Source organism: Nicotiana tomentosiformis, chromosome 6 (genome assembly GCF_000390325.3).
Source record: "Nicotiana tomentosiformis chromosome 6, ASM39032v3, whole genome shotgun sequence".
NCBI classification, from domain to species: Eukaryota; Viridiplantae; Streptophyta; class Magnoliopsida; order Solanales; family Solanaceae; genus Nicotiana; species Nicotiana tomentosiformis.
The window spans coordinates 133,741,405-133,885,583 of NC_090817.1; the positions used below are offsets into that span (position 1 = coordinate 133,741,405).

Sequence of the window (144,179 nt, forward strand, 5' to 3'; positions counted from 1 at the left end):
CCTCCTATTATGCTCCACTTATGGGTGAGCTTCGTAATTCTGTAATCTACTTATGTGTCTACCCCTAATGGGAGATTTTATTGCTATAGCGGTGTCTATCATTATGTGTTATACCCTATTGAGGGCTATGAGTCCAAAAGTGATTTTTTATTACTCGTTACAGTGGGTTTTGGTGTATTTTCAGAATAATTGATTTCAATTTTATGAATTATGTGCACTACCCGTATGGGAGTTAATTATGTGTTGTGAAATTATTTATCAAAAATTTATTTAAAAGAAGAAAAAGAAATGGAAGGATTTCGATTGGCACGATGTGCATATTACTTGTGATTGAGAGCTGAGGACGAGATCCTTCTGATGAAAATTTATGTGTTTTATATTTTGTCTTTGTGAAATTTAATTTGTACTATAGTACTAATAGGGAGTCATGCCTGTTAGGCTTATTTGATAATTCTTCTATGTGTTTCTGTGCATATTTAGCCATGATTGAGCTGTAACTATGGAGTTTTAGCCCACGAGGTGAGTGCATAGGTGGCGTTAAATATGACTCATTAATTCAGGTAAATAATTATGAGCTCTTCATGCCTCTCGATTTGCTCTCAGTATTGTGAAAATTTGAAACCAAGGTTGGATTAATATGAGGTAATTGATGATGCTGGAATTGTTTTGAACAACTATTATGACCATAGATGTGGTTATGGGCATACGTATGATGTGTGCGTAAGCACGAAATTGCTACAACCGGTTGGAACTAATACCGTGTGTTGATGTGAAAAATCAGGCATTTTTTGAAATGTTTGGCGTGTAAGAAATTGGTTTTAAAGTTTATAAATGCTGATAAAAGAAATAATCTCAACTGAGAAGGTGCTGTCGGACCATGTTAACATTTTGGTGATGTGGGCTCACCGCGAGTAGGTTTATAATAGTACACTCAGTAATTTAATGTCCTCGGAATAATTCTTGGCACGTTCGAGGACGAACGTATGTTTTAACAGGGGAGATTGTAACGATCCGACTTGTCGTTTTGAGAAGTTATGTTCCGTTCAGCGACTTACGGTCCCGAAAAATTTTGTAATATGTATTATGACCCGCGTGAGTAGTCGAGTTTGGTTTTTGGAAGATTCGAAGTTTAATTGGAAGAACAATTCTCATTTTTGAAGCTTAAATGAAAAGAGTTGATCGAAGTTTGACTTCTGAGCAAACGACCCCGGAATGAAATTTTGACAATGTCAATAGTTTTGTATGGTAATTTCGGACTTAGGCGTATGTACATATTTGGATTTGGAAGTCTGTAGGACAATTCGGCACATTTCGGCGAAAAGTTTGAAAATGAAGTTCTTGAAGTATTTGTAAATTCGACCGTAAGTTGATTGGTTTATAACGAGGTCGGATTTTAATTCCGAAAATTGGAACAGATCCATTACGTCATTTAGACTTGTGTGCAAAATTTGAAGTCATTCCGGATTGATTTAATATGTTTCGGCGCAAAATATAGAAGTTGGAGAATTTGAAAATTCATAATTTGATTCGATGCGTGATTTGCAATTTCGATTTTGTTTTACATGGTTTGTGGCCTCGACCAATTTCGTATTGTATTTTTATTTAAAATAATTACATTCGAAAGGTTTTTATTTAAAAGTATTATATTCGAAAGGTTTTATTGGAAAGAATTATATTTGAAAGGTTTTATTTAAGAGAGTTACATTCGAAAGGTTTTTATTTAAAAGAATTACATTCGAAAGATTTTCATTTAAAAGAATTATATTCAAAGGGTTTTATTTAAAAGAATTATATTTGAAAATATTTATTTGAAAGGATTATATTGGGAGATACTTATTTGAAAGATTCATATTCGTAAGGTATTTATTTGGAGAAAGTATATTCAGGATATATTTAATTGGAAAGGATTACATTCTAAAGATTTTTATTTGAAAAACTTATAGATGAGATGTATATTTTGAAGGGCTTGCTCAATTGGTGGTACTTGTCTTTATTATTTGTATGAGCGATATTTATGGTGTTCTTGCTGTTTTGTTGGTTACATCACTAGTTGATTATTGTTGCTATCACTGCTATCTGTTTTTTATTATTTTTGTATGCTATGTTGCACATGTTATTTGTCTAGTGAGTGTCTTGACTGTACCTCGTCACTACTCCACTGAGGTTAGTCTTGATACTTACTGGGTACCAACTGTAGTATACTCATACTACACTTCTGCACATTTTTGTGCAGATCCAGGTATTGGAGATATCAGACTCGGGCAGAGTTAGTGGGTTGATCGCAAGGATTCCAGGTAGAGCTGCTCAGTCGTCGCAGTCCCTTGGAGTCTTTCTATTTTATTGTATTGTCACTTTTTATTCGAACATTATTGTATATTTGATCCTTGAGATCATTGCATGTATTCAATTAGAGTTCGTGCCTCAGTATTACCAGTATTGGGAGGTTGTTATATTTGTTTCTGCTTTTGGGTTTGACACTTGTATTAAATTATATGTTTTAAAAAAAAGGCTCAAAATGTAATTGTAATCAGCTTACCAAGTCTTAGAGACTAAGTGCCATCACGACGCCTGTGGTGGGATTTTGGGTCGTGACAAGTTGGTATTAGAGCTCTAGGTTCATAGGTTCTACGAGTCACGAACGAGTTTAGTAGAGTCTTGTGGATCAGTACGGATCAGTACTTATCTTCGAGAGGCTACAAAACTGTTAGGAAATTTTCACTTCTTTCATTCCTGTCGTGAGGATTTGTTGATCTCAGAATTTGAGTATTTGTATTTTTATTCCCTCACAAATGGTGAGGACACGTGCTACCGAGTCAGCTGAGCAGACACCCGCGCAATTTGCTAAGGCTGCAAGAGGCCGGGGTCGAGGAAGGGCACGTGCCGTAGCTAGAGAACCTGTCAGAGTAGCCGTTAAGGAGCCGCCAGTAGCTCCAGTTAGGGGATAGGCACCAGAGACACCTGTTGTTACCACCGGACTTCAGGAGACTTTAGCACAGTTCCTAAACATGTTTGGTACATTAACTCAGGCGGGATTGATCTCCGTTTCACCAAGTATTTCACAAATTGGGGGAAGAGTTCAGACCCCTACCACCCGTACTCCAGAGCAGCAGCTTCACATTGATCAGGTTTCGAGTGTGGTGCTGGTACAACCTATTATTCTGGTTCAGCCTGAAGTCAGGCCAGAGGCATCAGAAGAAGAACAAAAGAGACTTGAGAGGTTTAAGAGGTATAGTCCACCTACCTTCAGTGGCACAACTACCGAGGATGCCTTGGGATTTCTAGAAAGTGTCACTGTATTCTCCATACCATGGGTATGGTGGAAGTGAACGGAGTTGCCTTCACTACATTTCAGCTCTCAGGAGCAGCGTATCAGTGGTAGCAAGTTTATGAAGAAGGTAGACCAGCCGAAGCAATGCCGCCAATTTGGGCTCAATTTTGGGAGATAGTTTTGAAAAAGTTTGTTCCCGACTCCGGGAGTACACCAGAATGTCGTCAATAAACACAATGACGAAAGAGTCAAGATTGGGCTGAAACACACTGTTCATCAAGCACATGAATGTTGTTGGGGCGTTGGTCAGCCCAAAAGACATCACAAGGAACCCGTAATGACCATACCGAGTCCTGAAAGCAGTCTTTGGGATATCTGGCTCCCGAATCTTCAACTGATGATAGCCTGAACGCAAATCGATCTTAGAGAACACTCTGGCACCCTGAAGTTGATCAAATAGGTCATCAATACGTGGCAAGGGATACATGTTCTTCACTATAACCTTGTTCAACTAGCGATAATCAATACATATTCGCATAGAACCATCCTTCTTCTTCACAAACAAGACAGAGGCACCCCATGGCGACACCCCAGTACTTTCCTTTGTTCTTAAAATATTAAAATTTTCACGTGTATATGTCACGACCCACAATCCCACCACAGGCATCGTGATGGCACTTAGTCTCTAAGACTAGGTAACCCTATTATAATTACATTTCGAGCCTTTTTTTTTCTTTTTTTTTCTTTTTTTGAAATAGATAATCGAAACCTACAGCGGAAATAATTATAAAAACCTCCCCAGACTGGTAATATTGAGTAATAATAAATCGGCTCTGGTCTCAAAACCACTAAGAACAATCAAACATGACCGATACACAGTCAAAATAATGGAATCACCCACAGGTGTAGATACATAAACATGTGAACTTAGAGAATCACGTGATACACCCAAATACGAAGAAAAATAATATGACACATAGGAATAAGTGGAGCCTGGATCAAATAAGACTGATGCATCTCTATGACAGACCGGAATAATACCGGTGATAACAGAATCTGATGCAACTGCCTTTATCCTAGCAGGAATGACGTAATATCTGGCCTGGCCTCCCCCTCTAGGGAGACCTCTACATGTCCGACCTCCACCTCTAGCTGGCTATGCATGTGGGGTGGTAGCTAGTGTTGTAATCATAACCTGAGGACTCGGTGGAGCACGCGGTGCCTGATAAATCTGTGGAGGTGCACCCCTCCTGAATCTGGGTCAATTCCTCACCAAATGACGAGTGTCGCTACACTCAAAACAAGCTCTCGGAGGACATGGCTACTGTGACTGGCTCGGGCCTGATCGGCTGGACTGACCACTGGAAGCACCTCGTACATGAGGCACACTAGACACTGATAGTGCATAATAAGGATCCTAGGGCCTAGTAGTGGCCGGAGCACCGCTGGCGGCTGGAAGTGCTGAATGAATAGGGTGACCCATATAACCTCTGCCCTGACGAGCTGTAGTTGGGTAACAAGTACCACTATAAGTGCCAGACTCTCGAGACCTCTTGGCCTCTCTCTCTCCTCTCTATGACGAGTCAACATACCCTCCAACCTCCTAGCAATCCCTACTACCTGTTAGTATGTAATATCATCTCCAACTCGCAGGCCATGCTCAATCTAATACTGGGGTTGAGCCCCTCAATTAACAAATGAACCCGCTCTCGAACAGCAGCGACTAGGGCTGGTGCGTTCTTAGCCAAATCACTGAATCAGACCACAAACTCTGATACGGTCATAGCACCCTGACGCAAATGCTTAAACTCCATGCACCAAACATCCCTAAGAATCTGGGGAAAATATTCCCTCAGGAACATATCTGAGAACTGGGTCCAGGTGAGTGAAGCTGCCTCAGCCGGACTATCAAACTCGTATGCACGCCACCACTGGTAGGCTAATCCACTAAGCTGGAATGTAGTGAAAGAGACCCTACTAGTCTTCGCAACACCCATAGTACGGAGGATATGGTGGCACTCTTCAAGAAAACCCTGGGCATCCTCTGATGCCAAGCCACTAAAGGTAGGTGGGTGGTACTTCTTGTACCTTTCGATCCTGAGCTGCTCTGCCTCAAAAGCTACTGCCCTGACCTTGGGCTGAACTGGAGCTACTGGCTGTATCGGTATGATATCTGGATCCTGGTCTACCTGAACGCGCTGCTCTGGGGTACTGGCGACGGGAGTCTGTGCTCCTCCCCCGGCATGAGATGTGGCAGGAGCAAGAGGTATCAATCCTACCTGAGCCAAGATGCTGAACATGCTTAGAAACTGGGCTAGAATCTCCTGGAGAGATGGTGCAGTAACAAGCGTCTCGGGTGTCTATCCTCCAACTAGAGCTACTGGTGGCTCTTCTATAGTAGATCGTACGGGTGCTCTGGCTACACCACGTGGACGTCCTCGGCCTCGGCCTCTCGTGGCTCTAGCAGGGGGGCAAGTGTCTGATCATCCGATCCAACTGTAGGTGTCCTCACCAACTGTGATAGAATAGAATGACAGAAGGTTAGAGTCCGAAGTTAAAATCTCGCACTATAAGGAATCAAAGAAAGTGAAAGTTTTCCTAACAGTTCCATAGCCTCCCGAAGATAAGTACAGACATCTCCGTCCCGATCCACGAGACTTTACTAGACCTGCTTATGACTCATAACACCTATGAACCTAGTGCTCTGATACCAACTTGTCACGACCCCGTTTTTTCCTCCGTAGGACGTCGTGATGGCACCCAGTCTCTAAGATTAGGTAAGCCTACAAATTTGCGAAATCAATGAATAATGAACTGAACTCCAATATCAACTCATGATATATGAATATAAAACTGCCATTCAATAATTACAACTCCCAAAATCCGATGGAAACAAGTCACAAGCTTTTAATAGAAATACTGAGTGTCTCTATACATCAAGTATAAGGAGAATCAGGGAAATAACATAATAAGGATAGAGAGGGATTCCGAGGTCTGCAGATGCCGGCAGATATACCTTGAAGTCTCCACGTGCGGTCCAACTCACTGGTATCTGGTCTGGTGGGAAGAACCTGGATCTGCACAAAACAATGTGTAGAGTGTAGTATGAGTACGCCATAACGGTACCTAGTAAGTGCCAAGCCTAACCTCGGTAGAGTAGTGACGAGGTCAGGTTAGGTCCATACTGGTTTAAAAGAAAAGTAAGGCAGAAAATATAACAATATTTTGAAATGACTAATGATTTAAACAATAAGATTTCAGAAAATATCAGCACAACAAATAGAGGTACACAACAGGGGCACTCCCGAGGTACCTCCTCGTAGTCCTAAATGTAAAGATGCAGTACAGGGGGATCTCCCGAGGAATCGCCTCGTAGTCCCAAAATAAATATGCAGTACATGGGGATCTCCCGAGGAACCGCCTCGTAGTCCCAAAGTAAATATGCAGTACATGGGGGATCTCCCGAGGAACCGCCTCGTAGTCCCAAAGTAAATATGCAGTACAAGGGGATCTCCCGAGTAAACGCCTCATAGTTCCAAAGTAAATATGCAGTACAAAGGATCTCCCGAGGAACCGCCTCGTAGTCCCAAAGTAAATATGCAATACAGGGGGATCTCCCGAAGAACCTCCTCGTAGTCCCAAAGTAAATATGCAGCAGGTAATCGAAGGGAAACACAATTTTTCAACAAGAATCTTATAGTTAAAGATTTAATTCAAGTCAAGAAAACTAGGAAATTCAGCTAAGCATGTTGCACAAATTGCAAGTAAGAGTTAAGGTACGTAGACATACAATGCTAGACTAAACATGATCACTACATATGCTAAGGCAACTCAGTTAATGTATTTTAAAAGATGACAAATTAGCAAGCACCGAATTTCACATAATCAGCCCATGTACGCACTCGTCACCTCGCGTACAAGACACCCACATATCACAAATTGTTACAACAGTACCAAATCCTAAGGGGATTTCCCCCACACAAGGTTAGACAAGTCACTTACCTCAAATGTCGCTCAATCAATCGGTAAGAATGCCTTTCCCTCGGTTTTTCGACTCTGAATGGCCCAAATCTAGCCAAAAGCAATTTCATAACATGAGTACAATTACAAGAAACTAATTTAAATCATAAATCTATGACTTTAGTAAGGAATCGAAAAATCGCCCCAAAAGGTCGACCCGGGCCCACATCTCGGAATCGGATAAAAGTCACAAAAGACGAACACCCACTTAACCACGAGTTCACCTATACCAATTTTACCAAAATCCGACACTAAATCGTCACTCAAATCCCCAGTCAACTCTCCAAATCCCTAACCTCAAACTCCTAATTTTTACCTTAAATACACACTAATTAGGTAGGAAAATCAATGGGGAAATAAGATTATTGATAAAAAATAAACACAAGGGACTTAACTCAAGAAACCTCTCAAAATTTCTCTCAAAACTCGCCAAGACCCGAGCTCAAAATGTCTAAAATGAGCAAAAATCCCGAACCCTTGAATTAATAGAGTCTGCCCAGGACTTCCGCTTATGCGGATTACTTGACCGCATTTGCGGAAAATAAACTGCTTCTGTGGTTAAACACTATAGCTCTGCCTCCGCTTCTGCGGTCTTCTCCCTCGCATCTGCGCAAACGCAGGTGCGGAACTCACCTTCGCACCTGCGCACCTTCCGCATCTGCGCCCATCTTCTCGCTTATGCGGGGCCATGATCGCATATGCGGGATCATCTAGACAGTTCCAATTCTGCTTCTGAAGCTCGAAGGCCGCTTCTGTGGTGTCGCATCTGCGGCCCAAAATGCGCAGGTGCGATTACACCACACACAACAAAGCTTCAGCTATGCTCAAAGTCTAATATTTGATCTGTTAACCATCCAGAATCCACCCGAGGCCCCCGGGACCTCAATCAAACATCCCAAAAAGTCCTAAAACATCACACGAACTTAGTCGAGCCTTTAAATCACATCAAACAACTCTAAAAACATGAATTAGATATAGATTCAAGCCTAGTGAACTTCAAGGTTTTAAACTTCTACATCCGACGCCGAAACCTATCAAATCAAGTCCGATTAACCTCAAATTTTGCACACAAGTCATAATTGACATTACAGACCTACTCCAACTTTCAGAATCAGAATCTGACCTCGATATCAAAAAATCCACTCCCGGTCAAACTTCTAAAAAATCATCTTTTTTCCAACTTTCGCCAATTAGTGCTAAAATGACCTACGCACCTCCAATTCAACATCCGAACACGCTCCTAAGACCAAAATCACCCTACGGAGCTATAAGAACCGTCAAAACTCCATTCTGAAGTCGTCTTCACACATTTTGAACTATGGTCAATTCCTATGACTTAACCTCTATTTTAGGGACTATGTGTCCCATTTCACTCCAAAACCAAAACAAAATCCTCCCGACAAGTTACATAACTACTAACTAAAGTAGAGGGAGCAATAAATAGGGGTTCGAGTCTAATTCTCTTAAAATGACCGGCCGGGTCATTACAATTTTGTGTGCTGGTTGAGTTGACAATTTCTGAAAATAATTACATTTTGGATTTTCCATCTGCAAATAATTAGTAAATAAGTTTAAATGGAGACGTTAATATAGTTATAAAAAATTACCGGATTAAAGAATAGGTTGTTCTTGCTGAGTTATTTTTCCATCTTTGATGCTTTCATATTTACTTTGGGTATACGAGGCATTTACTCGGGAGATCCCACTATCTTGCATATTTACTTTGGGACTACGAGCCATTTAATCGGGAGATCCATGTGTACTTCATATTTACTTTGGGACTACGAGGCGGTACCTCGGGAGATCTCCCTTTCTTGCATATTTACTTTGGTACTACAAGGCGTTTACTCGGGAGATCCCCCTATACTGCATATTTAATTTGGGATTATGAGGCGGTATCTCTAGAGATCCCCCTGTCTTGCATATTTACTTTGGACTACGAGGCGGTACCTCGAGAGATCCCCCTGTCTTGCATATTTATTTTGTGACTACGAGGCGGTACCTTGGGACTTTCCCCTGTTGAGCATTTACATTTGGGTTTACGAGGCGATACTTCGGGAGCGCCCCTGTTGTTTATCCCTATTAGCTGTGCTGTTACTTATCTGTAAATTCTCGCCATTCACTTCTCTGTCATTTCATTAAATTATTATGTCTTCTGCCTTGTGAGTTGACTGTACGGTTGTGATAGAAATATAGGCACGAGGTGCCGTGAGATATGAAGGTGGACTGAGACCCGAGATTTTTAGGATTATGCGGTGAGGTGTCAACCGGTGATTTTACTTGAAAGAAATTATATCTGAAGGGCTTTTATTTGAAAGAATTATATTCGAAAGATTTTTATTGGAAAGAATTATATTCGAAAGGTTTTATTTAAAAGAATAACATTCGAAAGGTTTTTATTTAAAAGAATTATATTCGAAAGGTTTTATAGGAAAGAATTATATTCGAAAGGTTTTATTTAAGAGAATCACATTCGAAAGGTTTTTATTTAAAGGAATTACATTCGAAAGATTTTCATTTAAAAGAATTATATTCTAAGGGTTTTATTTAAAAGAATTATATTTGAAAATATTTATTTGAAAGGATTATATTGGGAGATACTTATTTGAAAGATTCGTACTCCTAAGGTATTTATTTGGAGGAAGTATATTCGGGATATATTTAATTGGAAATAATTACATTCTAAAGATTTTTATTTGAAAAACTTATAGATGAGATGTATATTTTGAAGGGCTTGCTTAATTGGCGGTACTTGTCTTTATTATTTGTGTGAACGACATTTATAGTGTTCTTGTTGTTTTGTTGGTTACATCACTAATTGATTATTATTGCTATCACTGCTCTCTATTTTCTATTATTTTTGAAAGCTATGTTGCACAAGTTATTTGTCTAGTGAGTGTCTTGACTGTACCTCATCACTACTCCACCGAGATTAGTCTTGATACTTACTGGGTACCGACTGTGGTGTACTCATACTACACTTCTGTACATTTTTGTGCAGAGCTAGGTATTGGAGATATCGGACTCAGGCAGAGTTAGTGGGTTGATCGCAAGGATTCCAGGTAGAGTTGCTCGGTCGTCGCAGTCCCTTTGGAGTCTTTCTATTTTATTGTACTGTCACTTCTTATTCAGACAGTATTGTATAGTCGATCCTTGAGAGTAGTTCATGTCAGTTTGAATTCGTGACTCAATATTACCAATCTTGGGAGGTTGTTATATTTGTTTCCGCTTTTGATTTTGACACTTGTATTAGATTATATGTTTAAAAAAAGGCTCGAAAGGTAATTGTAATCGGCTTACATAGTCTTAGAGACTAAGTGCCATCACAACGCCTGTGGTGGGATTTTGGGTCGTGACAGGTCGAATGTGTTCATTCGTCATAGCATTACTTGCGGAGGAGTCATCGGGCATTGGATTTTATTCTCGTCATCAGCTAGTCCATGTAAATCTCTATTGTGACATGTGGGTTGTGAGACGGCTTGATTATTTGCACACTTGTTGAGTTCCAATGTAGCTTGTGGTGTTATATGAGCAGGATGGCTCTCAAGATGCAGGTCATTTATTGCACCTTAGTTGTGCTTGGGTTTCATAGCGTATGAAGCTATCCATCTCCCCAGGATTTGTATTATGCACTTGGCGTGCTTGTGGTCAATATTCGGGCATTTCGTATGTATAAGCGTTACGACTTGATGTGTGTTTTATTCTTGATTGTTATGTGCGGATCGGGTGGCACACCGCCACGGTTATATTGTTTGGATAAGGTGGCATGCCACTACGGGCATGTTATGTGGATCGGGTTGCACGCCGCAACATTGTCATATTGGATCGGGTTGCAAGCCGCAACAACGAGATGTTGAGCATAGTTCCTTACACTTATTTTGCGTTCCTTGTTTTTTTTATCCATGAGGTAGGTTCATAGCATCTTTTCGGCCGTTTTATTCGTTACGCGAGCTGGGTGGTCCTTTTCCAGAGTTCATTTTTCCTTATGTATCATATTCGAGTTGTAGCTTGTTGGTGCATTGATGGCATCATATGAAATCTCGGGTAGTGTTTGAGGTGGCTCATTGCCTGGGTAGCTTGTGCTAGGTGAGACGAGGTTATTGGTACCTAAAATCGGTGTGATCGGATTTGTGTAAAGTATATTAATGAGCAAATATCATTATTCAGTTTAGAATGAGGTAATGGTTCTTGTCAGGGGGAAAGACCCCATGATTTGTTGATTCGGCAGGTGGTTATTAGTTTCTACACATCTCTTCCATCGTGGCAGTATTTCGAGAGTTGGAACGAAACTTATATGTGTCATGAGGTGTATTGCGGGAATCGGATTCGTGAAATTTCAGCTATTATGGTCGGAGGATGTTATTATGGGCAACTGACTTATGTGGTGCATGGTGTGATTTCAGCATGGGTGCATGATCATGTTTTGGTATAGTATGCGGTGACTGATATGGTGTTCGAATGTTAGAAGCAGGTCTTGTAGAGATTCGGAGGTTGGAATTTGGTTCTAAGGCTTTTTAACTAAATAAAAGAGGGATCTTCAGTCTGGCTCGAGCTAATATGTTCAACTGGATTGTGGTGGAACAGGTAGGTGCACGGGGTGCTAAACAGTGATTTTGGACAACTCCGGAGCAGTCCTTAGCACGTTCGAGGATGAACATATATTTAAGTGGGGGAGAATGTAACGATCCGACCGGCCATTTTGAGCTCTAGCATGTTGTTCAGCAGTTTAAGGCCTTGGGTATCTTACTTCATGCTTTATGACTTCTACGTGTGGTCGAAATTGAATTTCGGGAAGTTAGAGTTGATTCAGATGGAAAATTCTAATTTCAGAAGCTTTAAGTTGAAAGAATTGACTAAGGTTTGACTTTTGGGAAACATACCTCGGAATAGGGATTTGGAGGCCTCGATAGGTTTGTATGATAATTTTGAACTTAGGCGTATGTTCGAGTTAAGTATCGGATGGTCCGGGAGTATTTCAACGCCTATTATGGAAGGTTGGTATTTTAAAAGTTTAAGAAATCCTTAAGTTTGATTTGAAATAAATTTTTGTGTTATCGATGTCCGTTCGAAGTTCTGAGCCTTGGAATAGGTTCGTATTGTGATTTTTGACTTGCACGCAAAATTTGGCGTCATTCCATTTTTAAGTAAAAGTATTATAAAATCTGGCCAATGTGACTTTTGTGATAAATAGAGCAAAGTAAAATGATTTTTGTGTAACAAAAAAAAATGACTTTTGAGTAATGAACACAAAGCTGAATAATTTTTACGTAACAAAAAGAAGAAAAATGACTTTTACGTAATGAATACAAAGTTGATTGACCACCCTTGAAATTTACTCAAATATTATTTTATCTTTCAATTGCTAGGTCATTAAGTTGAGACAGTTAACCATGTCACCCAACACCAGCCGATCTTTTGCAAGTATACGCGGTATCTATGTTTTGAAAGTATGCTAATGTCATATTCACTTCTTGGGTGAACATAGAAATACAGAAAAGTTTTACTATTTATCTTCTAATAGGAACCACGCTTAAATCTTGATAGTCTAGAATTGTGGAGCACAAATGATACTTTATCATTACGATAGCGAATTAAAAGTTTGCACCAAGCGGGCATTACATGTTAAATTAAGCTTTTAGTTTATGATGCATCTACAATAGAGCAACATTGAAAGCACTATTTTTGTTATGACGTAACAAAAAGACCACCACGATTCATCTACCTCAAATCAGAAGAACACTTCCAACAAAAATAACAACAAGAAGACATGCAGCTCAAGCAATTGACAATAAGGCTGCCACTGATGGTGATTAATGGGTTTAGACTTTAAATGTTACGAAATTTGTTTTAGGTCAGGTAATGAGTATTGGGTCGAATCAGTACAAAAATAATATTAAATTGACCAAATGACTAAATGGGTGCCACACGGCTCAAATGTTAACCTTGGGGTATATTTGTTCAATAGTAAAACAATAGGGTAATTTTTGACTGATTAGTATGACATGGGATAACTTTAAATAATATTCAACAGTAGATGGATATTTTTAAACATTTTTCATTTTTTGGGTCAAATAGTACTCCCTCCTTTCCTTTTGGGTCAGGCAATTTTAATAATTACCAGTAGCAAGGGTAACTAAATAAATAATTTTTTAAGGAACATGTCTTAGTCAATAGAGACTAGTAAAGGAGAATGGAGAGAGCAAGTATTTAATTCCTCACTGTATATATTAAAATATTTTAAAGGTAATTACAAATTATTTTTATGTAATATTGTAGTTAGAATACCTTTAGTTTTAGGGAATTCCTATTTAACTTTAAGACCAATTTATTTAATAGTAATCAATGAAATGTACAAGAAATAGTTAAAAGAAAATTTATACTCCGTAGCTCTTAACAGAAAATTTTCAATTCAATTATCATCTTTGTCGAGTACGAAAGCACTGATCTTGCAAAACTATAGGCTCGCTTTTCTTCTTAATAATGTCGTATGTATGAAGTTATTAGTATCCAAAAAAACAAGTTTAGAATGAAGGTGCTATTGATTGATTGATGACTTGACGTCACAAGCATTTCCTAGCAACTTACACCTAGCCAATTGATGTTCATTAGTAATACAACTAATCTAAATAACACGGTTTTAACACTGACTTTAACCACTTAACAGAGTCATCATCAGCCATTCATCAAAGTACACGATAATAGAAATACAAATTAATATACGATCAAAAGCAAATAGCTTACTACGTTTTTAAATACGAGTGGCGACAGGTATTCGTTAAGTCATTACTCTACAGGCTATCTAAAGATTAGATGTAATATTTGACAAAGAGAAGTCATTAAACAGAAGTAAAAGAAACACAAACAGAATCCCTCGCTTTGACCCTCCCTCTCTCCTAGATAGCTCTTTAAACAAAATAAAACAAAATAATCAAATATTCAAAAAAACAAAACTGAGAAATATATAATATTTCTGTTTTTTTTTTGTTTGTTTGTTTGTTTTGGTCTCGACTCTTCCAGCTGCCTTTAACCTTTTAGTATACTAATTAACAATTAAAGCAATCTTGATGATGTATCTCGAATCCCCTAATATTCCTTCAAACTCCTAATTAAGTTACCTAAGTGAAGCTAGCTAGCTAGGTATTAAGCTAATATTCAAACATAGGCAACACAAAGGAATCCAAGTCTCCAAAAATAATATCATGCTCTTCGACAAAGATACTCGAATCTTGGCAGTCAAAGTATGTTTGTATGTCATCGGGAAAACACCTCCGCGGCCTGTCCGGCTCCGGCGGTGTCTCTGGACAGTCAACAGCCGATGAAGCAGCTGTACCGCCCACTGCATGTGGCGGAGGTGCGCTGGTTCCGACGGAATTTGAGCTCTGCTGCTGTTCGTGCTGTTGGTGGGTGAAGCTAATATCTATTTCCTCCTTTGTGTTAGGAATGGTATTTAGGTCAGTAGAATTAGGATTTGGTTTTGGTTGAGGGTTGCACTTGATGTAACGGCTAAGGTCAAAGTTTGTAACAGCGTTAGGTCCCCTATGCTCTATAGCTGCCATATCATATGCCATTGCTGCTTCCTCTTGAGTAGCTGCATGTTATTATGATCAATTAATTGAAAAGAAAAAGAAATGAGGGGAGGAAAAGATTTCAAAAAAAAGACAAAAGTTTTCACTCTTATTTTAAATAGGCTGATACAATGAATAAATAAAAGTTTGTTTTTCAAATCAGCTACAGTGGAATTATCTCCTTTTCAGTTTCTACTAGCGTCCCAAACAGTGGCCAAGTCAGATTTTTTAATAAGGGATATCGAAATAAAAAATAATAAGTACACTAAAAATTAAAAAACTTTAACATTTATATATATATATATATATATATATATATATATATACAAATAATCTAATATATCGACACTGTATAATTTTCCAATCTCAAGACCTACCTTAATTATTCATCAAATCTTTTACTAGTTATATATATATATATATATATATATATATATATATATATATATATATATATATATATATATATATATATACAAATAATCTAATATATCGACACTGTATAATTTTCCAATCTCAAGACCTACCTTAATTATTCATCAAATCTTTTACTAGTTTGTAAAATAAAATACTGTGTATTTCAATGTGTTAACTTGTTTATAAAAAGTTCTTTTCCTGATCAATAATTTATTTACTGCATATATCCGGTGCAAAAGGTACATACGATCATATTTTTCTGTTCTGGGCTTTTACTTAGTATTTGTCTATGCTTATACATAGTATTTGTCTATGTACATAATTTGTGTGAAATAACCCATCAAAATAATTACGGTCAATGAAAATTGAGCTGGAGGTTGAAATTGAAGTCATGGCTCATAGTCTCATGGGTAGTCTTAAATTGTAGACCTAGCAGTTGAAAGTTGGCGATCTATAAACCCAACCACCAACTAGTAATATTTAATCTAGCTAACTTCTTGGCTGTTTTTCTTTTCTCTTAATTGACTTACTTTCTCCAATTCAATTGATATGTTTGGATTCTTTTGGAATAATCAAACATTGAATGGCACTTTATTGGTAACTGACATAACTGTTTTCATTTGGCAATATCAATTTAAGACACAACTATAAGCCCCCCACCACATGCAGAGACACGGGGCCATCAAGATACTCTATATAAATTTCTAATTGCATTTATGAATAATATCATTAGACTTGTACTGATTTAGCACATAATGTATTTGATAAGGACATCTCTGAAGTTGTTTATCAGTTAAGCGACCAAAATGCTAATATAGAGCATATCCTCCAACTTGGAAAACTTAATAATCACACATTAACATATTACACTTGCATATCGTATCCTAAACTAATGAATTTATAACAAAAATATCAAGATGTAAAGGGAGGACTAATATTATTCCTTTAATTTTAATTCTTATTACTTTAATTTCTACTGGTAAGTGTAACAATGGGATAATTCCACCAGATAAACAGGAAAATAAAAGTAGAATATGTATAGGTTTCTTGCGTACCATATGTTCCAAGGTAGAGATACTTGTTGCCAAATACCCTGCCAATGCGAGCCTCCCATCGGCCATTATGGTGGTGTCTACAAATGAGTAATAAAAAAATTAGTTAGATATAAAGCATTGATGTAATAAAACATCAATTACAAATACATAAAAGAAAGAAAAAATTTACCGTTAATGTTATTCGTGTACTACTTTATGTGGTGAAATTAATTATTGTGAGCACATGTTCAAAAGAGGCGTGAAGCATTGTATAGGGAGTTCTAAAGTCAAGGTCAGGACGACATATCAAATGGAACAAGAATGGGAAGAGATTATACCCCATATCAGTTCATAGTGATACCAGTTGCAATGACGGGCATCCATCTTAGTACAACTTATGACAAATTAGGCTTAGCGTCATGCAATGGAGAAGCTAGGAATTTCCCAAAAATGTTCAAACTTGAAAGAAGTGAAAAAAAAATCTCTGATAAAAGGTGTTCAATATATATTATATTTCCAAAATCGTGTAATTTTTGAACGAATGATGATTAATTAACCACCATTTAAGACATGTAGTTTCGCCCTTAGTGTCAAGCTTCATTTTATCTTTACATATATCCCCTAGACCGAGTGATATGGTCACCTGAAACAAGTTCAATTGAATTTTTTTCGTCGAAATATTATGTAGTGCAAAAAAGGTAAGAAAAAAGTACCACTGGAAATAAACACAGACTCCATAGAGTAATAAAAATGCTTAAAATGGGAAATTATGTTTATGATTCTATTATCTCTGAATGCAGGTCACTAATCCAAAGGATGAGAGAAACAATGGTGAAACATAGCTACAAGGAGAAGAACAGGGTAGTTGATCTACCAGCGAATGAAGGAGCAAAAAAAAGAACAACTATGCCGACAGTTCCTCCGGTGTCTGCAAATGAAGCTTTTTGGACAAACATCCTAGGAACTATTTTTCCAGGAAACATTTTGGAATGTAATAGTAACATATGAAACAAAACTTAGGGGATTCTATATACCCCTTATGATCAGCGGCGGACGAACGTGGTGGCAAGCGGGTTCAGTTGAACCCGCTTCATCAAAAAATAATATTGTGTATATGTATAAATTAGGATTAAAGCTGTGTAAATTTTGTATAAATATTTTATTTGAACCCACTTGACAACTACTATTTTACGACTAAAGTTATGTACTTCTAAGATTGAATCCGCTTGCACAAAATCCTGGGTCCGCCACTGCTTATGATGATGTACCTATTTTATCTTAGTTGCTAATATAATCACCCCTTAAACCCAAAAAAAAAAAAAAAAGGGTAAAGAAAAAAGTTTGTTACATATTTAGAGATTCATAAATTACCGTGACATAAGAAAAACTCCTATTTAGTGGCAAAGCTAGACCAAATAGTTCTTAATATCACAGATTCGAATAGTAGTTGTAATATTCTTACAGTTTTTAAAATTTCTTGTTAGAAATTCTAGTTGCACTACTATCAAAATAAAATTAAGAAGAACATTTGTGGCTGGCAAAAGCATGCAAAACATCTCCTTTACTTCACTTTCATTTTCTTTTGTGGGTGGACCTATGGCTTTAATTAAGTGCAGCACTTTCAGATCACCGAATACTTTTGATCGAGCAAGTCCAAAGTGCCGAATATTGGTTAGATACGGTTCATAATACTAATTTAATAGTAGGGCATACAAAAAGTGATCTTGTATTATCAATATCTCTAGTCAGAAAAATGTTGAAGCCAACAAATATATGAAGGTAGAAATTTTTCTTATTATTTCTCAATATGATGATTAATTACCTAGCTACGCCTCTATATCTCGAGACTCCTCTTGAAAATCCGCTGCTTTTTCTGCAAAATAAAACACTCATTACTTAATTATATTAAATTAGTACAGCTATTAAGGGGAAGCTTAATTTGTTTCTATGGAAGTCGACAGTACCTTCTCAAAGAACCAATATATTCTTCTCTTGATTGACCTTCCATTTCCATTAGCTCTTTTTCGTACGTGGAAACCTACATTCATAAACAACCAATAAAAATGTATAAGAGCTAGGATTAGTGATAGAACAAAAGTTTGCACTAGAGCTAATAAATTGGAAAAACATAAGATGGAAGATTAATTACAGGGAAATTAAGTATGGTGTCTTGACCCCAATACTTCAATGCAGCCAAGTCATATGCATGTGCAGCTGCTTCTTCGTCATCGTAGGCCCCTTAATTAGAAAACCCCAAGAAATAAGATAAGATTCATCGAATCAATTAATCATTGTAGTAAGCAGCAATGCTATTTCTTATATAAAAAATTAAACTTCCCTTTTAGAAATGGAAAATCTCGTTATGAATAGTACTGATTTGATATGCATTGCGTAGGCAAAAGCTTTCAACATGAAATATAATGCTTAATAATTCCGAAAATAAAATTTTAATTTGAATGATAATGATAGATAACTTACCCAGATATACTGCAATTTTATTGGATTTTGTCACACCCACCATTCATGCAAGAGCAACCAAAGAAAACAAAAAAAGATCCCATCAATAATGTAGTTGAACAACATCAAAGCTAAATAGTCATGATCACTAAATAGGAAACTAATCAAGGAAAAAGAAAAAAAATATTAATTAAAGGACAAATAATGGTGAACCTTGTCTTCCTTTTTTGCTCTGTGTCTCATTCCAACAGTTCTTATCCCATAAATGAGCTTCATATCGACCCGTCCACCTGTGCCTAATAATCGTACGTATTCAGTGAAAAAAAATGAACTCGTCCCTTAATATAATCAAAAAAAAATTCTACATGCATTCGAGGGAACATCTTGAAAAAATAATTAAGTAAATAAGAGTGTAATCACTTAATAACTTTAGCTTTTTAGATGAGAAGGTCAACTGATGCAAATGAAAATATACCTTGTGACACCTCTGTAAATGGAGCTACGTTGTGGAGGGGAGTCTCTGGAGACGACAGCTTTTCGCTTCCTCTTCCCTTTGGAAATGGCATGATCACTGCTACTGCCGCTATTGCTGTTATTCTTCTCACTGCTATTAGTATAAGAAGTGTTTTTCTGATATGCTTTTGAGGTTTTCGCCATGTAATTTTGAGACTATGACCGCAAAACAGAAACTTGATTGCTCAGTTTCTGTCAAATAAGAAGAGAAGAGATATAATGGTGATAAAAGGAGAGGAATTTCTGTGGGTTTTTTTATGTATATGGATAGATGGCTGGCCCTTTATGTTACTAGCATTTGAGAGCTGCCTGACCAGTTCCCAATTGGTCTTCTGTGTCTTTCTCTCTTCTTTGGATTTTGACTTGCCTTTTCGCTTTGTGTGCCTTCATTTTATACTCGTCCATTTACCCAATCGGACTTTCTCTGCTCCAATCTAATTTGAACTACTTTCTTTAATTCCTTTCCTATCTTTAATAACGTGAAAAGGAAGACTAATTTATGCTCCCTCCCTTCTAATTTAGTTGATTTTTTTAAAATATAACAAATATTTATACGCTCTTTACTCTAAAGATAACTTTAAAAAAAGAAGCTAATTCCTTTTTTATATCTAAAAAAATCAAATAGGGTGGACCATAAAAAAAATAAGAAAATCAATTAAAGTGGACCAAAGGAAATATATTTTTATTAAAAAAAATCATATAACTAAAATATGCAATAGATCTCAAATCGAATTTCGTAAAGTTTATAGGAAAGTTGTTTCAAGACTTTCTTAAACACACATTGTGCACGTTTCCAAAAATTTTGCAAACTTTTTTAGAATGAAGCACTTCCAAACACATTTAAGGTGGAAAATGAATATCAGGTTGAAAGTAAAAACATAAAAGGCTGCAAAAGATAAGGACTAAAATGGTGACCTAAATAGTAAGTTCCACTCAATTAGTAATTTGTTGGCTGTGGGCGCTTGTGGTGTGTGTTGATGCAAGTAAAAGTTGGAGCACCTACTTTGACTAGTCGTTATCCTGAATAATCAAATTGTAATAGCTTAGCAGTGCCTATTCTACTAGTTACGATTAGCCCGGGCACATCAACTATATCCAAGAAAGCATCAGCTGTCACAGGATGGGAACAGAACTCATATAATCAATTCATGTACAAACGCAATCACCCAAAAGTTTTGTAGTTAACAAAAATGAACATTGATCAAGAGTTTACAGCGTGTCTAAATGAAGATTTATCTCTTCTTGTGTTTATATTTATGAAGTTGGTACAAGAGTTCTGAGGAGTGAGGTTAGCGTACAATTCAATTCCAATTTTCGGACGATATGGAACATTGGTTACCGCCTCGCTGTTATTTTTAAAATATGAGCACGCCAATTTGGGAACTTCTCTTCTGGTTCAGTGAGAAATAAAGAACCAAAAGTTGATGTATGACATATCTTTAAGACATGAGTCGTCAGTGAGCAGTATGACATTTTTTCTGGTCTCCTTTACAACCTTTTCCTGGACTCTCTGAATAAGCTGCAGATTTTTTCTTATCAAGAACCAAGTGTTGTAACTGAAAACATAAAAGAATTTCAGCAACAGAGCAAGAACGCCGAAGAATTCCTAGTGTTAAATCTGTACAGATTCAGTTCAAAATATAAAGTTATTGAAACATAAGGCCAGACATATATGACTTGCCTCTTATCAAGTAAGATCTTGAGTAGCTTGAGAGTCTGAGGAAGAGGAGCAGTACCATCAACTATTGAAAGATAAATAATTTTGTCGTCACATGTTAGCTAAAAAATAACACATAAATTCAAATTGAAATTTGAATTGTAGAGCAGATATATGTTTAGACTGAAATTATCAGAATCAAAACCAGAAGAAGCTCTATGATCTTACATGTTCTTACGTGGCAAGTAAAAAATCATGCATGTCAATTTGTCCCTAAAAAGTTCACTAATAACTTGAATAGTCAATACAGTATTCATCTTACATACTCCTGAACGGTGTTCAAACTTTCTCAGCCGCAAGTTGATGACTAACTATTCTATTGTCACAATTTTAGTTCTCTCTCATTAAGCATATCAATGGATATTGTAAAGTAAAAATGATTAACCACGTTACATTCTTCCTTGAACTGTATCACACAGAATTTAGAATAAATACAGATGTCAATATTTAGATTCCTATGCTACCTTAATCTGATGTACATGGGGAATTTAGATTCGTGCTCCTTCTGCAGCCTGACCAAATGGGATCAGATTATAAATAAGATTCATTAAAGTAACATATGGGAAAGAACAAAGACAGAAAAAGATAGATCAATGAAAATTATTTGCAATATAGACAGAGTACTCACAGGAAGATCTACAACCCCCCGTCCAAATATGGCCACACTTGATCCTTTTGTTGGTTTAGCCACATACAGAGTCGCAGCAAGGCCTAGAAAAGTAGCATTTGATTAACCGACAACTGAAACTACTCCCATGAAATTACTATTCGAGATGCATAATTTATCGTTGTTTCTCGTGTACCTGTGGAGATTCCACAACTGGGAACAAGACTTGAGATTTCTATCTCTAAAGTTGCAACTGGCCACCTAGACTTCTTTTTAGTTGTAAATTCCTGCAACCCCTCATCGTCAAACGAGGCAATAATACTTTTAAGTATTTAATTTCTGGTGAAAGATTAAGCTTTAGTAATCTATAAATATCAAAATTGCAAGTAAGGATACACACATAAGAACATAATGTTCAATGGAAGTCCACTCTAGTAAATAGCAGTAACCAGATCATCAAAACTGAAAATGGGCAAGCAACTAAGATAGTGCTTTTAGTCATAGATAATGTTACTGCCAGTTCCAAAAAAGGTAAGATAGATTGGAATTTAATAAAATTTGACATCTTTTGGAATTATAGCAGCAAAAAACAATGCAACTAACTTGTGTTAATTGTCGTAAACTCATCTATAACTTAAGTTTCAATAGCAACGGAAGCTTATAGAATGGTTTTGCAACTAAATATATTAGTTGGAGGATCACATCTTGTCACAACAAAATAGTGAAAAGGTATTATTTTTGGGAAATTAGAGTTGTCAAGAACTTTAGCTGTGTTTGCCCACATCAAACAACATTACATTTGACATTTCTATCAGACTAACATTACTGTGAGTATAAGAACTCCTGCTCACGATATAGTAGTGAAAACAAAGAGTTAACAAAAAGAAAGAGTAGATGTTGTCAATTGAAATAGTATCACAAAAGTAACAAAGTTATAGTAACAAAATTAAATTTGCAAAAAAAGTAGTATTTGATTTTGTGCATGCAGAAAGAAATTCACCTATAAATGGACGACGAAAAGAGAAACAGTGACATAGTAATTGAATGATAAAAAATGGCAAAAAACAACCATAGCTGAGGAGAACAACCAAAAACATATACATGCCAACCATTTAACAACAACAGTGAAAGATGACAGCAAACAGAGAGAGAGCTACGGCTATAGCTCACAGGAAATAAGTACTAACAGTCTTCAGCGGTAAGATATCATTTGTCTTCTTTTTAAAGGAGTTGTTGGTTCTAATTTAGCTTCTCCGGTATTAATAAACAAAACCTAAGATGTAGTTACATTAAGTCCTCAATATCAATGGCTAGGTGCAATATGATAACCTAGAAAGTTCATGAGTTCTCTATGAAGAAACTTGCTGAAGAAGAGGTATTATCCAAGAAATTTTCTAGAATTTATGTTAGTGAAAGAAGCATGGGCAGTAGTTACCTCTACGGGGGGGGGGGGGGGGGGGAATTCTTTTCCTACAGGCTGAATCGTGAGACACCAAACAATATATCAGATTGGTAATGGAATGTCGAAGTTAAGTAAATTCTACTTTGTGTACAAACTAAAATACTTATAACAGCCTAAGCTACATGTAAGTATTCTAATGAAACTCTCACTGAATATATGATAAACACATTCATCTATCATGGACATCGTACCACTATAGGCACATGAGAATTTGATTCTCCAGTTGCCCAATCAGTTGCTCCTACTTTGCAACTTGTGCTTGCAATTGCTTTGCAATCACTATCCAAGTACATGCATAATCGGACACAAAGATACACAATCACTTATAAAGAGCTAGGCATTTATCAAGAGCATATGAAGAAAAATGATATATAAGTATAATGCCATACATAATTTCACCTCAGAACATACATCCATTAATTCCCTAACACAACATTACGATAGGAGCAGGGAATTACATTCCAGCTATTCGACTTTTAATCATTTAAAAAATTAGTCCTGTTTATCTCTCTCCTTTTTTTTCACTTTCCAAGTTATCATATACAAAGATATATAAGTATAGTCTAAGAGTCATGCATTTATGACCAGCATAGAAATAAAGGTGGATATTTAACTAAATAAGTTATCTTTTTTCACCTTAGCACATATATCACTGGAGAAAATGGTTAAATTAACATTTGCCTTAAGGTAATCGTTGTTCCCCGTTCCATCAAGTCTCAAAAAGAATTCAATTATTTAGCACATCTCGTAATCAATCATTTTTTTGCGAGTCAAGACAGCATTGAAGTTCTTAGAACGGGTGTTTTTAGAATGGTACTATATTTGAGTGGTAACCCTCATTTTACATAGGTTGCAAAGTCATGAAAGGGTCACATTTTTTGGATACTGATGCTAATTTTTGAGGTCTGATAGGTTGACACAAAGAACTATGCGTAAATACACTGATTACTACAATTTGTAACATATCTGTAAAAGAATCATATGGCTAACGCAAGATTGTATATCTAGCTTCATACGTTGTCTGTTGTATCGCTTCATTTCATTATCTTAATTCCGTCCGAAATGCAGGTTTAAACAGGGAAGAGGAAGAAGGGTACAACGTTTTTTCTTCCTTTTTGTTTTTCATAAAAGAAAGATTGTATCGTTAATTATAGAACATCACATCTATGGCCTACTTTTCAACATCAATCAGATTATTAATTAAATTTTATGAAGCTAAAATTACGGCAAAGAATTGATAACAGAAAAAGATCCAAATAATGAACAAAATATCTTTTGCATGTAAACTCAGGAAACCAAAATGAAATAAATGGAAAGAAGATTAAAACAGTGGCTAAACTCAGTCACAAGCTCATACATTCTAAAATTCCTCAATTTATAACTCTTGGTCAAAATGATACAAAAAAAGATGAAAAATGGTCAGATAGTCCGCATAAACCCCGATTTCTTTTCACGGTGTTTTTGAATTTCGCAAAATCAACATAAAACTACAATATGATTTCGAACAACAAATCAGCAAGAACCCAGAAACAAAACAATCAGTCACATATAACGAAAAAAAGATAGAACAGTAAACTAACATTTCAACCATATGATTATGTCAATAGAGCAACTACTGAACTGCAAAACGCCCAATTTTCTGTTACGACGACGACGAATACTCTGCTTAAAAGAATTAAACAACAGGTACCTAATTTTACCTATTCATATTTTCCAAAGCTGCATTACTGTGAAGTTAATAGTTATTTCATATTTGATACAATTAATGTAGCTCATTTCATATATAATATGGGAAGCCATTCAAATTTCTATTGATTAGAATGTTTAACAGGTCATCCATCCATTCAAGAAGAAATTTACTTACCTAATAACCACTGCTGCGTCCAAGTAGTATCATAGCTTAGTTGCTCATAGTATAACTGTCAATTTATACGGTAGTTGCCTGAATGATTTCTTCATATACTATATTGTGTGTTGTATGATCATCGTTGCTATCAATTGTTGGTGGTCGGATTAAGATTTTTATAGAATTTGAGTTTTTTGCTCGTGATAAAGCAACATAAAGTTGACCATGTGAAAAAACAGGCTCCCGTAAATAAATTCCAACAAAATCTAATGTTTGACCTTGAGCTTTATTTATAGTCATAGCAAAACATAATCTAATAGGAAATTGTGTTCTTTTAAAAGGAATAGGTAGTTTTTCCTCTTGTGACGATAACAACGGTATTCTCGGAATAAATACATGTGCATCCTTTAAATCACCGCTTGCAATTTTAGCACTTATAAAAAAAAATTCGAAATTACAACATATAAGTCGTGTACCATTATATAAACCTCCGCATGGATTTAAATTCCGCAATAACATAACAGGATAAATTTTTTTCAAAGTTAATTTATACGGAAGTAAACCAGGAGGGTGTAAGCTATGCAAGAAATCTTCATATTGACTTTGATCATTCGTTTTAGTAGTTTCGTCAAATGCAACATATGTTCTAGAATCACCTAAAAATTGAGTTATGAGCATATCATTTATTTCATCAACGAAATCATTTTTTGTTGTCAGAATAACACGAGAAGTCATAGAAGACATATCACAAGAAGATGTATACAATTTTGGATAAGTTACTCTAAATAAAAGATTTAATGATTCTTTTTCACTAATAAAAGGAACAGCAAAACATTCAGGAATTTCATTCTTACCTTGGCAATTTAAGTTTTCTTTTTCGCTCCCTATCTTCATCAAATATTCACAAAAAGTAGGATCTGTTCACGCTCGCATATTTACTGATAATCGTAATTTTTCAAGTTGATTCCAGATATCAGAACATAGCAAACTTTCGTGAATAAAATCCTCTTTTTTTCCGTTGCGAACAACTGGAAGAGTTTGTCTGAAATCACCACCAAAGATGACAACTTTTCCACCAAACAATATCTTTGTATCCATATAGATCTTTCAATAGTAAATCGAAAGCCTCTAACAATTGTCTTTTGGCCATTGATACTTCATCCCACACGATTAATTTGGCATCTCGTATCAATGATGCAAGTGAACTTTGCTTACTAACATTACATGAGAATTGTCTTTCATTGTCAATAGGGATTTTAAAACGGGAGTGGGCGGTTCGTCCTCCAGGAAGAATTGAAGCTGCAACACCAGAGATTGTTGTTGCTAAAGCTACAAATCCTTTTGATCGTATAGCAGCAAGTAATGCACAATACAAAAAAGTTTTCCCTGTTCCTCCAGGACCATCTATAAAAAAGTCTATATTCTATCAAGAATTACATTATATGCTTCCAGTTGCTCATTGTTCAATTTTGCTTCCAATGATAAATCCTTTTTTCTAACAGTTATATTTCTTTCAAAATGAGAATCTTGAGCCTCCCTAGCAGCAGATGAAGCTAAAATTCTTTCTAGCACAAGTGTATATTCATTTATGTCATGACCCATTGAATGCAAAATATCATTAATATGATTTAAAGTCATCTGGCGAATTTGGAATCTTAAAGTCCTCAGACATAGAGTCTTCAAATTGGTCCCAAAGTTCTTTCGGGTTAACAGGATTACAATACCAATAGCGTAGCAAATAAACGTCTTAAACTATAAGGCATTTGATATCTTACAGCTTCTGACATACAGTCAACCAAGTTATTGTCACATTCTAACAATCCTCTTTTCTCTGCTGCTTATCTGAATGTACTGCAACATATTCCATTTACAGCTCGCAAATATTGATATGATTTTGGTCCTCTAATATTCATTAATAACAATCTAAGATAGTATCTTTCTCCCTCTGTAGGATGACATGTCACAATACGTCCAATAACAGTACCCCGTTGTCGATGTGTCCACATTCTATATTGTCTGGACCATACAAAATATTCAGGAAATTCCTTGTAAAGTAATTTTAGATTCTTAGCATCTTTGTTTTCTCTATTCATCAAAAAAAAATCTGTCAACATTATTTTTCTAATCATGGGATTTCTTACAATTGCATTTATGGTCTATGTGGTTTTAAAAGAGACAAATTGTTGTCCTTCAAGATGAAGTTGAAGATGGTAAATAGCTGGGCTCATTTCACTAATGGAAAAACCAAATAAACGCCAAGTTGCCTCCGGCGGTGAAACCCATCTAGCGGATTGATATTGTTTGATCTCATCTATTTCAATATTCGGATCATCAGCATGTACGAAAAAGGCAATTTTATCATGTCCCTTGCAAATATATTTATAAATATATTTGACAACTTTAATATCACAACAAACTTCAACATTAATATGACAATTAAATTTGCTCAGTAGATATGTATTGTAAGGAACTACCTAAGAGTCATCAAGAAGTTGTTCTCTAATATGTACAACTTTGCCGGTATTTCGTCTTTGATATATTGGATACCCATCTTTTCCCTTTGATGTGTGGTCAGCAAATTCTTTCGGATATTCAAACTTACAATATCCCTTTTTTCTGTACAAGGACATTTAGGATTTAAGCTACCACAAGGTCCATGCATCATATGTTTAGTAACAAGTGTATACAAGTAATCATTCATATCAGGATGAGGCAATTCAGCACAAATAATTTTATCATAAGCTTCTGCAGTTAACAATTTATATTCGTTGTTGAGTATGATAAGAAAATGAGCATGTGGAAGACCGCGCTTCTGAAATTCAATAGTGTACATAAAAGCAGCAACTCTACCAAATATATTTCTCTTTAGTATATCTGTTTTCATCTCTTCTACCTTTGCTCTAAACACTCGACTAACTAAATCATAGGGGTGGGCATAATACCGGTCGAACCGAAAAAACCGACCGAACCGTGAATTTTAATTTTTCGGTTTCGGTTTAAACGGTTATTCGGTCGGAGTGAGATTTTTTAAATTATTAAATTTCGATTTTTCGATACGGTTTACGGTTTTGATGTTTCGGTTCGGTTAAACCGAAAAACCGAAATTTTTGACTCATACCCAAACAGGCTAGTGAAGTTCGAACCTCATACCTCAAGGATTGATGTGAGGTAACAACTCTAGTGAGAAACTACAATTAACATAATTTAATATAGCAACCATTTTTAAATTTTTGTATTATAATTATGAATTTAGCATTTTTACTGGTGACAATTTACTTGGACGATCAAAAGGATCTCGGTTTGCACGGGTATTTTGTACTTTGTAATATAATATAAGTCAATTGGGCATATATAGTTCTGCTCTGTGTAAATGCACTATAATTTGCTGCTATTCAGATATTTTCTTATATATCATACTTCCTCGTATATCGTATGTGCTATCATTATCATGATAGTACATTTTCATAAAGTTGTACTGAAAACTCCATCAGAAAAGCAACCAACATGTTTCAGCAACTTGCTATATTAATCAAAATCTTGAACCGTTAATAACCAAAAAACTAAACCGGAAATAACCGAATCGAACCTTGAAAAAGCCGCACCGAACCGTAAATACTTTGGTTTAATTTGGTTATTAATATTACAAAACCGAAAACTGATAAACCGAACCGTACTTTCATAATAACCGACCGACGCCCACCCCTACTAAATCAGGCCTATTTTGTACCTCATATGTTACTAATAAATGTTCTCCTATTTCAGGCCAAGATGGATTACATGTCATTGTCAAAAATATATCAGGTTTTCCAAAATGTTACACTAATGCAATAGCGTCCATATATCTTCGGCGCATATCTCTAGGACCTCCTACAAAACTCGCAGGAAGAAAACTTTGTTTACCGATATTTGATGCATCTCTCTCTCTCTGTCTTAGAACACCAAGAAGCCCCGCTAACGCATCAACTCGAAATAAGTCTTGGTTAAGTGAATAAAAATCTAACCTTTGAGTCTCAAGCTTGATGAATTGATCAACCGAGAACTGTTGAAACACTCTCCCAGCATGTAAAACTCTGTTTTCTTCGTCATCCCTCATTTGGAGCTTATAACAGTAATACTCACGGCAAGATACAGTATTTCTTTTTCGTTTTTTTTTTTGGCAGCAGTTCTGCTTCCATGTCAAGAAGCATGTCAATTGAGCACATATTTTCTACACTTGGAAGTTGTTCATGTCCATAGTAAATTCTAGTACTACCAGTATTGTTTGTTCGAATAATCTTTTTAATACGACAATGCCATCCATTCTGTCCATAAGGAAATAGTAATTGATAATGCAACGGATCATAACAATCGTAGTAATAATTTATCAATTGGCTCTTATAATTACGTCTATAAATTCGAATGTGTGGTAAAGAAATACGGGAACTAATCTCATCTTCTATCTATATTGCTGCTACTTCTGACGATGCTGGTAAGTTGTATATTCTTTGATCTAAACCAGAGTCAGACTTAAGCGCAATGTAGAAGCGCAATGTAGAAGTTGGATAATTCTGGGATATCTGTTAACAATTTCAAAAAGATACAATATGGGTTTATTTTTAATGTGTCCATCAAAGTTCTGATAACCGATTCATTAAGCTTGTCAGAGAATGCCATCCGATTTGCTACCTCATTATTTGTATTGTAGAAATACAGCTGTAGATTTTTAGCCGGTTGACTCGATGGCACAAGTCATCTATAAAATGATACATTTTTTTCTGAACTCTAAATGTATAAATACCACGATTTCTTTTCGCTAAATCTCTGTCATATTTCACTCCAAGAGAAGTAAATGCGAACATATTGTTATACATTCTAACATAAGTGCGAAAATGTTCAAATTCCTCAGAGTTTCTTAAATAAAGATTTAGCAATTCAGTAGGCAGTCCATAGTGAATCAGTTTCACTGAACCATTGTCACAACAAAATCTTGGTAGTTCATATTCAAATCTTTTGGCTCTACAAAATTGACAGTTTGATACATGTTTGAGTGTAAAAGAACTATTAGGAAATTCATTAATGTTCCAGCAACCAAATTTTCTAGATTTACGACCTGTGTATCTCAGATTTTAGCAAAGGAAAATATGTCAGCTGAGGAAAACAAAAGAGTGAAATGGTTCGAACAGTAGATGAAAACAAACCTTTCTTTGTCGCAGTACGCGACGTAATGTTATATTGTTCGTTGCACGTTCCTGATGTTGACCCTAACATATAAGGAATTATCGTATAAGTCAGTTGTCTGGAAAATCTACAAACTTGAACATCATAGTTGTAGACTCACCAACTTCAAAAACGCAAGAGTTGCCAACTATATCTCTGTCATTATCGGGGCCCATCTATAACATTATATATCTACACTTCACGCGCTCCATATGTAGTCATTCTGAAATTCCGCCCCTTTAAATATGATATTTATTTCGTTTGGGATTTTTTTGAAGATGGACTCTAACACAAAATTTCTTTTATAACAAAAAGGTTATATTATTATTCTAATATTTAAAGGAAGAATCAACCTATATAGCAGCTAACCCAACAACTTAAGCAAAAAATAGCCAAAAATTTTGTTAGTCTATGTCTTCCATTGCAAATTTCATGGGAAGCATCAGCTTCATGAATTAGCACCATGAATCATGAATGAATATTATAGGTACTTTTCGTATATCATTTTGATCTACACAGAACAGACCACCTTGGCGATTATTCATTTGACTGAGTATAGAAGAATCACAAAATGAATTATAACAGGAGTTGAGACGTAGCTCCATAATTTCAAAACAACAATGAATTCCTCCGCTACCCTCGAATGAAAAGAGAGTAGAAGAATAGGAATCAATCTAAGTATTTGGAAGAACAAAATGAATAGAATGACAATCCTACTTTGGACAAATAAATCAATTAAGCATTTGAAGAAAGTCAAATAAAAAAAGTTAATTCCGACAGTTTTTCCTTATTGAAGCAAAATTCCTAGAAATGGCGTAAGGAAGGAAGCAAAACAAAGTGATATTAAATAAACAAAAAAATATCCACAGAGACTACCAATAAAAATTAATGCGGGAGGAACTGAAAATTCATATTAATCAGTGATTGACATAATTAATCAGTGATTGACATACCAAGTTAAACTATCATAAACCGCAAAAGAGCAGAGCTATCGCGAGAAATAGGAAATTAGACATGAATTTTTTATACAAATTCATGCTTTTTGTAACCCATGAAGGAAAAGAAAAAACAAAGAAGGTCAGTGAAATAAACATCATATTTGAAGCTTAATTTACTGAGTCAAAATCAAATTAAGACAGTCCACAAACATCCATAATTTCTTTCGGACAATTTATCAAATACCTCTAATGCATGTCCGGATGTGGTATTTAAATAATAGATTGAAATCGATTCTTACTGCACTTTAGAGGAGTTGAAAGAAATGATGAAGTATTCCGTCATTCACATAAATTAGAAATATTGCCTTGAAATTATCGGAGCAGCAGTCACTATAACCCCTGATTAGCAGACGTTGTGTTCTTCAGAGAAACCCGATAGCAAAACCAAGCAAAATATCAAAAGAAGATCTTTCAAATCAGTGGACACCGCAACCAAAGTCCGAAATTCGCAGACAAAAAGCTAAAGCAATCCAAACGAAAACAGAGAGCAGCAGCTAACGGATAAAGCAAAAGTAAAAGCAGCGACCGCCCAGGAGAATAGCTACGAAATTACCAAGTAATCCTTCATCCAACCATTGAAATGACCAAAATTTCCCTTGTGCAAGCTGGGATGTCAACGAAGACCTCCCCGCTTCACTTGCTCCTACCGTGCTGCTTATATAGGAGAATTATCTAGTATTAAGTTGAGTCCTACTCCTAATCTAGGCTAAGTTACGTAACTCTCTGTTTCAATTTTTGTGAACTCATTTGATTGGACACGGAGTTTAAAAAAAGAGATAAGACTTTTGAATTTGTGGTGTAAAATGAGTCAAATATATTTTGTGTGACTATAAATCATTGCATAAAGATAAATTGTTTCCAAATAAGTAAATGAGTCATTCTTTTTGGCACAGACTAAAAAGGAAATAAGCTCACATAAATTGAAACGGAGGAAGTATATTTCAGGCTTAAAAATGTGTTCAATTTAATAGCTTGTTTGGCCAAGTTTCTTTTTGGCCAAAAGTACTTTTGACAAAAATTGAGGTGTTTGACTAAGCTTTTAGATGGGAAAAAATACTTTTGAGGAGAAGCGGAAGCAGTTTTGAGAAGCAGAAAAAAGTAAATTCTCTCCGAAAGCACTTTTGAGAAAAATACACTTAAAAGCAGTTTTCAAAAGTCTGGCCAAACACTAAAGTGCTTTTCAAATTAATTAGCCAAACACAAACTGCTTCTCACCAAAAGCAATTTTTTGAAAAGTACTTTTGAAAAAAACGTTTATCAAAATAAGCCGATTTTAGAAGTTTGGCCAAAGTTATAAATATTTATTTCGCTTTCCTCGTCAAAGGTTAAGTACAAGCTCCCCCAACTACAATTAAATTGACAATCATGCAAACCAGATTAAGGTGGGCATGAACAAACTTGGTTCGGTCTCGGTCTGGTTTTGAGCTTGGGCTAGCTAATTTGTTTCACTTGGGGGCTTTTTGTACGTATACTCGGTTTTGGGGTCACAATTCAACTTATATTTATTTTGCAAAAATATTTGCAAGCCTATTCACTTTACGATCAACTTCAAACTTATCGGGTCTGAAATCGTCACGACCCAAAATCTCACCACAGGCGTCGTGATGGCACTTAATCTCTAAGGCTAAATAAGACGATTTTAATTATAATTCAAGCCGTTATTTTTTTAATAAACGAAACCAACAGCATAAATAATTATAACACATTCCCAAGACTAGTAATACTGAGTCACGAACTCTAACTGAATACATAGAATGATCACGAAGACCAAATATATAATACTATTTGATAAAAAATTAACAGTACAATGAAATAAACAGACTCCAAGGGACTGCGACGACCAAGCAACTCTACCTTGAATCCTTGCGATCACACTCTAACTCTGTCCGGGTCTGATACCTCTAATACCTGGCTCTGCACAAAAATATACAGAAGTGTAGTATGAGTACACCACGGTCGGTACCTAGTAAGTATCAAGACTAACCTCAGTGGAGTAGAGATGGGGTACAGTCAAGACACCCACTAGTCAAATAACATGTGCAATATAGCAGTATACAATAGTACTGGAAAACAACTAGCAATGATAACAACAAACTCAACCAATGATATAACAACAGGGCAACAAGAACATCATAATTATTACTCACGCGAATAAGGAATGCAAGTACAATCAATAAGTTAAGTCCTTCCAATATAAATCTTTTGCTTATATATTTTTCAAATAGAAATCTTCACGATATAATACTTTCAAATAAATCTCTTTCAATCTCTTTCAAATACAATTCCTTCAAATAAATATTTTTCAAATAAAATTCTTTCAACTAAATCTCTTTCAAATAAATCTCTTTCAATCTCTTTCAAATATAATTCCTTCAAATAAATATTTTTCTAAATAAGAATCCTTCCAAATAAATATTTTGAATACAATTCTTTCAATTAAAAAGTCACCATGTGACACCTCATTTCATAATCATAAAAATACGGGTCTCTGCCCATTTTTTATATTTCCACGGCACCTCGTGCCCATAATTAAACCATCATATTTCTCCGGCACCTCGTGCCCTCATTTCATATCACAACTGCACGGACAATTCACGTGTCAAATATCATTATCAATGCATATAAGATCCACACGATTAATTTATTTCCGATAAAGTAAGTTTAAAATTTTTAAATCAAGTAAGAAACTCAACCAATAAATGAATTTATTTTAGGAATCATTTGGGTGAAGAAAATAATATTTCAATTAAAATGAAGCACCCGATAGTTGCTGATTTGGATGTAAAACTTATAAGTACTAAAGCACACAGCAACTTCTTTTATTCAAAATAACTTAACCTTGAAAACTAATAAAGACTAGAACCACAAATCCTCAGAGTCTCGTACAAGAGCCAAAGCCAACACATTACAACAAGGGATACAAACACATAATAAAATCAAATATTACATCGCAGAAGAACACAAAAATTTACCTATCACGGAAATACAAAAAAAAATCGAAGACAAGTGCAACCACAGAGAATGTCAACAAAGGCACTCCCGAGATACCGTCTCGCAGTCCCAAAAGTAAATACGCAACAACAACAATGCCTTCAGGCCATCACAAGTTATCACAATTCAATACACGACATATCCCCCTTGTCTCACCACGTGTGCAATAGTAAAGTAAATCCCCGCCTTGTCTCGCCACACGTACATAATAATGTTCCCATCTTGTCTCGCCACATGCGCAAACCCATATATATATATATATATATATATATATATATATATATATAGCTCGCCTTGTCACGCCGCATGTGCATAAATCAATAGTAACAATAGTACGGCAGAAACCTCGTGCAAACACCCGAACAAATCTCCCAACAATATAACGTGCCAATATCACATCTCATAAATTGCACGTCAAGTGCTCAAATATCACAACATAACACAGGTTGCATATCAAGTGCTCAAATATTACAACTTAACCAGGTTGTACATCAAGTGCTCAAATGTTACAACTTATCACGGATTGTATATCAAGTGCTCAAATATTACAACTTGCCATAAAATCAACAATATATTATTTTCCACAATAAGGAGCTCATGGCTCGATCATAATGTGCACAACATCTTAACAAAATATTCGGGAGTGAACAACTCAACCGAATAATATTTCACAGTTTGGCATTTTGCTTCAATATGATTCACGGCCTTTATAATTCAATACCAAATTTTTAACAACGTGAAATGACAAGTAATTCATCTAGGAACAACACCTCTTTTAAATCACAACTTCAGGAACTAAATAGATTTATTCATCTTATTAACTAAATTTTCCATTTAAATTATCTGTAGGTAAAATCAATAATGAAAATATTTTTCATAAAAATGGCAACTCAAACAAACACAGAGTTCACATAAAAGTCAAGTGGCAATCACACCAAATTATTATATAAAAACAACCTCGACAAACAAGAAACGAGGCATGACAATAGGGGATTTAATAAGTTACAATAATTTTTCAACTTAATACTTAAGGGCGTCTACGAATTTTAACCGATATAATTTGCACATATAAACCAAGTACGTACTCGTCACCTCGCATACATGGTTTTCAATTACACAATTTCCATATAAGACTCAATGCCCAAGGGGTAATTTCCCCACTCGAGGTTAGGCAATATACTTACATCGTTTCACAACCAATTTTAAGATTCCAATAAACCTTTGCCTTGCGAATTCGTGTCCGAAAGCTCCAAATATAGTCACAAACAATTCAATATACTCAACACGAATCGTAGGAATTAATTCCATATGAAAATACTAGTTTTCCAACAAAATCCGAAATTTAACTCAAAAGTCATCCGTGAGACTCACATCTTGGAATCCGACAAAACTCACAAAATCCGACAAACCCATTCAATTACGAGTTCACCCATATCAATTTTATCAAATTCCGATATCGGATTGACCTTCAAATCTTCATTTTACATTTTTGGAAGATTTTACAAAAATCTGACTTTTCTTCCATAAATTCACAGATTCATGATATAAATGAGTATGGAATCGTGAAATATAATCAATATAGGATAAGGAACACTTACCTCAATGTTTACCCATGAAAATCGCCCGAAAATCGCCCAAATCGAGCTCCCCAACTCTATTTTTGTCAAAAATAGTAGAAAACCCCCGTTTATAGGGTCTCAACTGTTTTGGGCGTTACAGGTAGCGTGTGGCGCTGCCTGCGGCGCTATTTCCAGTACCCTTAAACATCCTAGTGCCAGAGCTAGCGCCCCACGCTACCCTGGGCCGCTCGCGGCAACGAGAAATCTTTTTCGACACGGAAATTGGCATAACTCTCTCATACGATGTCCGAATTCGACAATTCTTTTTGCTATGGCTCCAAAATTTTAATACCGATATAATTCTTCAATCAAAACCGAATTTGGAGCTCATTTTCTTGATGTGATACCGCGTATTCTTGAAGAATCGATGTCGAAAATATAGCAAATCAAGTCCGATTGACCTCAAATTTTGCATACAAGTCGTAATACATCATATGAAGCTATTCAAGACTTCGAATAGTAGAAAAGAGAGTAATAACTCAAATCGACAAGTCGGGTCATTACAGAAGTTTTAAAAAATTAGTATGAAGTTAAAAAATTACACTTTAGATGCACTTAGGGCCAAATAGGTCTGAAGTACAACCAATGATTCCATGCACTTAAGGCCAATAAGCCCGAAGTGAAAAGTTGCACTTCAGATGCACTTAATGCTAAAATGTGTGAAGTCCAACAAATATTTTTTAATCTTAAGGCCAAATAAGTTTGAAGTAAAAAATTACACTTTAAATGCACTTAAGGCCAAATAGGTCTGAAGTCCAACCAATGGTTTCATGCACTTAAAATCAATAAGTGTGAAGTGAAAAATTGTACTTTAGATGCACGTAACGCAAAAAGGTCTGAAGTGTAACAAATGTTTTCCTACACTTAAGGCCAACAAGTCTGAAGTGAAAATTTGCAATTCAGATGCACTTAAGGCCAAGATGTCTGTAGTGCAACCAACGTTTTCATGCACTTAAGCCAAATAGGTATGAAGTGTAAATTGTTTAGAAACATAAATTTGTTATTTAAATTTTAACAATCGAATATACGATTTAATACCTAAATCTACTCCAAATGAGCTCAAATTTGCAACATAACCTCCAAATATCATCAAGAACAAACCCCAATCATCAATTTGTCAAAACAACAATAAATCTAACGAGCCAATTTTGCAATTAAGAAAAAGAAGAAGAAGAAATCCTAAGCAATAATAAAAAATAAAGTGCCACAATAACTCACTAGTGTAAAACACATAAACTATCTTCAAATATGTTCACAAACATCATATAAAAGCACTGTTACCCGAAAAAGAAGAAAAAAAAAAAGAAGAAGAAAAAAGAAGAAGAAGTAAAAGGAGAAAAAGCCTGAAGTTGTTGGTACAAGTTAAATGAGACGACCAAATAGGTACAAGTTAAATTGGGCGACCAAATAGGGCAGCATGCAATTTTTACTCGATGATTGAGACCAACTTATGTGCATGACCTCTACCTGACTGGTTCGGCTGGTTTGCGCAAATGTCCAATTTTTAGGCCAATGTTCATATTTTATCCTTATTTTAAAAAATTGTGCAATTATAGCCCTTAAAAAATCATCCCTTCCGTACAATGTTACACTCAGGTCCATAATTTGCTTATATAATATTCAGTTTGCTTACAAAATATTAGATTGTGGTCAACATTTTTAATAACTTATAAAATTTTAGATCATAGTCTAACATTTTTTATAAGATTTTTAATTTTCTCAAAACAAATCTTTAGGCCGTAATCTAAGGGCTACCAGTTGCAAGATAAATAAAAAGAGAACAATTAATTAAATAACTTATAAAAAAAGGACAATCGACGAAAATTTCATGGCTGGATCAGACGCCTAAGTTCACGGTGGCTCGACCAGTATGGGCTAGATTGGCCATTTTCTAACTTTTAACGTTAGAATACTGGAAACGGATAATCTGTAAATAACATGTACTGGGGGAAAAAGGTTTTGTTTGCCGTTAGTTTTCAAACATTGACCAACGGTAGGATGTATTTTGCTCATTGTATTAAACTTTAGGATGTTTTGTGTTCATATAAATATTTAAAGGATGAAATTTAAGTTTGAGAGAGTATATTTTAGGATTGTTTTGGTCCAAAACTCGTCATTCAAGTCAACACATCGATTTGGTTACGCGATTTTCTTCTTCCTCGTCGACGTCGCGCTGTTTACTTGACTTTACCAGTTTTCCGTTACCCATTTCACACGTCGATTCAGTCCATCATTATGTTTCTCGAATTCTAAAAGCTCCTTTGATCGAACTCAAATCATCTAATGCAGAAATAACTTTTCAGATCTGGTTTATCTCTTATCGAAACCAATTGAATAATGGGCCAAGAAGGTACGCTTTTACTTGATGGCCAACTTCAGAGAGAGAAGAAGACAAAAAACAGAATCTTGGGTCTGATTTTAAGGCCATTTTATTGGTTAGGAAAGTTAAGTGAGGAGCTGCACTGGAGCTTCGTGTCAGCTGTGGTAATTGTGTATGGAATAAATCAGGGAATGAGTTTAGGTTTGAGCAAGATTAGTACACAGTATTATATGAAAGATGAACAGAAGTTACAGCCATCTGAAGCCCAAATTTATTTTGGAATTATTCAATTGCCTTGGGTTGTTAAGCCTCTTTGGGGTCTTTTAACTGACACTCTTCCTATTTTAGGATACCGGAGACGACCGTATTTCATGCTTGGTGGTAAGTTCATCATTTGCAAATTGAATTAACGGCTAGTATGATTAGTTTACTTCAATACATTAGCTGCTGCCTGCTAGCTTTAATGACTTTAGTTATGTTTCTATATATATTTTTCTGTTCTTTGTTACATGTTTGTTAAAATTAATCTTAAATTTTGACCATGCAATCCTTTTTTTCTCATTCCCTTTTTCAAGTAAGCTGTGAGCACTTGGGTTTGTTTGCTTAGAAAGCTTCTAAATCAATTAAAAACCACATGTTTTTCTTAGTTCTGTTTCTTGTTTCAGAATTCAACTATGTTTTTATCCTTTGTAAAGTAATGACAATATGATGGCATTGAAATTTGAATCACCATTAAGCATAAGCAACGGCATCAAATTAAGATCAAGCGTGAGGAACAACTGAAATTCCTAGTGTGCTTGGGGTTTCTTATGGCTGTAAAGCTTTATTTGAGATCTGAATCGTTTATTAAGCTATTAATCTTCATTACAAATATGAGTTGACTAATCCTTGGTTTTCATTTTTAAATTTCCTCCCTGTGATACACCAAGGAGCTCCAATCTTGTCCCAAACTGCCATCATTTTGATGATATGAGTTGTTCATACTAGCTGTACAATAGTAACCGTTGGTCTTTAGAAGCTGGTCCATTTCTGGAAACCATGGCAGTAATGAGCCTTTGGTATCTAACAATATGATGTTACTGGGAGATGGAAGAATATTTATGTGTTATTCCAATAGTGACATTGTGACAATTCTTCTTACGTTCATATGGTGATTTTCTCGTTAATTAGAGAAACATTGGGAGATAGAGGCACCAGTGTTTGTTCAAGGAATTCAAAAGGATCAGTAAGAAGATTATTTGCTTTCCTGTTCTTTTGTAGTCCAGCTCAAGGGAGGCCCCTAAAATTTTGAATGCTAGAATCATTGCTCTCTCACTGAGGTCAGACTGGTTCTAGTTTTAAGGAACTTGCTCATGGCAGTTGTGTAGTTCAAAAAATAAGATTATTTGTCCAAGTCATCTGTTCTCTGGGATGAAAATGATAAGAATAGTTTAGAGTACATCTGAAGGCCTTCTTTCTTAATGAAGAATACCGGGGAAGACCTTTTCTGTATTTTTTTTTTTTAAAAAAAGGGAAAGCAATAGATATGATAGTGAGGAAGGCATAGGGGAGGAAGGAGGATGAGATTGAAAGAAGACATACTGAATATGTAACTTGCTATGGTTCGCGGGTCCAGAATGAGTTTGCTATTTGCAGACTGACCTAAAATGTAAATTCTGTATGTGTAGCTTCTTTACATCATAGATTAATATATATTAAGATATAGAGAATTTGGAAGGCTTAATACAGGATATTATTAAGAAAGAAAATTGGGTTCACATTTTTCTTAATCCAAGTTGAATTTAGAAACAAGAATTGGTATTACATTTTAAAACAAAAGGATCGCAACATGGATTGCTAAAATTTGCTATACCAGTCCGCTACTTGTATCACCTATGGATAGAAATGAGCCGAACTCGCAAAGACCGGAGGTTAGTGCATCATAGTAACTACGATAATATTTTGGTGGTCGAACAGTTATATAGTGACGAAAAGAAAAACGCTAACACCAGAAAGGGGGAGAAAAGTCAGTGGCTCATGGAGCAAAGGATATCAGTTCTTTTTTGTCAAGAGTTATTCTCCTCTCTTTCTTCTACTCACTTTCTGCTTAATTGATTTGTGAAAATGGGGTTTAGTTGTTCATATTTGGCAACACCTTCACTTAGTTTTTGGTTTTGTATGAGGGTAATGCCACCCTTCCATCACATTTGCAACTAACAAATTAATATATGCGCCAAACACAAAGTGCGGGGATATAAGTTCATATCTGGGTGCTTATATGCTTGTGGGGACATAAACAGACTTCATTAGCCATTACATTCCACAAAACATGGCCTTGAACACATGAAAATATGCAAAATCTTGTCACGGCCATTTAATATAAGAAAGTCTACCATAGAAAAGAGAGAAATAAAGTTCCAAAATCTTTATTTTCTGTCAAATCAGCTGAGGTGCTAGACTGTCACCGCAATCGAAAGTGAGTTCTGACAATATTGAATTCTCTAATTGCGGTTTCTATTTTCGCATCTATTTTGCTAGTATGAATTTCAGTTACATCATGTGTGAGTAATGAGTTAATTGCTTTTTTGAAATTGTTGTATGTTCGATAACTTATCTCCTGCAAAATAGGGCCTCTTAACATTCAGTGGAGAATGGGGAAAACTAAATTTTGTGAAGTCTCCAAAGCATGGAGGGAAACACTCAAGTGGGCTGATCTAGTTGCTCTATGGTCAAATTATGTAAAGCCAAGTGTGAAGGATGAAATTGATAAGCACAAAGAACCACATCTACTCTTTTTGTCATATATGGGGAATCAAAAGAAAACTATCCTTTGTGCCTTTTCATGTTTTTTTTCCAGCTGGTATTATGAAAACTTTAACAAATGGATTAATTTGATGTAGCTTGTTTAACAATCTGTTGCATTCAGTAGTCTCCAACTTCCAGCTGCCGTGTAATTGACGTTGCAAATAAAAAATCATTCTTTTGACTTACCTCCCTTTGTTCTTTAGGTTTCATTGGTGTTGTTGCCATGCTTAGTCTGTCAATCAACCAGAACTTACACCTTGCATTTGCTTTGTTGTGCCTAATGGCTGGCAGTGCGGGAGTGGCAATAGCAGATGTGACTATTGATGCATGTGTGACAGAGAACAGCATAAGCCATCCTTCTCTTGCCAGTGACATGCAAAGCTTGTGTGGTCTGAGCTCTTCAGTGGGGCAACTGATAGGGTTCGGAATCAGTGGTTTTTTGGTTCATCTAATTGGATCCAAGGTTTGTTGATTGAGTTATTTGCTATCTTTTTTTTTTTTCTGGAAGTAGTATTCTTTCTGCTTTTGGTTGAGGTTTGCGAATTGATCAAATCATTTTGTCAAGCCTGAGGCTCATTACATGAAAATTAGGGCATTACTATCTCAATAAGATTTTCTTACTTCCTGAATCATATCAGTAACTTAAGCTACTTTAGGTTACTTTTAGATCATAACCATCATGCTTCATGATTAGCTGACTGTTTCAATACCAGTCACTGCTTTGATGTCGCTGATATATTTTCTTGTCTACTGATAACTCTGACAGGGAGTGTTTGGAATTTTAAGCATCCCTGCTGGTCTGGTCATTTTGGTAGGAATGATGTCACGTGAAACATATGTACCCAACGTTGCATATAAGCGGGTAAGTCGCCTTCGCCACTTTAGGGATCCTTATTATCTTTCGTATTTGTCTCATATATGTATGTTTCTGAGACAGGTAAGTCAAAAGTTCTCTGATGCTGGTAAAGCTATGTGGATGGCACTGAAATGCCAGAGTGTTTGGAGGCCATGTATATACATGTACGTTTCTCTTGCATTGAGTTTTCATATTCACGAGGGAATGTTTTACTGGTATACAGATGCAAAGGATGGACCGTCTTTTTCAAAGGTATTTGAATTATATCTCTACAACCTATTGTGGATAACTTTGAAAATGACTCAAGACCTAACTTCCTGCTCATTATTTAAAATTGGTCATTCTTTTCTTTTCGAGTTGGAAAACTATCTTAACACAAGACGTCTGAATATAATTGCCATGGGTTGTGCAGGAGATGGTAGGGTCCATTTCTTCTGTTGGTGCGGTGGGCTCTCTTCTTGGTGTTCTCCTTTACCAGAATGCCTTTAAAAACCATCCTTTCCGTAGCGTACTTTTCTGGACTCAGTTACTGTATGGTGCTTCAGGGCTGGTAGACTTAATATTGGTTTCACGTGTAAACTTAAAATTTGGTATCCCTGACTATGTTGTTGTTGTAAGCGATGCAGCATTTTCTCATATGATCGGGCGTCTCAAATGGATGCCTCTTCTTGTACTCAGTTCAAAGCTTTGCCCCTCAGGCATTGAAGGAACCTTTTTTGCTTTGCTAATGTCAATCGATCATATTGGTATGCTCACAGCATCCTGGGGCGGAGGCCTCTTACTTCATACCTTCAATGTTACAAGGACACAATTTGACAACCTTTGGATAGTGATAGTGATCCGGAGCTGTTTAAGAATCCTTCCAGTTTGCATTCTTTTTCTAGTACCAAGCAGTGATCCGAATGCTTCTATTCTACCAACTGAGATGTTGAAGAGTAAAAAGGGTGACGATATTGTTGAAAATCAGAATATGGAAATGGCTTCTCTTGTGAGCAGCCTTGACCAGCATTTAGCCGATACATGAGTGCAAATCACAAAACTGGAAAAGTGTACTCCAGTTTGAAACTTATTTTCTCTCCTATGCCGCTGAATTTTGATGCAGCATGACAGAAATTATACAAGATGGGATGTACCAGCTTTCTGGTAAAAAGAAGTTGAGCTGACTGACCATAGTTATTCATCCGGCAAGTCTTACGTTTGATGTATTCCTCCATAATACTTCAGAAAGAATGACCTCGTGAAATTATATGTACGAGTAGTTGTAGTTCTTGGAATCTTGTTCAGACATTGAAATGTGCTATAGTACAGTTGGCTCTGGTCTTGCCGTGATAGAGAGGAGCAAATGGAATCGTTCTGTGGCTGGTGGGCTAAGATTGACCACTAAGTCTAAAAAAGGGCGTTTTGGCTTATGCTTGCATCGGGTAGGCTGTCTACATCATATCCTCTTGGGATGCGGTCTTTTCTCGAACCCTGCATAAAAGCGGGATGCTTTGTGCACCCAGATGCCCTCTTTTTTAGACTTATTGGTCAATCTTAAGCCTATTGGGATTGACCACTAAGAGTCCGTTTGGATGAGCTTGTTTTAAGTGACTTTTAAGCCAAAAGTCATAAGTTAGGAATTTTAGCTTTTGGCTTATTAAAATCACCTTTTTACTTTATCTAAACACTACAAAATGGCCATTTTGGCTTAAAAGCACTTAAAATAAGTTAATCCAAACGGGCTCTAAATCTATCTTGTCTAAAAGGGGGAAAACTACACCACCCTAGGGCCATGAGTGCTAGGGGTGGCAAATGGGCGGGTTGGGTCGGATATTCGCCGGTCAAAAACAAGTAATTCAAAAAAAAAAAATCGAAAAAATTATCCGACCCGATCTGTATTTGAGACAGATAAAAAACGGGTTATCCGGCGGATAATATGAATATCCATATTATCCATGACTTCTTGAATATGATTACTTATGGGGGAATTTTTAGTCTCTCAAACTTGAGGAACCCCCAATTTGAGGCTTTACAAATGTAAAAGTTAAACACATTAGTTATCTATTGCTTATCTATTTGGTTAATCATTTTTTATAATTATTTTTTAAGTGGATAATATGATTCCTATCCATATTCAACTCATTTTAAAAAATTCATTATCCAATTTATTTTTTAATAGATAATATGAGTGTATAACCATTTCCTTTTACTCATTTTTAGCCATGACTCATAGAACCAAAGAAGGAAAGGACAACTGGCTCGGTTATCAAGACATTCTTATGTGGCCTAATGCATGTTTTTATGCGCTTGTAAAGAATATGCCAACATGTGACTTCATCCCTCATGCAACTATAGTTGAATCCTTACAAGATGATTAAGCCTCAAACTATTCTAAATGATTTAAAAAATAATCTTTTTGTCAGTCGGTTTGTACAGTGTAGTACTACTATTGTACACTATAAAGATGTCTTGGCAACAAAAATGATAATTATAAAAACCATATTATATGAGTTATAACATTTACTTAAAGGAAAATATTTAAATTGCAGTTGCATATATCGAGGCAATTTTAAAAACTGTTTATATTAGGACAAGCTTCAAAGCAAGTCTGAACTTTACTTTGTAAAATCTTGTCTAATATATTGTTTTCATGTTCAGAAGAAGGGACATTATATAGGGCCCAATATATAATGAGGTTGATTTCCAGAAGCTTATGAGATATATCACATTTCAACAGTCTTGATAATAAACAATTTGCACTCATAATTAATATCTAATCCCCTAAGGATGAAGCTCTACTTTTTCTTTATATTCAGAAAAATAGTCCTCTTAAAATTTCATTGCCAACGAGTCACACTATTGGCTACATGCGGAGCTAGGATTTGAACCTTATGAGTTCAGGATTATAATCCTTAATACAAATTCATTGGATTTTTTAATACAAATTTAGGGTTTGAACAAAAGCTATAGGTTCAACCGAACACGCAACTAACCCGGTGGCTCCGACCGCTATTGGCTTGCTTTTGAGAGGATAAATTTTAGGACATAACTTTGTCTTATCTGCAAGAAAACTCAGAAGTTGCATGTTTCTTTTGCAAATCCAACTCGTGACTGCTTTATGTCGTATATGACCCTAGTATTCTTCTGCTGATAATTTCCAATAATTCCTATCTCATCTTCATATTGGAGGCTTGCCAAAGCCAAACATACCTGTGATGCATCACTCTTTACAAAATAAAGAACCCCAGTAACATCCACTTCCATCTCAACACCACCCTCAAATTGCATTTTAATAGTAGGAATGCTCACTTCTTCATATGCAGAGAGATTAAAACAAGTATCAAGAATCGAAAATCCTTGTGCTAAACGGTACCCTGAGAATTGTTTCAAGAACTCAGCTTTTACAGCTTTGTAAATAGTGGGAGGAAGCCTTGTGATAACTGTGCCAGAATCAATGATAATTCCAGATTTTCCAAAAGCTGAATCTTGAATAGTGACCCCACCGATACTAGCCCCGGTTAAATTAAGAAAATAGAAGCTAAAAAGCTGTGGATTAGCAACCATTCTAGTGTAAGAAATGGGTGTAGAATTCTTTAAAACTGAAGTGTCACCACCAAATACTAATGAGCCAGAGGATTTAGCTTCAACTGAAGGCAAACAATAGGAGAAAACACCACCAAAAATCCCAGTAGTTTGAGAAATCAAAGAAAGATTACTCTTTCCAAGTCCCATAAGTCCTGAAGCTAAACCAAACAGACCTTTATTATTCCTGCCACACCCAAAGACAAAATTGTTAACAGAAGTGCTTCCAAGAACCAAATGATCTTGACCAAGTTCACCTTTAGTGTAGGATCCATCTCCATAACTGACAACATAATTACATTTTGTTAAATCATTCCCACATAATCCTGAATTTCCAGTTGCAGATTGAAGAGATTGACACGCCGCTGAGTTGCATGCAACTGATTGATAATTAGTAGAAACAGAAGGGTTGAACAGAGGTTCTGGTTGATTGTAACACAATCTACAAGGTTGGCACTGAACCCATGTTAGATCACTTCCTGTGTCCACAATTACTGTCACATTTCGACCACCTAACGTTACTGTGACAATGTAATTTAGGGTATGCAATTTGACACCAGAAGTTATAGGAATTTTGGTTTGTGATAAAGCTTCAACTTTTCCAAAAATGATTCTTTTGATATTGGCTTGTATTGACCGAACTCGAATATAATCAACTACTAGTTGTTTCTGTAGCTTTCTGTTCATGTCGCCAGTTGATCCAAAACAGTAATCTTTGTGCTTCATTTCTAATACTATTGCTCCATTTTCACTTCCTGGAAAACCATAAAGATGTTTATAATTGACAACTCAGTTCAAATAGGTTTATGCTTAGTGAAGTAGTATAAAGAAAGTAGGTATTAATCCTATCTGTTAAGGAATAAAAAGACTACTATAAATTTGTATACCAACATTTAATTATTAATACAGAGTTTTAAGACCCTAAAGCTTGGCTTATATGGCAACATCACGTATTGACAATCTCCTAGAAAACATTGTACAGCCATTAATTATTAGTGGTAATTTCAACAGCTTAATTGTTTCCCAATCATCACTATTCACTATATATCTTTAAGCCTTGAGAGAAGAATAAAGTGGAAATGTTGAGGTCTTAAAGGTGATGCATAAAATATATAAAAGCATGAAAAGTAGCAAAACTATTAGCAGATCCCAATAAAAGTGTTGATAATATCGCTAGGAAAAGCTAAATGTCCTCTATTAATAATAGGTTAACGAATGATGACTATCTCTACAATCTTGTTTTGCTAATATGTACTCACTTGATTTTTGGGAATAACAACTTTGGTTGTTGCTCTGCTGTGTCCTTTGAAGTGTTTTGAGTTGAAGAATTAGCTTATTTGCTGCGTTATTGCCAAATGCGCCATTACTGGAAGCGAGCATCAGAAAAAGAAGAAGAAAAGTTGAATATGGCCAAAGAGACATTGTTAAAGCTCGCAACTTTTGAAAATGGAATGTGAAGGTATTTAGGAATCAAGAGATTGGAAAAGGAAAAGGAGATGAAAGAATGAGAAGAGAGAAGGAGGGAGAGAGTGGAGTACTGTGGATGAGATTCTAATTAGAAGTTGGATTTTAGGCATGAGAACAAAAAGATCGAAGAGATGGCCAAAAAGGACCCACAAATGCATGAGAAATTATTGGGAATTCACGTGCAGATATATACTCGGGAAAAGAAAGTTAATCTATAGTTACGTTGGACTATGCATTAGCGCATGTCATTGGTTCATAGATAAAGAGTACTCTCACTCGCACTTCACGGAATCAACTGTGACAACTTGCGATGTTCACAAGAACCCAAAAAAATCCAACCAAATCGAACTTGGCCAAAAAAACTGATATTTTTTAGGTTTAGTTTGTTTTTTGTTTTGAATTTTAAAAATCGATCAATTTTGGTTTGGTTTTGATTTTAATAAAAAAATAATCGAAAAAATCGAACCAAACGGACTATAAAAGTAGCTATTAAAATTTATTATTACACCTATATATATGTGTATATTTTTATTTAAAGTTTCTAAAATTTTATGGTATATATTAGTCGTTTATATTTTTAGTCTACTTTTTTGCTATTATAATAATCTAATTTTTTGCCTTTACATTCTAGTTTGGTTGGTAGTTTTCTTTTGTTAAATACAAGAATTTATTTCATGTTAAAAATATTCAATTTTTAATTGAGCACTTAAATTATTCATCACTATTTGATTCAATTATCACCAATATATCTTGGTAAATGATAGATTTCTCAAACAACAATTGGTTTGATAGTGTTACGTTGAAACTGTAGTCTCCGAAATATGTGTTTGGTAGTGTATGTCTCATATTTAAGAAAAAACTCGATAAATAACCGAAAAATCGACAAAACCGAATCGATAAAAACCGACTTAATTGATTTGGTTTTTTTTAGGGAAAAACAGATCCAAACCGAACCATGAACATCCGTGTACTACAGTCCAAAGTGAAAGTAGGGCTTCTTCTGTTTGAATGGGAGGCAGTGGAGTTGGTGTTGTCAATTTTGTGTATTCTTTCCCTAATCCCTACTATATGTGTCCATACCACGTAGACCAAACAGTGTATAAAATATTTATACAATTAGTGAATTAGATCACTAGTAATTAAGTAATTATAAGCAAATTTTTAAATAAATATTCGTAACCTATTATTATAGATAAATAATATGATGTTGTAAGTTTTTTAACCCTATGAATGATTACAACTTAAACCGACAGTATTATGCATAGAGAACTAGACGGCAGGCAATGGTGGATCCAGAATTTTCATCAAGGGGTGTCAAAATATAAATAATTAGATACATCAAAAAGTTAAAGGTAGTCAACATATAGTAAATATACATAAAATAAAAAAATTATCTAGCAAAATAATATAATTTTCCTGCGAAAGAGTGTCACTTGACACCCCTTGCTTCAGTGTGGCTCCGCCACTGATGCCAGGGAACTAGGAAACAACAAAATATTGTAAACTGAGCAAATAAAAAAATTGCAAGTTTCTAAATCTTCGGCGCTTAAAGCGACTCGACATATCTATATCTATATATTATTAAAAGAAGAGGAAACACTCCCCTCCTTAAGTCAAGTGACAACCTAGATAAAAGTCACATGGCATAAGTAGTTAATAATTAGTTATTGATTATTGTTTTTGAATTTAAATATCTATAAATAATAAAATAAAATATTTTATAATAAAAAACAAAAATTAAAAAAAATTAGTCCATTCAAATTGGAGAGTAGTTTCAAGTTGGAGTTTTTAAATTATTTTAAAATAAAAAACTGCCAATTTAAATATTTTTTTAAAAAAATAATTTTTGTTTTTCTTTTTAAAAATAAAAAGTTTATTTATTCAGAAAATATTATTGACAATAATAGAATAAAATGTAAAATAAAAAAAAAATATCTTATATTATATTATAAAAAGAATTAAAAGGAGAGGAAAAATCTCTCTCCTTAAGCCAAGTGACAGCCTAGAAAAAAGCCACATGGCATAAGTAGTTATTAATTAGTTATTTAGTTAATAATTAGTTATTGGTTATTGTATTTGATTTTAATATCTAAAAAATAATAAAATAAAATATTTATAATAAAAATAAAAATTAAAAAAAGTTTGTCCATTCAAATTGGAGAGTAGTTTCAAGTTAGAGTTTTTAAATTATTTTAAAATAAAAAAATTACCAAAAATAAAAAACTGCCAATTTAAACTTTCTTTGTTTTTTTAATAATTTTTTTATTTTAAAAATATAAAAATTATTTTTTCAAAAACTATTATTGAGAATAATAGAATAAAATAAAAATAAATAAATATATCTTCTATTATATTATAAAAAGAATTAAACGAAGAGGAAAAAGCTCTCTCCTTAAGCCAAGTGGCAGCCTAGAAAATATCCACATGGCATATATAGTTATTAATTAGTGATTTAGTTAATAATTAGTTATTAGTTATTATTTTTAATTTTAAATATCTATAAAATAATAAAATAAAATATTTTATAATAAAAAAATATTTAAAAAAACTGTCTATTCAAATTGGAGAGTAGTTTCAAGTTGGAGTTTGTAAATTATTTTAAAATAAAAAGCTAAAATTAGAAAAAACAAATTACCAATTTAAAATTTCTTTGTTTTTTAAATAATTTTTGTTTTTCTTTTTAAAAATAAAAAGTTTATTTATTCAGAAAATAGTATTGAGAATAATTGAATAAATTATAAAATAAAAAAAATATATCTTCTATTATATTACAAAAAGAAAGTAGGATACAAAAATTTTAAAAATAAAGTAATATGCTAATAAAAGTTTCTATTAATAATGTAATAATACTAAATATTGGATAATATAATAAGAAAAAATATAAAATAAAAACGTTATTTGATGTATATATATATAAGTCTCATTAATTTAATAGAGATTTTATTAATTAAATTTTATATAATATTATTGAGAACAATATGATATCTATCTATATTTATTTAAAAGGAAAGAAGTTAGCCCTAAGATTTTGCCAAGTGTTTCATGCATAAATTGCCATGTAGCAACTTTTAGGAAAAATTAGTTAGTTTAAGTAAAATTAGTTTCTCTTTTAAAATTTTGATTTTAAAAACAATTAAGGAGGTATGTATTTTAAAAGAAACAGTAATTTCTACTGTTTTGAAAAAAAAATCGTAGTTTTTAAAAAAATATTGGGAACCTAATATAACGCCATTCCTTTGCCTATTTTCCCAAAAATATCATCTTACAGATTCGGCGCTTCAATCCCACGACCTCTCACCACGATTTCAAATTCTCACCCACGAATTCTTCTTCGTTGGATTCTCATAACATGATTTCACAGTTTTCTCAAGTCAATTTTCTACTTTTACAGTATATATCAAATAGCAATTCTCGACTAATCTTCCTCCCCCGTGTGCATATCAAATAGCAATTCTGGACAACAAGAAGTAATTGGTTTGATTTGTATTTCATGAACAATATTTAAATTTCTGTAACAGATAATTAAATACAATTCTCTTTATTATTCTAGTTGAGATTGTATTTCTGTAACAGATAATTTCTGTGAAGTTTGTTGATGGCACAAGTTATATAAAAAAGATCAAATTTCCATAATCTATATGCGTGTTTGCGTATTGGTTATCACAGATCTTTGTAACGTGTTAAAATTTTAATTAGGAGGTAAGTGTTAACTTTAACGACCCGACCGGTTGTTTTGAGCTCTAGCGCGTCGTTCAGCGGCTTGAGACCCTGAGCAGCTTCACTTCAGGTATTATGACTTGTACACGTGGTCGGAATTTAATTTCGAGAAGTTCGGAGTTGATTTGAAAAAAATATTCAAATTTCGGAAGCCTTAAGTTGGATGAATTGACTAAAGTATATTTTTTGAGTAAACGACCTCGGAATCGGGATTTGAAGGTTCCAACAGGTTCGTATGATGGTTTTGGACTTGGGCGTATATCCGGATCGAGTTTTGGATGACCCGGGAGCATTTCGACGCCTATTGTGAAAGTTGGCATTTTGAAAGAATTTCATAAAAATTGGGTTGAGGTGTATTTCAATGTTATCGATGTCCGTTTGGGAGTTCCGAGTTTGGGAATAGCTCCGTATGATAATTCTGGTATTGGGAGCGCTTCCGAAAGTGGATTTGGAGGTCCGTAGGTCATTTCGGGGTCATTTGGCCAAAGTTAAAAATTCGAAGGTTTCTAAGAAGTTTGACCGGGAGTAGACTTTGTGATATCGGGGTTGGATTTCGATTTCGAAAGTTAGAGTAGGTCCGTAATGTCGAATGTGACTTGTGTGCAAAATTTGAGGTTAATCGGACGTGATTTGAAAGGTTTTGGCATCGAATGTAGAAGTTTGAAGTTCTAAAGTTCATTAAGCTTGAATTGGGGTGTGATTCATAATTTTAGCGTTGTTTGATGTGATTCGAAAGCTTGACTAAGTTCGTAATATATTTTGGGACGCGTTGGTATAATTACTTAAGGTCCCGGGAGCCTCGGGTGGATTTTGGAAGGTTAACGGATCGATTTTTAGACTTAAGAATTTCTGAAGCTTAATGCTTCTGGTGTAATCGCACCTGCGTAACTTTGGCCGCAGGTGCGAGATCGCGGGTGCGGCAAATTGCTCGCAGAAGCGAGAGTGGATTGGAACTAGGGGAGCTGCAAAAGCGGACTGGAGAAGCGCACCTGCGAGTGCGCATGAGCGAGGCAGCTGCCGCTGGTGTGTAAAATTGCGCAGATGCGCGAGAGAAGGTCACACCTGCGATACCCGCAGAAGCGAAAAGGCTTCCGCAGGTGCGAGTTCTTGGCTGGGCAGTGAGGACCGCATGAGCGAAATTGGGACCGCACCTGCGGAGCCGCAGGAGCGGCTATTGGACTGCATGTGCGAAGGTCGGGCTGGGCAATGTGCTTCTTTAAAACAAGGGTTTGGCTCAATTTCACTTCATTTCGTCCCTGGGAGCCGATTTTGGAGCACTTTTGGAGTGCCATCTTCATCAACTATAATGGGGTAGTGATTTCTTCACATTGTGAGTTAAATACATGATTTTTATATGGATTCAAGCATAAAAATTTGTAGAAATTTGGGATTTTGAAGAAAAATCTAGAAATTAGTATTTTTGAATTTTGACCACGAATTTGGGCATGGAATTGAGAATAAATCATATCTTTTAGTTCGTAATGTTATGGGTAATGTTTATCTTTGAAAATTTTCAGAATCCGGGCACGTGGGCCCGAGGGTTGCTTTATCAATTTTTCGAGCGGAGTTGGAAAATTATTATAAATTGATATATTATGAGTAGTAGAGTATATTTTGATTGGGTTGCATCTTATTTGATTAGTTTTGGATCGACGGTCACCGGTTTGAGGTGTTAGGGCGGCGTTGGAGCCAGTTTTGAAACGTCGGAGTGAGGTAAGTCTCCTGTCTAACTCTGTGAGGGGGAAAACTACCCTTAGGTGATGTATTTAATGTGTGCAACTTGTTGCGGGGACTACGTACGCACGAGGTGACGAGAGTCCGTACGTAGTTAGATTCATGTTATTGTTCGGGTAGACTTAGGTTCACATCATGCTATAGCTGTACTATTTGAGCAGTCTCTCGCCTATTAAATTCTTCTGTTTTACATTACTACTTGAGATATGAATTGCTTTTGTAGAGACTTCACGAGTTCACAGTTAGTCACCGAATAATGTTACTCCTCTTACGGCATATTTTCGGGATATATATATATATATATATATATATATATATATATATGCGTGTGTGTGTGTGTGTGTGTGTGTGTGTGTGTGTTTCATTGAAAGGTTTTTTGTTAAAGAAATTACAACTCACACGTTTATTCGTGAGAGAGGTCAAGCACCCGTCAAAACTTCTTATTCTTATGGGATCGGGCCGTTTGCCTCAGCAGGATTATGTACTTCACTCTTACGGGATCGGGCTGTTCGTCTTGGCAGGATTTATGTACCACACTCTCATGGGAGCAGGTCGTTCGCCTCGACAATTTAATAGATGCATCTATGGTTCGTGCCGTTCGACCCTCGACAGTGCACAGTTTAAATATTTATGTTGGATCGGGCCGTACGCCTCGGCATTTTCTATATCATATTCTCATGGAATCGTGCGTAATATTTGGCAAGAAGCCAGTGTATCTGTGAGTTTTCCCGTTTTGAATTATGACAATCTATCTGATGAGATCCACTATATCTATATATATATATATACTCCGGTTAAGAAGGGAATTTCTAATGGAGAGCTTGAGTTCCTCGTAAAGAGGGGGATTTGTACCACGTGATTTATACTTTTTTATCTCATTTATTTACTCTGCCTCATATTTACTTACCTCTTTACTATACCTGATGTTATTGGACCACTAGTGAGTGTCGATGTCGATCCCTCGTTGCTACTCCTCCGGGGTTAGGCTAGATACTTACTGGGTATACGTTGATTACGTACTCATACTACACTTGTTGCACATTTTTGTGCAGGTACATATGTGACTAGTGGCCTTGTGAGAGCAGAGGCGTGTATGCATTCAGGGACTTACGTGAGCTACATTCCATATTACGACCCGCAACCGGCAGAGTCTCCTTCAGAGTATTTATATTTTTCCTGTCCAAATTTGTATTCCGGACAAATGCTGTATTTTATTTTACATTCCTAGTTGATGCTCATGCACTTATGACACTGGGTTTTAGGGTGATTATGGGTTGTCCTGTATTAAAATTATTAAAAAAAAATTCTCTGTAAATTCCACCTTTTACTATTAAATTGAAGGAAATATGATTTCAAAAATATTAAAATGAGAACCAAATTTATTAATTATTTTTGGCTTGCTGGACAGCGGTGTCCGGCGCCATCACGACCTTTAATGGATTTTGGGTCGTGACAACATAGTATCAGAGCGCTAGGTTCACTTAGGTCTCACGAGTCATGAGCGAGTCTAGTAGAGTCTTGTGTATCGGTACAGAGACGTCTGTACTTATCTTTGAGAGGCTACAAGGCTGTTAGGAGCACTTCCCTTCTTGATTTCTTATTGTGCGAATTGATTCTTTTGAGGCTTGTACCTTTATTTCTTTCATATTCAATCTTATGCGACGTGAAACGCTTGTTATAGATTGGGAATCGAGGAATTTTCATGGTACTACTGAGGTGGTGCATGATGTTTCTGCCTGCGTATTTGATTGGGCTATTACCGTTACCGTCGCCTTGCGGAAGGCCGTCCTATCGTTTCAGCTTAGCATTAGTATTTCTTATGGTTTTGAGATTTGGCATTTATTGTTATGACGATTCGTGCGTTGTTATCGTACTATATTGGTGTAATGGTAGGGTGCTTATTTATGTGTCGAGACAGTGAATGACTTGAAAGGAGGTCTTTCTCAGTGCATGATTCAGAAGTTCAACATTTTATTTCTGGTGGAGGAAAGGCAATCGGACTAGGAATGTTTAGATTTGGGTTGATGGAATAACGAGACTTGGTATTTTCGAGCGCGGTAGAGTTCTCAATTGTGATGTGGTGTCATCATCCTTGTTGAACGCGTTAAGGTTCGCCGATGTTATGGCCTTCTTCAATTTGCCTTCGGGGCAGAGTGTTGTGAAATGGTGTCTGAGATGCGGTTGTCAGAGATAACAGAGTATAGCGATTTTGGAATCGAATTGGTACTTCTAGTATTGATGGCTCGAGAAAGATGATCTTCTAAGAGGTTTAGAGTTGGTGGCGACTCATGTGTTCGGATGTTACAGAGATGGATTTGGGTTTGGAGAAACAATTGGGCAGCGAAGGACGAGAAAGGACATGTGGGAGGTGTCTTGCGGTGGTTGAATTGTTAGGAGGTCAAGTATGAAAAGTAGAAGTCGAGGAGTTTCTTAAAGGAGAGGGTTTGACCAAAGTGGAATAGTGGCAGAGTAGCATATGAGTTCCGTGGTAGGATAGCTACACGCCTTGAGGGAAGCTTAGAGCAATTTGGGAATCGTGATGGGCAGTGACTAGGACCATGGATTTTATTTGGATGCAACATGACTTCGAGTTTGGAATACGTTGTTGGACTTTTAGCTGATGTCAATGGGGAAGAAGGAACCTCGGCGGTCCCAAGGTTATGTAATTGTAGCTTCAAGCTAAGTGGGAGAGCCCCACCTTCTATGATTGGATTGCGTAGTTGTCAACTTGTGCAGTTTCTGGTTATCGATGTATTGATGGGTTATTACGACTAAGGAAAGAAAATATCAATGCTAATTTGAGCAAAGGATTTGAGAAATGTGTGCTATATTTGGCCTTATCGGTTCATGTTCAGGTCTTGGGAAGATTCAGAGTCTATGCTTCGTGTGGATGTGATATATAAGGAAAGGAATTCAGCCGGTTGCTTCTTTGAGAGGGTGTTCATGTGCTAGCAGAGCCTTAGAGTTTGATTATATTCGGGGACAAGTCAGAGTGGGTGACTCTCAACAATGGTCCTAGTAGGTTCAAAATTGATTGTGTGTGATGGATTACAGTAAATTGTACATTAACATAGGCCTTTTACATGGTTACTATTGTTTATCATTTAAAGTTCCTTCTCCTATGACTTTTAAGCTTTACTATTATGTTTTTGTTGTACTATGCTTTTCCATTTATCGTAATTGAGTAGATGACTTGGTGTTTTGACTTGTATGGTCCTTCTACAATTGTGAAAATAATTTGTTGAGTCTTCATCTTTGTTTTTACCGTCCCTTTTTCTTTTTTTGGGAGAAAAAACAACATCGTGAGAATAAACTCTGTAGACAAGAAAAACAACTTGACATGATTATATTATTCTATTTTGCTGTTATTTGAATGTGTAGTCAGACAAATTTCCCTGAATTTTTTCACTCCATGATAATACTTTTATTTGCTAAATTATCTCTATATATTTGCAGGCAATCACTTTACTTAAATCGTGCAGTTGCAAGAATATAGACGAGCAACCATTATTTCACTTTTCATTGGTTGCTTCTAGGTATGACATAGTAGTTAGAATGAGTATAATTAGTAAAGATATAATTGAACTATTTGAATAGAAAAATCAGTGTCATGGTGTTATTTTCATATAATTTCATTGCATATAATCAAAATGTAAATATTTGTGTAGAATAAAGCTGACACACGAGAAGGTACCACTAAAAGAAAAGAAATGTTAGAAAATTTTATATCTCCGAAATTCTATGAAGTCCATGTACTCTCTTAATCAGTTAAATTAGGCTCGAAGAAGTATTTCCCTTTAGCCACCATGTATTACTTTCTTTCACGGGGAGTATTTGGTGCCACACGTATATGCAGAATGTATACAAAAGTTTTACTTTGTATTCCGCTATTGCATAAGAGAGTTAGAAATAATGAACAGCCCAGTCCACAAATTATAAGTAGATTACATTCTTTCCTGAATTTATAAATATAAATTATTTAGAAATATAACTATTTGACACATAAATATGCTTTAAAGGATCTAAAAACAGAAAAAGGCTTCTTGCCGCGAGTGTTTTATTTTTTTTCTAAAGGGACTACAACCAATGGAAGAACTATTATTTAAAAGGAAAGAAGTAAGCCCTAAGATTTTTCAAGTGTTGCATACATAAATTGCCATGTAGCAACTTTAAGACAAATTAGTTAGTTTAGGTAAAAATTAGTTTTTTTTTATAATTTTGATTTAAAAAAAAAATTAAATAGGTATGTATTTTAAAAGAAACAGTAATTTCTACTGTTTTGAAAAAAACGTAATTTTTAAATGAAACATTGGGAACCTAATATAACGCCACTCCTTCGCCTATTTGCCCAAAAAATATCATCCTACAAATTCGGCGCTTCAATCCCACGATCTCTCACCAAGATTTCAATTTCTCACCCACAAATTCTTCTTCGCTGGATTCTCATAACATGATTTTACAATTTTCTCATATCAATTTTCTACTTTTAAAGTATATAGTTCTATTCTTTCTCCCTCGCGTGCATATCAAATAGCAATTCTGGACTAATCTTTATCCCTCGCGTGCATATCAAATAGCAATTCTGGACTACAAGAAGTAATTGGTATGATTTGTATTTCATGAACAATCTTTAAATTTCTGTAACAGATAAATAAATACAATTCTCTTTATTACTCCAGTTGAGATTGTATTTCTATAACAGATAATTTATGTAAAGTTTATTGACGACGCAAGTTATATAAAAAAGATCAAAATTTCATAATCTATATGCGTGTTTGCGTATTGGTTATCACAGATTTTTGTAACGTGTTGAAATTTTGATTAGGAGGTAACTGTTAACTGTGTTGTTTGCTTAATTTTGCTGGCTACTTTTGTCACGATCCAATTTCTCCTATAGGCCGTGATGGCGCCCAACGTTACCGCTAGGCAAGCGAACAGTGATTTAACCATGTGACTGTTTCTTTTAACAATTTAGAAATATTTGATTTTTAATTATTGAATAAATAAGAGGTGAAAAATTTAATAAAATGAGTTATAAACAATTTTAAGAGCAAGTGAGGTGAAATAAATAATCAAAATCATCAAGTGTCTACTAGCATAATTTCCAAGACCTGCTGTCATGAGTGTATGAGCTACTAGTAGAATGTATAAAATGCTAAACTACTGTCTAAAATAAAGTAGACAGAAAGTAAATGCTAAGAAAGACTTTGGGTGCTGCAGAACGGGCTCAGAGGGTAGCTCACCGCAAAGTCACGGGGTATCAGGAGTGCGCGCTGGGTGCCAATGCACATCCCCATAGTCCCATCATTTTTTTTCAAAAATAACACTGGTGCACCCCATGGCGATACACTCGGTCTGACAAACCGCTTTGCTAGCAACTCCTCAAGCTGTTCCTTCAACTTCTTCAACTCTTTCGGAGCTGCTCGAACTGGAACTCAACTCTTCCCTCTTAGAGGACGGAATATACCTATCCAAGAAAAGGCATGTGAACTGATCCCAAGTTATGGGAGGAGAACCTACTGGTCTGCTAAGTAGATATGACTGCCACCACCTATGGTCCATGCCCTCTAGCTGAAAAGTAGTAAAATCTACCCCGTGGGACTCTAATATCCTTATATTGTGAAGTCTGTCCCTGCACCGATCAATAAAGTCCTGGGGATCCTCATGTCGCTCACCTCCGAAGACAGGAGAGTGTAGCCTAGTCCATCTGTCCAATAGCTTCTGTAGCTCGCCGTCCGCAGCTGGTCTGGGCTCAGGTATGGCTGCTGTCACTGGTTGGGCTCCACCCATGGGTAGTGTGCCCGGGGTCTGACATACAACAGCTGCATGCCTAGGAGCCTGAGCGGTAGGGGTCTGTGCTCCCCCTCCCACTTGAGATGTGGCTAGGCCTGCTGGAAATAAACCAGCCTGAGTCATAGTATCCATGAACTGTAGCATGCGGCCTATGACCTCCTGGAATCCCGGTGCGGACATAAAATCTACCAGGGCTGGCTCTACTGCAGGCACCTCGCCCTTCTCCTCAGTAATAGGATCATCTACTGGATCCGCTGGTGACATAGCTGGAGCAACTCTGGGACGTCCTCGTCCTCTACCACGGGCTGGAGCCCTCCCTCGGCCTCTAGCAATATGGGGAGTAGCTCCTCCCTGGTCTGAAACATCCGCTGTGCATGTTCTCACTATCTGTGAGAGAATAAGAGAAAGATACTTAGTACCACACCAACTGCACGATAGGAGATGAAGAAAGAGTAGTTTCCTAACACCCTATAGCTTCTAGAAGATAAGTACAGACGTCTCTGCATCGATCCGCAAGACTTTATTAGGGCCTACTCATAACTCGTGAGACATACGTGAACCTAGTGCTCTGATACCACGTTGTCACGACCCAATTTCTCCTATAGGCTGTGATGGAGCCCAACGTTACCGCTAGGCAAGCCAACAGTGAGTTAACCATGTGACTGTTTCTTTTAACAATTTAGAAATAGTTGGTTTTTAATTACTGAATAAATAAGAAGTGAAAAATTTAATAAAATACAGAATAAATAATTGTAAGAGCAAGTGAGGTGAAGTAAATAATCAAAATCATCAAGTGTATACTAGCATAATTTCCAAGATCTAGTGTCACGAGTATATGAGCTACTAGTAGAATGTACAAAATGCTAAACTACTGTCTAAAATAAAGTAGACAGAAAGTAAATGCTAAGAAAGTCTTCGGGTGCTGCAGAATGGGCTCAGAGGGAAGCTCACCGCAAAGTCTCGGGGTATCAGGAGTGCGCGCCGGGATGATAAACAGATGCACCTGCCTCAGATCCTACACGGTTAGTGCAGAAGTGTAGCATGAGTATATAAACAATATGTACCTAGTAAGTATCTAGTCTAATCTCGAAGAAGTAGTGACGAGCGGTCGACTTCGACACTTACTATGGGTTGACAATAAAATATTAAGATTCTAAATAGGCGTGGGATATGAAAATGATAATGCAAACTCAATAATAGGAAATAAATAAACCATTCTTTCACTGATAGTAAATCCCAAATCCATTTCCATCATTTAACAATTTAACCTCTCAAGCCAATAAAAGGATATCAAGTATAATTGGGCTCCAGGTATTATTACGCATGAATTATGCCGAGGTCGTACGACCCAGTTCAAAATACATATACATATACTGTGTGCACTGCCGAAGGTCGAACGACACGAACCATAGATGCATCTATTAACCTGCCGAGGTGAACGACCCGCTCCCATGAGAGTAGAGGAATTTACCTCGCTCGCGGAAATGCTAGCGACGCGAGTGATTCATAGATTTCTTAAGTTATTATAAAATTCTTCAATTCTTTCCGAAAATAAGAAGTATAAACTGGAAAATTTAAATCTTAACATCCTCAATCTCAGCTCAATTAAGACAATTAGTAAGCATAATCAAATAACGGTGCCAACAAAAATATGATGTAAATCTGAGACTACACGGACATCACATGGAATATAGCTACGCACGGACTCTCATAACCTAGTACATACGTAGCTCCCCACAAAAGTAATTTATAACAAAACACACCTAAGTGGATGGGTTCCCTCTTACAAGGTTAGGCAAGAGACTTACCTTGTTCTCAAGTTCACTTCCGATCCACAAATTTGCTTTAAATCCTCAACTCGGTGCCAAACGACTCGAAACTAGTCAAATGTTATATAGATTTATCAATACAATGTTCAAAAGTTTATACTCTAACTATTAAAGTGATTACCCAACCCCAATTGAAGAATTTCTAAAATTCATTCCCAGGCCCACGTGCCCGAATTTCAAATATTTTCGAAGAAAGTTGTTACCCATAATCTCACGAACTCAAATATATAATTTTCACTACATTCCATAACCATTTTTGTGGTTAAATCCCATTTTTTATCAAAACCTAGATTTTTCATCTAACCCATGATTTCACAAATTTTACATGTTAAATCTACCCATAATCCATGTAATTAACTCACATTGTGTAGAAATTTCTTACCTCAAAGTGTTAGGTAAAAACCCCTCTCTAAGATCTCCAAAAATCACCCAAGGAATGAAATAAATGAGCTCAAAATACTTAAGTCCCGACTTAAATGAAGGTTCTGCTTTCTGCGATTTTTGCATCTGCGGTCAGCGCTGGCCGCATCTGCGGACGTGTTTCTACTTTTGCGGTCTCGCTTCTGCGGCTTCTCATCGCAGAAGCGGGGTCGCTTCTGCGCACACCCCTGCGCTTCTGCGGACCACTGGCCAAGACTCCAAGCCGCTTCTACGGCCAAAATGGCGCATCTGCGGGCTCGCACCTGCGGCCAAAAGCTCGCAGGTGCAGGCACACCAGAACTGGTGCACCAGCAGCCCTTTTGAGTCTTAACTCAATCTGCGCATCGCCCGAATGGCATCTGGGGCCCCCGAGACCCCGTTCAAACATACCAACAAGTCCGGAATCATATAATGGACTCGATCATGCTCTCGGAATGCGAAAAACAACATCAAAATTAAGAATCACACCCCAAGCCAAATTGAATCAACTTATGAACTTCAAGTTATTCTAACTTACTCCGAACGCGCCGAAACATACTTAAACTACTCAGAATGATACCAAATTTTGCGTGCAAGTCTTAAATTACTATACAAAACTATTTCCGATCTCGGAATCCCGATTTGACCTTGATAACACCAAATCCTACTTCAAACCAAATTTAATGAACTTTAAAACCTTCAAGGTGTAAACTATCCATATTAAGCGCCGAAATGCTCCCGGGTCATCCAAAATCCGATCCGAATATACGCCCAAGCCCGAAATTACCATAAGAATCTATTGAAACCGTCAAATCCCGGTTCCGAGGATATTTACTCAAAATTTTAACCAAAGTAAAACTTAGCCTTTTTTGCTAACCTTAAAGAACCAAGTGTTCCGATTTCAACCTGAGCCCTTCCAAATCCCGTACTAACCTTCCCCGCAAGTTATAAAATAAAAGAAAGTACATACGGGGAGTCTTATTTAGGGGAACGGGGTTGTAAAAAGCAAAACGACCGGTTGGATCGTTACAACTTTATTTTCTAATACAAACTTTCATAATTGTTTTTGAACGACCTAAAGTTAATGCTTTTGTCTTGTGATAGCATTCTCCCAGTTTCCTGAATTACATTATTGGAGTTTGCTTGCTTATTTTGCCTAAGTGCATACCACATTAAGTTCCAATGTTGATAATAAAGGTAATATATTAAGGCTTTACCACAAATTATGAATACTTTATGATTAGTTTCCCTTTTTTAGTTCTGTGATTATCATGTTTAACGATATATTTTTCTCATTCGAGTGGGGATGCCATCTGTATTCCATTGAATCTAGGAATAGCCCAATCTATTTTAGCTACTGACCAGAATGACATCACATGACAAATGAAAACTATGAATTCTCGCGTGCCTCGTATGGTTTGACTGAATATAGAAGAGCCATGGTAATTTCGTAACATGCTTTTCATTCAGATTTTTTTGAGTCATTGATTTATAATATATCTGGAAAAGGAACATTGATAATTAATATTTTATTAGTTACACATCTTTTAGTAAATTTTTGGAAACTTAATTTCCCTTTGTAAAGTTCCACATGGATTAGTAACAACTGCTGGTTGTGCTACAACTGAGCTTTGCTTAGCTGACCTGTAGCGCCATGTGTTCATCAGTTTCATACAAAAAATCATGAAAAGAAGATAAATACTTCGGCACAAAACTGAAATAACAAGGATATTAGAATAAGAATTGTATATGTCCTCTCAAAGTACTCATAAAGGTCTACGCCTTTATCCTTGATAACATAATCTCTTATGTAACGATCTTATGTAACGATCCGACCGATCATTTCGAGCATTTATGCTCCTTTCAACTATTTGAAGTCTTGAATAACTTCCTATGAGGTATTATGACTTGTGTGAATTGTCCGTTTTGATTTTAAGATATTTCGGAGTTAGCTTGGAAGAATGAATTTCATGTTGGAAGCTTAAGTTGAAATAGTTGACCAGATGTTGACTTATATGTAACGACTCCGAAATAGAGTTTTGATAATTTCAATAGCTCCGTATGGTGATTTTGGACTTAGGAGTGTATCCGGAAAATTATTTGGAGGTCGATAGAGGAATTAGGCTTGAAATGACGAAAGTTGAATTTTTGGGAAGTTTGACCGGGGAGTTGACTTTTTGATATCGGAGTCGGAATTTAGTTCTGAAAATTTTCATAGATCCCTTATATCATTTATGACTTGTGTGCAAAATTTGAGGTCAATAGGAATTGATTTGATACGTTTTGGTGCAAAATATACAAGTTGGAAGATTTGAAAACTGATAATTCGATTCGATGCGTGATTCGTAATTTTGGTATTGTTTGGCATGGTTTGAAGCCTCAACTAAGTTTGTATTGTATTTTGGAACATGTTGGTATATTTAGTTAAGTTTTCGAGGGCCTCAGGTGGATTTCGGAAGGTTAATGGAATGATTTCGGACAAAAGGAGCTGCTGGAATATTTCTGCTGCAGAAGCTGTGTTTGGACAACAACTGGTGCAATCGCAGAGCTAACTTTGGAAGCTAATATCTCGAAATCTATAAGGAATCTGAAAATTTTCAAAACATGAAAGTTGTAGACCTTTGATTATAGTTTCCAGAAAGATAAAACATTTATCATATGGACATTTGTACAGAAAGTTATGATCGACTGACTGAAGCTGGTACTGAAGATTTTGGCTACAACAGTGTGCATCGCCAAAAATTTCTACTGCACAGGGCTTATTTTGGGAGCTTATATCTTGCAATATATAAGGAGTTGGGAAATGAGCAAAACTAAAAGTTATAGCCCTTTGTATCTATTTTACATAAATGTAAACCGTTTGGCAGTTGGAGTTGAGTACAAGAAGTTATGGTTGATACACTACAGAATGTAGGGGAAGAGTTTGATGTTTTCAGCATAAGCATGTAATGATCCAAAGGTCGATTTTTAGTTCTAGAGATAGAAATTCGATTTTGAAACTTCCAAAATTTTGATAATGAATTATATGAGTGATCTGGAAAGTTTGGTCTAGTTTCATCAAGTCGCGATTGGGATTTTAGCACGAAACATGAGTAAATTGTTTAATGAGCGAAATTGGTATCACATTGAGAAAATAAGCTCCGAATTGAGTTTCTATTGAATGAGTAGGTTTGTATTATTATTTGTGACTCGTAGGAAGAAGAATCGTCGAATTCTGAGTTCGTATGATGGAGTTAGAGCATTTTTAGTGAAAATAAAACTGCTGGTGTAAACAGTTCTGGTGCGCACCTTTAGCGACCAGATTGGACACTTTTAGCGACGGGATTGAACTTTTAGCGATCAGAATAGTATTTTTTTTGGGCAGAAACTTAAGGACCAAAATGGTCATTTCCTTCATTTCGTTTTGGATTTTTGGAGCACGGTTCTTGGGCAATTTTGAGGATTTCTTCAAGACCTCAACTTAAAGGTAAGTTATATAAAGCGGTAGTTAGACCGGCCATGATGTTTGGGGCTGAGAGTTGGCCCGTTAAGAACTCACATATCCAGAAGATGAAAGTAGCAGAAATGAGGATGTTGCGGTGGATGTGCGGGCACACTAAGATAGATAAGATTAGGAATGACGATATTCGGGAGAAGATACATGTGGCTCCCATTGATGACAAGATGCGGGAAGCGAGGCTTAGATGGTTCGGACATATTCAGAGGAGAAGCCCAGATGCTCCGGTACGGAGGTGTGATCGACTGGTTGTGGAGGGCACGACAAGAGGTAGAGGGCGGCCTAAGAAGTATTGGGGAGAGGTGATCAGGTAGGAAATGGCGAGGCTCCAGATTTTCGAGGACATGACACTTGATAGGAAGATGTGGAGGTCGAGTATTAGGGTTGTAGGTTAGGAGGTAGTTGAGTCGTGCCTTACTTCGTACCATTGTGGGACTAGCCATGTAGGGTTTTTGTCTAAGATAACTAGTGGCAATGTTGTGTCTTACTATTTCGCTTTTCAGTGCAGGTCCTATTTACTAGCAATCGCTTTTGCTTTGCATCTTTCTTCTGGATTTCATGGTGTTCCTATTTTTCTTATGATTGATGTGGTGATATTAGTATTGCCTCCCTTTGCTTTGTATCTTTCTTCTGGATTTTATGGTGTTCCTAATTTGCCTATGATTATTGTGGTGTTACTAACATTGTCTCCTTTTGTCCTTTTGTCTTTTTGTTTTCTTGAGCCGAGGGTCTTTCGGAAACAGCCTCTCTACTCCTTCGGGGTAGGGGTAAGGTCTGCGTATACACTACCCTCCCCAGACCCCATTAGTGAGATTTTACTGGGTTGTTGTTGTTGTTGTTGTTGTTGTTGTTGTTGTTGTTGTCTTCATGAATTCAACTTGGGTAAGTGTCCTATATCCAAAAGTGATTATATTTCATAAATCCATGGTTATATTCATCATTTATTTCGTATTTAAATGGAAGAAATCAAGATTTTTGTAAAACTTTTCAAGAACGAAAATTTTAGATTTGGAGGTCGAGTTGTTATCGGAATTTAATAAAATTGGCATGGGTCGACTCGTAATTGAATGAGTTGTTGGATTTTGTGAGTTTCGTCAGATTTCGAGACCTGGGCCCCACGAGCAATTTTTGAGTTAAATTTCATATTTTTATGGAAAATTTGTATTTTCTTATGGAATTAATTCCAATAAATTTTATTGACTGAATCGAATTATTTGTGGCTAGATTCGAGGCGTTTGGAGACCAATTCACGAGGCAAAGGCTTAGCAGAATAAGAATTTCACGGTTTGAAGTAAGTAACAGTTTTAAATCTGGTTCTGAGGGTATAAAACCCCAGATTATTGTATTATGCGAGTACTTTGGAGGTGACGCACATGCTTGGTGACAGGCGTGCAGGCGTGCACCGTAGGAATTGGGACTTGGTCCATTCCGTGAAACTGGAAAGTTGAATAAACTTGTCGTTAGCTATGTGCCCTTTGTGTGCTATAAAATTTGACAGTGAAGCATGCTTAGGCTATGTGTTGGTGCTGTAAAGAGCACAGAGGTCTTGTACATGTTGAATTATCTGCTAAATTATTATTTTGTACTCAGTCACAGTTTACTTATTTATTTTATCTCAGACAAGGTGGGTTGCTCTGATGGTAAGCACCCTCCACTTCCAACCAAGAGGTTGTGAGTTCGAGTCACCCCAAGAACAAGGTGGGGAGTTCTTGGAGGGAAGGATGCCAAGGGTCATTTGGAAATAGCCTCTCTACCCCAGGGTAGGGGTAAGGTCTGCGTACACACTACCCTCCCCAGACCCCACTAGTGGGATTATACTGGGTTGTTGTTGTTGTTGTTTCTATTGTTCATTATTGATGCATCATATTATTGTTATTTGGGCTTAGTATCATGGCTATTGAGAGCCCGAGAGACTTATGACTGAGTGAGGCCGAGGGCCTGATTGTGAGATGTTATACTATAGCATGTGAGTTGTCCATGCGGATCCTTATATTATACTATAGCACGTGAGTTGTCCGTGCGGATTCAGATATTTATACTATGGCACGTGAGTTGTTCGTGCAGCACGTGAGTTGTCCATGTAGATTATAGCGCTTGGGGTGTAGGAGACCCTCCGGAGTCTGTACATACCTAGTGAGCGCAAGTACCTATTGAGTGTGAGTACTGAAGGCCGAGAGCCGAGTGATTGAGCTGTTGTGATGAGTTGAGCGACTGTTGCCCAGAGAGGCTGTACTTATTTTTTATTTGTTGATGCACTTTGTTGCTATATGTTATTGTTGTAAAATTTCTGAAGGATTCTATATCCGGATTACATGAACTTGAACTGTATAAAATTGATTTGACTTAAACTGTCGGATTTGAAAGCATGTCTATTATGTGCTGGAATTACTGAAAATGAACTATAACTATGTAACTCGTCACTATCTTCAGTTCTTTATTTATTATTGTTACTTACTGAGTTGGTTGTGCTCATACTATACCCTGCACTTCGTGTGCAGATCCAGGTATTCCCGGTTATAGCGGGTATTGATTCTTTCGCACAGTTGATTTTCCCGAGATTCAGAGGTAGCTGCCGTGTTTCGCAGACCTTGTCTCTCCTTCTCTATCTCCTTGTTTACTGTATTTTGTCTTAGACTATTATAGACCGTATTTTCCAGACTTGTATTCATATTAGATGCTCATGTACTCAGTGACACTGGGTTTTGGGAGTAATTATATTTGTACTTGTGAGATTTCTTCCGCTAAATTAAATCATTATGTTTTCAAATTTAAAAGATATGTGGTTTATTGAGATTGTTGTCTTGCCTAGTATTGAGATAGGTGCCATCACAACGGATGAGATTTTGGGTCGTGATAAGTTAGTATCAGAGCTCAAGGTTACATAGGTCTCACGAGTCATGAGCAGGTTTAGTAGAGTCTTGCGGATCGGTACGGAGACGTCTGTACTTATCTTCGAGAGGCTGCCAAACCCTTAGGAAAAATTTCCTTTTCTTATATTCTATCGTGCAGAATTGATTCAGCTTGAAACATAACTCTTTGACTTCCTTCCATGCATTCGTATGCACACATAAACGCTCGTTATCAGCTGTGCATCGCCGGCTTGTGATTCCATGAACGATGTTTGAGATGTGTATTCTGTATTTTGGTGATGGGCCAGTCTGGAGGACTTGAGGCCAGGGTTAGACCGCAGCTTAAGCTCGGTAGCTTCATTTGTGTGAACTTGTACATTTGGACTCATATGTCTGGTAGTTTCCCTATGAGTGGAAAATATGGCTCGATGAGCAGTTGAATGGCTATATGATAAGTATGATGTGATTGCGGGATGTGTTCAGATGGGTTGAATATGACGAATAAAGTACTTGTGACTCAAGAGTTTGCTATTGGGTACTGGATTTCTATCTTGATTTGACGTATAGTCTTGAATTGTGAGTGTATTGAAGGACCTTTCACGTTGTTAAATTGTGGGACAAATTAAATTCTCATGTCTTGTTAATGAGTTTGGACTCAGAAAGAGTGAGTGATTGTGTAGTAATTGTGGTTGTGAGAGGGTATAACAAGATGCCAATTTGAGGCTAAGCAGGTGGGTTATCTCCTGCAGAGTAATCTACGTAGGTGTGTTCCTTATAATGCTGAGTGGAGGGTTTCTTTTCTACCAGCGGTGTGTATGTGTTGAGATTTGAATTTGAATATGATGGAGAAAGTTGACTTGACTGTCACGATAATAAAGGCGAGCTTAGCAGATGAATTGAGGTATTTTATGGTTGGTGTTACCTGAGCTTATAAAGAATTTTTGTCGAACTGACTGCAGTATTATGGTAGTAATAGAGTATGTATATTGTGAGTTATGGAATGTTTTGTTCTATGGCTTTGAGCCAAGTGGGGGAGCCTGCTATTGACGATTTGATTTCATGGTTTTGTGTTGTATTGGTTTTGGTTTGAGGCATACATGTGATTCGGTTATGACTCACAAATATTGACATCGAGGATGACTCGAGTAAGGAAATTCCCGGATACAGGTTATATTGCACTTTATGAGTATATTGAAATTATGGGATGAGTGAGTTGTTATTGTGAAGGATGTGCCCACCTAGAGCCTCTCTTTTGTTCTTATTTTCTGTCTATGTTATTTCAGACAGTAGTTAGAGTTTTTTATATTCTACTAGTGCTCATACACTTATGACACTAGGTCTTGGCACACACTCTAGTAGACTTTATGATTTTGGAGTATTTATATATCTGTGATTGCACTCAATTGTTTTCGTTTTATTTATTAAACTTCCTACTTCTTAAATATCTTAATAAATGGAATTTAATTACTTGGAAACATATTAAAAGGAGTACTCACGTAGTTATTTCATCGTTGGCTTGTCTAGCGGCGACGTTGGGCACTATCACGACCTATAGGAGAAATTGGGTCGTGACACGGCCAATTCCTCGTAAAAGCGAAAAATGCTGGAGGTAGTGAGGTCCATTTATTACGAGACTTAGGCCATTTTGTGTCACGACCCAATTCTCCCTCCGTAAGACGTCGTGACGGCACCTAGTCTCTACGACTAGGTAAGCCTAACAAAATGGAAGTAAAACTTAACAACTAACTGCAACAGATAACTAAATAACTGGTAACAATGCCGCTTGGCATGTACAATAACCAACACTCTAGTAATACACAGTATTCCCAAAACCCGAAACATCATAAGTCACAAGCTACAGAAGGAAACTAGAATCTCTATACACCAGAGTCTAATAAAAGAATTATGGAAGTTAAATGACATAGGGGAGAATATAGGGGGACTCCGAGGTCTGCAGACGCGAAAAATGTACCTTGAAGTCTCCATACAACAGCAAACACTCTCAACTAATAGAGGAGATGATAAGAAGCACCTGGATCTGCACACAAAATATGTGCATAAGAGTAGCACGAGTATACCACAACGGTACCCAGTAAGTGCCAAGCCTAACCTCGGTAGAGTAGTGACGAGGTGAGGTTCGGGCCCTACTGGGGATATAATAATAAGACAGATGATATAATAAAATGAAGTAAAACAGGAAATTTAACAGAAAGAATTCACAGAGAAATAATAACACAACACAATGTGAAAACAATAGGGGCGCTCCCGAGATACCGTCTCATAGTCAAAAATAAATAAATACTCAACAGAGGATCTCCCGAGATACCGTCTCGTAGTCCCAAAAGTAAATATGCAAGGAGATCTCCTGAGGTACCACCTCGTAGTCTCAAAAGTAAATGTACAAGGGATCTCTCGAGGTACCGCCTCGTAGTCCCAAAAGTAAACATATAGGGAGAACTCCCGAGGTACCGCCTCGTAGTCTCAAAAGTAAATGTGCAGGGGGATCTCCCGAGGTACCGCCTCGTAGTCCCAAAAGTAAACATACAGGGAGAACTCCCAAGGTACCACCTCGTAGTCTCAAAAGTAAATATGCAGGGAGAACTCCCGAGGAACCGCCTCATAGTCTCAAAAGTAAACACACAGCTCAAACCGATAAATACAACAGTTAATACTGATAAAGAAAAAGAAAAATCAAAAATCAACTAGGCACGCTTCACGGAGTTCAAATAAGTAGTTAAAGCACGCAGACATGCGATATTAGACTAAACAGGATAACTACACATATTGAAATAGATCAAATAAGAATGGAAACAAACTAATACTCATTAACACGGTATAACTCTATTTAAAAGGAAAACATATTGATACTGAGTAAAAATCGGGTTTTACAACAATATAGCCCGTGTATGTACTCGTCACCTCACGTACAAGATGCTCACATATCACAATAGTACCAAATCCTAAGGGGATTTCCCCCCACACAAGGTTAGGCAAGTCACTTACCTCGAACCAAGTTCAATCAACCGGTAACAATGCCTTTTCCACGAATGCCCAACTCCGAATGGCCCAAATCTAGCCAAAATCCATTACATACCATAAATACAACTATAAAAAACTAATCTAATTAATGAAATTAAAGCTAAAGCAAGAAATTAGAAAATCACCCCAAAAAGCCTCCCCGGGCCCGCGTCTCGGAATCAGGTAAAAGTCACAAAATATGAACACCCATTCACTCACGATCCCAGTTATGTAATTTATTTTGGAATCTGACCTCAATTTGAGGTCTGAATTCCCATTTTACAAAAATCCCTAATTCTACCCAAAACCCTCAATTTCCACCATGAAAACACAAAATGTTTAGTTGAAATCCTAGGAAATGTAGTGAAAGATTGAAAGAAACTAGTTTAGAATCACTTACTAATGATTTGGGGAAGAAAGGTTCTTTTAAAAATCGCCTCTAGGGTTTCTTGTTTTGAAATTTTTTGAGAATGAACCAAAATCCCGCCTAAGTCCCATTTTGGTCAGTTGCAGATGTCGCATTTGCGACCTGGGGTTCGCAAATGCGAACCGCACAAAAGCGAAGAAACCACCGCAAATGCGAAGTCGTTCCCATCTCTGCTTTCATCGCAAATGCGATGACTTGTTCGCAATTGCGAACATTGATCTTCCGCATTTGCGACCAAGCCTGCCCTAGCCCCACTTCGCAAATGCGAAGTGTTGTTTGCAAATGCAAACTCTGGCCTCCCCGCAATTTGCGACCTCTTGATCGCAAAAGCAAACTTATGCTGACCCAGGTACTCTTTGCAAATGCGAGCCTTGCAAGATTTGGGATGTTCGCAAATGCGAACACTGATCTCGTAATTGCGAGATCAGAGACCAGTACTAGAATTGCAGAACACCAGTTGAGTTCTAAGTCTAAACCACTCTGTAGCCTATCCGAAGCTCACTCGAGCCCTCGGGACTCTAAACCAAATATGTACACAAGTCTAAAAATATCATACGAACTTGCTCCCATGATCAAATTACCAAAATAACGCCTAGAACTATGCATTTAGCATCAAATCGAAGGAAATTTCAAGTAAACTCATGAACTTCAAATTTCACAACCGGACGTCCGAATCACGTCAAACCAACTCCGTTTCTCACCAAATTTGACAGACAAGTCATAAATATAGTATTGGACCTATATCGGGTTCCGGAACCAAAATACGGACCCGGTATCAATAAAGTCAAATATTGGTCAAACTTTAAAATTCATTAAGCTTTTAAACTTTCAAATTTCAACAAAGTCCGATAACTCGTGCTAGGGATTTCCGAATTCGATTCCGGGCATACGCCCAAGTTCCAAATCACGATACGGACCCACCGGGACTGTCAAAACATGAATCTAGGACTGTTTATTCAAAACATTGACCAAAGTCAACTCAAGTGGATTTTAAGGAAAGAATTTCATATTTTTTCAGTTTTTAACATAAAAGCTTTCCGTAAAAACACCCAGACTGTGCACGCAAATCAAAGAAGGCTAAAATGAGGTATTTAAGGCTTCAAAGCGCAAAATTAGGTTCTAAAATATAAGATGACCTATCGGGTCATCATATTCTGCACCTCTAAAACAACCGTTCGTCCTCGAACGGACATAGAAAAGTACCTGGGCTGGTGAACAGGTGGGGATATCTACTCTGCATGTCCGACTCGGACTCCCATGTAGCTGCCTCGACAGGCTGACCTCTCCACTGCACTCGGACTGAAGGATAACTCTTCGACCTCAACTGGCGAACTTGCCGGGCTAGAATATCCATCAGCTCCTCCTCGTAAGTCAAATCCTTGTCCAACTGGACAGAGCTGAAATCTAACACGTGGGACGGATCACCGTGATACTTCCGTAGCATGGACACATGGAACACCGAATGAACTGCTGATAAACCCGATGGTAACGCAAGCTTGTAAGACACCTCCCCCACCCTCTCAAGAATCTCAAAAGGCCCGATATATCTAGGGCTCAACTTGCCCTTCTTTCAGAACCTCATCACACCCTTCATGGGTGATATCCGGAGCAACACTCTCTCTCCGACCATGAATGCAACATCATGAACTCTACGGCCGGCATAACTCTTCTGCCTGGACTGAGCTGTGCGAAGTCGATCCTGAATAATCTTGACCTTATCCAAGGCATCCTATACTAAATCTGTACCCAACAACCGAGCCTCCCCCAGCTCGAACCATCCAACTGGCGATCGGCACAGCCTACCGTATAATGCCTCATAGGGAGCTATCTGAATGCTCGACTGGTAGCTGTTATTGTAGGCAAACTTCGCAAGTGGCAAGAACTGATCCCATGATTCTCCGAAGTCTATAACATACACGCAAAGCATATCCTTTAATATCTGAATAGTGCGCTCGGACCGTCAGTCCGTCTGAGGGTGAAATGCTGTGCTCTGCTCCACTCGAGTACCCAACTCATGTTGTATGGCCCTCTAGAATCATGATGTAAATTACGTACCCCAGTCAGAGATGATGGATACAGGTACGCCATGAAGCCTGACGATCTTGCGAATATAAACTCGAGCCAGCTGCTCGGAAGAATAGGTAATCATCACAGGAATGAAATGAGCTGACTTGGTCAGCCTATCTACAATTACCCATACTGCATCAAACTTCCGCTGAGTCCGTGAAAGCCCAACAATGAAATCTATAGTGATCCTCTCCCATTTTCACTCTGGAATCTCTAACTTTTGAAGCAATCCACCTGGCCGCTGATGCTCATACTTTACTTGATGGAAATTTAGACACCGAGCTACATATGCCACTATGTCCTTCTTCATCCTACTCCACCAGTAATGCTGTCTCAAGTCCTGGTACATCTTCGCGACACTCGGATGAATTGAGTACTGCGAGCTGTGAGCCTCCTGGAGAATCAATTCACGCAACCCATCTACATTGGGCACACATAGCCTACCCTGCATCCTCAATGCACCATCATCCCCAATAGTGACCTCCTTAGCATCACCGTGCTGAACCATGTCCTTAAGGACAAGCAGATGAGGGTCATCATAGTGACGCTCCCTGATACGATCATAAAGAGAAGACCGAGAGACCACACAATCCAATACTTGACTCGGCTCAAAAATATCCAATATCATAAACTGCCTTGCTAAGGCCTAAAGATCCAGTGCCATGGGCCTCTCTACTGCTGGTAGCTATGCTAAGCTCCCCAAACTCTCCGCCCGGTGACTCAAAGCATCCGCCACCACATTGGCCTTCCTGGGATGGTATAAAATAGTAATATCATAATCCTTAAGCAGCTCCAACCACCTCTGCTGACGCAAGTTAAGATTCTTCTGTTTGAACAGATGCTGCAAACTCCAGTGATCGGTGTAAATCTCACAAGGGACACCATACAAATAGTGCCGCCAAATCTTCAAGGCATGGACAATAGCTGCTAACTCCAGGTCGGGGACAAGATAGTTCTTATCATGCACCTTCAGCTGTTTGGATGCATAAGCAATCACCCTACCGTCCTGCATCAACACCGTGTCGAGACCAATCCGTGACGCATCAAAATATACGGTATAAGACCCCGAACCTGTAGGAAATACCAATACTGGGGCTGTAATCAAAGCCGTCTTGAGCTTCTGAAAGCTCTCCTCACACTCCTCTGTCCACCTGAACGGAGCACCTTTCTGGGTCAGCCTGGTCATAAGTGCTTCAATAGCTGAGAAACCCTCTACAAATCGACGGTAATACCCCACCAAACCAAGAAAACTCCGGATCTCCGTAGCTGAGGACTGTCTGGGCCAACTCTGCACTGCTTCAATCTTCTTCGGATCCACCTGGATCCCCTCACTCAATACTACATGACCCAAGAATGCCACTGAGTCTAGCCAAAACTCACACTTTGAAAATTTTGCATATAACTTTTTTTCTCTCAAGTTCTGAAGCACAGTCATCAGGTGCTGCTCATGATCCTCCCGAGTCCAGGAGTATACCAGAATGTCATCAATAAACACAATGATGAAAGAGTCAAGATAAGGCGGGAACACACTGTGCATCAAGTGCATAAAAGCTGTTGGGGAATTGGTCAGCCCAAATGACATCACAAGGAACTCGTAATGACCATACCGAGTCCTGAAAGCAGTCTTCGGGATATCTGGCTCCCGAATCTTGAACTGATGATAGCCGGAACGCAAATTAATCTTGAAAAACACCCTGGCACCCTGTAACTGATTAAATAGGTCATCAATACAAGGCAATGGATACTTGTTCTTCACTGTGACTTTGTTCAACTGGCGGTAATCAATACACATCCACATAGAACCATCCTTCTTCTTCACAAATAAGATAGGAGCACCCAAAGGTGACACACTGGGCTGAATGAAGCCCTTATAAAGTAACTCATGTAACTGCTCCTTCAACTCAGGAGGAGCCATGCAATATGGAGTAATAGAGATGGGCTGAGTGCCCGACAACAAATCAATGCCAAAATCAATATCTCTGTCTGGCGGCATGCACAAAAGATCAGCTGTAAATACATCTGGAAAATCCCTCACTACTGGTACTAACTGAACTGTAGGGGTATCAATATTGACATCTCTCACATAAGCTAGATACGTGTCACACCCCTACTCAACCATTCGTTGATCTTTAAGAAATAAAATAACTCTGTTGGGAGTATACTCTAAGGTACCTCTCCACTCTAATCACGGTAATCCTGGCATATCCAGCGTCACAATTTTGGCGTGACAATCAAGAATAGCATAATGGGGTGACAACCAGTACATGCCCAAAATAACATCAAAGTCTACCATACTGAGCAATAATAAACTGGCTCTGGTCTCAAAACCACTAAGAGAAATCAAACACGACCAATACACGCGGTCCACAATAAGAGAATCTCCCACAAGAGTAGACACATAAATAGGGGGACTCAAGGAATCCCGAGATACGCCCAAATACAGGACAAAATAAGAGGACACATAGGAATAAGTGGATCCTGGATCAAATAAAATGGACGCATCTCTTTGACAAATCGGGACAATACATGTAATGATAGAGTCAGAAGCAACTGCCTCTGTACGAGCAGGAAAAGCATAATATCTGGCCTGGCCTCCCCCTCTAAGGCGACCTCTACCTCCCCGACCTCTACCTCGAGCTGGCTGAGCAGGTGGGGCAGTAGCTGGTACTGTAATCATAGCCCGAGGACCTGGTGGAGCACGCTCTGCCTGAGAAGTCTGTGGAGGTGCACCCCTCCTAAGTCTGGGGCAATCCCTCACCATATGGCGGGTGTCACCACACTCAAAATAAGCTCTCGGAGAGCGTGGCTGCTGTGACTGGCTCGGGCCAGGTCTGCTGGATTGCCCGCTAAAAGCACCTCATGCAGGAGGCACACTAGACACTGGTGGTGCATAATAAGGCTCCTGGAGCCTAGAAGGGACAGGAATACCACTGGCGGCTAGGAGAGCTGAATGAATGGGGTGACTCACATAACCCCTACCATGGCGAACTGCAGTTGGGGCACGAGTACCTCTGTAAGTTCCAGACTCTCGAGACCTCTTTGCCTCCCTCTCCTCTCTATCCCGAGTGAGCATGCCCTCCAATCTCCTAGAAATACTTACAACCTGCTGGTAAGGAATATCCGTCTCCAGCTCGCTGACCATACTAATCCTGATACTGGGGTGGAGTCCTTCAATAAACCGACAAGCCCTCTCTCGAACTGTAGCAACCAAGGCCGGTGCATGTCGGGCTAAATAACTGAAGCGAACTGCATACTCTGACACAGTCATAGCACCTTGGTGCAACTGCTCAAACTCCATGCGCCATGCATCTCTGAGACTCTGGGGAACATACTCCCTCAAGAACATGTCCGAGAACTGAGTCCATGTAAGTGAAGCTGCCTCAGCCGGACTACCCAACTCATAAGCACGCCACCACTGATAGGCTACTCTTTTAAGCTGGAATGCAGTAAAAGAAAACCCACTCGACTTCGCTACGCCCATAGTACGGAGAATATGGTGACACTCCTCCAGAAAACCCTGGGCATACTTTGACTCCAATCCACTAAATGTAGGAGGGTGGTACTTCTTGTACCTCTCAAGTCTGAGCTGCTCCGCCTCAGAAACTGCTGCCCTAACCTCGGGCTGAACTGGAGCTACCAAATGCACTTGTATGATCTCTGGATCCTGGTCAACCTGAACTCACTGCTCTGGGGGTACCGCCGATGGGAGTCTGTGCTCCTCCCACGGCATAACATATGGAAGGAGCAAGTGGAATCAATCCAACCTGAGCTAAGGTGCTGAACATGCTCAGAAACTGGGCTAGAGTCTCCTGGAGGGTTGGTGTAGCAACAGGCACCTCAGGTGCCTGCCCACCATCTGGAGCTACTAGGGGCTCCTCTGTAGCAGCTCGTGCGAGTGCTCTAGCTGCACCGCATGGACGTCCTCAGCCTATACCCCGGACCCGGCCTCTCGCGGCTCTAGCAGGGGGCGCGGGTGCCTGGTCATCAGATCTGCATGTACGTGTCCTCACCATCTTGAGAGAATATAATAAAAAAGTTTAGAATTTCGAAGTCAACACTTTCGCACGACAAGGAATCAAAGAAGTGTAATTTTTCCTAACAATTCCATAGCCTCCCGAAGATAAATACAGACGTCTCTGTACCGATCCGCGAGACTCTACTAAACTTGCTTGTGACTCACGACACCTATGAACCTAGAGCTCTAATACCAACTTGTCATGACCCAATTCTCCCTCTGTAAGACGTCGTGACGGCACCTAGTCTCTACGACTAGGTAAGCCTTACAAAATATGAAAATAACAAAATGGAAGTAAAACTTAACAACTAACTGCAACAGATAACTAAATAACTGGTAACAATGCCGCTTGGCATGTACAATAACGAACACTCTAGTAATACACAGTATTCCCAAAACCCAGAACATCATAAGTCACAAACTACAGAAGGAAACTACAATCTCTATACAACAAAGTCTAATAAAAGACATGCGGAAGGTAAATGACATAGGGGAGAATAGAAGGGGACTCCGAGGTCTGCGGACGCGGCAGATGTACCTTGAAGTCTCCGTACAACAGCAAGCACTCTCATCTAATAGCGGAGCTGATAAGAAGCACCTGGATCTGCACACAAAACATGTGCAGAAGAGTAGCACGAGTACACCACAACGGTACCCAGTAAGTGCCAAGCCTAACCTCGGTAGAGTAGTGATGAGGTCAGGTCCGAGCCCTACTAGGGATATAATAATAAGATAGATAATATAAACATGCAGGGAGAACTCCCAAGGTACTGCCTTGTAGTCTCAAAAGTAAATGTGAAGGGAGAACTCCCGAGGAACCGCCTCGTAGTCTTAAAAGTAAACATACAACTCAAACCGATAAATACAACAGTTAACAGCGAGATTTCTATAGTTAATACTGATAAAGAATAAGGAAAACTGGAAATTAACTAGGCACGCTTCACAGAGTTCAAATAAGCAGTTAAAGTACGTAGACATGCGATATTAGACTAGACAGGATAACTACACATATTGGAATAGCTCAAATAAGAATGGAAACAGACTAATACTCATTAACACGGTATAACTCAATTTAAAAGGAAAACAGATTGATACTGAGTAAAAATTGGGATTTACAACAATATAGCCCGTGTACGTACTCGTCACCTCACGTACACGGTACTCACATATCACAACAATACCAAATCCTAAGAGGATTTCCCCCACACAAGGTTAGGCAAGACACTTACTTAGAACCAAGTTCAATCAATCGGTAACAATGCCTTTTCCACGAATACCCGACTCCGAATGGCCCAAATCTAGCCAAAATCCATTACATACCATAAACATAACTATAAGAAACTAATCTAATTAATGAAATCAAAGCTAAAGCAAGAAATTAGAAAATAGCCCCAAAAAGCCTCCCCGGGCCCACGTTCCGGAATTGGGTAAAAGTCATAAAATATGAATACCCATTCACTCACGATCCCAGTTATGTAATTTGTTTTGGAATCCGACCTCAATTTGAGGTCTAAATCTCCATTTTACAAAAATCCCTAATTCTACCCAAAATCCCCAATTTCCACCATGAAAACACAAGATGTTTGGTTGCAGTCCTAGGAAATGTAGTGAAAGATTGAAATAAACTAGTTTAGAATCACTTACCAATGATTTGGGGAAGAAATGTTCTTTGAAAAATTACCTCTAGGGTTTCTTGTTTTGAAACTTTGAGAGAATGAACCAAACTCTCGTCTAAGTCCCATTTTGATAAGTTGCAGATGTCGCATTTGCGACCTGGGGTTCGCAAATACGAAGAAACCATCGCAAATGCGAAGTCCTTCCCATCTCTGATTTCATCGCCAATGCGATTACTTGTTCGCAATTTTGAACATTGATCTTCTGCATTTGCGACCAAATTGATCGCAAATGCGACCAAGCCTGCCCCAGCCCCACTTCGCAAATGCAAAGTGTTGTTCGCAAATGCGAACTCTAGCCTCCTCACAATTGCGACCTCTTGATCGCAAATGTGAACTCATGCTGACCTAGGTACTCTTCGTAAATGCGAGCCTGACAGGATTTGGGATGTTCAGAAATGCGAATACTGATCTCACAATTGCGAGATCAGAGACCAGTACCAAAAATTGTAGAACACCAGCTGAGTTCTAAGTCTAAACCACTCCGTAGCCTATCCGAAACTCACCCGAGCCCTTGGGACTCTAAACCAAATATGCACGCAAGTCTAAAAATATCATACAAACTTGCTCGCGCGATCAAATCGCCAAAATAACACCTAGAACTACGAATTTAGCATCAAATCAAAGGAATTTTCAAGAAAACTCTTGAACTTCAAATTTCACAATCGGACGTCCGAATCACGTCAAACCAACTCCGTTTCTCACCAAATTTGACAGACAAGTCATACATATAGTATTGAACCTATACCGGGTTCCGAAACCAAAATACAGACCCGATATCAATGAAGTCAAACATTGGTCAAACTTTCAAAGTCATTATGCTTTCAAACTTTCAAATTTCAACAAAGTCCGATAACTCGGGTTAGGGACTTCCGAATTCGATTCCGGGCATACACCCAAGTCCCAAATCACGATACGGACCCACCGGAATCATCAAAATATGAATTCGGATTCATTTGCTCAAAACGTTTATCGAAGTCAACTCAAATGGATTTTAAGGAAAACATTTCATATTTTCTCAGTTTGTAACATAAAAGCTTTCCGAAAAAATATCCGGACTGCGCACGTAAATTGAGAAAGGCTAAAATGAGGTATTTAAAACTTCAAAATACAGAATTAGGTTCTAAAACATAAGATGACCTATCGGGTCATCACATTTTGGTTCATTCATTACTCTTCTTGGGCGATTTTTGGAGCTTCTTAGAGAGGGATTTCCACCTAGCTATTGAAGATATGTAATTCCTACCCAATGTAAGTTAAATACATAGATTATGGGTAGGTTTTAACGTGTAAAAATATGAAAATTATGGGTTTAGATGAAAAACCTAGGTTTTGATAAAAATAGGATTTAACTACGAAAATGATTATGGAATTGAGTAAAAATTATATATTTGATTTCGTGAGGTTATGGGTAATATTTATCTTCAAAAAATTTCGGAATCCGGGCATGTGGGCCCGAAGGTGAATTTTAGGAATCTTCCAAATTGGGTTGGGTAATTACTCTAATAGTTAAATTATGAACTTTTAAACATGTATTGATTAATTTATATAATATTTGACTAGTTCCGGGTTGTTTGGCACCGAGTTGAGGATTTAAAGCATATTTGTGGATCGAAAGTGAGCTTGAGAACGAGGTAAGTCTCTTTCCTAACCTTGTAAGAGGGAACTCATCCCCTTAGGTATATTTTGGTTGTAAATTACTCGTGTGGGGAGCTACGTACGCACTAGGTGACGAGAGTCCGTGCATAGCTATATTCCATGAGGTGTACGAGTAGTCTTAGATTTACATCATGCCTTGATTGTACTATTATGTTTATTATGCATATTAATTGTCTAAAATAAAGCTGAGATTAGGGATTGTAAGGTTGAAACTTTCCAATTTAGATTTCTTATTTTTGGAAAGAATTGAGGAATATATAATAACTCTGAGAAATACATGTCCACTCGCGTCGCAAGTACTTCCGCGAGCGAGGTAAACTTCTCTACTTTCATGGAAGCAGGCCATTCGTCTCAGCAGGTTAATAAATATATCTATGGTTCGTGCCGTTTGACCCTCGGCAGTGCCGTTTGAACCTCGCCTAGCATATGGTTCGTGCCGTTTGACCCTCGGCAGGGCCGTTCGCCTCAGCAGCTTAATAGATGCGAGGTAAACTTCTCTACTAGTAGCTCATGCACTTGTAACACCAGGTCTTGGAAAATATGCTAGTAGATATTCAATGATTTTTGAGTATTTATTTCACCGCACTTGTTCTTATATTTGTCTATGCTTTATTTTATTAATTTTTTTACCTATTACTTGCTTAATAAATAAAAATCAACTATTTTAAAATTGTTAAAAAGAATGAACACATGGCTAGTTCACAGTTGGCTTGCCTAGCGGCGACGTTGGGCGCCATCACGACCTATAGGAGAAATTGGATCGTGACAATTTTACAGTTTTCTCAAGTCAATTTTCTACTTTTACAGTATATAGTTCTATTCTTTCTCCCTCGCGTTCATATCAAATAGCAATTTTGGACTAATCTTTCTCCCTCGTGTGCATATCAAATAGCAATTTTGGACTACAAGAAGTAATTGGTATGATTTATATTTCATGAACAATCTTTAAATTTATGTAAAAGATAATTAAATATAATTCTCTTTATGATTCCAGTTGAAATTGTATTTCTGTAACAGATAATTTCTTTGAAGTTTGTTGACGGCGCAAGTTATATAAAAAAAGATCAAATTTCCATAATCTATATGCGTGTTTGCGTTTGTAACGTGTTGAAATTTTGATTAGGAGGTAACTGTTAACTGTGTTGTTTGCTTAATTTTGCTGGCTACTTTATTTTCAAATACAAACTTTATTAATTGTTTTTGAACGACCTAAAGTTAATGCTTTTGTCTTGTGATATCATTCTCCCAATTTTCCGAATTACATTTTTGGAGTTTGTTTGCTTATTTTGCTTAAGCGCATACCACAATATATTACTATCCATATCCCCTTTATGTTATGTCGTTCACTCTTTCAACATTGGTAGGTCGATTTTTTTTTCAGAGTGTACGATAAGAGTGCTATAAAGTGCAATAGGAGGGAGGCAGATTCTAATTTTGAACGAAGCACATATGAAGGGGAATTAAGTTCCAATGCTGATAATAAAGGTAATATATTAAGTCTTTACCACAAATTTTGAATACTTTATGGTTTCCTTTTTTAGTTATGTAATTATCATGTTTAACGATATATTTTTCTCATTCGTGTGGGGATGCCATCCGTAATCCATTGAACCTGGAAATTGCCCCATCTATTTTATCTAATGACCAGAATGACATCACATGACAAATGAAAACTATGAATTCTCGCGTGCCCCATATGGTTTGACTGAATATAGTAGAGCCATGCAATTTCGTAACATGCTTTTCATTCAGATTTTTTTGAGTCATTGATTTATAAGATATTTGAAAAAGGAACATTGATAATTTATATTTTATTAGTTACACGTCTTTATTAAATTTTTGGGAACTTAATTCCCCTTTGTAAAGTTCCAAATGGATTAGTAACAACTGCTGGTTGTGCTACAACTGAGCTTTGCTTAGCTGACCTGTAGCGCCATGTGTTCATCAGTTTCATACAAAAAATCATGAAAAGAAGAGAAATACTTGGTCACAAAACTGAAATAACAAGAATATTAGAACAAGAATTGAATACGTCGTCTGAAAGTACTCATGCACGACCCAATTTCACCTATAGGTCGTGATGGCGCCCAACAACACCGCTAGGCAAGCCAACTAGTGAATTAGAAATTTTATTCCTCTTTTACTACGTTTTTGAGTAATTAAAATTTCCTTATTTGCCAGATTTAAGAAAATAAAAGGTTTAAATAAATAAAACTAAGTAATAGTTCAAACCACAATTCTACTAGTGTGTGTGCCAAAACCTAGTGTCACAAGTGTATGAGCATCTAGTAGTATTTAAAAAAATCCCAGCTACTGTCTGAACATAAAATAGACAGAATAATATTACAAAAGAGAGACTCTAGGGGCGACAAAGCGGCTCAGAAAATAGCTCACCACTAGGCCTCGGGATTTTTGGGATATGCGCCGGAAGGACTGCCTCATGCACCTGTCTCAGATCCAGCACAAAAAGTGCAGCAAGTATAGCAAGAGTACATAAACAACGTGTACCCAGTAAGTATCAAGTCTAATCTCGAAGAAAAAGTGATGAGGGGTCGAATTCGATACTTACTATGGGCCAATAATATTAAGATAGAAATATTTAGATAAACACGGGTTATGTGAATAATAACAAGTTTCCTTAGCAAGCAGGAGCAAATAATTCTTTCACAATTATATAATTTTCAAATAAGTCATTCCTTTTAAAGGTTGTAATCTTACAAGCCACAACAAAATATCATGACACCAAGTATTATAATTAAGCACGATTTATGCCGAAGTCGTACGAATCGATTTAAAGTGACGTGTACACTGTTGAGGGACGTGCGACACGATCCATAGATACATCTATCTACTGCCGAGGCGTTCGGCCCGCTCCACAAGAAGAGAAGGATACTTGATAAGCATTTGCCTTTAACGTTTTTAATGATTTATATACAAAGTAACACAATTTCATTTAGCAAGTTCTACATATTTTTTGGCATTTTAATTAACAAGTAGGGTGCAAGCATTTCAAGTAGTTCATGATATGAGTCCTATACTACCCGAACATAAGCATAATTAGTAACTACACACGGACTCTCATCACCTCGTACGTACGTAGTCCCCACAATTAGGAGCAAATATTCATTTAAAACACCTATGGGGTGAATTCCTTCTTACAAGGTTAGACAAGAGACTTACCTCGTCTCAAAGCTCACTTCCCGGCCGCTATTTCACGCTAAAGCGTCAATTTGGTGCCGAAAAATCCGAAGCTCCAAAATCGCTAGAATTAACTTACATCCAAGTTGCTAGGTGAATACCCCTCTCAAGAAGCTCCAAAATTGCCCAAGAAAGAAGAAAAATGGGCTAAAAATACTCAAACACCCGACTTATATGAAGGTTCTGCCTTCTGTGATTTTCGCACTTGCAGAGGTATGGCCGCTTCTGCGGTCCCGCATCTCCAGAAAAATCCTTGCAGAGGCGGTCTCCTCCAGTTGAGCCAAAATCCGCACTTGTGGACCATTTTTCCGCTCCTGCGGGTTCGCTTCTGCGGCTCTCGCATCGCTTCTGCGGCTTAGTCGTTTCTGTGGTTTCCTCCATCGCACCTGCGCGCCCGCAGGTGCGCCCAATAGCTCCGCTCCTGCGGCTTCTTCGCTTCCCCCGCTGGACCGCTTCTGCGGCTTCTTGCTTGCATATGCGAGCTCGTACCTACGGTTGTCCACGCGCAGATGCGGTTACACCAGAAGCTGGAAGCTTCAACTATTGCTCCTAAGTCCAAACTTAGTCCGAGCCTCGTCCGATTAACACCTGAGGCCCCTCCCGAACATGCCAACTAGTTTGAAATCATGAAATGGACTCGCTTGAAACCTCGGAACGCTTAAAACAACATCAAAACTAAGAATCATACCCCAAACCAAATTGATTCAACTTAAGAATTTTCAAGTTCTCCAAACTTACTCCGAACTTGCCGAAACATACTTAAACTACTCGGAATGACATCAAATTTAGCGTGCAAGTTTTAAATCACCATACAGAACTATTCCTAGGCTTGGAATTCCAAAGGACCTCAATTACTCCAAAACCTACTCCAAACCAAATTTGAAGAACTGTAAACCTTCAAATAGCTAATTTCACTATTAAGTGACGAAATGCTCCCGAGTTGTCCAAAACATACGAACCTATTGGAACCGTCAAATCCCGATTTCGGGATCGTTTACTCAAAACGTTGACCAAAGTCAAACTTACCCTTTTAAAGCCAAACTAAGGAATCAAGTATTCCAATTTCAACCCGAATCCTTCCAAATCCTGAACTAACCATCCCCGCAAGTCATAAAATAATAAAAGCACATACGGGGAGTCTTATTTAGGGGAACGGGGTTCTGGAAGGCGAAACGACCGGTTTGGTCATTACATTCTCGACCTCTTAAACAAACGTTCATCCTCAAACGGGTAATCATACCCGGAGTGCTGAATAAGTATGGATATCTGCTTCGCATGTCCTCCTTGGCCTCCCAAGTTGCCTCCTCGACTGGTTGGCCCCGCTACTGAACTTTTACAGCGAAAATCTTCTTGGACCTCAATTGGCGAACTTGACTATCAACAATGGCAACTGGCTCCTCCTCACAACCCAAGCTCTCATCTAGCTGAACCATGCTGAAGTCTAACACATGCGACATGTCGGCATGATATCTACGAAGCATAGATACATGAAAAACCGGATGAACTCCCGATAGACTGGGAGGCAAGGCAAGCTCGTAAGCAACCTCCCCAATTCGTCTCAACGTCTCAAATAGGCCTATAAATCTTGGGCTCAACTTGCCCTTCTTCCCGAACCTCATGATTCCCTTAATCGGCGAAACCTTCAAGAGATCTTTCTCACCCATCATAAATGATAAATCACGCACTTTCTGATCCGAGTAACTCTTCTGTATGGACTGTGCTGTACGAAGTCACTCCTGAATCAACTTTACCTTGTCCAAGGCATCCTTCACCAAATCAGTACTATATAACTTAGCTTCGCCAGTCTCAACCCATCCGATGGGCGAACAACATTGCCGACCATATAAAGCCTTAAATGGAGCCATATTGATGCTGGATTGGTAACTGTTGTTATAGGCAAACTCGGCCAAAGGCAAGAAACGATCCCACTGCCCTCCGAAGTCAATAACACATGCCTTGAGCATATCCTCCAAGATCTAAATTGTCCGCTCCGACTACCCATCGGTATGCGGATGAAAGGCTGTGCTGAGCTCTATACGGGTCCCAAATTCACTCTGTACTGCTCTCCAGAAATGTGAAGTAAACTGGGGGCCTCTATCTGATATGATGGAAACGTGCACACCATGCAACCAAACTATCTCCTGCATATAGATCTGGGCCAACTTTTCTGAAGTATACGTAGTCATAACCGGAATGAAGTATGTCAACTTGGTCAACCTGTCGACAATGACCCAAACTGCATCAAAACTTTTGCAAGGTCTGCGGCAACCTAACTACGAAGTCCATAGTAATGCGCTTCCATTTCCACTCCGGTATAAACATCTACTGAAGTAGGCCACCTGGCCTCTGGTGCTCATACTTAACTTGCTGGCAGTTTAGGCACCTAGCTACATACTCAACTATGTCCATCTTTATCCGCTGCCACTAATAATTCTGCCTCAGGTCACGATACATCTTCGTAGCACCTGGATGAATAGAATATCGAGAACTGTGTACCTCCTCTAAGATCATTTCCCTCAACCCATCCACATTAGGAACATATAGACGAACCTGGAGTCGCAGAACACCATCTTCGTCGATAGTAACTTCCTTGGCACCACCCCGTAGTACCGTCTCTCAGAGAACCAACAAGTGCAGATCATTAAACTAATGAGCTTTGATATGCTCAAATAGTGAAGACTGGGCAACAACGCATGCAAGAACTCGATTGGGCTATGAAATATCCAGCCTCACAAGTCTGTTATCTAAGGACTGAATATCCAAAGCTAATGGCCTTTTCTGTGCTGAAATGAAGGCCAAACTACCCATACTCTCCGCCTTTCTGCTCAAGGCATCTAAAACTAGATTCGCTTTGCCCGGATGATAAATGATGGTAATATCATAATCCTTCAGTAACTCAAGCCACCTGCACTGCCTCAAATTTAGATCCCTTTGCTTGAACAAGTGCTGCAAGCTGCGATAATCAGTGTAAACATCACAAGACACCCCATAAAGATAGTGCCTCCAGATTTTAAGAGCATGAACTATCGCGTCCAACTCTAAATCATGCACTCGGTAATTCTTCTCGTGAGGCTTCAGCTGACGTGATGCATATGCAATAACTTGCCCTCCTACATCAATACACAACCTAGGCCAATGTGTGAAGCATCGCAATATACTGTATATATCCCTGACTCGAAAGGCAACACTAACACCGGTGCTAAAGTTAATGCGGTCTTGAGCTTCTGAAAGCTCACCTCACAATCATCAGACCATCGGAATGGAGCACCATTTTGGGTCAATCTGGTCAAAGGTGCTGCAATAGATGAAAAGACCTCCACAAACCGAAGCCTGGGGAAAAATCTTCGCATATGATAGAAATCCCCGCCCTCGAAACAACCCCTCGGTACGGTGGACTGCTGACCTGAAGTCAAGCCTTGATGACCAGAACACCCACCGGAGGAACCCTGAATAGTTGGTGGGCGGTAAGAACTTTCTGGAATAACACTGAAATAAGGTCACACTGGAGCACCCCGAGGAGGCGGTGGTGCTGTGTATGGGGGCCTGCTGGACTGACCTCTCATGAACTGACCTCTACCCCCAGCCGGGGCACCTCCGAACTCTCCAAAATATCGAAATCGCTTATCCCTCATAGCCTGTTCTCGGCAACGCTGACGCACACCCACGATCCTCCAAGCTATCTCTATAACTAGCTCGTTAGAAGTCCCCATCTCAACATCTCGATCCATAGTGGCCTGAATGCAAGTGTGCAAACCCGCAACAAACCTCCGTGCTCTCTTTGCATCAGTAGGAAGTATCATAAGTGCATGGCGGGACAACATAGAGAATCTCGCCTTATAGTCGGTCACTGACCTCTGACCCTGCTGGAGCTGCTCAAACTAAAACTACAACTCTTCCCTCTAGGACGGTGGAATATACCTATCCAGGAAGATACGGGTGAACCTGTCCCAAGTCATGAGAGAAGAATCTGTTGGTCTGCCAAGAAAATAGGACTGCCACCATCTACGGCCCCTACCCTCCAGCTGAAAAGTAGCAAAGTCTACCCCATGGGACTCCAATATCCTCATGTTGTGCAGTCTGTCCCTGCATCGATCGACAAAGTCCTGGGGTTCCTCATGTCGCTCACCCCCAAAGACAGGGGGATGTAGCCTGGTTCATCTGTCCAATAGCTTATGCGGCTCGCCGGCCGCAGCTGGTCTGGGCTCAGGTGTAGCTGCAGCCACTAGCTGGGCTACGCCTACGGGTAATGCGCCCTGGGTCTGATATAAAGCAGTTGCATGCCCATAATCCTGCGCGTTAAGGGCCTTTGCTCCCCCTCCTGCCTGAGATATGGCTGGGTCTGCCAAAAATAAACCGGCCTAAGTCATAGTATCCATGAACCGCAGCTTATGGCCAATGACCTCCTGGAATCCCGGTGCGGGCATGAAATCTACCGGGGCTGGCTGTGCCGCAGGTACTTCGCCCTGCTCCTCGACGATATGATCATCTGCTGGATCCACTGGAGGCATATTTAGAGTAACCCTAGGACATCCTCATCCCCTACCACGGGCTGGAGCCCTCCCTTGGCCTCTGCCTCTAGCAATAGGGGGAGCAGCTCTTCCCTGGTCTGGAACCTCCATAGAGCACGTTCTCACCATCTGTGAGAGAATAAGAGAAAGATACTTAGTACTACATCAACTGCACGACAAGAGATGAAGAAAGATAGTTTCCTAATACCCTATATCCTCTCGAAGATAAGTACAGACGTCTCCGTACCGATCCGCAAGACTCTATTAGGCCTTCTTATAACTTGTGAGACCTACGTGAACCTAGTGTTCTGATACCATGTTGTCATGATCCAATTTCACCTATAGCTCGTGATGGCGCCCAACAACACTAATAGGCGAGCGAACTAGTGAATTAGACATTTTATTCCTCTTTTAATAAGTTTCTGAGTAATTAAACTTTCCTTATTTGCAAGATTTAAGAAAATAAAAGGTTTAAATAAATAAAACCAAGTAATAGTTCAAACCACAATTCTACTAGTGCGTGTGCCAAGACCTGGTGTCATAAGTGTATGAGCATCTAGTAGATTTTACAAAATCCCAGCTACTTTCTAAACATAAAATAGACAGAATAATATTACAAAAGAGAGACTCTAGGGGCGGCAAAACGGCTCAGGAAACAGCTCACCACTAGGCCTCGGGATTTTTGGGATATGCGCCGGAAGGACTGCCTGATACACCTGTCTCAGATCCAGCACAAAAAGTACAGCAAGTATAGCATGAGTACATAAACAACGTGTATCCAGTAAGTATCAAGTCTAATCTCGAAGAAGTAGTGACGAGGGGTCGAATTCGACACTTACGAGGGGTCGAATTCGACACTTACTATGGGTCAATAATATTAAGATAGAAATATTTAAATAAACACGAGTTATGTGAATAATAACAAGTTTCCTTAGCAAGTAGGAGCAAATAATTCTTTCACAATTATACAATTTTCAAATAATTCATTCCTTTTAAAGGCTGTAATTTTACAAACCACAACAAAATATCAAGACACCAAGTATTATTATTAAGCACGATTTATATCGAGGTCGTACGGCCCGATCTAGAGTGACGTGTACACTGCCGATGGACATGCAGAACGATCCATAGATGTATCTATCTACTACCAAGGCGTTCGGCCCACTCCACAAGAAGAGAAGGATAATTGATAAGCATTTGCCTTTAACGTTTTTAATGATTTATATAAAAAGTAACACAATTTTATTTAGCAAGTTCTACATACTTTTTGGCATTTTAATTAACAAGTAGGGTGCAAGCATTTCAAGTAGTTCATAATATGGGTCCTATACTATCCGAACATAAGCATAATTAGTAGTTACGCATGGACTCTCGTCACCTCGTACGTGTGTAGTCCCCACAATTAGGAGCAAATATTCATTTAAAACACCTATGGGGTGAATTCCCTCTTACAAGGTTAGACAAGAGACTTACCTCGTCTCAAAGCTCACTTCCCGAATGCTATTTCGCGCTAAAGCCTCAATTTGGTGCCTAAAAATCCGAAACTAGTCAAATATTATATAATTTAATCAATACATGACCAATAATTCGAAATTAAATTATTAGATTAATTACCTAACCCAAATTAGTAGAATTCCTATAATTCACCCCGGGCCCACGTGCCCGGATTCTAGAAATATTTGGAGAAAATCGTCACCCCTAAGCTTAAGAACTCAAAAATACAATTTTCATCCCTTTCCATAATCATTTTCGTCGATAAAATTTCATTTTTATCAAAACCTAGGTTTTTCATCTAAACCCTTGATTTTCACAATTTATATGTTAAACTCTACCCATAATCTATGTATTTAACTCACAATAGGTAGAATTAACTTACCTCCAAGTTGCTAGGTGAATACCCCTCTCAAGAAGCTCCAAAATCTCCCAACAATGAAGAAAACTGGGCTAAAAATACTCGAACCCCGACTTAAATGAAGTAACTGCCTTCTGTGATTTTCGCACCTGCGGAGGTATGGCCGCTTCTGCGGTCCTGCATTTGCGGAAAAATCCTTGCAGATGCGGTCTCCTCCAGTTGAGCCAAAATTCGCAACTGCGGACCATTTGCCCGCTCCTGCGGGTCCTCTTTTGCGGCTCTCGCCCCGCTTCTACGGCTTGGTCGCTTCTGCGGCTCGGTCGCCCGCATGTGCGCCTAATAGCTCCGCTCATGCGGCTTCTAAGCTGCCTAAGCTGGACCGCTTCTGCGGCTTCTTGCTCGCTTCTGCGAGCTCGCACCTATGGTCGTCCATGTGCAGGTGCAGTTACACCAGAAGCTGGAAGCTTCATCCATTGCTCCTATGTCCAAACTTGGTCCGAGCCTCGTCCGATTAACACCCGAGGCCCTCGGGGCCCTGCCCGAACATACCAACAAGTTTGAAATCATGAAACGGACTCGCTTGAACCCTCGTAATACTTAAAATAATCTCAAAACTAAGAATCATACCCCAAACCAAATTGATTCAACTTAAGAATTTTCAAGTTCTTCAAACTTACTCCGAACGCGCCGAAACGTACTTAAACTACTCGGAATGGCACCAAATTTTGCGTGCAAGTCTGAAATCACCATACGGAATTATTTCCAGGCTCAGAATTCTAAACGGACCTCGATTACTCCAAAACTTACTCCAAACCAAATTTGAAGAACTTTAAACCTTCAAATAGCTAACTTTCACCATTAAGCGCCGAAACACTCCCGGGTTGTCCTAAACTCGATTCGAGCGTACGCCCAAGTCCAAATCATCATACGAACCTATTGAAACCATCAAATCCCGATTCCGAGGTCGTTTACTCAAAACGTTGACCGGAGTCAAACTTACCCTTTTAAAGCCAAACTAAGGAACCGAGTGTTTCAATTTCAACCCGAATCCTTCTAAATCCTGAACTAACCATCCTCATAAGTCATAAAACAGTAAAAACACATACGGATAGTCTTATTTAGGAGAACGGAGTTTTAGAAGGCGATATGACCGATTGGGTCGTTAAAGAAGGTCTAACGTTCACGAATCAACAACTCATGTGTACGCCTTTATCCTTGATAACATAAGCTCTTACCTGTGTCATATTTATACGATACCATATATTTATTATGGTGGTATAGAATTCACTGTTTGGAAGGCTATAGAATGAACAGACACCAAGAATTTCTGCAGGAAAGACACCTGAAGTGGGGAACTTTACCTATACTGCTTTCATTGATGGGTACTCTAAAATAGGAAAATTTAATGTTGCTTATGAATTCTTGCGTGTGATGGATTACAGTAAATTGTACATTAACATAGGCCTTTTATACGGTTACTATTGTTTATCATTTAAAGTTTCTTCTCCTGTCACTTTTAAGCTTTACTATTCTGTTTTTGTTGTACTATATTTTTCCATTTATGGTACTTGAGCAGTTGACTTGGTATTTTGACTTGTATGGTCCTTCTATAATTGTGTAAATAATTTGTTAAGTAGTCTTCATCTTCCCTTTTACCTTCCTTTTTTCTTTTTTGGAAGAATAAACAACATCGTGAGAATAAACTTTGTAGACTAGAAAAATAACTTGACATGATTATATTATTCTATTTTGTTGGTATTTTAATGTGTAGTCAGACAAATCTCCCAGAAATTTTCTACTCCATAATAATACTTTTATTTGCTAAATTATCTATCTATATTTGCAGGCAATCACTTTATTTAAAATGTGTCGTTGCAAGAATATGGACGGGCAACCATTATTTCACTTTTCATTTGTTGCTTCTAGGTATAACATAGTAGTTTGAATGAGTATAATTAGTAAAGATATAATTGAACTATTTGAATAGAAAAATCATACTGTCATGGTGTTATTTTCATATTAATTTCATTGCATATAATCAAAATGTAAATATTTGTGTAGAATAAAGCTGACACACGAGAAGGTAGCACTAAAAGAAAAGAAATGTTAGAAAATTTTATATCTCCAGAATCCTATAAAGTCTATGTACTCTCTTAATCAGTTAAATTAGGCCCGAAGAGGTATTTCCCTTTAGCCACCATGCATTACTTTCTTTCACATGGAGTATATGGTGCCGCATGTATATGCAGAATGTATACAAAAGTTTTACTTAATATTCCGCTATTGCATAAGAGAATTAGAAATAATGAACAACCTGGTCCACAAATTGTAAGTAGATTATATTCTTTCCTGAATTTATAAATATAAATTGTTTAGAAATATAGCTATTTGATACATAAATATGCTTTTAAGGATGTGAAAACAGAAAAAGGCTTCTTGCCGTGAGTGTTTTTTTTTTTCCTGAAGGGACTAAAACCAACTGAAGAACTATTATTTAAAAGGAAAGAAGTCAGCCCTGAGATTTTTCAAGTATTGCATGCATAAATTGCCATGTAGCCACTTTAGGACAAATTAGTTAGTTTAACAGAAGAACTATTATTTCCTTTCAACTTGGTGCATTTATCCCATGCTATCCTATCATGCTTGTTATTGTGCGGTATCCCACGTACACTTTGACCAGTTATGGTATACCCTTCCTTCTCATCAATTTCTTTGGGGCTGCTTTGGTGCACTGATATTTTTAGATTGTTTTAGATATCTGTCTGATAGAAAAACTTATCATCATTATGCTTAATTGTAAAACCTGTCGTTGTTTTCTCCAGATGTGTGAAACAGTACAAAAGAGAGTTGCTCTTTTTCCTCTTTATTTTCTTTCTTTTTTCTTGTGATTTGCTGAAGCAGTACAAAAATATTTATAGTAGCTATCACAACCCAAAATCCACTATAGGTCATGATGGCGCTTAACGCTGCCGTCAGGCAAGCCAACAGTGATTTATCAATTTAATTACTCATTTTGTTACTTTCGAAAACATAGATTTTAATAAAGGAAGAAGATTTACACTTCTAAATCTACGAAAACGTACAACATTAGTAGTTTATAAAAGAAATGGAAGTCGATAATAATATACAAAATGGTAAGCATCAACTAGTATAACCCCAAAACCCGGTGTCACAAGTGTATAAGCATTTTCTAAGGAGTACAATAATAATAATAATACATCAATTGTCCAGAATGTAAATAGACAGGATAAAATACATAGTACGATGGAGACTCGGTAGAATGCGATGCGTAGCCTGGAATGCAGCTCACATAGAGTCCCCTCAACAGGTGCGCCTACGCGCCAAGATGATCGCCAAATGAACATGTCAGATCATGCACATTGTAACGACCCGATCGGTCATTTTGAGCATTTGCACTTCTCTCGGTAGTTTACGGGCATGAGTATCTCTATATGATATATTATGACTTATGTGAATCGTCAGTTTTGGTTTTCAGTTTATTCAAAATCGATTTGGAAGAATGAATTTCATTGTTGAAGCTTTAAGTTGAAAGAGTTGACCAAGTTTGACTTTTTGTGAATTTGATCCCAGAACGAAGTTTTGATGATTCCGTTAGGTTCGGATAGTTCGCATTTGGATGTTTCTAGAAGGTTTCGACACAAACTAGCAAAAATTGAGAATTTGAAGGTTTGAAAAGTTCAAAAGTTTGATCGAGAGTTGACTTATGGATATCGGGTTTCGATTGTAGTTTCGGGAGTTGTAATAGCTTCGCTATGTTATTTGGGGCTCGTGTGCAAAATTTGGGTTCATTCCGGATTGATTTGCTATGTTTTGGCACGAGTTTTGGAAGTTGAAAAGTTCAAAGTTCATTAAGTTCGATTTGAGGTGCGATTCATCGATTCGATGTAGTTATACATAATTTGAGGCCTTGAGTAGGACCATGTTATGTCATTGGACTTGTTGGTATATTCGGACGGGGTCCCGAGTGGCTCGGATGAGTTTCGGACGAGGTTTGGATCACTTTTGTTGCATAGTGCATTGCTGAAGGCTGCTGGTTCTGGTGTGATCACATTTGCTGCTAGTTTTGTGCAGGTGCGATGGCCGTAGAAGCGACAAAGGCATCGCAGAGGCGAGGTGAGTGCTGGGTGAGGAAGACCACAGAAGCAGAGATTTGGGCGCATAAGCGAATGCACAGGTGCGAAGTGATAGAGCGCAGGAGCGAGGTATTTCACTGGTGCGGATGGTGGCTCGCACCTGTGATATCGCAGAAGCGGATATTTTGTCCGCAGGTGCGAGGGTCGAGTTCTCAGCTGATTCCGTATAAGCGGAGGTTATGTCGCAGAAGCGGCTAATGTGCCGCATGTGCGAAAATGCTGGCAGAAGCTATAAATCGAGGGTTTTGGTTTTTTCTTCATATTTTGAGATGTGAGACTCGGATTGAGGCGATATTTGGAGAAAATTTCATCACAGCGATTGGGGTAAGTATTCTACACATGGTTTTGATCTTATTCCACGAATCTATCTTCATTTTTGGCAATTGGTTGATGAATTCTAAAGAGAAATTGGGGATTTTAGACTAAAGTTTCATAAAACGAATTTTTGAGTTTTGAACACCGATTCGGAGTTGGATTTGAATGAAATTAGTATGGTTGGACTCGTAATTGAGTGGGTTATCGGATTTTGTGAGTTTTATCGGGTTCCGAGGCACGGGTGTGACCTTTGGCAGATTTTGGGTTTTGATTAAGGATTCGATCTTTATCATTTGGAATTGTTTCCTTGGGCTTTATTTGATGTATTTGAGTTCCTTTTGGGTAGATTTGAGCCTTTCGAAGGTCGGTACGTGAGAGGTGGCATTTTGGAGCATCGCTTGGCTTGCTCGGTATTGGAATTGGCTTGTTCGAGGTAAGTAACACTTCTAAACTTAGTGTTAAGAGTATGAAACCCCGAATTACGTGTTATATGGTCGATGTTGAGGTGACGTACATGCTAGGTGACGGGCGTGTGGGCATGCACCGTGTGAATTGTGACTCCATTATTCTATGGTATTGTGTAGTTACCAGATCTTACATGTAACCATGAAATTTCTATGTTCTTGAGCTATTGAGTTGTGATCCATTTTAGAAATCATGCCTAGGCTACATGTTTATCCTGTTGGGACCCACTAAGGTCATTTCTGTTGTTGAGTTATCTACTTTCATTGCATTACATACACAGTCATACGCATTCATATGCATATCATATCTCGTCTCTGTTGCTACTTATTGATACATCATATCATTATTTTCGGGCTAGTTTCATGACATTGTGAGCCCGCGAGAGAGAGACTGGAGAGATTGATGACTGAGTGAGGCCAAGGGCCTGATTATGAGTGACATTATGGGATCGGGCTACACGCCGCAGCGGTTATACTGATTTATGATAGCGCTTGGGCTGAAGGAGCCTCTCTGGAGTCTGTACACACCCCTAGTGAGCGCGGTTGATTTATATTGAGGGATGGATCTTCCCTAGGTATGGATCTTGTCCGAAGCATTTATATTGAGGGATAGATCTTGTCCGAAGCATTTATACTTGGGGATGGATCTTCCTCGCAGGCTGGATTGGCCCTACTCAGTACTGAGTGAATGATGATCAGTTGATGTATACATTCTGGGCCGGATTGGCCATATACAATACTGAGTGATTGAGAATGATGAGTAGAAAGTGTGAGCCAGTAAGATTGAGTACTCTGGGAGTGTGAGTACATGAGTTCATCTCTGAGATACATTGCATTGACATGCGCACATGATATACAGGCATATGGATGTATTTTCCTCCTGTTGTATGGTATCACGTCATTCATGACTTCTCACACATATTGGCATATGGGCATAGGGATGCATTTTACATTGGCTATCTGGAAAGAAAGTGAAACATCTTATTTATTGTTGAGAGGATTTTTGGGAAAATTACTGTTTTCAAACTTACTCATACTTTTGGCAACTTCGGTAAACGACTTGGGTTTTCACTGATATACTTGAACGACAGAACTATTTTCTGGGAAACTATGAATAAGCTGAGAATTTCATCTCTGAATTATTTCTTTTATTACTTGCTTTACGTTGTTACGAACTGTTGTTGGCTATTGGTGTTGGACCCAACCTTGTTTCAGCTCGTCACTACTTTCAACTAATGTTAAGTTTGTTACTTATTGAGTACATGGGGTCAGTTGTACTCATACTACACTTCTGCACCTTGCGTGCAAATGTTCACTGATGATGTTGTTGTGTTCGGCGGGAGCTGGACTTGAAGACGTGCCTGTGTTCCGGTTGTAACTGCCTCTTGTTCATGGTAGCCTTAGATTCATAAAACTATATTTATGTACTTTTCGAACAAATGATGTATTTATTTCATACCAGCTTTGTAAATTCTATTCTTAGAAGCTCATGATTTGTACTACCAGTCTTTGGGGAATGAATAAGATTCAGATAATCTCTTATATTTAATTGTTTTATGAATTTCATAAGAATTGGATAATGTTAATTGGCTTACCTAGAGGGTTGGGGTTAGGTACCATCACAACTTGTTGGATTTTGGGTCGTGACAGATTGGTATCAGAGCTCTAGGTTAATAGGTTCTACAAGTCATGAGCAAGTGTCTAGTAGGGTATTGCGTATCGGTATGATGGCGTTCATACCTATCTTCGAGAGGCTACAGGGCATTTAGGATATATACTTCCCATCTTTCTTTCCTTATCATGAGGAATTGATTCCTTGAGACATAACTCTTTGAATCCCTTCCACGCATTCCTATGCGCATTGTGAGCGCTCGGTATCAGCTGTGCATCGACGGCTTGTAATTTCATGGATGAGGTGCGAGATGTGATTTCTGTGTGCTGATAAAGGGCCAGTCTAGAGGACTTGAGGCCGGATTTTGACTGTAGCTTGCGCACAGAGATTTCGGTTGTGTGAGCACGTGCTTTTGGGCTTATATGTCCGATAGTGTCTCTATGAATGGAATTTGTGACTAGATGAGTTGTTGGATAGCTATATGATGAGTATGATGTGACTGCGGGATGTGTTCAGATAGATCGAATTTGACGAGAAGAGTTTGCTTGTGATGTAAAAAGGACTATTTGGTGCTTGATTTCTGTCCTGATTTGATGTACAATCTCGGGTTATAGGTATGTTGAAGGATCTTTCATGATGATTAATTGTGGAACGAATTAGATTCTCATGCCTTGTTGGTGAGTTTAGACTCAGGAAGGTTAAGTGATTACGTAGTAGTTGTGGCTGTGAAAGGGTATAAAGAGATGTCAGTTGAGGCTAAGCAGATGGGTTATAATCTGCGAGGTGATCCACGGATGTGTGATTTTTATGATATTGTGTGGAGGATTTTTTTATCCACCAGTGGGTTATATTGGTGCGATTTGAGTAGGATCGGTTGTAGTAGTTGACCTGACTGTCACAAGGGTGAATACGAGATTTGCAGATAATTTGAAGTATTAGATGGTTTGCGTTATAAGAGCTCATGAAAGATTTAGTTGAATCTCGTTGCGGTGTTATGGCAGTAATAGATTATGGGCATTGTGAGTTATTGTGTGTTTTGATCTATAGCTTTGGGCCAAGTGGGAGAGTCTGCTATCGATAAGTTGATTGCACGGTTATGTGTTGTATTGGTTTCGATTTGAGGTATACTTGTGAATCAGTTATGACTTGCAGAGGTTGAGTTCGAGAATGACTCGAGTAAGGAAATTTCTGGGTACGGGTTATGTTACACTTTATGGGTATATGGGAAACATTGAATGATTGAGTTGTTATTCATAAAGGATGTAGTGTGCATGGAGTAGGGATTCACTCAGTTACTTAGAAGTGTGCATTATACATTTCAGTTTCAAAAAGGTGAAGGAAACAATTTTAAGTTCACACAAAGTCTTTTCAGAGCGGGTGTCTCTGTTGTGGTGCTTTTGGGGGTACTTAAGAGGGAATTCAGCGGCTTATGGGCCTTAGGGCATTGTGGTTCTATGCTAGGGTTCATGGGGTGAGTTGTAGTTAAAGATCGTGGTGTTTTAGGATGGAGAAGTATCAATTTGAAGACAAATTCGAAAGGGACTCAGAGAAATAGGACAGCTTGGTAGTAGGTTCGATCAGAACGATAATGAATATGATCGGTTCTTTGGGTGCTTATGATGGGGGGGGGGGTTCTACAGGTGCTTTGTGGCAATACTCTTGGGTTTGGCGACCTGCGTGGCTTGATTGAGTTAGAGAGATTCAGTTCTGATGGCTTGATTATGTGCAAATGGATTCTAAAGCATTCTCGAGGATTTCTACTATGGTTTGAGATGGATATTTCCTTACCGGCATGAGGAGCATGTTGAGTATTATGATTTTCTACCGGATGGGATCAAATGGAAGGCTTCTGGATGATCGGATATGTATTCTACTTGTGACTCAGAATGATTATGAGGTTCTCGTATTTTTCATATGATGGCATGATAGATGCGGTGTGTTGTGTGGGATTAAGGTTTGCATGTGCAAGGTCACGGTTTAGTTTTGAAGGGGAGGTCATAAATTCTTAGATGGCATGGATGGTTTTCGATGTTTAGATGAATGCTATAACTATTTGGTATTGCGTGAGTAGAGTGTACATTTCAGAAGGCGCACTATGTTTTGAATTATGGATATTTTATAGGTATTGCGGTACTCTCATGGTTGATCGACTGCTGATTTTAAGATGTTTCTATGTGGCACGAAAGAATGGGAGAAGTATTCCTCGTGGGATGATCGTGTATGAGAGATGTGTTAGACATTCGGGAGGTGGAGATGGGATCAGATATAGTGATTTGTGTGTTCTATGGATTTGGAGACTGGGAGTTTTCAGGAGCATATTGTTTCATGGTTGTGGACTTTGAAGTCGTGGCCGAAACTAGCCAGATGATAGTATGTGTTATGATTCAGTCATTGTGGATTATTTATCTATTTGTGGGTGACCAGAGTTGATTTGGGGATCCATTGGTAGGCCCAATTAGGATGTGTATTCTACATCGAGTCGAATTGGTTGGCTCCATACTGTTATTGTTGAAGGATGTGCCATTTGGTTGATGTTGAGCTTATTCTTGTTCTGAAATGATCTATGAGTTACTCTTCTATGCTATGAGGAGTTGTGATTCATTGGTTATATGCATACATGGTGCGGTCTATTGAGGTCTTTATAGCAGAATTTGAGCGAGATGAGTATTTGGGTATTGCATGATTGATTGTGTATTGGTTATGTTCTTTCAGGTTTTGTGTGGCATTGTGTCATTTGCCTCTCCGTGGTTATTGATTTTGAGCAGGGTAGCTCGAGGTATATAATATGGACCAACGTTTGGATGGGGTCATGCATTGCAGCGGAGTTATGTTAAGGTATGAACCTTGTGTTAGAATCGTGTGATGGTTCTACGGTGTCTGATGGATTTTCAGCATTTCTTTATGGCGGTACGTGTTAATCTTGCGGGGTAGTTCTCTCATTTAAGTCATTTTCCATGACTGAGTGCATTTGAATTTTTGCGTATTGGTGCACGGATGGCACGGTTTGTAGCTCTAGATAGTATTGGTGTGACATGTGAGTAGAGTAGTTGGCATTTGATAAGATGAGGTCATCGGACCTAGAATGGGTGCTATCAGATCTGATTGCGGTATATTTGAAAGGACAATGTCGCTGATCGGCTTAGATATGGGCTATAGTTCTTGTCGAAGGAGAGGAAGCTCCATGACATGTTGATCTTATGAATGGTTATGAGTTTTTGCGTGTCTCTTTCATCATCTGCAGTGTACGAAGGTTTTTAAATGAGGTTTTGTTTGATATGAGGTTTATTACCAGCATTGGGTTATTTTGAGCAACTACTGTGATTGGAAATTTTTCCATGGGTTTTGAGTTATGTGGTGTATCTGGTGATTGTGTCTTGGGTTATGGTTATGGCTTGATGCAGTTTGTTCAGAATTATACAGTGTATGGATGCGAGATTCGGGTCTTATAGGAAATTCCGAATGTTGGAAATTAGATTCTAAGGCTTATGGGCTAGGTCGAATTAAGAAATTTCAGTTATGTTATGTTATAGGACCTATATGGGATAGGGTGACGTGGGATCACCCCCGGGTATGTGCATGGTAAGGTTACACGGCAGTTTGATGGCTTTGAGAACAACTTTTGGCACATTCGAGGACGAACATATGTTTAAGTGGGGAGGATGTAACGACCCGACCGGTCGGTTTGAGCATTTGCACTTCTCTCAGTAGTTTACGGGCATGGGTAGCTCTATATGATGTATTATGACTTATGTGAATCATTAGTTTTGGTTTTCAGGTTATTCAGAATCGATTTGGAAGAATGAATTTCATTGTTGAAGCTTTAAGTTGAAAGAGTTGATCAAGTTTGACTTTTTGTGAATTTGACCCCGGAACAAAATTTTGATGGTTCCGTTAGGTTCGGATGGTAATTTGGACTCAGGCATATGTCCGGATTTGCGTTTGGATGTTTCTAGAAGGTTTCGGCACAAACTGCAAAAATTAGGAATTTGAAGGTATGAAAAGTTCAAAAGTTTGACCGAGAGTTGACTTATGGATATCGGGTTCGGATTTTGGTTTCGGGAGTTGGAAAAGCTTCGATATGTCATTTGGGGCTTGTGTGCAAAATTTGGGTTCATTCCGGATTGATTTGCTATGTTTCGGCATGAGTTTTGGAAATTGAAAGGTTCAAAGTTCATTAAGTTTGATTTGAGGTGCGATTCGTCGATTCGATGTTGTTATGCATGATTTGAGCCTCGAGTAGGTCCATGTTATGTCATTGGACTTGTTGGTATATTCAGACGGGGTCCTGAGTAGCTCAGATGAGTTTCGGACGAGGTTCGGATCACTTTCGTTGCATAGTGCATTGCTAAAGGTTGTTGGTTCTGGTGTGATCACACTTGCGGCTGGTTTTGGCAAGGTGCGATGGCCGCAGAAGTGACAAAGGTTTCGCAAAGGCGAGGTGAGTGCTGGGTGAGGAAGACAGCAGAAGCAAAGATTTGGGCACATATGCGGATGCGCAGGTGCAAAGTGATGGAGTGCAGGAGCGAGGTATTTCGCAGGTGCGGATGGTGGCTCGCACCTGCGATGTCGCAGAAGCGGATATTTTGTCCGTAGGTGCGAGAGTCGAGTTTGCAGCTGATTCCGCAGAAGCGGAGGTTATGTCGCGGAAGCGACGCCGCAGAAGCAGCTAATGTGCCGCAGGTGCGAAAAGCTGGCAGAAGCTATAAATCGAGGGTTTTGGTTTTTTCTTCATATTTTGAGATGTGGGACTCAGATTGAGGCGATATTTGGAGCAAATTTCATCACAACGATTGGGGTAAGTATTCTACACTTGGTTTTGATCTTATTCCACGAATCTATCTTCATTTTTGGCAATAGGTTGATGAATTTTAAAGAGAAATTGGGGGTTTTAGCCTAAAGTTTCATAAAATAATTTTTTGAGTTTTGAACACCGATTCAGAGTCGGATTTGAATGAAACTAGTATGGTTGGACTCGTAATTGAATGAGTTGTCAGATTTTATGAGTTTTATCATGTTCCAAGGTGCGGGCCCGGTGTGACTTTTGGCCGGTTTTGGGTTTTGATTAAGGATTCGATTTTTATCATTTGGAATTATTTCCTTGGGCTTTATTTGATGTATTTGAGTTGCTTTTGGCTAGATTTGACCCGTTCGGAAGTCGGTATACAAGAGATGGCATTTTGGAGCATCGCTTGTCTTTCTTGGTAGTGATATTGGCTTGTTCGAGGTAAGTAACACTTCTAAACTTAGTGATGAGGGTATGAAACCCCGAATTACGTGTTATGTGGTCGATGTTGAGGTGACATACATGCTAGGTGACGAGCGTATGGGCGTGCACCATGTGAGATGTGATTTCGTTATTCTGTGGTACTGTGTAGTTACCTGATCTTACCTGTAACCATGAAATATCTACGTTCTTGAGCTATTGAGCAGTGGTCCATTTTAGAAATCATGTCTAGGCTACATGTTTATCCTGTTGGGACCCACTAAGGTCATTTCTGTTGTTGACTTATTTGCTTTCATTGCATTACATACTCAGTCATACGCATTCATATGCATATCATATATCAGTATCCGTTGCTACTTATTGATACATCATATCATCCTTTTCATGCTAGTTTCATGACATTGTGAGCCCGCGAGAGAGAGACTGGAGAGATTGATGACTGAATGACGCCAAGGGCATGATTATGAGTTATGGGATCGGGCTGCACGCCGCAGCGGTTATACCGATTTATGATAGCTCTTGGGCTGAAGGGGCCCCTCCGGAGTTTGTATACACTCCCAGTGAGCGCGATTGATTTATATTGAGGGATGGATCTTCCCTGGACATGGATCTTGTCCGAAGCATTTATATTGAGGGATGGATCTTGTCCTAAGCATTTATACCTGGGGATGGATCTTCCCCATGGGCTGAATTGGCTCTACTCAGTACTGAGTGACTGATGATCAGTTGATGTATACATTCCGGGATGGATCTTCCCTGGGCCGGATTGGCCATATACAATACTGAGTGATTGAGCATGATGAGTGGAAAGTGTGAGCCAGTAAGATTGAGTACTCTGAGAGTGTGAGTACATGAGTTCATCTCTGAGATACATTGCATTGACATGCACACATGATATACATGCATAGAGATGTATTTTCCTCATGTTGTATGGTATCATGTCATTCATGACTTCTCACACATATTGGCATATAGGCATAGGGATGCATTTTACATTGGCTATCCGGAAAGAAAATGAAACATCTTATTTATTGTTGAGAGGATTTTTGGGAAAATTACTGTTTTCAAACTTACTCATACTTTTGGCAACTTTGGTAAACGACTTGGGTTTTTACTGATGTACTTGAACAACAGAACTATTTTCTGGGAAACTATGAATAAGCTGAGAATTTCATCTCTGAATTATTTCTTTTATTACTTGCTTTATGTTGTTACGAACTGTTGTTGGCTATCGGTGTTGGACCGGACCTTGTTCCAGCTCGTCACTACTTTCAACCTAAGGTTAGGTTTGTTACTTATTGAGTACATGGGGTCGGTTGTACTCATACTACACTTCTGCACCTTGCGTGCAGATGTTCACTGATGATGTTGCTGTGTTCGGCGGGAGCTAGACTTGAAGACGTGCCTGTGTTCCGGTTGCAACTCCCTCTTGTTCATGGTAGCCTTAGATTCATAAAACTATGTTTATGTACTTTTCGAATAGATGATGTATTTATTTCATGCCAGCTTTGTAAATTCTATTCTTAGAAGCTCATGATTTGTACTATCAGTCCTTGGGGAATGTATAAGATTCAGATAATCTCTTATATTTAATTGTTTTATGAATTTCATAAGAATTGGATAATGTTAATTGGCTTACCTAACGGGTTGGGGTTAGGTACCATCACAACTTGTTGGATTTTGGGTCGTGACACACATTTAGTGCAGAAGTGCAGCATGAGTACGTAAATCAACGCGTACCCAGTAAGTATCTAGCCTAACCCCGGAGAAGTAGTGATAAGGGGTCAATATCGACACTTACTAGAGGTCCAATAAAATAATATAATAATTCATAACATATATGAAGTGCACAACGATAGTAGGGTAAATCTGTAAATTTCATAATCTTTCAAATATTTCTTTTAAAGTATAAATTTGTCGATCTTGTATTCTACCTTAATAGCTCAGGAAATGCCAAGTGTCAATTTAAAATAAATAAGGAATACCACAAAAATGTCGGGCATCAGTGGAAGGTTTATCTCGTGAATATCCAGACTACTAGCGATATAACACACGATTCTGCCGAGGTTATTTGGCCCGATCCAGAATAATGTGTACACTACCGAAAGTCGAGCGGCATGAACCATAGATGCATCTATTATACTGCTGAGGCGTTCGGACCGCTCCACAACAAAGGAATGAAGTTATCGAATTACGAGACACGTGTGTACAATACAGTTCATTAGCACAAAACGAATATAATCTTTACCGTTTCTCAAATAACTCGCCCACAACTCAAAGTGTTATGGCTCAGCCTATTATACATATATTTATTTCCATATCAAATTCAGTTATAACTTTAATTAATTAAGCCAGCAGAATGAGTTCAAATAATTCAATTATTACATGATAAAGTCCTAAGTCTACCCGGACATAAACATGCTTTAGCTACGTACGGACTCTTGTCACCTCGTCCGTATGTGGCACCAAAAACTAGTTGCACATAATAATAATTATCACCTAAGGGGTGATTTCCTCCTCACAAGATTAGACAAGAGACTTACCTCGCTCCGAAGTTCCATAACCTGCTCCAACACATCTCAAACACCTCAAATCGATGCCTGTCTCTCAGAAACTAGTCAAACAAATGTGCAAATCCATAAATATATACTATATTACCCATAATTAATCAATTTATAACAATTTACAACTCTGCTCGAAAAGTCCATAAAATCAACCCTCGGGCCCACGTGCCCGGATTTTGAAAATTTTCGAAGATAAACTTTACGCATAATGCCACAAACTCAAATATATAATTTATTTCAAATTCCATATCCAATTTCGTGGTCAAAATCTAAAAATATCAATTTCTAGGTTTTCTACCAAAATTCCAAATTTTCTACAAATTACCATGCTTAAATCCATATATCAACCATGCATTTAACTCACAATGGGAAGAAATAACTTACCCTATAATAGATGATGAAGATGGCACTCCAAAATTGCTCTAAAATCGGCTCCCATGGACGAAATGAAGTGGAATTGGGCCAAACCATCGTTTAAAAATCACACTGCCCAGCTCGGCCTTCGCACCTGTCGCCAAACAGTCGCACCTGCGAACAAATCCATCACTGGTGCGGTTCCCTCTAAGGTTAGGTAAATCTGTATCTGCGGAAAAAACTCTCGCTCCTGCGCGACCTCTTCTGCGGTCCGTCTCACGCTCTTGTGCTACCGCACATGCGGAGATCGTCCGCTTCTGCAATCCCAGCTGCCCAGCTCGCATTCAGCTTCTGTGGGCCTCAAGCGCTTTTGCGCTCACGCACCTGCGTGTCCTTGGCCATTTCTGCGGCCCAGGCCTTCTTAACCAACCTCCGTTTATGTGCTTCTTCTCCGTATTTGTGGCTTCGCATGTGCGGACATTTCCTCACACCTGCGCTCCCGAACTTCCCCCACGGGTATCGCACCTGCGATTGAATCTCCGCACCTGCGTGACCGCACATGCGACCACTTCTTCCGTAGGTGCAAAATCACTAGTCTTCAGCAACACCAACACTTGTTCAAATCCAAATTTCAATCCGCTTTTGATCAGTTTCAACCCCCGAGGCCCCCGGGACCCCATACGAACATACCAACACATCCCAAAATATATTACGAACTTAATCGAGGCCTCAAATCATGCCAATCAACATTGAAACTACGTATCGACGATCAAAATCTTTCTTTAAACTTTCAAACATTCAAACTTTGCCAAGCGCGTCCGAATAACACTTAATTTCAGCTTAGTATAAATAAATCTTTTTGTCAATTTTAGGTTATGTTATAGTTTTGCTTAGTACGTGAGACGGCTAGGTTTTCCTTTTTGGGCAATTTTGTACAAGATTTACCTTATAACATTAGATTTTCATCTTTTAATTTAGTATTATGGATTATATCTTTTCTTTATCTTTGAATTCTTCTCTTATTATGAGTAGCTAGACCCATAGTTAGGGTTGTGACTCAACCCTAGTGTGGGTATTTAATGGGTCTTGAATTTTAGGGCTTGAATGTTTAGAGATATAGAGTGAGTACTTAGGTGTGATAGTTATATTACGATCCCAAATTAATCAAGCTTGCCCTAGATTCTTACTACCCGTTAGATGTCCACCTAGGCGGAAGTCGCTACCCTAGTCCTTTTAAACACTTGAAAACCAACATCAAAAATATTATACTTAGCTTTAATCTTAGCATACAATAGAAATAGAAATAGAAGTAGAATCAACACCTTCATGTTTGGAAGTGCAATTAGGAACAAAACACGCATCTAGACTTAGATATAAACCTAATTCCAAATCAATTAAATCCCTGTGGATTCGATCCCGACCTTATTGGGTAAATTTGCATCGACCATCCTCGCTACTCAATAGTAGTGCAGGCTTGGACCCGATCACTACCTACGCACATGATTGATAGAATCGCTACGTAGGGGAGGCGGTTAACTTAATGCTGGAGAGGCATGAGTGTAGTTCGATCTTGTGGTGTATTCATTTGTAGTGAGTAGGGCCTATTTCTCATTGATCAGTTCGCCTCCGCTATATTGAAAAGTAGGAATTCCTATGGCAGTTTTGTCAACGAACGCATCTCGGGCCGGATTGACTAACTTAACCCACCCTTAAGGAGGCTTTTCCATAGTTGGGTGTCCACTTTAGTGTGATTTACGAAGGCTAGGATAGGTTTGGTAATATCCAAAACAAATGAAAAGAGGTCGGGGTCGATAGGTAGTAGTTGGCAAGGAACTTGATCCCCCCTTAAAAAGGGGGAAGCCGCAGTCGAACTCTTATTTTGGAAATAAGTCGGGGCCCTTTTACCAAGTCTACCAGATAGAAGATGACCCCTGCGGAAGTTTCACGGCCGCGTAATTCTGACCGCGGCCGCACACTTGCTTTCGCGGCCGCGCAATTCTGATCGCGGTCCGCGTTTCTTCACATCCGGACCTGGGTTGAACCTTGTTTTGCGGACCACGTTATTTCCACCGCGTCCGCGTGAGAGACTTCCGTGGCCGCATAACTTTGACGCGGACCACCCTTCTCATTTTTGCTTGAATTAACCACTCTCTGAACCTTAGCAACCGCGGTCCACGGAATTCCCATCGCAGCCATGCTGGTACTTTCACGGCCGCATCTTCTTGTCACGGTCCACATTCATGTTTGTGCTCAAAAAAATCATCTCTCTAATTCTTCATATCGCGGACCTCGAAATAATGGCCGCGTCCGCATTGATACTTTCGCGGTTGCACTTATTTGTCGCGGTCCGCGTTCCACACCTCTTGGCCCAGTTTTGGTTTTTTGTTCAAGTTTTGACTCCTTTATGAGTTGATTATGGCTCCTTTGTCTCATTTTGAACAATCCCTGAAAACAAGCATATTAAGTTAGTTTTCGGGAATACCTTCATGCATTTTTGGCCCAAAACACAAGTAAAAGAGAGCAATTAATAGGCTAAAATCCCTACTTATCAACTCCCCCAAACTTAAGCTTTTGATTGTCCTCAAGCAAATAAGGTAATTCCCACATCCACAAGAAAAAGAAAATGATATTTCAGCTGGCCTAAGGTGACTTCATCAAGCATTAATTGGGACTAACAATTACCCTAAACACAAATGAATTATCAACAACGTCATATTATGGCCTTTTGAGTTCCATAGTTCTAATGTGACACTAGAGCATCAAGAGTTGACTCAATTCATCAAGGAAGTTCACTCTCTCACGTAGGACATTGTGGATCCCAAACTCCTCCTCCGCTACTCTTCATGAGCAAATCTCACTTTTTAGAATGTAACACTCAAAACAAGGATTGTGAAGAAGTGCGCTCATCACTCTCAAAAGAATGCCACAAGTCCAGCTCTAAGTACCATAAGCTTGCCCCTTATGTAAATCACCACTAATGTAAGCTCACTCAACTTGAAATCATATAGGGCTTTAGCAGGGATGTAATGAAGGCATTTGGATCCAGGTAGGACATAACAAACTATGATGGTTTCATCTTTCCTTAAGCACTCCATTTTCTCATTTCGGCTCATATTTTCTTGACATTTTGAGTCATTTTTCTTCTTCCTTAGGGGAACTAGATAGACAATATGTCACTCTTTCTTACTCATGACAATCATTTTTCTCCTTTTCTCATCATTCCTTGCCTTTCATCATTATGTTCTTTGAATCCCTTCAACCTCCTCTTTCTTTTTGACGTATTTCTTTTTGGCTTTTCTTCTTTTTCTTTGCCTTTCCTTTTCAACAATTCTTTTTCTTCTTTGAACCTTTTATCACTTTCAAATTATTCGTCTCTCCCCCAAACTTATGCTTTTGCCAATTGTTCATCATGAATGCTAAGGAAAGATTGGGCGCCAAGGGAGGGTCATTATAGAACGGATAAAGGCTTATTATGTGGCTATTGAATGAAAAAGGCTTAGGCTCAAAGGAGTTGACTAGGGATATCATATTGGTAGGCTACGGAAGCTTTCAAAGTCCAACTTGGACCAAGGAGAGCCTACAATCATTTCTCAAGTCGAGCTACACTTAGAATTTCGCCTAAACAAACATTCAGGGCAAGTTCTAGACTTATTGGCACGGGACTTGGAATTGCAATTCAATACCTCCCCTCTCAAGCCGCTGGATTGTTAAAGAGAACAGAGTCGAAGGCCCACAACAACCCTAGCTAAGATTGAAAATCACAAATGTCTCAAGAAAACCACTCAGTGATTGTTTTAGCCAACACAAGAGTTTAAAGATCACAACTAGAGCTAATCTTTGCCAATCAACTTGTCTCTAGCCATGAGGTCGAAGGTAAATGTGTTAGTACCAAGTGAAGCCTTCTTGAGGCACTTTTATTCATTACTACTACTATATACACCAAAAGAAAAATAAAACGGACTCGATCCCTTAAGAAGGTTGTCACGCCATCCATCGTTGGGAAGAGACACCCGGTTCACACAACATCCACCTTTGGAAAGAACCGTGGCATTAAGAAAACCAAGGGCTTATTGATCACGCAGAATGTAAAAAGAAGCTAAAAACTCAAAAATAAGCTACTAAAGGAAATAATAAGCTAAGATATTAAGGAAAAATATGAAAGAAGTTATGAAGTAAACTACGGAAAGTAAAATGAATATGTACAATAATGGAGTGAAGCGAATATGTAAAAAATGGAAATGAATATATACATCGAATGTTAAAGTTATATACATACCAAAAGTGAAAAATAACGAAAGTGAAAATAACGATAAACAAAGGTAAAGAAAAATAGTATCATAGTTATTACATACCAATGTCATCAAATCATACCTAAATCAAAATGGACCATTCAACGCGGTCCGCAAAAATTGGAACGCGACCGCGATCTCCGAAGGATTTTTGACAGTCCAACTTCAGAGAGTTGGCATTTTTCTCTTTTCAAGTACGCGTCCGCGGAAAAAAATATGCTTCCGCGAAATGCTCACGTGGACCGCGAAATTTTGGGCACGGTCCACGAACTTCCAACACTTAGCCAAATGTTTCCCTGTCAAAATCCTGCACTGCACAACCAGTTCCTACATACACTTCACAACCAGTTAATCCAAAACAATGCCTAATCTAAGAAGAAAATCAAAAGAAAAAAGAAAAACACATGGGTTGCCTTCCAAGAAGCGCCTGATTTAACATCGCAGCACGATGCATATTACCATCATCATTTGAAATGGATCAAGGACACCACGTGGCTATCATCAATCTTGCCAAGGTAATGCTTCACTCGGTGCCCATTGACTCTAAAGATTTCACCATTTTTGTTTTTCAAATCGAGAGCACTAAACGGAGTTACATGCACTACTTCAAAAAGGCCACTCCACTTTGACTTGAGCTTTCCCGGAATCATCCGTAACCGAGAGTTGAATAGAAGAACCAAGTCACCCTCCTTGAATTCTTTGTTATAGATATATTTGTCATGTAAGTACTTCATCTTGTCCTTATACAAGGTTGAGCTGGAATAAGCATGGAATCAGAACTCATCAAGTTCATTTAGTTGCTCTACCCAGAGATTGGCAGCTACATCCCATTCAAGGTTCAACTTCTTCAGTGCCCACATGGCCTTGTGCTCTAATTCAACCGGAAGATGGCATGCTTTCCCAAATACCAACCGGTTTGGAGACATACCAATTGGAGTCTTGTAAGTTCTACGATAGGCCCATAAAGCATCGTCAAGTTTCCTTGAACAATCAGTCCGATTTGCATTGACAGTGTTGGATAATATGCTCTTAATCTCCCTGTTGGAGACCTCAACTTGTCCACTAGCCTATGGGTGATAAGGGGTTGACACCTTATGATTGACACCATACTTAGAAAGTAAAGTGTCGAAGGCTTTGTTGCAAAAATGAGAACTCCCATCACTAATGATAGCCCTTGGGGTGCCGAACCTTGTGAAGATATTTTTTTTTATGAAAGCCACCACATTCCGTGCCTCATTGTTGGACAAAGCCACAGCTTCAACCTATTTGGAAACATAATCAACAGCAACCAGAATATAAGTGTTCCCATATGAATTCACAAATGGCCCCATAAAGTCGATGCCCCACACATCGAAAATATTAATCTCAAGAATAGTGGTGAGGGGCATTTCATTCTTCTTAGAAATTCCACCAGCTCTTTGGCACTCATCACAATGCCTAACAATCTTGCTAGCATTTTTGTACAAGGTGGGTCAATAGAATCCACAACTTAGGACCTTTGTAGCAGTTCTCGCCCCACCATGGTGACCACCATAGGGCGAGGAATGGCAAGCTTCAAGAATACTCAATTGCTCTTCTTCCGGAACACATCTTCGGATAACACCATCATTGCAAATTTTGAAAAGATATGGTTCGTCCCAATAATAATCCAAGCAATCCCATTTGAGCTTCTTCCTTTGGTTTGAATAGAGCTCATTCGGGACAATGCCGGTCACAAGAAATTTAGCCACACTGGTGAACCAAGGTATCCCAGTCACAGATACGGAGAGGAGTTGTTCATCCGGGAATGAATCATTAATATCGAGGCCATCATGGGGCCGCCCCTCCTCTTCCAAGCAGGACAAATGGTCCGCCACTTGATTTTCACTCCCTTTTCGGTCTATGATTTCAAGGTCAAACTCTTGTAGAAGAAGAACCCATCTCATCAACCTAGCCTTAGAGTCCTTTTTACTCATCAAATAATGAAGTGCCGCGTGATCGGTGTGCACAATTACTTTGGTACCCATGAGGTATGGGAGGAACTTTTCCATGGAGAAAACAATGGCTAATAGATCTTTCTCGGTCACCGTATAGTTGACTTGGGCATCGTTCATTGCTTTGCTTGGATAATAGACTGGATGAAATATCTTGTTGATTCTTTGCCCCAATACCACTCCTACCGCAACGTCGCTAGCATCGCACATGAGCTCAAATGGTAAGCTCCAATTGGGTGCGGTAATGATGGGAGTGGGAGTCAACCTATACTTGAGTAGCTCAAAAGCTTTAATGCAATCATAATTGAACACAAACTTGGCATCTTTTTCTAACAACTTGCACAAGGGGTTCACCACTTTTGAGAAATCCTTGATGAACCTACGGTAAAACCCTGTGTGACCAAGAAAGCTTCTCACTCCCTTGACAGAAGTAGGAGGAGGGTGTTTTGAAATCACTTCAATTTTTGCTTTGTCCACTTCAATACCGTTCTTTGAGATCTTATGGCCGAGGACAATGCCCCCCTCGACCATAAAGTGGCACTTTTCCCAATTAAGCACTAAGTTGGTCTCCTCACATCGGTCTAACACTTTATCAAGATCATCCAAACATTCTTCAAAGGAATCCCCCACAACACTGAAATCATCCATGAACACCTCGAGGGAGTCCTCCACCATATCCATAAATGTTGCCATCATACACCACTAAAAAGTAGCCGGTGCATTACACAAACCAAACGGCATCCGTGAGAATGCAAATGTGCCATATAGACAGGTGAAGGTGGTTTTATCATGGTCTTCAGGTGCAATGAGAATTTGGTTGTACTCGGAGTACTCATCCAAAAAGCAATAATAAGTACGCCCGACAAGTCTATCCGATATTTGGTCAAGAAATGGCAATGGAGAATGGTCTTTGCGGGTCACTTTGTTCAGCTTTCTATAATCCATGCATACCCTCCAACCGGTGACAGTTCTTGTTGGGATCAATTCATTTCTATCATTTGTGATCACAGTCATGCCCCCGTTCTTTAGGACACATTATACCGGCGAAGTCCATAAACTATCATAAATGGGGTACACAACCCCTGCATCTAGCCACTTGATGATTTCTTTCTTGACTACCTCTTATATGGCCTAGTTCAACCTCGTTTGATGTTCCACGGAGGGTTTGACATCTTCCTCCAATATGATTTTGTGCATGCAGAAGGCGGGGCTTATACCCCGAATATCCGCCAATGTCCAACCTATTGCCTTCTTCCTTCTTTGAAGCACCGCAAGGGTGGAATCTACCTGCACGTTAGTTAAGCACGAAGAAAGAATAACAGGTAATGTGGAGCAAGGGCCTAAGAACTCATACCTAAGGTGTGAAGGCAAGGGCTTCGACTCCAATGTTGGTGGCTCCTTGATTGAGGGCTTTGTTGGCGGAGTCTTCCGATTCTCAATGTCCAAGGATAGTTTACGGGGTCCATATGTGTAGGATCCCATTCCTTGCAAAGCATTTACACATTCTATCAAGCCTGCCTTTGCATCATCCTCATGATTCAACAACACAGCTTCTAGAGGGTCTTCCACATTGATCATAGCACTCGTGTCATCAACAATCACCTGTCACAAGATCCACAAAAGAGCATACTTCGTTGCTATTAGGCTGCCTCATTGACTTGCACACGTGGAACATAATTTTTTCATCGCCCAATCCGGAAGGTGAGCTCCCTAGCTTCCACATCAACCAATGCCTTCCTTGTGTCAAGGAAAGGTCTCCCCAATATTATTGGCACCTCATAGTCAACCTTACAGTCGAGTATCACAAAATCTGCGAGAAGTATGAACTTGTCGACCCGAACTAGCACATCATCAATTATCCCCAATGGCCTTTTCATTTTTTGGTCCGCCATTTGTAACCTCATGGAAGTAGGTCTTGGTTGCCCAATCCCAAATGTCTTGAACACAGAATATGGCATCAAATTAATGTTCGCTCCCAAATCGCACAAGGCTTTGGCAAAATTGGCACTACCGATAGTGCATGGAATTGTAAAGGCACTGGGATCTCCTAGATTTGGAGCCATGGAATGCACAATGGCACTCACTTGACGTGTCATTTTGATCGTCTCACAGTTCATTGACCTCTTCTTTGTTGCCAAGTCCTTCATGAACTTGGCATATCCCCACATTTGTTCTAGAGATTCAACCAAAGGTACGTTTATGGACAAACTTTTCATCATATTAATGAATTTCTTGAATTGGTTCTCATTTTTTTGCTTTGCAAACCTTTGAGGATATGGTGGAGAAGTCCTTGGCAAAGGGGCCTTGGCTTTGGGCACTACCGTTTCCGGTATGTCTATCACGTGTTCCAAAAACGGGTTCACATCATTTTGTGTCTCCTCCACAGTGTCATCAATGTCTATACTCACTTTATCATTCACATTCTCATCATTGTCTTGGATCTCATCATCTTCTTGCATAACCAAATCATCATTCACAATCTTTCTTGGATTGGAGGTACTTGCATCTCCACCTCTACCGCTTCTTGTGATCACCGCCATAGCATAGCCTGTATTGTTCCCACCCTTCAGGTTTACTACCGTATCACTTGGTAGTGCCCCCTTAGGGCGAGTATTCAATGCTTGAGAAATTTGACCCATTTGTACTTCCAAGTTGCGGATAGAAGTATTGTGGGAGGCTATTTGGGCATCAGAGTTGGCGTTTCTTTCCATCATTTGCTTGAACATACTTTCTATCCATCCCATCTCATTGTTGGAAGACCTTTGCCCTTGTGATGGATATGGAGGCGGGTTGTTGGGTTGTTGATACATCGGGGGCCTTTGAGGGCCCGACCCCCGGTTCCCTTGATTATTGTTGTTCCAACCCCCTTGGTTTCCATTTCCTCCCCAATTACTATTATTGTTGCCACCCCAATTGCCTTGGTTATTACATTGATTCCCCTAATTTTGATTGTTGTTCCACCAATTATTCGAATTGTTGTTGTTGCCACTATTCCAATTCCCTTGGCCTTGGTTGCCCCAATTTTGATTGTTTTCCTGTGATTTCCACTGTTGTTGATTTGGAGCATTATTCCGTTGACCTTGGTAATTGTTCACATATTGAACCTATTCACTTTGATCGTCATAAGAGTCATCTTGGTTGTATCCTCTACCACTTTGCTCAAATTGATCCTGATTGTGTTGAACTTGTTGACCTCTTTGTCTCCTCTTGTTAACCATTACATTCACTCCTTTCATGGAGTTTACTTGCTTTGGCCCCTGAACCTGCTGAAGTTGTGCCTTGGCTAACTGATTCATGGTAGTTGTCAACTCTGCTATGGCTTGTCCGTGATCATGGAGTTCCTTGTGAAGGTGGATAATATTAGGGTCACCTTGAGGAACGTTGGCCTGACTTTGCCAAGCTGAAGAGGTGTCCGCCATCTCATCTAATATTTCACATGCTTCTGAATATGGCGTGTTCATGAAGTTACCCCTTGCGAGCTGATTCACCACACACTGGTTAGTTGTGTTGATACCTCTATAAAAGGTTTGCTGGATCATTGCTTCAGTCATATCGTTGTTGGGGCTCTCTTTGATCATTGTCCAGTACCGTTCCCAAATCTCATGTAACAGTTCATTTGGCTCTTGTCTAAAAGCAAGGATTTCATCTCTCAATGCTTCCATATGTCCCGGAGAAAAGAACTTTGCTATGAACTTCTCGGCCAACTCATCCTAAGTGGTGATGGAATGGTTGAGTAGCCTCTCAAGCCACTCCAAAGCCTTCCCTCTAAGTGAGAAAGGAAAAAGCCTCAACCTCAAAGCGTCTTCAGATACATTCGTCTGCTTGCTCCCCCAGTATGTATCTATAAAACCTTTGAGATGCTTATATGCGTTCTGATGTGGAGCTCCGATAAAGAAACCCCTTTGTTCCAATAGAGTAAGCATGACATTGGTTATTTGAAAATTGCCCACCCGAATCTGGGACAGGACAAATTGCACTTGCGTAGCCTTCATTGGGCAACACACGGTGTGCTGCCCTTGGAGGAGGTGGGGGAGGGTTTGAAATGTTGTCATGAGGCGGGCGACCTCTTATTTGTACTTGAGGTTCAAGAAGAACCTCATCCACTTTATTTTCAACTACCTCCTCCCCCTGAGGAATATGTCCGAGGACCTTGTTAAGAGCCATTTGGTACCTAAAAGCAATTGACACACAAAAAATAGAAAAACAGAAGGAAAGAAAAACAAAACACACAAATAGTTAGATATATAGCTAAGACCATCTAACTCCCTGGCAACGACGCCAAAAATTGATCGGGTCCAAGCCTGCACTACTATTGAGTAGCGAGGATGGTCGATGCAGTTTTACCCAACAAGGTCGGGATCGAATCCACAGGGAATTAATTGATTTAGAATTAGGTTTATATCTAAGTCTAGATGCATGTTTTGTTCCTAATTGCACTTCCAAATATGAAGGTGTTGATTCTACTTCTATTTCTATTTCTATTGTATGCTAAGATTAAAACTAAGTACAATATTTTTGATGTTGGTTTTCAAGTGTTTAAAAGGACTAGGGTAGCGACTTCCGCCTAGGTGGACATCTAACGGGTAGTAAGAATCTAGGGCAAGCTTGATTAATTTGGGATCGTAATATAGCTATCACACCCAAGTACTCACTCTATATATCTCGATAGTTTGAGTAATTTTGCCCAATTTTGCTTTCTCAAGTTTAACTGGGTATTCATGCAAGTCATGTGATATTAGCTCAAGTCGGGTATTACTATCTCTAGGTTTAACCCTTTAATTGGGACTATCAATTTCTTGAGTTCACCCCAATTCCTTATTAGCCTAGTTTTCCCAGACTTAATCCCTCTTTCTCAAGAAGAGACCAAATCACAAAGGCATGAATCAGTGTTTGCAACCACTAATTTTATAATTCTGGCAAGAACTAGGCTAAATATCACTAACCTATAAATATTCAAGCCCTAAAATTCAAGACCCATTAAATACCCACACTAGGGTTGAGTCACAACCCTAGTTATGGGTCTAGGTACTCATAATAATAGCAGAATTCAAAGATAAAGAGAAGATATAATCCATAATATTAAATTAAAAGATGAAAATCTAATGTTATAAGGTAAATCTTGTACAAAATTGCCCAAAAAGGAAAACCTACCCATCTCACGTACTCAGCAAAAACATAACATAACCTAAAATTGACAAAAAGATCTATTTATACTAAGCTGAAATTTCCGGACAAAAATATCCCTGCGGAAGTTTCGCGGCCGCGTAAGTCTGATCGCAGCCGCACACTTGCTTTCGCGGCCGCGTAATTCTGATCGCGGTCCGCGTTTCTTCACATCTGGACCTAGGTTGAACCTTGTTTCGCGAACCGCATAATTTCCACCGCGTCCGCGTGAGAGACTTCCGCGGCGGCATAATTTTGACGCGGACCGCCCTTCTCATTTTTGCTTGAATTAACCACTCTATGAACCTTAGCAACCGCGGTCTATGGAATTCCCATCGCGGCCATGCTGGTACTTTTGCGGCCGCATCTTCTTGTCGCGGTCCGCGTTTATGTTTGTGCCCAAGAAACCATCTCTCTGATTCTTCATATCGCGGACCTCGAAATAATGGCCGCATCCACATTGATACTTTCGCGGCTGTATTTATTTGTCGCGGTCTGCGTTCCACACCTCTTGGCCCAGTTTTGATTTTTTGTTCAAGTTTTGACTCCTTTATGAGTTGATTATGGCTCCTTTGTCTCATTTTGAATAATCCCTGCAAGCAAGCATATTAAGTTAGTTTTCGGGAATACCTTCACGCATTTTTGGCCCAAAACACAAGTAAAAGAGAGCAATTAATAGGCTAAAATCCTTACTTATCAGGTAGGACCCTCCATTCTGATTGGTATATCATGAAAAAAGAAAGCCATTTGCACCAGGCGCACTGCGCTTTCCCTTGCCCAGATGTTCGCCTTTCTAAGTCAAGTAATGGTGACCCTCCGAAGACTGAAGCTTCGTAACATGTTGACGAAGGCCCCCGAATTGAGGGTTCGGTCAGTAAAAAGGACGACTTTGTATCCTCGAAAGAAGAATAGCGCAACTCTCTATCCGATTGATCCCGTTGATCATATAACTGGGAGGGAACATGTCACATTAGAGGTGAATGATCAGAAGTATCCTCTAATCACCACGACGAGGCTGGTCCCTCTTTTTGTAGACTCAGCTATGAATATTCATGAAGAAATGAATGTCGGGCTCTTTATTTCACTCCTAACCCCAAGAAGTTTCAACATTCTAAAACTTTCCGTTTTGTCAAGCCCCGAGCTTGTGGCCCTCCTTTGAGTGTGGGTTCAATTGAATGAATCTATCAAGTCAAGGAAACCGTACATAGCAGCAAGGATGGTGCATCGCCTATTTATCGTTCTTGCTCGGGAGCCCAAACGAACACGCCTGCTACCTATTTATCGTTCTTACTGGACCTTCGACCAGACATTCTATCTTTGTCAAATCGGAACCAACACCACTGCATTACGCTCAAACAGTTGAGCGGCCGCCGGCCAGCAACTTTCGTGCACAGATACAGATTCATTTTTCATATGTAGTCCAGCCTCACAACCCTTCGCGAGTTGTAAGAAGTCAGTCTTGTTTGGTAAGATGGAATTGGACAAAGAAAAGAGAGTGCTCGACCGGAACAACGCCCAACAACGTAATTATATAGGTAACTTCTCCTTCCGTGATCCTTAAGGCTTTAAGGCAAACCGTATGGCGGCCGGAAAGAAAGATGACCTCACCTTCTCTAGTGTCAGTGAGAGTTATTTGAGTAACCCCCCGTTGAGCTTCTTTTGTAGATAGAATCTTCAATGAGTGGAAACAAGCAACCTTACTAAGAAAGGTGCTTGTTGAGTAAGGCCGACTTTCGAGCCCAAGCCCCTTTACTAGGTTGGGTGCCTGAATGCATCTTTCTCATATCGATCAAGGCTTTCCTTGAGTTTGAAATAAGGGGCAAGAAGCAAGGACGTAGCAGTTGCGCGAAGTTGCGCCTTAGCGCATCCATTTTCTTGCAGGAGTGCTAATGCGCGACCTTCCGTTTTCTTCCGCTTGCTCTGCAACACGAGCCTCATACAGAGCCGCGCTCCTTTAATATGATGAGAAGAAGGGGGGCCAACCTTTTTTCCGTACCAATCCATATTTACTACTACATCATTTTGGGGGTGTATAGCTCAGTTGATAGAGCATTGGGCTTTTAACCTAATGGTTGCAGGTTCAAGTCATGCTATACCCAAACCTACCTTACACTCTACTATGAATAAGGATGCATAGTAGCCTTCAAAGATGACTCTTTGGCCTTTATACTCACTTCGGCGACTTCGCCCTTTAAGTGACAATGGGGTGAGCCGCTCCTAGCAGAAAGCGATAGTGAATCCCGAACTTGCCCACACTCATCCAAACTATCCTCAAAAAGCGATCGGAAAGCGAAGCCCTACCTTCCAATCCAAGACGGCGAAGCCGCCCCTATATCTAACAAACGCTCACCCCAATCACATATTGGAACATTCATGATGTATCATAATCAAAAGGTCATAAAGTAAAGAAGACCTATGCATCATTGTACTGTCATGATCACATATTAGCTCAATTTTATTGACGGCTTGAAGGCGAAGCCGCCTATTTCTTAGGGCAAAAGGGCGCTCCATTCTCCTAACTCCTTCCACTTCTCCCAGGGATAGGAACTATGACTTAACCTTCGGGGAAGAAGTCCGTGGGACCTCTCCTCCGAGGGCACCTAGATAGTGAAAGGTTATCCCATTGCAACGCTGGAAGCTAAGCAAAGTCACGAAGCTGGCTGACCACGCTCGAGCAGAGCTCAAACTCAAAGGTGGTGGCTGAATTCGCCGCAGAGTTCAGGAGCGAGCAAGACTAACTTGGTGAATGCAATAAGAACCGAATGCTCGCCATAGCAGAGTGCTTTGCCTATGCTGATATCCGCCGCCGAAGCGCTCAAGGGATCCATGCTTGAATGTCAAGATCAGGGGACTCTATCCAATCCATGCGGCAAATCTGTTTGTGGTGGAAAAAAATTAATAATAAAAAGAAATAAATAGAATATATAAAATCATTGAAATTGTTTGCTCCGATACAAGAGATCATCCCCGAAGCAAGATATGGTGGGTGCCAGCAACTTTCACTTGTTAGGAGTAGGGGCTAAAAAGAGTTCTTTGTATAGGTTGGGTTTTCTGGGCTTTGATTCTTACCTTCTTATTATTAAAAGGGGGAGGTTTAATAAAGGATCTTTTCAGCTCTTTTGATGGATTGTTCGTCGCAACCCCACCCTATAGAATGAATAAGGAGAGGCTTATCGATGACCAAACCACTCTTATACTACTCCTTACCTCACCACTTTGTAACTTAAAGTAAAAGCTAGAGAAGGGGGCCTACTTGAAACCCTCGCCTTCGGCTCTATACTGAAAAGGCCGGCCATGAAGGGACATCACGACTATCCTTTATGGGAATACCGGGCTTTATATGATCCTGATCAGTGATCAAAATATTTTAATATTCTTGATCCTTATGTGCCTTTTTTTGGTTATACTAGCGGCGATAGATCTATTAGTAAACAGGAGCCGCTATCGCTCACCCAGCTGGATGTCAATTTGACGGATGGATAGGCGTAGCAGAAAAGAAAGGGTCAATTACAAGAGGAAGGAGGAGGAAAAAAGATGAGAGAGCAATACCTAGGAGGCTTGCAGCTACCACGACCATAAGCATCCCGCTCGTTCGTAAGCCCCTTTAGAGATAGGGGCGATCCAGGAGCTTACTTCGAGTATTTATGACTCTGGTGGCAACACGTTACAGGTGAATTCCATGATTCTCTAGGAGTTACACGACGTCCATGTGATGATGCATCAAATAGATGCAAGGGTGGATGATTCAGTAGGTCCTTATATGGACTGATTGTGTTCCCCACAGGGAGAGCTTTATAGGAAATAGGAGTGGACATCTATATGGGCTTCATGTGATTCGAAGCCAACCACTATGTATTTCTACAAAGTCCTATGTGTACCTATGTATACCTAATGAAAGCCAACAAGAGCCTCTTAATATTTATCTGCCTAAACCAAGCAAGATTTAAGAATCAATCCATTACCAGCAAGATACGATATGACTTAGCCAAAAAAGGTGAGCGCCTAGCGCGAGCCTTATTGAAAACGACCTAGCTAACAAGTAATCTTTCTAAATCAAGAAGCAAGGACACAACAGTTGTACAAAGTTGCTTCTTAGGGCATATCCGTATTCTTGCTCGTTAGCGCTTGACTAATAAGATAGAAGGACCCTTTCTTGCTTGTTTAGTAAAGTCAAGCTTTGGCGGTAGGTTGTGGTGGCTTGCTGGGGCACGAGTGCCCTTACTAGTTTTGGGGCTTTGATTGGAAAAAGCTATTTTCGCCTTCTAGCGAGCAGTTTCCAAATTAGCCTTCGGACTTTTCTTACCAGCATTTATTGAGAAAGAAGAGATCTAAAGGTTGGACAACTATCGCTGTCGTGATGATGCGGTTGAATGTTCATTCGATCCAACACCTGGCTGATCAAACCTATCCTTGGGTTCGATCCAGCAAGTGATTCCCTCACCGAAAGAGGGATAGTCATTAGGTCATGAATGGAATGTGAGGAAGAGAGAAAAGTAATTGGCGAGGATCATCTGTTATCGGTCTATATTGGGTAGATCTATCCCTCTCATCCTCTGATCCTTTATCTACCGTTCAATCTATTGATTTGATTTCTTCTCGACTGGCCTATTACGCACTCAGGCCAATCTACTAGACGCTAATAATGGTCTTTTGGATTTCATCTCCTACAAAAATAGCAAGTGGTTGGCCGTTTGATCGAGTCTATCCCTTGAAGTCGTACCCTCCCAGTATGTGTGAGTCTTCCGCTGATTGACAGAAATGCCAGCCGGAATTTGAGAACGGTCCATCTTACCATAATGGATCTCTCCTACCGCTACCTACTAGTGGGTCGATTTAGGGAAGTAAAAAAATGCCGATGTTGCAATTTTTCCCATCCCGATAAATCGAGTCACCCATGATTCGATAGTTCCATTTTCTGCTGATGCAGGCCGATTGGGATCCCCAGCAGTCAAACCACTGTGTTCGTTCCTCACACTTCTTCCAATCAAATCTATTCTAAGGTGTCTGAAGGCAGGGGAAAGAAAGGAGAGATTGATCGACCAACTTGAACAGATCCATAACCTGCTTCCATCTGTCCTGAATAAGGGAATTAATGCAGGTATAGTCGAATTGAACTGCTTGATTCTAAGGTGGGTGATAAGCAGCTGTATTCGTATCAAGCCTACCATCTCTTCTCATGAAAGACTTTCCATCCCGTCTCTAAAGGTTTTGCAATATAAGTGGCCCTGCTTCAAAGCCCCAGAAACCCCCTTACTCTCTCTCTATAAACAAAAAGCCCTTTCCCCTTTCTTTAATAATTTAAGGTAAGCTTTGAAAAGTAACACGCTTCCGACAGGCAATTAATCCATAATATCATCCATCATTGGCATTATTGGAAATAAATCACCCAACGCTTATTCAAAGCCCATCTACACACTCCAACTGCTTCCTTTTGAGCTAGTCAAGTAGGCGTTGAACACGGATTGAGACTCTCCTGTCCCTTTGACAATAATTCCTGTACTTGACGTCGGATCTCCTCATTTGAAAATAGGGATAAGCGAGAAGCCACTTTGCAGGGTAGACCCGCTTCTACTTACAATTAAATCTGCTTCTATATCCTCCTCTTATCTTAGGGGGTAATCAAGCCGGTACTTATGGATTCAGGGGCGACATCAAGTTGGAAGAGTATCGCAGAAAGATAAAGATCTGCACTTCCCTTTTGCAATATAGGAGGGAGGGGGGCTCGTTCCTAAAAAGCCTTTCTGATTTCCTCAGCCCCTATCTCTTAAAGCTACGAAATCCCACCAACCCCTGAATCGGCTCTGCTAGTTGGCTTTGTTTCTATCAAGGCAAAGCATTCTATGAACTCTTTCCCATGTCCAAAAATGGTATGCCAACAAACTCCCTTTCTCCTTATCCAACCAAAGTCTTCTGATGGCAATAACTGCGTTTCCCGTTAAAAGTAAAGCGGTGTTCTCTCTACACAGGTAGAACCCTACTCGTATTACCAAGGTCTTCCGAGTAGGATATGTAATACGTCCATAAGGACGACGTCACACCAGACGTCCTGCTTTAACTTCCCTGGCCCCAACTGATCTACCATCACCGTGGATGCTATCTTATCCAAACTCCCAGCATCAATGATTATCTTTGCACTGGCCAATTCTGACATAGATTTTTAATACAACCTTCCGTATTCTCCTCCTTTCTGCTGACGTTGCCACATAATCTAACGATAGCGAAACTATCTCCTATCTTAAGCTTGAGAACCCCCACTATATTTCCGACTTGAACTTACCTTTAGAGCTTCCTGGGCTTTAGGCTCGACAACGTTCACTCTTCCATCTTCAGCTGGTCTATTCTACACTCCCCTAGCAACATTCGTCCATCTGAATATTAGAACAGTAACGAGAAAAATGCCCCACTTCTTCACATTCATAATAGTTACCAGATCCCCTCTAATGAGCCTTTTCTTATCTCCTCTGCAGCAAGCTCTGCTGACCTCGCGCTCCAAACTGATGGCGTCGCGACGTTCTTCTGGTGCTCTCCCCCTTTAAGAAGTATGTAAAAAGGCTCACATTTTTTGGCTTCCTATAAACCCCTCCTAGGTTGTGGCAACTTTCTACTCCTCCTGAGCTATCTTGCCGAATCTAAAATGACTTCGAGCTTCCAGCTTCACCACTGTTTCCCTCTCTCTCCTTGTTTGGCACTTCCCAAGCCACAATAGACCTGGTCTTCTCTTGATCAATTTTAATCACACCCTTGCTGATCCAATGGCCAAGAAATAGCACTTTCTTCTAAGTACTTTTTCACGTGCAGACTCTTTTCCTGCTACACCCGGAACACTGTACTCAGGGTTCCAAACCTCTGATGAGTGACTATAAACGATTATGTCATTGAGGTTTTCCACTACAAACTGGTCAAGGTAAGGGTTTGAGTTATCCATTTAAGTGCGGAACAAGACCTAAATTAGGAGGATATTCATAGATCGCTTACTCTTTGTGTACATTATGGAGTCTCTACTCCATGCTGAAAGCTCTTTCAAATAGCATGAGCATTGAAAGTCTTCAATTCGACTAGAGCGTTAGATGTTTTTTTTATTTTTATTTTGACTTCTTTCAAAGGGCAATGAATGGGAGGAAAGGGGTTCATTGGAGTTTGTCTCTTGAAAATGATTTTATTTATTTATTCTCTTGAAGGTCTGTTTCTCTATTTTATTTCATGTTATCAAAGCCAACAAGAGAATTACGGTGCTAAAAAAGAAGCCAAAACTTGCTTGTTTAAAGAATCAAACTGTTCCTGTCTGCTTTTTGTTTTTTTATTTTATGATCGAGGAAACCCTTTTTGTTATATGCCCTATATCCACCCAATTTCTTATGTACATAAGAAGGATCATAATTCTATATATTTGGATACAAAGCTATCTTATCAATATATTTACAAAAAGCCTTCGATGTAGTGATGAAATTGTGATACGTAATCAATCCTGTTTGTTTTGTTCATTACTAAAATGAATCGAATCCTATCAAATATTTATATTTATCCTTTGAATTACTCATATATATCCTATGAATTTCATTTTGCAACGGAAACTATTCTAGGAGAAGTTCGAATCCATTCCGTTCGGATATTGATTGGTCTTGGTTTGACCACGTAGGGGGCGAATCGAAAAACTCAGCTTTTCGAAGCGGACCAATATTTCGTGCCACCCATTACTCTCTCTCTATAAAAAAGCCTACGGGAAGTGCGAAGAGCTAAGCCACTAATGTCGTGGCGAAAGTTAGACCTCATAAAGTCAGCGAAGCTAAGGTTTCGTATGTGTTATATCCTTTCGATCGAGCGGGAACTTATAAGGAAGGCCTTCATTGCCCTTTGAAAAAAGTAAAAAAAAAAAGAGCGCTAGGGAAGAGAGAAAGTAGTAGAAGTGCTTCTAGATCTCATGGAATAAGGCAGAATTTCTAACAAAACTTTCCACCTTTTGCTTTCATTGAAAAAAGAATTTAGGAGATGAAATCCCGATTACATTACTGCAGGCCAAAATTTTATTTGAAAGAGCAAGCCATAGAAAATAAGCGTTTAGATATTACCTTTTATCCTAATCTCATCTACTAATAAATGGAGCCCCCTTGATCACCTGAAGAGATTTTTAGGTAGAATTGGCATAATAATTACCGTGAGGATTGAGCTGCCAAAAGAGATTATCCTCCTCTAGGCAGGAAGAGAAGATTTATGCAGTCCATAGAAAAATAAAAAGAATAAAGTATTCTGAAGCCAAATTCTCTTGGATGGGCAGTTGAATAGGGGGATAAATCCTTTTTTCTCCTTTATATTGAATGTAGTCAATTACTTTGAGGTCATGAGAACCTTGTGATTTGATATAAATTATGGCATGCATCTTTGAGGAGAGTGGCGCGGACAAACATCATCCCAGAAGCGAATCGGCTTACCATTGCCTAACCAAAGTCTAGCCCAAGTTCTGCCTGAAAGTCTCTCCATAAAAAAAATACCTTTTTAGATGCATGATATTTAAGAGGTGGGTTGGTCAATCCATTTTTGATATTGGAGAGGCACTTAGCAGCTAAATATGAGCACCGTGCCTTTTTATTTTCCTTTGGAAATTTCCATAGCCACTTCATAAGAAGGGCTGATTTGGTTGAAGCCTCCTTGCATCCACGACCGGTTAAAGTCACGGCAATGCCCTCTTGCTCACTTGCCATGATGTCTCGCCCAAACACGTTACCCTCCTCGTAACCGTGCTCTGGTAGAAGGCTCTTATTTTCAATAAATATCATAAGAGAAGATACACAAGCAAAGAAGGTTGTGCACCTTTTTTTCTCCCATGCTTTCCGTTGGTCAACAACCAACCAAAGTGCTCTATACTTCTTCACTACCCGTACAGGCTTGACAGAGTTAAGCTGTATTGAGGGAATCATTTTGTCTCAATCAATCAAGAATTTTATATATTTCAGGAGCTAGATTAGTTGGCGATGAACAAGTAAGAATTACCTCAACAAAAATGATGGAATTGGACCTAAAAAGCCATTCAGGTTCGTTATCGATTAGGTATCAGTGGAAACATAAAGATAAAAGAATTTACTAAGTATCAAATTGACCAAATTGAACAAATGATAGGTTAAGATCATGTTTTTCATTGGGAATTGAAGAGCGGAGAACAAGCGGACATTGAACGATTAATTTCGATTTCTTGTTATCGTGGAATTCATCATCAAGATGGATCGCCCTTACGCGGTCAACGAACTCATACTAATGCTAGGACTTGTCGCAAGATAATTCGGAAATGAAAGAAGTCTATCAAAAGCCCTTGGTTCTTGTCTGATCAATCACACTGATAGCTTCAATAGTTCACTGAAATATTTGTGAATGATCGTGATAACTCTTCAAATCCTATTCAGTCTGATTAGATATGTCACTTAAACAAAGTGATTCCGTTCCGTTTCTGTTTTCTTTTCGGATTTCGAGGATGAGCCGACCGATCCTAACATCATTTATGAGGATCCAAACGACGAAGCCTCATCCTCAGATAAAGATGTCTCCGATGCTACTCTTCCGGTAAGAACAACTTTTTCTATTGTGATTTTTTGGCAAGTTTGGTCAAGAGGGACAAAAGAGAGATGCTTTCTATCAATAAAAAAGCAAATATCACCCCATGCTCCCACTGTCCTCTTACCGAAGAATAGAAAGGAAGGACCCGGGGCTAGAGCAATTTGGGTTGGGATATAAAGCCGTAAGCGCGGTGGGGGGTAACAGAGGACGTGCTCGTATGGTTCATAGAAGGATATGAAAAAGTACTTATTTGTTGGGAACTTTCACTCCTCTATATTCAAAATATGCCTCTCTAGGAGCATTATGATCTGCAACTCAAATGGTCCCTTATGAAGTCTCTATTGGTCTTATTCTTATTGTGCGCCTTGTGGGTGCGTTTGGATCTGTGAAGGCAATCGCTCGGATGTTCCCCTAACCCAACTCGGGAACGGACCAGAGGGAACCGCAACATGGGGAATGTCTGCATCTTGTCACAAGGCTCATTTTGAGTTATGGGTCATAAGGTAGGCATCTTTATCTGATCAAGGGCCGGGGCACAAAAGTTCTGGTACTATCCAGGTGCGAAGAATCCCGAAGGTGATTGCAATGAGCAGAAATCTCACTCATAGGCCTAAACGATGAGCAAACAATAGAATGTGAGAGCAAGGGATCACCCAACGAATGGACGAGCTCAAAGGGGGGAGGGAGGCAAGAACCATGCTTTCAGAGACCTAACCCAACCCGGTCTGAATCTTATCTGAACTGCGAGAATAACTGACTAAGTCGTGCCATAAGGGGTCATTCTCCAAAAGGGATGAGGCTAAGCCTTTAGGTTGTTTAAGTAGGTTGGGTGACAGATCGACCATAAGAGTACTCCGGTATATAAGCCAGGGAACCAAAAGTGGAGCATACAACGATGCCGCCTATTTTCATTTCATTGAAGTCCCCGGCAGAGGAAAGGGCTGTAGGTGATGGTGCGTTCTGCTTCTTATGACAAGAGGGGAATTAAAATCCTTTCTATTGGTTCTTGTGTGGCATCTGGTATAGATGATGAAAGGCGGGCCGCTTTTTCGGGACCTATTCTCTTAATAGGCGGCAAAGTGAAATAGGAAAGGGGCCGAGCTGACTGATGAGTGCCTTTTTAGCCTTTATTTAAAAGGCTATCATGTGGAACTAACATGGCTGGCTACATACAAGTATAGTCAAATCAAGATGAGATAGGACGGCCATTCAGAGGCTATAGCGGGACTACCATAGGAAAGCTCACCACCGCTAGCTAACATAGAAAGAGATTTTCGGATAGCAGTAGTCTCTATGTGAATCTCTTCCCGACCGGCCAGGACGAATCGGGGCACCACTTGGGATGGGAATGGCTCATCCCACATGCATCATTTGATGAAAGCACTCAAGTCGCCTCCGATGATTAGTTTGTCAACCACGCTTTCTCTCCCTTAAAATAATGCTCTGAACATGAAAGTGTGCAGTTTCGCCCCCTTCTCCCATGCTGAGTCATAGCCAGTGCCTCGAAAAGCACGAACGAGCCACATACAGGGAAAATTGCACGTGTGGTTCTGGCCGGGGACCCCGGTATACTGTACTAATATGTGTAGGTTCCAGTAATTCGAGTGAGATTGTCATGGTGCATAAGCAGATATGGTTCGATATTCCCTTATTCCCTGTATTGGTTATGTTCTTTATATCTCATCTAGCATAAACTAATCGAGCTCCGTTTGATCTCCCAGAAGTGGAAGATGAATCAGTTGCAGGCTATAATGTAGAATATGCACGGGATGCGATCCTTAATAGTTCACTATTGGCGGAAGCCAATGTCCTGGGGTCTCGGGGACTCATTCTGACTGAAACATGGGGCGGTTCTTTATCAACTTCCAAATATTCTATTTTAGGGAAGCCAAAAAAGGTGAGCGCCTAGCGTGAAAGGTTGCTTTACTAAGTAAGATAAGGCAAGAAGCAAGGGCGCAACAGCTGCACGACGTTGCTTCTTAGCGCATCCGTTTTCTTGCTCGTTAGTGCTTGACTAATAAGATAGAAAAAAACTTTCTTGATTGTTTAGTAAAGTCTCGCTTTTTGATAGGAGTAGGTGCTTGCTAGGGAAGGGCACTTTTCATTCTTCATTCGAAACTAACAAGTGTCGGGTTGGGGATTTCTGCCTTGTTATAAAAAAGGGAGTTGGGTAAAGCAAACTCTCTCCTTGGAGGAGCACGGGCTTAGTCAAGAAGAATCGGGTTGCGCTGCTTGATGCTACGATCGAAAACAAATCAGTAGGGCCATGCCGGTACGACTAAATATGCATTAGAAAGGTTAATCCCTCCCCTATGATATAAAAACAACCGGGCCGAACTTCTAAACCACCCGCCTCCATAGAATAATATCGTGGCAAAGTAGACCTAAGTGATCATATTGGATCCTTGGGAACCATCACAAGTACGAATGACCTATATATATTTGAACGAAAATGCCGTGTCGTCCAGCGGAGCCTAGAAGAAGGTGACTCGCACAGACAACTGACTCCTTTTCAATAGAAAAGAATTGCCAAACCAATCCAGCTGGCTGGTCAATCTCAGAGATATTATCGGTTGGCAAACCGGAGACGGACGATCACGGTCCCGGCCTTACCAGCACCGGAGGTGTACTAATCAATGAACGCATGATACCAACTTTCTTTTATGACAAAAATAAACCAAGTATAAGCGGTCACGACATCTTGTTGATATTGATTGAGGAGTTTGATGGAGTTTAGCTGACTGAATCCATCCATAAACATAGACCGCAGTAACCTTCGTAACCAAAGCATCACGACAACATCCAAATGTGGCATTTGGATTCTTAAGTAGGGGGAAAGGAGGAGCACGTGGGAATGCCGACCACTACATAAGCCACTAGTATCTGGGAGAAAGCGAGCAACACCTTGTATAGGTTGGGCGAAGCTTAAAGAAGCAAGCCCCTATCAGAGAAAGCCATTGCGCGCTAGCCTAACTAGCTAACTTTTTTTAGCTGGTTGTTATGTTAGTTATAGCGCGCCTTCCCTCCTTCTCTCACTTTGGAAAGATTTTTCAGTATTTTCTTATGATGACCTGGTCGAGAAAGTACTATACATCGGTGTAAAAGATTTTCTTTTTTTTGTGAGCTTGGTTTACTTGACCGAAGGGTGCAGTAGAACCTGAAGGAGAGGAATAAATACATGGTCTATAATTTTGACAAAAGGAGGACCACTATTGGGAAATATCTTCCTCCCCTTAGCCGTCATCAAAGAAGTTGACGTCCGTGGCTTCCTCTTTCCCTTTAAAATAAAACCGGTGAAGACCATCCTAAAGTTCAAAATCTACATCCAACAACAGAGGTTCCTGATGAGAACAAATTGTAAGGCATTGAAAGAAACCCTTAAGAAAGATGTCCCTCTCTGCAAAACATATTTTCGCTAGATGGCAAGCCCCTCGTTGACTTTGATATAGAACACATAAAGGGGGAGAGTCACAGTCTCCCTTATTTCCTAACAATAAAATTCATTTTTTGAAAGGCCAGTAACAATGCGATATTCCATAGATAAGCAAGAAACTGAAACCTCTCTTTATATTTATGATGTACCGGCTTAAATTCACTTTCACTTTAGGAAAAGATTTCTTTCTCCTTAAAGTTGGTGTTCGCTCCGCAATACGAACATGTCGAGATGCGACGTCAATCACATCGGGTAGGGCCATTCTTCCATAGCAGAGCTTGAAGCAAGGGTCAGAACTTTAGGAGGGGGCCTCTATCGATAAAGCTACAGCAATCATTCATTAATCCACCCTCGACATACTAAAAAAAAGGCTGATCCAACTACAGAACAAATACAGATATAAACATAAAAAATACCGCACAGAGCGCCCGCTCTAAAAAGCAGCCCTCCAGCATTTGTCCTTCAAACTACCCATCAATCATCCAATACAACCAACTATTCATAAAAGAGAAATGAATTAAAGAAATCAGTGAATGAAATAAGGCGATAAAAAAAAAGACCTAGGAACGAACAAGGAGGATTGGTTTCCCCACCTTAAAGTACCGAGCATTTTAGGGGTCTAGCTCTCTGATTTAAAAAAGTGAAAGATTCAATCCAGTCCCAAGCGTCCCTGGATTGAATCCTTAGTTAGAGAGAGGGGCTAAGCCTACGTAACGCTATGGGAACAAACTTTTTTGTCCGCTTTCAGCTATGCTATATATATGGGCTACTCTATAAAATAAAACATAATATGTAAGTAAGTAGCATCTAGAATAGAATCCAGAGCAGCTAAGAAAAAAAATCGAGTAGCTTGCGGGCCGGTCGTCATTGCCCACTAGCTGGTTAGTGGGGGTAAGAGAGTGTTCCGTTGGTGTTCCCAATCTCAGTGCGACCTTGCTTGGTCAACAAGGGGATCGAAATGAGCGAGTTCTCATCCCATACTAAAGTCTGACTTCGATTATCGTCTCCCGTCTGTGCCAGATAGATTTGGCTTTGGCGATTCACCATTTGAAAGATGAGAGAACACTATCGGCACAGAACCAACAAAGTCCGGTTCTGTTTTAACCGTAGGTATTAGTGAATGAATAAAGAAAGTAGGCATATGTGAATAAATTCATTAAGTATTAATGCCAATGTCAGCCAATAGTGTTAAAAACAAAAACAAAATGGAAATGAATGTTGGAGTCTCTTTACTTCTCAGCCCTAAGCTAAGTCTTCCTTAATGACCGATCACTTTTCAGCATATTTCGGTAAAGCCTTAAAGGCAAGGAAAGCTTTCAAGCTAATAAGCTACTTAAGAAAGAAACTAAAGAAAGAAAAGAATTGAAAAGACAGAAAGGAAAGAGTACAAAGAGAGATACGAAAAGGTTGAAAAGTAGGGGATATGACAGTAATAGGATGGCATTTCCCGTATGAATGGATTAGGTATAGGTGGAAGGAGATGAAAGATGGCGCATAAGTAATGTAATGATGGCTAAGGGATTTTTTTACCGATTTGAAAGAAAGCGTGTGCCATGGTGAAATACAAAACTGAACAGAAAGCAAGAAAGGTGAAACAGTGTTGGTAAAAATCTAATATAGAATGTCCCGAGGGGGCATTGTTGAATAAATTGACTTCGGTTTGATTTCCTGAAACACAAGCGAATTGGAACAATAGAACTAATAATAGAATAAATAAAATATTTGAGAACTCGGGAAAGGAGAATAAGCCTCTCTAAGGGAAGAAGACCTAGCCCAGCTTTCTTTCTGAGACATCAATAACCGCCGGCTTTCAACGGGTCCGGTTATCCTTTCACTGGTCGGTTAGTTATGGACGACTCTTCTGGGTAGAAGCCCAAATATCATTAAGAATATCTTAATATTTTTTATTTATGCATGTTTCTTTTTTAAATAATGGAGGGTAATATATGAATAAGAACAGATAGCACTCTTCTAGAGAGAGAGAGAGGGCGCTAGCCCGGGTACATAAGTATAAGGTCCACCAGTGCACACAATTATTCTGTTATTATCTCTTGCCCGTTTAACTACTCCTCGATACATTTCTTCTGATGTGCCCTTGAATTATAGTAGGAGCAACCTCAATTGCCGTACCCAGGCGCCGATCTCTAGAAGCTTCTAGAATGTTCAATTTATATGGCCTTAGTGATGAGAATATTTTGTGTGCCACTTCTGATGATGCATGCATTGGGCACAAGTATATGTCAGTTCCATAGATCAAAGCTTTCAAGGACTCATGAGTTGGTGATTTGTCACCAGGAAGCACTTTACACATTAGCAGATGGATGCTATAAATTCCTCTGAAAAATCATAAAATACTGTGCGACCATACAATATACTGTAAATTCTCGTTATCGATAGAAATGAATCAACAAATGCATGAAAGGAGGGATGTAATTCAGGAGGTGTAGTTCATCTAAACATTCATCTATAATAAGGACAATAGATGCAGACATTCTGGAATCAGAATTTGGAAAAAATAACCAGGTCTTTTGTTTCCAGTTTTTTTTTCTTAATCAACCATAGTTGATGACAGTTCTAGCAAATTTCAAGGAAGCATGGCTCACTTGTTAGGCTTTATGTATTTTCTATTCTATGACCCATATAGGCACGGTGACCCTACCCTATAAAGTGAAACAATAGAAAAGCAGTAATTAGACTCTTCGCCTAGTTTTATGCTCATTAAAATAAACTTCAAAGGAGAATTCTTTTTATTGGCCATTGTTTTGTTTTCTAATGGTCAATTTCAGCCTTCTAAATTGGAACTTACAGAAAGGCTGAGATACATTGGAACAATGATCCAAATAATCTTTAATGTTTTGAATTAGAAAATGCTGCCAACCAGATTGTGTCAACATCATAGCATTAGGGACACTTTGTATAATTCGATGTCTTTTATTCAAATGGTCGAACTCTCACAAATAATGTAATACTTAGGGGTAACAGTAGTGGAAGTAGCTAGTATGAAATTTCTTGGGCACTTACTCACATGATTTGGCCCATCTTTCTTTCCTCCATGAGAAAACACTGCTCAGTGAGACAATGTAGTCAAGTCAATAGCAGCCATAGCAAAAGATTGATATATAATGACAGTTCACCTCCTTGTGCCAATATCGCCATACTAAATAGATTTGGAAATTCTTCCGCAAGTGGTTGAAGAGCTATTTGGGTGCACCCAAATAGCTCTTCTCGGGCAATGTATAAGTTAAGTTGAGCTCGCACCAAACAAAAAAGGAATAAGTTTCTAATTTCCAAAATCATCTTAGCTAAACCTATAGAATTCAAGTTTTTTTTTTCCTTTTTCATTTTCCTTGCAATTTATAATGTATTAAGGGGCCAAAGACCAAAAACTCTTGGCTGAATGTGGCTTATAACCGGTATCGGGGCAGTGAGGTATTCCAGTTGAGATTCCCGAACTTTGATGATTATATCATCGTATCTAAACTAGTGAGACATCAAAGTTTGATGCAAACATTCTTTTTCAGCTGGAGATAGAGGAAAATTGAAAGATATGGACTTTCAATCAAGATTTTCCTTACAAGCCTCCCCATCTCCTGAATAGGTGCTGCAAATCTTAATGTATAGAACCTTCGACTATATTGAGGAGTAAGGAAAGAGCTCCCATGACAATGAGGTCATTTTTGCATGGGCTTGGACTTGCTTTGATGATGAGTAGGCTTGTTGTGCTTTGGCCCTTCTGTGGGCTTTTATCGAGGAAAGCATCCTTGATAGGGCCAAGTCTTCATTTGTAGGATTTTGATGGTTCATGTCATTTATGTAGGCTTGGGTCTTTCATTCGGTCCCTATTGGGGCACCCTGTGGGCCAATGCGTATAAGCTTGGGCTTCCTTAACATGGCTCATTTGACGACTCAGTACATGGATATCACGAATCTATTCGCATAGAATATGGAATCTTTTCTACGTAAGCTGATTATGCAAAGCTTGTTTGCTCATACAGGCAATGTGATTTTGGGATCTTTTGTTTGCCCCACAAGGTAGTCAGAGCCAACCAGCTTTTCATTAAACATGCATGATAGTCTTCAATTGCACAAAATTTGTGCGGAGAACTAGTAAGAATTGTGCATGCCATCCAATTCTTGATGCATGGCGAGATTACTCTACCACTCTATAAATGGGGGCTCAATAAGTGTCTTCACTTCATCAAATTCTTTTCAAAGAAATTGAGTACTAGCACGTATGGCTATGGATACTGCAAACATGGTTTCTGCAATTGTTGTCGAAATGGGGCAACTGCAAAATGAAATTCAAAAGCACCGTAGAGTGCTAAACTTCCTTTTGAGAAGTGTTAGAAAAATGGATCCTGCAAAGAAAGAAGCGCACATAGAGGGTTTGGAGGAGAGGCAACAAGCGCTGCGAGCGGAGCAGGAAACGCTCATTGTTCATGGAGCACTCGGTCGCCTGGAATACTAGAAAAAATGAACAAAAATTAGTTAAGTCACCTTCATGATTTCTTATTCCAGGTAAGTATGTAGTTGCAAAAATCAAAATAGTAGTTCTAAAATGTTGGCCCTATTAGTTGTTGTGGGTCACGAGCATGTAACTTGTTTTGAATTTCTCTTTATTTTATATAAGCCCTTTCCTTAAGGTTATTTTTTAATTGTGTCCACTGTAGTACTCTAACTCTCTTGTAGTGTACTACATTACATGAAACATAGTTCATGATTTTCCCTTCGCTTTCTTTAGCATTTTGGTTTAACACCACGCAAGCAACTGGTACCTCCCCAGCTTCTTCATCAGGTAACCTGCCAATTCAACACATTGTCGGCGGCATTTTGCCTATAAAAATTCATTAATGAATCAGTATCTCCTTTACTTGAACACAGGTTTCGACTTCCACTAAGAGCCTGATTAGAGAATTATCGTCCTCGCTTCGCTTACCGTCTTCGTCTTTCGCCAAGGCTTATACTTCATCAATGTCCTTACTGCATTTCACGCTTTTCAGGACCTCAATCCAAGCCCTCAGTCTCAAAAACTTTAGCATGGATGGATAGATGTCATATGGCCGTTAGCTATTAAGTATTTCGTATATAGCAGGACTGTGACCCTTCTCTCAACCCAATCCCTTAATTGACCCTCAAAACTCACTATCGAGTTGTAACCAAAGTAGATCAAGAGAAGGGACGATGCCCAGGCAAAGGATTTGACTCAAGCAATGCCCAGACGATCCAGAATGACTTCATTGACTGATCACCGAGCAAGAAAGATGCTTTACGCAACATTTCAGGTCGAAAAACTCTATAAGCGTGTCATCAAGTTAGGTTAGGACAACCTCAGAACTAGATAGGGATCATCCTCTCAATAGGACAGAAAGAAGGAATCTTCCTAGGAAGAACCTAGACGGTTTCTGAAAGCATCCTTTACTTTGTTGTTCATAGTAGCAGCTTGCCAAGTGGGAGAATGAGGACCGTTGGATCGAGGGCATGAAGGCTATAACATAGAGTTAGAGGCCTTATTTATGGGATATATAGAAAATCCATCCCATTTAAGAAGCCCCTACCTATACCCCTACTCCCTTATATCCTTGATGGATTAATTGAAGAACTTTGAATATCAAAATGGAATTCCAAACCACTATAGAAGCGAATGACTTGATCGCGAACTATAGTATTTGTTTGTTCAACTGACCGATTCGAATTAATTGGGCTTCGCTCCGGGTAGTGTTTAGTCATAAGTCTGTCTCTTTTGGTCTTTACTTATGTGCTTTCGTTCCACTCCTTTCATTTCTCCGGTTTAACAATTTCAACACTGTGCCCCTTCTCCAGGGCGGCCGATGGGTCTAGAGAATCGAACTGTCTCATGATTTCAATCTGGTAAGAAAAACATCTCCTGAACAATTCACGTATCACTTGAGTAGTAGTACGAAACCTTAAGAAAAGGCGATCTACTAGTTGAAAATAGGAGGATCCGTTGAAGAGTTTATGTTATCTCGGTAGGGAATAGTCCAATCGTTTCCTACACCGATGCAATACGAAAGAGTCCTTTAGAATTTCTTAAAATACGAATGAGATCAGAAAGGCTCTAGCTCGAGTAGAAGAAGGGGTACTTTAACAGAGGGCCGTCTCAGACCAATGAAGATCGGAATTCAGCTGCTTAAGATTCCAATTTAAGTAAGGAAGATTGTCATTAGTCTAGGTATTCTAAATATAAAATACCATTAGCGCCCAAGTGAACCATCTCGACTGATCGATCGAAATGAAATCGATTAATATGGAACTGCTAAAGATGGAAAAAATGCAAGGAACGAAGTTGTGAGAAAATCCCGTGACATCCCAGTTTTCTTTTCGAAATGAAAGATTGAGCAGTTGCTGAAGATAGAGATGCAGAGGGTAGTTCCGGTAAGATGGAGAAAGTTTGATTGATAAGGGCATTCTATGAATGGAGCAATTGGCATAAATCTGATATGAAGTAATGTGTTGCCGCGAATCGGCTGAAAGAGTTTCAATAGGCCAGGAAACCATTTATGCTAAAGAGTTCTCTATTGCAATGTTTTTAGCGGGTCGCTTTCTTTTGAAAAGAGAGGTTTCGCCCTTTCTGGCCCTTCTCCTCTATGCTTCAGTTGCCGAGTATGATTTGGTATAGTTTCAAAGTTTTAAGCTGGAGCCTCACATCACACAATGAATGTTTTGTTTTCAAATCAGCTTCGAACAATGGATGGGAATCAGCTTCCTAAAAAGAAGAGTCTTCGTTTGAAAAAATATAGTTTTTAATTGGCTCGGCTTCCTTAAATAATCAAATCAATTTTCAAGCCGGTCAGGTCAATCATTTCAAAGGAAGAAAATAATTGCCGAAATTAAGATGAATGTCGATCCAATAAATCATCAAACTTTTTATAGCTAAAAGTTGCCAAATCGGTTGAAAAAATTGAAAGGAATGCTGGAAAATGAGCTACAAAGCTTGAACTTTCACTTTTAATAGTCAGAAGAAAAGAGGATGGCACCAGTCCTGATTGATTGTTTTGAAGTGAAGGGCTTTTTCCTACTAATGAGTGCAGATATGCGACCTTAGTATTAGAAAACGAATTAGCATGGGTACGTGCGAAGTCTTCAACGAATACCGGGGAATTGTCCAAGTATTACTTCACTTCCTCTTAGTTCAAGCTATTCCTGAGCGATTGCTCATCTTCCACTGCCCGAGGCCTCCAGAAAGAAGTCGTTCTTTTGCATTGTGCTTATTCATATCTTGGTTCACCGTCGTTCTGAATAAGTCAGATAGTTGATCGAGAAAGCACCTCCCAAAGGTGCTCATTGAGCCTGTGCCTGGTGGCTAAAATCATCTCAAAGCTGAAGTGAAGAAAATATCCAAGTTATTGCAAAACAACAGAATTAAATTCTATAAGGTAGGGCTTTAGTTTTTCACTAGGAAGCTCAGCCTAGAGTTAATCGACAGGTTAACCCCGAAATGAGTTGATCGACCGGTTACCCCCCGTAATTGACCCTTAACCTCGGAGGAATCGGAAACTATTGTATCTTTTCTAAAACGACACTTTCCCTTGATTTTCACAATAATGCTTGCTTATGAAACCTTTTTTCATGTGGTTCTGGTCTCTTTTCAATTGCTTGACAAAGGGGAACAACAAGAAAATCCCTATACACTAAAATTCAAAAGGGGAAATCCCTTGATCAGGTCTTGAATGAGACTGAAAGGTAAGGAGACCCAATGAAAAAGGGCTAAAAAAGGATGAAGTAATTTCGTATATAAAGATATGGGTTTTCGGGTTTAGATCGAAATTACATCCCCTAAAACTAGGGCTAGAGTATTAGACTTGTTCTGCTTCGATAGAGGCATTGTAATCGTAAGTGGAATAACAATCATTCGGCCGATTGATCTTACTCTTATCCTTCCTTCACTGACACAGAAGAGAGAGAGCACTCCCCAAGCCAAGGATGAGTGCCAAAGAGAAGATGCACAAGCTAGTCTATCAAAAGGAGAAATCGAGGGATTGAGATTTTAGGTTTCATTATGGTAGACTGAAGACCAAGCCAATCTTGATTAAAAAAAGAAAACTTATTGCAATTACGAACGTGAACAAATGCTTTCTCATTAGACTATTTTAACCGATTGTTTATGTCGACCCTACGCTACGATTCTTCTTCTCTTATAAAATTTCTAGTTAGATGAACATTGCTCTACTGCATGATGGAGTGATCTTTCCCTTTTATGAAAGCCGGTATCTCACTTTCGAAAGAGAGTCTTGACGTGGCAGTGTAGACCTAGCTCTATAGCCGGGCTAGTCATTGGTTAGAGGGCGACCGACCTACCAGACCGGAGGCAGCCGAGAATGTTATGTAAAAAGGACCAAGGAGGATCCTATCCTAAAGGAGAAGGAGTAGGAGCTAGATTTAGGGGAGGAATCGAAGCGAAGAAATTAGTTCATGCCTCGACGATCTATATGGAAGGGAAGTTTTGGAAGATATGACACTTTAACTTTAGGTCAAATGCTTTTTTGGATGAAACTTTCTTATTTACTATCCCGAGTAGTAAGATTTTTAATACATATTTTAATAAGGATACTCTATCTGCTACTAATTTCTTACTTATTAATAAAGGGTCATGGTCATATAGATATTTTGCTCTTTTTTTTGCATTTTTTGGACTCCCCTTCCTCAAGTGGAGAAACGGATTCGTCCAGTTCTACTGCTACTATAATTATAGGATCATCCCATACAAATTCACTTCCAGTTAGGCAGGATAATCTGGTGCTCCCCTTCTCTCCAATTCTCATTTTCTTTGGGTTGTCAGTTCCCAGAGCTTGAGGATCTGGAGATAGACCTCTATGCTCGAATCCATCTCTTAGAAGCATACAAATCAACCAATTACCTCCTCAACTTAACGCTAGGGGATACGAAGAGTTAGTGAGAAGCTTTTTAAATGCAACCCGAACTCCGATTGAATTTCTATCAGCGATAAATAATGAGTTGTTAGATATAAAAGTTTTAGAGTTAAAAGCAAATCTTCAGGATCAACTTTTTAATCTCTTTCTCAATGAACCGGACAACGAATTGCTTCCGATTTTACGTGAATCCCCTTTTAGGGAACAAGGCTTAAGGCCAGAAATCCTAGAGTATATAATTCTGCAGTTAGACAGAGCCGGTCTGACCGATCCGCATCCCCGCGATCTTGTAATGAAGACAATACTCGAAGAATTTCTTCGGAGAATGCTACTTCACCTACAACAGCAAGGGCAAAATAGCCCCGTCTATCATGACTTTCTCTGCTATTTTTGGAATGAGGGAGACTAGGTGAGGGGTGAACTTTCTGTCTGATTCAATCTGATGCTTTCAAATCCGCTTAAAGAGTACTTTGGTGTCACTTAGTATAGGGAAGTGTCCCTTTTTGTTATCTTCGTCCATCTTTTTTTCTCCCATATTTTTCGTTGGTCAACAACCAACCAAAGTGCTCTATACTTCTTCACTACTCGTACAGGATTGACAGAGTTAAGCTACATTGAGGGAATCATTTTGTCTCATTCAATCAAGAATGCCTCAACTGGATAAATTCACTTATTTCACACAATTCTTCTGGTCATGCCTTTTCCTCTTTACTTTCTATATTCCTATATGCAATGATGGAGATGGAGTACTTGGGATCAGCAGAATTCTAAAACTACGGAACCAACTGGTTTCACACCGGGAGAACAAGATCCGGAGCAACGACCCCAACAGTTTGGAAGATATCTTGAGAAAAGGTTTTAGCACTGGTGTATCCTATATGTACTCAAGTGTATTCGAAGTATCCCAATGGTGTAACGCCGTCGACTTCTTGGGAAAAAAGGAGGAAGATGATTTTAATCTCTTATTTCAGAGAAATAAGTGGCTCACGAGGAATGGAAAGAAACATATAATAATTGATCTCTAAGTCCGTACATAGCAATCCTTGGTGGGTCATCACTTGTAGGAATGACATAATGTTAATCCATGTTCCACACGGCCAAGGAATCATCGGTCTTTAATCTCATTATGACTTGGTCATTCGGAAGAGCAATTAATTCGATCAGAATAGTGGAATGGAAGGCAGTAAAAGAATTAAATACTCCTTTCTTTTCCAATTGCTCCGCGAAGACAGACATTCAGAAAGGTTCTTGAGATTCTCAATCGCTCTTTTTGTGGGGAGGAATAGTGCGTGAAGGGAGCGAGACCAAGCCGAGCCACTAGTAGAGTAAGCCCTTCCCACATGTCAAGTTGAATATGAATAAATGAATGCAGCCTCAACCAGAGTGATCAACCCGTGCCTTTGAGTTGAGGCCGCTGGCGACGGAGAACGAACTAATCCGCGACCAGAAAGTTTTTCGAAAGAGAACTGAATGGAATTGTTACTTTCAAAAAATCTTACTTCAAATAAAAGAAAGAAGGTCTATTTTCCCATGTAGTTCGTCGGTCAAACCAATGATTCTCTTCTCAAAGTAATAGAGAGAGTCTTTTTCTAGTTAGACTTCTATCAATGGAATGAAAGAACCATCCCTTCCTATTTCTTTGTTTGTCATGTTAGATAGAAAGAAAATTAGACCCCAAAGAGCCCTTCTTTACTTTACTACTTTAGGGGGTGGGGGTGGGGGTGGGGGGGTGTACATAGAACCGAGGAAAAGTGGTTTATGATTGAATCTCAGAGGCATTCTTATCATTTGGTAGATCCAAGTCCATTGCCTATTTCGGGTTCACTCGGAGCTTTGGCAACAACCGTATGAGGTGTGATGTACATGCACTCATTTCAAGGGGGTGCAACACTTCTCAGTTTGGGCCTCATATTTATCCTATATACCATGTTCGTATGGTGGCACGATGTTCTACATGAATCCACATTCGAAGGACATCATACCAAAGTCGTACAATTAGGACCTCGATATGGTTTTATTCTGTTTATCGTATAGGAGGTTATGTTCTTTTTTGCTCTTTTTCGGGCTTCTTCTCATTCTTCTTTGGCACCTACGGTAAAGATCGGAGGTATTTTTCCCCCAAAAGTAATTGCGGTTTTAGATCCTTGGGAAATTCCTTTTCTTAATACCCTTATTCCTCTTTCATCCTGAGCTGCCGTAACTTGGGCTCATCATGCTATACTCGCGGGGAAGGAAATATGAGCAGTTTATGCTTTAGTAGCTACCGTTTCACTGGCTCTAGTATTTACAGGCTTTCAAGGAATGGAATATTATCAAGCACCCTTCACTATTTCGGATAGTATTTATGGTTCTACCTTTTTCTTAGCAACTGGCTTTCATGGTTTTCATGTGATTATAGGTACTATTTTTTCGATCATACATGGTATTCTCCAATATCTTGGTCATCTGACCAAGGAGCATCACGTTGGCTTTGAAGCAGTTGCATGGTACTGGCATTTTTTAGATGTGGTTCGGTTATTCCTATTTGTCTCTATCTATTGGTGGGGAGGTATATAAAGGAAGGAATCAGTGGATTGAGGAATGAAAGCTCGAAGACAAAGAGAACCTGGCTTTTCCAAAGAATTACTGCAGCTTTCCCACTCCCTTTGATTATCATATACAAAAAGGTCTCTTCTACTTTCCTACCAAATCTCTCTATTTTGGCACATAAATGAAGGGATCGAAGAGATTATGGCAGATCATGTTCACCAAGAAATGACCCGAAATTGGATCTTGGTCTATTTGAGATTGTTTCTTTTAATCGTACTCAAAGATGTTTTCTTGTCTCTCATTTCTTTCTGAAAAAAAAAGAACCTAATGGATCAAACTTGAACTCCAGGTGACTGGATTGCCCCAGCGGGGCCACTTTGACGCAAAGGGCCCTAAGAAGTGCAGTACTTCCATAAATGATCTTTTTGTAGGTGATGGGGCATAGCATACTCTGGTCTCCTTTGGCAATAGTTTCTTTTCTGATGTCTGCCTTGATGAGTGGGAGAGGTAGCCGAATTAGTATATCACTACGGACAAGGACTGCGCAGGAAATAGCGATCATACTAACTGCACTACCATGAATATCCTTCGTCCCTTATCTCCTCGTCTTCGAGGAATGGGCTTTTCCCTTCTCATTTTTTTCGGTGTTCTTGGCTTCGCTTCTCTAGTACTATAATCTTTTGGTTTAAATTTTGATATCTTATTGGGGAGCTTATACCAACGAATTCTTGTTCACTTGGTTGTTACTCGGTTTGGGTGGTATTCTGGAGGTTTCCTACTTGCAATGGTTTTTGTGGGTCTTGATTTGGAAAATAAGATGATGATGGCTCCTTCGGGGGCCTCTGGCTCAGGATCAGGTGAGAGAGATGGAGGAAGGGGATTCAAGTGGACTGATTTATTTGGAAGAAATTCCCCTGGTAATTCTGAAGCCAATCTCAACCAACCGGCCTTGGACTCTCCCAACCCTGGTGAACCCGTAGCGCCTATTACTGAGGTTTATCATCCGTTACAAGAGGACGGACAGAGGCATCGGGAGCTCAGTGATCGTCTTAGCATAAATACTATCAAGCGTCCCTTGTCCGAAGATATTTATGAGGCAATAATTGAGATCCAATTCCAAATGGAGCTTAAGATAGATGAAGCCCTTCGTTCGGACTGGGTTCAAGAAGATTCCATTTTAGAGAAAAGGCACCAAATTAGGGGGTGCTCTTCTATCCTAAAGGTAGGACATTCTCATTGGATACGTAATTGGACCACCTTAGGCAAATAGATTACTAGGGGACCCACCAGAGCCTGCCTTATAAAGGCTTATGGATGAAATTTCTAAGGAGAAATTAGAACTGACCTTTTTGATGGAATTAAAAAAAGGAGAGATTGGCAGAGCTCATCTTTGTCAGCGACATTCTCCCTTCTATCTATCTTGAATTGGATTATGGAGGTGCAATTTATTTGGAGGAGATGGGTTCGAGAATAAAAGTCATGTACTATTATATGGTGTAATTCTAGATCTCATTCATATTCTAGTGGTTTGGGCTTAGATGTGGCCTTTAATTCCTTAGAGAGTGAGAAGGTAAAGGGGAAAGGGTGGGTGGCCCCCTACAAGTTCTTGAAGTTGGATGGAACAAAAATGCATATAGGAAACGAAACTCAAACCTATGGTGCCATATAAGATAACTATTTCCTGATCGGGTAAAGATTTAGAGATTAGAATTGAGTGAGGGCAGCGAAGCGATTCCTCCATAATAGATATGAAAAGGGGAAGTGGAATTTCACCACGAAAGGTAAGGAAGAACTGGGGTTCAACTCCACAACGTTGTTAGAGCAGCACCACAAGCCAATTAATCAACAAATAGATACGCTTCACAGAAAGAAGAGATAGAATCAAGCTTTTGTTTATTATCAGGAGTGCAAGTTCCCAACATCGCTCCGGTTGGAATTAGATAAACTAAGTTCATTTCGGTATAAGAAAATAACCAATCTTGAATAAGGGATAACTCAGACGTGTACAAACTATGGCATTGTTAAGCCCTTTTAATTAAGTGTGAAATGCGTTGTTTCAAAGTAGCTAAGGGAAGTTTGGTCGGAGACCTGATCTTTGGTCATATAGCCGTGTGAGAAGTCTGGTACTCTATTAAGAAGATAATTCCCTGATCGTCTGTCATATGCGCTACCCATATCCTGAGCCTACTTAGAAGGGAATCAATAATGGATCTTCTTTGACATGCGGACCTAGTTTCCACCAACCCAGATGTATCCGATTCAGTGATGACACTGATGGTACTATCCCATGTTTTTGGCTTAGGGCCTGATGCTTAGTTTCCTTCTAACTTAGTACTGATCTTTATTGTCCGATTTGCTTTCTTAGTGCTGACACCCTCATATGCCGATCAACCAATGAAGTGACAGAAGAACCTATTTGACAGTAATCTAGAAGGAACTTCAGAAAAAGATTGGAAAGTAAGGAACGAAGTGCTCGACCGAACAAGCAAAGGCTGACAAGATAGGGGCGCGCTAGCGCTCAAGCCTATTCTAATAAGGGCGTTAGCGCATCCGTTTACTTGTTGGGGCATAGTGGTTTGAATTTTGGAAAATATAGAGAGTCACAGAACGAACATGGTGCGGAGATTGGAGGTGTTGAAAAAAGGAGAATATTGAGATGTTGGAAGATTTTTTAATGAACTTTCCATGATGCAACCGTGTTTCCATATTGATACAGCACAACTACTTGAACGGTGAAGAAGCATCTACCAAGTAGAGAAGAAAGAGAAAGAGTGAATGCAGTCCGGGTTCTAGTCTTAAGCAAGACAGAAGTAGGGCTTTCAAGCGGGTAGTGAGTCCTAAGTCAGAGAGGAGCAAGCCGCAAGAGTTCTATCCTATGGTGATCCGTTGGGCCTTTCGAACATTAGCTGCCCTTTCCAATATTTAAGCCTTAGCAATATCAGTTTCCTGCTGCCAATCCTTAGCAAACTTGTAAGCAGAGGGGCTCCTTCCCGTATAACCGGCCACAACCGTGTGGGGAGCCAAAGGTTGCTGGCCTATCGCTAACTCGAACAGACAGATGTAGAGATTTTTTGCAAGTTTTAGCAGAATTGTGCTATGTCCAGCATCTGCACCTGGTTCGCACTCACAAAGTTCCCCACAGAGTGGTACTCCTACAATAACACATTGATCCTTTTGGCCATATGCCCTAACTAAAATGGGGATGAAGACTCGTGGAGAAGTTCAGCTTTGATTTGACCCCAAGAGTTTGAATACTTCTGTCTAGAATATTCATGTGAACCTGAAACATTAAATCGTTCAGTCGTATTGCGTCACGAGTCTAAAAGCCTCATGTTGAGGAAGAAAGATGAGTTTCAATTTGGCATGGAAGCGAATGAAGCATTTCATGACGTCAAGGATGAGCCCTATTTGCCTTTCGCCCAAAGAGTTTTTACTATTCAACTTCATCAAACAAACTGGAGTTAGGCCAACTTTCTTTTCTGGGTATGGCCACATCCGTTGGTGCCATATTTTTCCTTACACTGTGTGGGTTCCATGGGTGTTGCTTGGATTTAGACTGATTTTCATGTCCTTTCCTTGCATTGACGATGATTTTGACCTTGTTGGCCTAAAACGGTAGCATGGTCTTCTTTTTATCGAGTAATTCTCCACCCGCGATCATCAGCTCCACGTGACTTCTATATTTGTTTGCTCCCTCCAATGTGTCTAGAATGCTAAACGAAATAGATATAGTTCAAAAGAAGGCAGTGGGACTTGCTAAGTCATCAAATGAACTTCGTAAAAATGAATCTTCTCATTGGGAGCTAGCTGTAATAGGACAGCGAGCATTTTGACCCTCAACGAGAAAGGAGTGGGCATTTTCGGGTGGGGACGGTTTGGTTTCAAGGCCCTCGCAGCAGGAAGAGGCAGTTATTATTTGAAAGGAAAGGCCCTTTGTATAGAGTTCGAACCCGCGACTTCTGGTGTGACAGACTAACACTCTAACTGACTGAGCTATTTCCCCCTTTCGTCGCTACTTTGATTAAAAAGTAACCTACCGTCCTATTAGTTTACAAAGTCAACATCAGAGAGTATTCTTAATAGTTGTACTAATGTTGTTCGCCTTTGGTACTTCAGTAGGTCTTGCATACGAAGGGCTTGCGGTGTGAACGACATTTTGTTATACTACTAATACTAGCTGTACTAGAGTGGTTTAGTAGTGCCTTTTGAATCAAATAGGCTCACCTTTTCCGAAAGACAAACAACCTGCTTTGCAAGCAAATATATAGCCCCTGCCTTTTTGAGTCGTTGCGAGCCAGAAAGCGTACCGGTTGTTTGAGTCACGAAAGGAACAAGCAATGGATTGATTAACTAATGCGCTCAAGCCTATAGTGTTAGCCTCGCACTTCCGTTTTTTGCTTGCTTAATCTTAATATTATAATAATAATATATATATAAACAAAGAAGAAAATTCTTTTTTTATCTAATTGTTCATTCCTGTTAAGAGAAAGAAGCAGATAGAGCAAGGGCCGCTACAATTGCTTTAGCGCTAGGTCTCTCGAGCCTTGCCTTTTTCCATGTCTCCCGAAGAAGATTAAGAGATGAAAGCGAATTTTCAATTATCTGACACTGAATTAGTAGAAAAACCTTTGTCATTATAATAGGAAATAGATGCGAAGCTATTCATTTATCCAGTTGAGACTGCAACAATTTCTTTTGCGGGAACCGAAACAAGAGCTTGAACAGGAGCTGCTGTCAATATT

The 144,179-nt window shown here is 39.0% G+C and overlaps 3 protein-coding genes, 3 long non-coding RNA genes and 1 other non-coding gene across 10 annotated transcripts; 3 read left to right on the plus strand and 4 right to left on the minus strand.

The window, feature by feature from the left end:
- Positions 1-14,192: 14,192 nt before the first annotated feature.
- LOC104113284 (AP2-like ethylene-responsive transcription factor At1g16060) lies at positions 14,193-19,669 on the minus strand. The gene is made up of 8 exons (XM_009623400.4): positions 19,237-19,669; positions 18,975-19,057; positions 18,783-18,791; positions 18,454-18,542; positions 18,269-18,342; positions 18,127-18,177; positions 16,326-16,402; positions 14,193-14,876 (listed from the first exon to the last, which is right to left on the minus strand). Exons 1-8 carry the CDS (start codon positions 19,416-19,418, stop codon positions 14,434-14,436), a joined length of 1,008 nt encoding a protein of 335 aa, XP_009621695.1. The 5' UTR covers positions 19,419-19,669; the 3' UTR covers positions 14,193-14,433.
- Positions 19,670-21,618: 1,949 nt separating this feature from the next.
- On the minus strand, positions 21,619-26,315 carry LOC117280803 (uncharacterized). The gene is made up of 3 exons (XR_004511384.2): positions 24,925-26,315; positions 21,795-21,885; positions 21,619-21,702 (listed from the first exon to the last, which is right to left on the minus strand). It is a non-coding gene; the product is annotated as an uncharacterized lncRNA (long non-coding RNA).
- A 267-nt stretch (positions 26,316-26,582) lies between these two features.
- Positions 26,583-31,831, minus strand: LOC104113283 (uncharacterized). Of its 2 annotated transcripts, XR_011408876.1 has the most exons (3): positions 30,224-31,774; positions 28,908-30,146; positions 26,583-27,217 (listed from the first exon to the last, which is right to left on the minus strand). It is a non-coding gene; the product is annotated as an uncharacterized lncRNA (long non-coding RNA). The 2 variants fall into 2 exon arrangements; XR_011408875.1 differs by having other exon boundaries at positions 28,908-31,831.
- A 5,971-nt stretch (positions 31,832-37,802) lies between these two features.
- LOC104103699 (probable folate-biopterin transporter 3) lies at positions 37,803-42,999 on the plus strand. Of its 2 annotated transcripts, XM_009611622.4 has the most exons (6): positions 37,803-38,411; positions 40,638-40,869; positions 41,106-41,277; positions 41,581-41,676; positions 41,752-41,922; positions 42,083-42,999. In XM_009611622.4, exons 1-6 carry the CDS (start codon positions 38,048-38,050, stop codon positions 42,692-42,694), a joined length of 1,647 nt encoding a protein of 548 aa, XP_009609917.1. In that variant the 5' UTR covers positions 37,803-38,047; the 3' UTR covers positions 42,695-42,999. The 2 variants fall into 2 exon arrangements, with proteins under 2 accessions (XP_009609917.1, XP_009609918.1); XM_009611623.4 differs by lacking the exon at positions 40,638-40,869 and having other exon boundaries at positions 37,805-38,411; positions 41,018-41,277.
- Positions 43,000-44,415: 1,416 nt separating this feature from the next.
- Positions 44,416-46,788, minus strand: LOC104103698 (aspartyl protease family protein At5g10770-like). Its single transcript, XM_033658071.2, has 2 exons — positions 46,491-46,788; positions 44,416-45,986 (listed from the first exon to the last, which is right to left on the minus strand). Exons 1-2 carry the CDS (start codon positions 46,651-46,653, stop codon positions 44,722-44,724), a joined length of 1,428 nt encoding a protein of 475 aa, XP_033513962.1. The 5' UTR covers positions 46,654-46,788; the 3' UTR covers positions 44,416-44,721.
- Positions 46,789-49,963: 3,175 nt separating this feature from the next.
- LOC117277860 (uncharacterized) lies at positions 49,964-91,331 on the plus strand. Of its 2 annotated transcripts, none has more exons than XR_011409204.1 (4): positions 49,964-50,088; positions 56,684-56,752; positions 80,756-80,859; positions 90,779-91,330. It is a non-coding gene; the product is annotated as an uncharacterized lncRNA (long non-coding RNA). The 2 variants fall into 2 exon arrangements; XR_011409205.1 differs by lacking the exon at positions 49,964-50,088 and adding an exon at positions 56,530-56,640 and having other exon boundaries at positions 90,779-91,331.
- Positions 91,332-117,070: 25,739 nt separating this feature from the next.
- Positions 117,071-117,143, plus strand: TRNAK-UUU (transfer RNA lysine (anticodon UUU)). Its single transcript has one exon. It is a non-coding gene; the product is annotated as a tRNA-Lys (tRNA).
- The last annotated feature ends 27,036 nt before the right edge of the window (positions 117,144-144,179 follow it).

Bases quoted from the DNA above. Each gene is read 5' to 3' on its own strand.
- LOC104113284 (XM_009623400.4), bottom strand. From the start codon at position 19,418: ATGGCGAAAACCTCAAAAGCATATCAGAAAAACACTTCTTATACTAAT. The intron at 18,343-18,453 runs GTAATTAATCTT...TTATGAATGTAG, and splicing joins ACACCATACTTAATTTCCCT to GTTTCCACGTACGAAAAAGA. The intron at 14,877-16,325 runs GTACGCAAGAAA...AATAACATGCAG, and splicing joins TCTCTACCTTGGAACATATG to CTACTCAAGAGGAAGCAGCA.
- LOC104103699 (XM_009611622.4), top strand. From the start codon at position 38,048: ATGGGCCAAGAAGGTACGCTTTTACTTGATGGCCAACTTCAGAGAGAG. The intron at 41,278-41,580 runs GTTTGTTGATTG...TAACTCTGACAG, and splicing joins TTCATCTAATTGGATCCAAG to GGAGTGTTTGGAATTTTAAG. The intron at 41,677-41,751 runs GTAAGTCGCCTT...TTTCTGAGACAG, and splicing joins CCAACGTTGCATATAAGCGG to GTAAGTCAAAAGTTCTCTGA.
- LOC104103698 (XM_033658071.2), bottom strand. From the start codon at position 46,653: ATGTCTCTTTGGCCATATTCAACTTTTCTTCTTCTTTTTCTGATGCTC. The intron at 45,987-46,490 runs GTGAGTACATAT...ATGGTTTTCCAG, and splicing joins TTGTTATTCCCAAAAATCAA to GAAGTGAAAATGGAGCAATA.